At 38.1% G+C, this 144,179-nt stretch overlaps 1 protein-coding gene across 4 annotated transcripts; it reads left to right on the top strand.

The window, feature by feature from the left end:
* The first annotated feature begins 80,999 nt into the window (after nt 1-80,999).
* SLC1A3 (solute carrier family 1 member 3) lies at nt 81,000-138,358 on the top strand. 4 transcript variants are annotated; one of them, XM_062599107.1, is made up of 9 exons: nt 81,000-81,254; nt 99,409-99,546; nt 121,821-122,025; nt 123,453-123,495; nt 131,414-131,709; nt 133,190-133,423; nt 135,044-135,238; nt 136,697-136,831; nt 138,140-138,358. In XM_062599107.1, exons 1-9 carry the CDS (start codon nt 81,074-81,076, stop codon nt 138,342-138,344), a joined length of 1,632 nt encoding a protein of 543 aa, XP_062455091.1. In that variant the 5' UTR covers nt 81,000-81,073; the 3' UTR covers nt 138,345-138,358. The 4 variants fall into 4 exon arrangements, with proteins under 4 accessions (XP_062455091.1, XP_062455093.1, XP_062455092.1 ...); XM_062599109.1 differs by lacking the exon at nt 99,409-99,546; XM_062599108.1 differs by lacking the exon at nt 136,697-136,831.
* The last annotated feature ends 5,821 nt before the right edge of the window (nt 138,359-144,179 follow it).

The raw sequence follows: 144,179 nt of genomic DNA, 5'->3' as shown, positions 1-144,179 counted from the left end.
TGAACCACTTTCTTTAGGTTATTAAAAACCTTAATTATATTCCCTTTCTAGTTAGCTGTTAAACACTGCTACTGCAGTCTCCTTTGTGCCAGTCAGATACAAAGGGCTTCACACCTATGGAAGGAGAACATCCTTCTTCCTTCCCTACTAACTCATTAACTTTTCAGCATCATATTTTGTGTTTACAATTTCACTGGTTGAAAAAATTCACTCTTGTTACTGTTTAGGGAATCCTGATTTCCCTCTAATAGTCACTGCAAAATTCACCTTATTCACTAGGAGTCAGCCACTGACACTGTTTTTGAGAGTGTCTACACTGAATGTTGGATTTTAGTGCCAATGTATTCCAGTGAGATGGCCACAAGAGCGAAGATCTATGTTATAGCTAAACTGCTTTTATTACAGAAGTGTGCTTGCTTAGAATTTGCTTGGGTATGTCTACAGATGAACTCTGTAATTCATACAGATATTTTTTATTTCCTTTCCTATCAATGTTAATCACCCAAAACATTTCCATGCCAAGAGAAGCACTCCCTTTCATTCAAAAGCATTCTTGCTCAAAACTGCCTGCTTACCTATACAGTAATCTCATCAATCACCATCTTCCTTCCATTAAAAAGACACAGCCTGCAAATATAAATGATACATTTTCTCTTAATACAAATACCCAGACAGTCAGCAACATGAGAGAAAGCAAAAAACTCATGATTTCACGTACAAGCAATAATCTAGCATGGCCCATAAGTTTCTTCCCACTGGTGTCAGCCAAGGGAAGTCAAACTAGCATTACCAAATTCCACCTTCTAAAAAAACGTGACTCTTCAAATATTTTGAGATTTTAAAGAGCAATACACTCAAGGTACTTTGTTTTTTAGCTGTAAAGCTGTTTTCATGCCTCTGTAGATCAAAAGGGAAAGAAGTGTAAATCTGGAGAGGTGGTCTTGATTTATGGTGTGATAGAAAGGGTATTGCAGACTCCCAGAAGTGCACAGAACCTTTTCAGGAGAATACTCCGCACTGCACAGCAACAGACTGCCTTTCACAGATGGCTGGAGATTCTGCCACACAACCCAGCTGATGCAGAGCTTTAGCAGAAGAAACAAAAGGCCAGAAAAACTCTATCAAATTTTGGTTAAAAGTTTTGCTTGGCTTGGCTATTTTTTGGAAGTATTTTGTTCAAATTTTAAGAGCTTTGATAAGCAAAGAAAAAACTGTTCATGGAGGTTTTTTTCTGTATTTTATAATCTCTGTTGGCCTTGCTGCTGAAAGGCCAGGAAAGAGTTCTTTGATTTTTGTGGATTATTGTGCATTTTTAAATTTTATTCATTAAAGATTTTAAACAGTTTTCAAATATGTGTTTTTAAAGGTAGCCAGGAGAGCTTCTTGTCTTCAAGCTACTACTTAGTTCCCCATTAAAAATATTAAAGAATTAATGAATCTTATTTTTTTTACTACTCTACTACTACTCTTGCAGTTTTAACAGGAAACTCTTAGTGCTAGCAAATGATAGATGTTTAGTGTTTGTAAATTTGCCTAGATCCTAATGTAACAGAGAGATCTACTGTTTCTACTCTTCGAGACATACTCATGCTCCCTTTAGGAAATCTTAAGGAATTTAAGGCACTTTGAAATCCATGGGGTGATGAGCACTCAACTCTTCCAGGCTCCTCTGAAATCCTAGCCTTACATTCCAGCCTCCTGAACTAGACCAGCTCTTTGCAGAAATATTTAGCTACTGTATCTAGTGTTGAGTCTTTGCATTTACAATCATCTGATAAACAAAAAGCTGAGGTAGGCCTAGCCTAGCAGGCTCAGAAATGTATTGGTAACTCAGTGAGCTTTATGAGTTTTGTTCTTCTCAGTAGTTGCTTACTACTGAATTCAGACAGATGTACTTGAATTTATGGTAACTTGTTTTGTGTTTGGTTTGCATTTCACTTTTACAAATTGAAAATGAGATTATATTTACCCTAATAAAGTATATACATGTATAGGACCCTTCTACGTCATATATATTTTCAAGGAAAAAAATATGCTAACATGCCTAACTCTGACAGGACCATGTAGATGTTAGATAAAAAGTAATTTCTTTTAATTATTAATTACTTTTTAATCTATGCAATTTAATATAAAATTACATCCTTCCTCTAGAGTTTTAAAAGCAATCATTAAACTCTACATAATGTTGTTTTCAGTTATATTTTATAAAATAAAAATTTTAAAAAAAATTATCTGAAGTCTAGGTCCTAAATCAGAGTCTGTTACCTAATTAAATGACAAGAATTTTTGTTGAATGTCCAGGACACTTGTCTTGGGAATTCATATCAGAAAACATAAACAAGGAATAGAAACACGGACTTCAGAAATTTGCAGAAGATTTTTTTTCTTAGACAACAGACTGGTAGACCCAGTAACAAAAAAGAATCAAGCCTCCAGACTAAACTATGTCTATAGAAATAAATGTGAAGTATGAAATACGTCTGTAGCTTAAATAACAGTTATCCAGTGATAGATGTGTTATAAACCCTAAAAAGCTGAAGGGCTTCTGATTTTTTTCTGATTATTTGCATAAATATCTATATCATCTATTTCTATACCTTTTATAATGTTGTACAACACATATGGCGATTATTTTTATTTGACAGGTCAACCATATTTATACCGAAAGCCAAACTAGCTGTCCTTCTTACCTAAATACATATTGGGTGAAGGAATAATAGTAACAGGGAAAGCAGTTAAAAAAGATAAATAATAGGTGAAATAAGAGAACACAACTTAAAAGGAAAAAAGGGAAAAAGGGGAACAAAAGAATAAGGCTATGAGAATTTTGCAGTTGGTAGAGAACCTAAGTCCTCCTATACATTTATTCAAGTTACTCAAACAACTTTAAGTGCAAGTTCCCCCTTTTTTCAGACTGTATCTTGGGCATTTCTCTACGGTATTCCATTCTAACCATGATGGCCCAATCTACTGGACTTAAAACTACAAAGCTGGCTCATAATACCATGGATTTTATTAGGACAACAATAATTCCCTAATTCCTCTCATCCCAAGACAAAAAGACACAGTCAGAGTATCTGGGTTGACAGCTAGTATGGGCTGATGCCTGGTGAGTCAGCATGGTAACAGCTACATGACACTTGTTCTAAGTTTTCGGAAGAGATCTGATGCCTCCTCCATAGGATTTTCTACCAGATGAGTCCTAAACTACCAGTACGGCAACATCACGGCATGGCATAGCAGAACACACACCTCCATGGCTTCAAATCCCTGCAAGCCAGCACCCAGCGGCCCTGCAAACATCTCTGGCACATAGTGGTTTCCAGCCCTCTCCACTGCTGACCACACTGGCCAGCAGCAGCAATGAGGATCCCTCGCACCACAGACCCTGCCATGGACTGTTGGTCCCTGTAAAAGGTCCAACAAGTGGCCACCTCCAGACCCACAACCGGTTTCTCTCCCAGCAACAGCAAACAGAGCTGTCTGGATGCCGAACTACCACAGCCAGGGCTGCCGTGAGCTTTAGAAAAATAGTTAAATGATCCAACACAGCTGTCAGGAGACAAGCCCAGGCTGCCAGGCGACCAAAACCTGCTACTACCTGGCTACATCAAAACCTTCAACAGCTATGGACCATGGCACTGTCCCTCAGCCACTATGGCAGTCTTTCTCAGGCCACCTTCCACACCCTCTGCTGTCACCAAACCATACTTAAAAAACAACAGCATGGCTTACAGCACGGCTCACTGTCATTCAGAAATTTATATGGAACATTTCATGCTTTTCTGATGAAACAGATCTCATTTATGGAGTTCTTTATAAGTATGAACAGTATGTATCACTTAATCACCTTGGTGTCTTCTCTGTATTTTCCAGAGCATTCCAGTCACAGAGCCACGGTGAGGTCTGCAATGTTTTCCTGTTTCATAAGCTTCCTCCTGGGCTACTGATGACTTTTCAAATATAAATGCCTAAATGACAGAGGGAAATTGCTGGCAGATTTACTTTCTTCTGCTTCTAGTAAATCTTACTCGAATTCAGGATGGTCCACTGCTTCACAATAAGCACAGTACTGCCAAACATTAGATGCATAATCTCCCTATGCATTTAACTACAAAAACCTCTTTTCCAGTATGGTTCTCTTACTATTTTTTTCTTGGTAAGAACTGGGAGTTTGCAACCTCAGTTCTCTTTCTAGCTGCTGCTGGCTTAAGTGTTTTGACATGGGACCTAACAGCCTAGGCCCCCATGTATCTGTAATACCATTCTTAATTTTAGTGAATTCTCTGTGTTCTGAAATGAAAGGCACAAAAGCAAAGAAATATACGACTGCTGATATAGTGAAGTTATGGCAGAATATATAATACTAGGGGCAATAAATCATTTGTGCTGCCTCAAATACTGAAAAATTCAGATTTCACATGATTGAAAATAACACGGCACAATATAAATTACACTCACTGGACTCATTCAAAGTCCAAGTCCTGTGACAGCAGGTGTTGTGCAAACACATACACAAATCTAGTTTGGTAATGAAGAGCAAACAAAGCAAACAAACGGAAGTCACTTGTTCATGGATTGCGGGATCGTCTCTCCAGGCGAAGGGATCCCCCGCTTACCCAGCTGTTTGAGTGGCCAGACCGGTGGAGACAGACAAGTATTTCTTCCGGTCAGGATAGTTAAGCTACAGACTCTTTGGAGCATATTGACCTGACTACTTAATCCAGTGGTTGTACACAGGTGTGAGATACTGCTTTCCAGAAGTTAATCAGAAAGTGTGTTTCCTTTCCTATATGATAAGCATATATAAAGGCAGGAAGCTTGAAGTATCACACACTTGCTTACACCAATAGAAGCTTCTCAAAGGATCCAAAACTCCCAAACATAAAATCTCTATCTGCAAGGCCCAGAGGAAACTCTGCAACATGAGAGTTTTCTATAGAAGAATATTTTACATAAGTATTTCTGGTATTCAAACTCATTTTATTACCAAGGCTTTAAAGTGTAATCATGCTTATCTAAAACTTTGTAACGTGAAATGTGACTGATTATATGAAGCCAGTAATTCTACCTAGTAAAAAGAGTATTATATTTGGGAGAGCTGTTAGCTTGAACAAGTGGTTCTGACTGTGTTGATACTAGGCAATATAGTCAGTCTGTAGTCAAAAGCATGCAGCACATTTAGAATAGGTATATATCTTAAAATACAATCTTTACTAATGTAACTTCTTTATATGATTTCACAGTGGAGCTGCCATGTTAGGAAAGTCTGAAGAGTCTTTCCTAGCTTCACAGGAACCTAATGCTTAATAGAATTATGACAACATAGCGAGCCAAGCTGTACAGTACAGGCCATTAAGGTACATCCAATAATATCTGCATCAAAGCTTTAACATTTGCTTAAACTTTAGTTCTGACTAAAGGCAATGAAAAAAATCTATTAATACACTTCTGTAACAATTTTATTATTTGTGTCATTGAGCTTCGCAAGTGCAGTCGTTCTAATACACCTCAACCTGCTTTAGACATGTTTCTCATACCAGTATCAAATTAGGAATTTGTGAACTAAGGGTTCCAACAGAGACAGCTAACTCAAACTAACACCATCCACCATCCTGCTGTGCACTGTTCAACCGACAAGACCTTTCTAAAGACTGTTTCCCCCCCCCCATGCAATTGTTGTTTTTCTGAATAATTTATCAGTAATTTGTGCGTTGCACCTGAGGACCTTGGGAAACCTTGGCTTGGTGCAAAACAACAGACTTCACTCACTGGTGACAGCATTTACTGTGTAGCATGCGTCACAAAAGCAAGTGAAAGACGTGAAGCCTCTCTCATGCTCGTTTCTTTACACTTTGCCATTAACTAATTAAACAGTTGGACCCATTATAAAAGCTAGAGTGACTGAGCTGCTGGGAAGGAAATATCGTATCATAAGTCATAAATGGCTAACAGTGACTTCTGATAACAAGTCAGGCTTACTGATAGTGTTCCTTTTTTTCCACTACGCCACTGTGTAACATGCAATGGGATAAGCTTATCTGCAAAGCACCTGCTCACTACCAGTCTAATGACTTTGACTTTCAAATGGTTTTATCCTAATTGTACCTATGAATGTGCAAAACTTGAAAAGGCACTCAAACTACAAGGGTAATCCCTCCAGTTTTTTACTTTTTTTGTGTCTTTAGAAGGACAGCAATCATGTGTGCAAACTGATGCAGCTAAAAGGGGCTATATTTTGAAAAAGTGAATCACTGTATCTGTCATTAATGGTGATTAAAGAAATGAGATTATGTTCTAAGATTCGTATGACCCAACTGAATAGGCCAATTATTTTAAGACACAAATAATCTTTTTTCTTCTTTTCTTAGCCCCCCGAGGAATTAAATCTCACATGACTTTAGTAATTGAACAGTTGTGTTTCTACCACACTTACCTACACTAGCTACTTAACTACACTTCTGTTGTCACTGGGGAAAGAGAAACTCCTGAGATTTTAACTCATCTAATTTGCAGCTCGTATCAACAGAAACAGTTGATGGGGCAATCTCCTTCAATCTGGCCCATTCCCAATGCAATCGTGACTGAACTGCTCATGAAACAGCTACTGGACCACTTCAGTGTCAGCACTGTGCTTTAAAGTGAACTAAGGTCTATGATGGTTTTACCTTCCATGTTCTGCAGATACTTGCAAATGGATTTACCTGCAGCAGGTAACACTCCCTGCTAGCTGCCAAGTGCTTGGGCTGGAAGCCACTAAGGAGCTACCGCACTCTAGAGCTGGTGTATTAATGCAAAATTGCATCAGCAATAAGTCTATGTTAATACAGTGCTCTAGGGACTGAGGCAGCTAAGAACAAATACAACAGTCCCATTCAGCAATATGCAACAGGCCAGCTGCTGAGACAGCGATTTCACGGGGACTGGCAGGGCAGAAGATGGGACATCAGCTGCCAGATCCGTTTGGCTGCGACTTGTCTGGAGCCTTGAGTTGCCCTGCCTGTGCTGGTCCTACCTTCCGTTGTGTAGAAATTACTCTTTAAGAAACTCATTCCAGAGTTCTCAGTGCCACGGCTAGCCAAACCACTCAACGTAATCCTTCCCAGTGGACTGTGGAAGAGCTCACCTTTTACTGACGAAAGACTAGCAACAGGAAATGCAATGAAGTGAGCCAATAGCTCTTCCACGGAATGGTTGTGTTAGCTCTCAGTGAGTTGTGCTGGTTTGAGCTTTTAGTAAGTTCAGCAGGCAACCAACTTGGGTTGAAAGAAGAGTTAGGACTTGGAGAAGAGTTAAGATTTGCCAGTTGGGTGAATGGATTCAAGGTAAGGCCAACACATTATGATTCCAATAAACTCTATAGTGAAGACAAACCTAGTAAAACAGAACATTATTCAAGAAAATAATTTTTGGATTTAATTCTGAAAATAATGGAGACTACAACCACATGAAAATCCATTCTCAGGGATCTCCTTTTGTTCAATATTCTGATAATTTTAGTAGAATATAGAGACTACAGACCTGTCATATTGCACCAGGTAAGATACTGAACTCTGGGAACACAGGGGGTGGCACCTGTCTGGCATACAGAGTGACACAACTGGAGTGGGACAGTGAAATGCAGCCCTGCTTGGGAGCACATCCCTTCAACTTCAGTGTAGCATTGCAATATGTCTCCTGATCTGTGGTTCTCAGTTCCTGCAAATCACAGATTAAGGTGAAGAGCCTAATGTAGTCTTAGAGTGGAACAGTGTGCAGCCACTGTACTGTGAGATGCAAACACAACTGCAGAGGAGCATGTGCCTACATGTGAATGAGGGAATGCATTAATACAACCGGTCTTTAAGTCTTTGGGACTCCACATTCAGAGTGTCGTACAACAGAGGAGCCTTTTCCTCACTTTACCCTGGAACGTCCGGCCAGAAGCTTTTTCTTTGTATATCTCAGCTTTGTCTTAGAGTACCTGAAGACTGAAGACATAGCAGAGGGGAAGGAAAGGTAAAGGCACAATAATCTCATGGTCCCCCTCCTTACAGGAAAACTAACAAAACCTTGTCTGCTCAGGGCTATGACAACATGCTCTGCTGCAGCTGCAAGATTTTATGAAAAATAGTCTCATTTCTAATCTGTTAGTTCTGGTATTTCTGATTCTTTTCCACACTTAAATACTGTAACAGGAGGCTAGTGAATGTGGAAAGCTGATACTGGTTACAGGCACACATGGTGACAGGTAAATGATTACTTTTTCTCTATCCCCACCTCTGAGCTGGGAATTTTCCACTACACTGTCTTTACTTAGGGAAAATTTTAAAATGGCAGCAGAGTCTCCGGCTGTCTGATTTTAGTGCTGATAGAATGGCACTTGATTTGCTTGACTAAGGAAGCTGCTGGCAAAAAATGTTACAATTGGCAATTTACTTGTCTCTATGCATATTTTGGCTCCATATCAACTTCATGAAGTTTTTCCCCAGACAAGTACAGAATAATCTGAACATCTGTCATGCAGCCAAATGTAAAGTTGACAAGAATATTTAATATATACAGTGTAATGCCAAAATATAGATTGGTATGTTATAAATAAGTGTCAATGCAAATGCTACTAATAAAAGCTATAATCTCACTGTGGAATGAAAAGATTTTTCTTTTATTGGCGCTGTGTTTTTTTTCTTCAGGTTCAGAGTCTGCAGGATCAGAAACCCCTCTTACACTAACTTCTTATTAGAGTAAGTATTTGTGGCTTACTCCCCTTCTCATCATCAAATATGCAACTTTACATGATATATTAATGTTAAAAAAGTAATAGCTCTAAAAAGATTTGCCAGTGCCCTCATGAAATACCTCTGAGCACAGATCATAGAAATAAAAGCTGGAAGTAGTCTACAATACTAAATTACTGCAGTTCAAATGCCATGTATTTTATAATCTTATAGGCATTCTTTTTTCTCATTTCATAAAGCAAAAAAACAGCCTACATTCTCACTGTGTATCTAACAGGTTTATATTACATATCATTTTGCATAGGTTGTGCAGGTTTTGTTAAACACAATCATAGATTGTATTTGGATAAATGTACAGCAGTCTTAAACGCCACAAAAATATTTCTGGCCAGACTTAAATCATTGTCTCAAATATATAATATAAATAAAACAAAGATACTATTCAGTATAAGTAAAGACATCAGAACCTAACTCTTATTGGTAGCAGATTACTAAACTCTACAAATAGACTTTAAGACTATAAAAATAAAATAGCAGATTTTTGAGACACTTATTTTCTACTACAATGCACAAGACAGAAATGGTTTACAATTTTATTGATCTAGATTTTCAAATTTTCATACTTCACAGATATTACTGTCTTACTAGTAAAATTTTCCTGAAAGTTGGTGAAGTCGCATCTATTTATCCAGCGAAAAATTGAGCTTCTTGTTTAATACAATACTCAACAAAATTCACATATGTAGAAAATTCAAAGGTAATTATACACATAAATACCTATTTTCTAAATCTCTTATCTGTATGTTCCTATGTTGTATGAGTTTCTTCTCCTCTGATTTTTCAGGTCTATGTTTTCACTTCTATACTTTTGGAAATCATCTTACTGATTTCTGGACCTGTTCTTTTAGGAACAGATCTGCGAATAAAGAAAACGAAGAGACAAGAGCCATTACCTTCTCTTAAAATACAGAAGAAATTGAAATCACATTCATACATGACATCTAAGGACACAATTTCCAAAAATAAAATTATTTAAAACTTCATTGGCTTTGTCCTGTAGAACTCAAAGCAGAAAAGCAAATAATAGAACTCCCACATTTACAAGACAAGCAGCACTTGATATCTGTAAGGACAATTTCTAATAAATATAAAGTAACGAGCACCAAAAGTAAAGAGTGAAACAAACTCCGCATCCGAATCACAGTTTTTAACTACACACCTCCTAACTGAGCATTTCCAAGATGAAGCCACTCTTCCTGAAATTTGGTATCCTGAATAATATGCTATTTTACGGACTTTTTACCTGAATATGATATAAATATTATAAAAAGAGTTTTAACGTATTTGCATTTTTTTAAGTTTTTCTCTGACAATTTAAATTTTTTTTACCTTTCTGTAATTACGTCATTAGTAGTTCTATGTTTATTTTGTTCTAATAACTTGTTAAGATGAGCCTTTCAGAATTCCCTTGCAAGTTTTATTTTATTGAAAAACACAGTAATGTATCTATACTCTTACATTTCTGTTGCTTTTTCAATTTTTGTTTCTTTTACTAGAAAAAAGAATTATGTACAATTTTAGTATGTACATTTAAATACACAACATCTACAATTACAGATTTCGTTTTAAAAAAGCGTTTAACAATGAAAAAACACTGTATCAACCAGATAGGGAAATGCTTACTAATAAATGACTTAGAACGTAAAAGCATTAGACTCCAGTAGTAATTCATTATGGGATTCATAACAGCCTTTATAACCGACTTACTCTGATTTTCATTATTAATCTAACCATAGTTTTGTCTGTTGAAGTCTAAAAATGCACTTAAAGATCAAAATAACCAGCTGCTGCTGGTCAACTGTAAACTTCCATCTTTAAAGAACAGACCTATTTCCACTGTGTCCTTTTAATCAGCTGTTAGTCTAACTTCCAGATACACGTCTCAAAATTTAGAGATAAAGTCAAGATTAGTTGGAGAATGCAAACTGGGCGAGAAAAGCATGAGTGAAGTGAGTCACTGACTGGATTTTTAAAAAGACCAGTTTTTGTTATTGAACAGTTAATGTTCACGGTTTCCAGAAAGGACAAAGTATTACTGGGCTTCACTGAGACATGCTGTCTGGCACAGATTTTTTTACTTGGTGTTGAGGAATAGCATGTTGTTTTAAGAAAAATGTTTTTCATACACTTCCATTAGTATTACTTACTCTCTCAGGTCTCTTTGCTGATTTTGAAGGGCAACGAGGCAGCTTTACCGATATGTCTGCAGATCACAGGGCGCATCATTTTAAGCAGCATTCTAGGATAAAGATCAGTAAGTGCAACTGTTCTATCATGTATTCAGTTTCAGCTGTGCAATCACAGACATCTAAATCAACTGATACATATTTTTGAATGCTATGAATTATTTAAACACAGACCTTTTAAGAGAAAGTCAACTAGTAATGAAATGTGTCCTAAATGTGATAGAAAAAGCTCCTGATTAGAAACAAATAAAAACTGCTGTACTCAGTAAGACCTTGAGAATAATATGCTGAGATAAAAGTTCCTGGACTAGATATTTCAAGAAAAGTGCAAGAAAACTCACACAGTGTAAGTATAAAAGGAAAAAAAAAAGTAAGATTTTTGATCTGGAGGGCAACTTCCATCACAAAGGAAATGAACTGTGTATTTCTTTGGATGCATACAACTTCTATATATGCAATTCTATATATGCAATCCCAATGCATTTCAAGATTATTTAAATATGTTACTTTTTTTTTAACTTCATTGTTGCAGATTAATAACTGATTATTCTAGAATTCTCTCAAACTTGTCCAATGGTGAATTAAACAACTTAATGTATCTTTAATTAATATTTAGTAATGCTGGACTTACAGCACGTAAGACTTGCTGCAGTCAAAATATGAGTCGTTTTACTGGTTAGCCATGGTTTAGAACTGAATATCCTGTTCATTGCACACTAAGTTATTATTAAGCTCTTATAAAAATGGATTGCATCACATTCAGTTCTCCTTCATGAAGTAAGAGGATGCAGTCATTTGTAAATGGAATACTGCTTTAATCTATTATTCCTGGACATTTTACTGATTTCCATGAAAACCTTTTCAAATAATCAACAATTTGTCCACTGTACTGCAAGGGACATTTTGCTACAACACTGCCACATGGAAGCTATGTAAGACAACCTTAATAATAGCATAACAGCAAAGCCCAAGAGAGCCTGATATCCCCTCAGCATGCAGGGGCCTCCAAATTGAAAAACAGGTGTCATGACCACTCAGAAACTGCTACTTCAATTCCTGAAAAAGTGCCATACTTTTGGTAAAAGGTAGAGAAGAAAAAGTGCCAAACTGTAGGCTGCAGAATTTGGATCTGTGAATTGCTCCAACAGCATGAAGAACAACATGCTATAAAAATCTGAGTAGGGGAAAGGTGGGTTGGAAGATGCCAAGATAATTTTTTTTTAGTTTAAAGGTATGTACTATGCTCTCACTGAAGTGAGTGTCAATTTTGACAGCAACATCAAGCAGATTAGGGCTCATATGTTGTCTCGCTCCTGTATGTCGTTATGATGGTGATAATGATTATCAGTGACATTTTCAAACACAAGGCTTGCTGAATTCACTTCTCCAAGGTGCAATTCTCCAAGACTGCTATGTTTACTGCAGCAAATGGAACTTCTAGGACTGAAATGTAATGGCACAAACTTTAGCTTAATCTCTTAAAAGCTTTTATACTGGTATAATGAGTTAAAGAAAGCCGGTATTCCCTTCTCTATTCTTTTGCACATCCAGATGAACTCCCTCTTAGCAGAGAAACCAACAACTTAATACTCTGTTCACTAAAGATAAACCTAACAGCTGCTTTGGGACTGGGGATTCTCCACAATGGTGCCAAAAGAACGATCATAGAGTCCCAGTTTTTCAAATGAAAAGGCAACAATATTTTCAGAGCTGTCAGATCTTTCTAAATTAATACAACTCAGTAAGATTCATCTGTTTTCCTTAAGAGCTGAATCTTGGCCTAACATCTATGAAAGGGAAAACACAACTCTCTAAACCTTCTGGCAAGCATGGACCAAGGTCTGAATTATTTTTTATGCTAAACTGCAATTTTAAGTGAAAGTCATCAAAAATATTTGCTTTGAGGTTTCTTTCGAAAAACATGATGGTTTTAGTTGAGTTTCCTCTTACATTTTTATTTGAATTCTCAGTGGATGCAAACCTTATGCAAACTACACACAGAACAAAGTTGGAACCCTTGTCAACAAAAACTGCTGAGTTTCACACAGCTTTAAATATTTTACAAGGTCTGAAGCTTTGTTTGCTCTCATTTGAAAGAACTGTTAGGATACTGCTCGCAGTTTGCCTGACCTCAGCCTGTAATTTGGAAGGTTTACTCCCAGGCATACCTGTAACTTTCCACTTTCCACTCAAAACTCAACTATTTAGGAAGAATAAAACTATTAGGAAGAATTGAGTGGGCACGAAACAGAGAGAGTCTCATTCTGTGACAAACATGGCATTACCCGTTTCTAGATCACTGGCAAGTTAGAAAAAAAGATTCTTGAATCATTACAAATCAGATGTCTTAAAGACAACATACTGTGTGAGGCCTGACATGTATCACAATAGTGAACATGAAAATCTCTTTAACAACCTCTTAAAGAAACTTTTAAGTCCACAACATGCAGGCTAGAAAGCTGTATTATCACGGAGTACTTCAGAGACATAGTGTCATTAAGTCTCAATGCGGGCAATGGAGTATTGTTCACTCCTAATGTGAACAAAATCTATTTATATTGCATTTATTTTTTCCAGCTTTTTCTTTCCATGTATAGTGAAATAGTGAGAATAAAGATAATTATAAATCTAAAGTTTGTAACTCTGAAAACATTGCACTGGACTTGTATTTGACCTTATCTTTACAGATAAACAAGACCTGTACACTTAAAGAAAAAAAATCAGCAATAGTTAAGCTGCAAGGAACTGTAATTTGACTATATGTTTATATGCAAGCAGAAGAACTATTAACATCCAGGTATGCATTTGTACATCTATGAGCGTTTTAAAAGAGCCGATTTCATACTGCTAAAAAACACTGAATCAAAAGCTGTGAGAAAAAATGTAAATAGTAATAGAAAATATTTTAAGGATACATTACTGGAGGTCACAATCAAGACAGAAATTTGAAAAACAAGTCTGAAAAAATGTGAAGGCAGCAAAGAAAATTTGCGTGTAGGTCTGTATGTATGTACGTGTAAAAGTGCATATGAAGACAGAAATAAGAAACTGTCATCAAGAAAAATAAAGTAAAATCTAGGAACTGTAGAAAGTTAGTAAGGAAATGAACAACTCAGGAAAAAAAAAAATCTATGGACAAGCACAGTAATGAGTTTTTCCATACATTAGCAACAATGAATAGGTTCCTAATACTGGAATTAGTCTATAACTACATTGATATCATAAAACGTTCATAGTAAGACAGAAGAGGCAGCAGCATCCAGATATTACTTCTGCCTTGTATTTGCAAAGGTAAAAAACAGATAGTGTACATATTCAAGGAAGATAATCATACATATTCCATTCCAAACTTAAGTAAGGATGTCAACAGCAAGCAGAGAACAATACAGGCATTTTTAAGTCAGTGGGTCAGTGTAATACAGTCAAAAGTTTCAAAGAACTAAGGAGTTCAGAGTTATCTGAACTGTAACTGTTGATTTTCAATAACTGCTGGAACACTGGAAAAGTTCCAGAAAATTGGGGAAAAAGGTCATGGTGAGCATGTACTAAAAAGGTCAACACCCCAGACAATTACAGATTTAACAACCTGAGATTGATTCCAACATAATCAATGGCTGATACAGGCCTCAGTTAATGAAGAATTAAAAGAAAGGACTCAAAAGAAAGGACTCAAATACGGCCAGTCAATAGAAACTTAATGAAAACAAAGCCTGACAACCCCACTGTTTTTTTTGCTAAGCCTCCAAGCTTGTAGTATTGGTTTTGGTATTTCTCTAAGACAACTGACTCTGCACTGCACAGCACTCGGACCAGCCCAAAACTGCAGGTATTACAAAGACTACAAAACTCTGAACTTACAATGTGATCACATTCAGTGTGTTCAGTGGGAATAATGTTAGTTCTTTCCCTGAACACTGTCTACTCTTTTAATCAACTACCTGTAAAAAAAAAAAAAAATTCAAGATCACCATTGATAGAACTTGTAGACGATACCAAGTTTGGAGGATTGGTAAGCACTGAAGACAGGTGCAGAATGGATGGCCTAATAAAAATGGATACACACTAAGAATATCCAATTTAAGACAACCTACATGATCACAGTGGGCTCCTCCTCATCTTATAATCTGTAAGTCAAACCATTTGGTGCAAATCATCCGATCAGTTGCTAGGCACAGGCAAACAAATCAGAGGGGGCCAACAGCTTTGAGTTTTGGTGTTAGGCCACCTGGCAGTTAACTGAAACAGCTGCAAATAGCAACATGGACTTGCCCTCCTACTGCACCTGACAGTGAAGAAGCCTACCCAGACAGCCCGGATAGCTTCAGTGCGATGCATTCAGTTCTTGGTAACACTATCACTAATGCAGGGACAAAAGGAAGGCGAATTGGTTATGCTGGAGAAGCACGCAGCCTACAGATCTTTGTTATGTTGTCATACCTCAGAGCTGAACCAGGCTATTCCTGCTATCAAGACTCCGAGGAGCAAATACTCTTCTGTACAAACAGGAAGGCACTGCAATACCACCCTTGCCAACCTCCCCTTTCTCCCTTGCTATGCTATTTGTTCACGCAGCACAGTAAAGGGAGGTGGCAAAAGAAGTCACAGCGCAACACAGTTGAGACCATCACGTGAAAGTGCTTCAGAACAGGCTGGGAGGTTAAGCGGCTGGCCCAGTAGCTTTTTGAATAAAATAGCTAAAAACAAAGATAGATAAAGGAACAATGGGAGGTTTTATCATCCGACCATTGTATCTCAAGTATTCCTTGCTTCTCCCTTGTCTCACACATACAAGCCATATAGTGTCTTTTCTTCCCTTTTAGTACTTCCAGGACATATTTGTTTTCCTACTGTTGTCATTTCTAGTTCTTCCATTCTTTCTCAAAAATATAATCTGAAAAAACGTTTTCCCACAAATGCTTTCTCGTCTTTTCTCTTACTATTTCTCCTTCACTTTTCGGTGCTGTTCTTCTAATCCTCTCTGCTTTATATCATAATCTCTTTAGGATAAAAAAAAGGATCATATTTAGCTGTTCACAGATGCACATCTAGGCTCACTGCCACGCATTTAGGTGGCAGTACAGAGCTACACTGACTTAAAAGCTCTGCCCATCAAACACAGCAATGGAGCTGGCTTCTGTCCACAAAGTGTCTTACTAGTCAGCACGCACAGAACAGAAATGATGTGCTGTGAATAAAACAAACACTCATCACATGTTAACAACTACCAAATATCAGTAATTAAAAATACTCGTATTTGCCATATGTGTTACTGCCAATTTTATCAACAGAAATGCGGACATATATAAAATTGTTTAAATTTAAAACACATACTTCTGATGTTGGAAAAAGGTTCCTCATCATTCAAATTATTCTATCTAGATATTTCTCATTAGAACTGTTAAAAAAACATTTTTAGGATTAAACAAAAATCTTAGATTAGATTGAAAAAACAGATTAGTTATCTTTACTGAAGTAAAGGTTATACATTTCAAGTACCATAAAGAATTGCAAAACTTCAGTATGTGTAGGGTTAAAGGGTGGAAATGTGCTGTAACTTGCAGTGGAAATTTCCACTGCGTGCTTTATTGGCAGAGGAATGAGCCATACCCATGGTAAGGGGTGTGTATGTGTGGTCTCTTCATAAACACACTGGAATGCTGTGTCACATTATTTTTCCTTTCAGCTTTCTGACTAGTTTTTGGTTTTGGTCTTCCTGATTTTTATGGGGTCACAGTGTACTTACGTCCACTGAAACCTATGGGACATTTGCCTAAGAACAAACTGCAGGATCGTGTTTTAGCTGCACTGTCTGTTGTTTGCCAGTATTTGTCATTCATTCGTCATTCATCCTTCTTCATTACTGAATAGAACAGTCTGCATTTTTTTTTAATTCTATACATCCAACATATAATTATGAGAAAAGCTATGAGAAAATTGGTTAAAAGATACAAGAGGAAGGTTAAAAATACTTAGAAATTACCAAAAGAGTTCCTCAAAGATCTGTACTGGAACCTGAGCTATTCAATTTATTTGTCAATGATTTGGAAAAGGTATTGAATAGTGAAGTAACAAAGTTATCAGAATTATTAATCACAATGGTCAAAAGTAAACCTGGCTGCAAAAAAGAGCTGCAAAAATGTAAGTCTGTGTGACAAAAGGACAACCAAAAGATACAAAAAGGTTAAACAAAAAAATATTCCTAACTATACAAACAAAAGCAGTCTTTAAATGAGCTTTGGCATTCAGCTTAGAATCAACAGTCTAAAAGCATTAATTCAGTGGGAAACAGAAAATTAAATAGGATGCTCTGAATTATTAGGAAAGGAATAAAGAAAATATAAATAATTATGCCTCTTCAGTACGGTGACAAAACTGTGCACAGTATTCAGGATTCATTCACACCGTGAAGACGGTACTATGGAAACAGAAAAGGTATAAAGAAATGGGTTACAAGTATAGAGATACAGCCTCTGCATGAGGAGAGACTGAGAAGAGTGAGCATCTTCATTTTCAAAGAAATAGCTCAGATAGGACACAAAATCATGATTTGAGTAGAGAAAATAAATAGGAAATGTTTATTAAATACTTCTCTCATCATAAACACCAGAGGACACCAATAAAATCTGCAGATTTGATAATCTCAAATCAAAAGGAAATGACAAAAGATTCAAAAGAAAATGACAAAATTCATGGACTTCTTGGCAGCACGAAGGCTCTGCAGTGAATGTCTCTGGAAGTGAGTGCGTGGGGGATGCCCACCCTGGAGATAGGACCTGCGGCATTCAGTCTTCCCCAAGCAGCTGCTATGGGCCACCGTAGGAGGCAGACTCCAAGATTAAACAAACTTTTGGGCTGTTCCAGTATGAATCCGACATTCCCAAAACTAAGCACACCAGACGTAGTTCAATGATGCAAACACCTAAAAACTGTGAAACCAAAACCTGTTTGTCACATACTGAGAATTCACAAAGTACTAACTGCATTAAAACATGTAAAAGGAAGATCTGCAAAACACTTAATAAGGATCCAGCTCTACTCCTCTCACAACAGAAGGATTTTACCACTGGCATCAGTAAGCACACAGTTAAACTGAGTGTTGACCTTAAAAACCCCACCTGAACTCTATTAGAGAGCTAGTAATTATCTCTTTGGGGGTTTCTGTGTCTAACCAGGTCTTCAGGAGTGTATGAAGAGTTGCCTTTGTGTATTCTGAAGGTAATGTGGATGGAAACAACAATACTACAGATCAGAGAGTGTAAATGATGAAGTATTTAGGCTCATACAATACACAAATTAAATGTAACACATTTGTATTTTTCGAAGTTTTGTTTTTTGTCTTTGTATTATTGCATTTCACATATTTTTCTGGAGATTTTCATTTAACATAATCAATCTACAGGACTCAGAATGCAACGAATGACTCTGAAAACACCATCAGAACACTGACCTTCAAATCCAACAGTTCAGCTAGTGCTGTAGATTGTTTCTAGTTGCTCATGGCCAAAAGCTTTTTGAAAACCTATCTTTTTCAGTGATGTAGTATCATACTGAATTTGAGTGGTCAGTAGCAGAGACCATTTATAAAACAAAATTATGTGATTTATGAGTATGATAATCATTAGGCAAATTAAGGTTCTTGTTCCACTATCCTGAAAATGACAATATAGAACTAGAAAAAGTTTGCTGCATTCAATACAGATGATTAGGTATCTTCCACAAAACTCTTGATTAAATAGGCTAAGAAACCTGGAAAACTACCAGTTGATGACAGAGGTAGGACTAAGGGCTATGAAATCATGAATGCCATATGAAAAGTGAATAGGGAATGACTGTTCAATGTTTCTTCTATTACAAACACTAGCAAAGGACCAAATTAAATTATCAAGCAGAAGTATTAAAATAAACACTTTTTTTGATACAGGCAGTAATTAAATGGTGGATCTTACTGCCACAGGATTTTGTCACAGAGACTATCTATGACAGAGGTAGGACACACACAGAGATACGTGTGTAACTTCCATTCACATGACACATATTGCCTGAAACTAGAAGGGTGTATCAAAGGAAATTCTGCTATATTCCTGTCTGGCCTGCAAACATTTCCCCTAAGCAGCTAGTTTTGGCCACTGAAAAGGACAGGATTCTGGTTTGGGTGGACTTTTGGCTATTACAGTAAGCAGATACTGTCAGATACTTTTCAGATCTGCATAATCCCTTACCCATAGTCATGCAGCTTACAGACCAAACATTTACTAAATACAACTAAGCTCATTTCTGGTATCATAGGTATCTAGAAAGGAGAAGGTGGTTCGTATCCATTGCTTCAGCTTGGACGTCACTGCTGAAACTTAGCAACATTTACACCTAAGGCACACTATCAGAACATAAACAGACCAAACGAATACTCTTAATTGCACTGAAATTTTAAGAAAAAAAATAGCAAGTTAGAGCCATAACACAAAAAAAACTAATAGATAAATTGAATCATGGGAGCTTATGTAGTACAGAGATCAAAATATTTGGAAATGCATGTTACATACACATCTTTTGAATGGTATGGCTTGTTCTGGTAGCATTGGTATTGTGGTGTTGTCATTGTGTTTTAGTGTTCCATTTGTGGAAAGTCTTGGGAGAGAAGGTACAGGCCTCCTTTAAACAAGGTATAAATCTTCTGCTTGGTATTAGCTCTGTTAATAGAAGAGATAGGAGCATATTTCTGTCCTTTAATAGAATGGGTAATCAATCTGGTTAGTCACATAGTAAGGACTGAATTGCCCTTAAAAAAAAAAAAAAAGAAAGAAAAAAGAAAAAGGCAGATAAGGGAAGGCTCTGACAGGTATGACATGGCTTGTGCAAGTCCTCCTTGGAAGTCCTGCATCATATTGCACCGTAGTACACTCTTTTGCAAACTAATTTATCCAAGCACAGCAGGGATTCTGCCGAGAGACAGCAATGAGAGATAGTACCATCAGACTTCTTAAGAAAACTGCATAGCTCTGACCCATTTTTCGTAAACATTCTCTAAAACAATGCAGTCAGCTGCCTGCTTTTGATGAGATTTCAACTCCTCTTCAGATTAGTTACAGTTATGGTGAGAAAAATAAGACAGAAATGTGGTAAGAAGTAACAGATCTGTTTTAGTGATGAATGCTACCACTGAATCATATAAACTTTTCTAAACTGATGAAAACAGAGGACAGAAGCCAACATTATCTGTGGTACTGATTCTATGATTCTATGAATCATCTAGTAATCATCTAAACCACAGAACAGTCTGAATAGTAGTTTCTCACAGCAAATCATGGATATTTTACAATACCAGAAGTATAAACTTGAGTGAAAAAAGGAATATAACAACATTGAAAAAAAATTAAATATATAATCTATTGAGGCATTAGTAAACAAAATACAGTCCCCAGTTTTGTTTTTTAAAAATAGAACAATTCAAAATATTCTCTCTGCCCATACTTCGAGATGGCAAATATGGCTACTTTGGAATAGATTTCCTGAGTTTTAGAGACAAAAATTACATATTACAAAAAAGGCCTAAAAAAAGATAGGAGACTTGAAACCCATTGATTTTAACAGGATACAAGCATCTGATTTACCTCAGTTATAAAGGGTGCTTACAAACCTTAAAATCTGATCCTGTCCTTATAGCAGTCATTGTTCAAGACTGTATCAATACAGATTTCATCAAACTCTTCCTCATTTCTTATCAAATCACACACTTTCAGATCACGTATGTTCTAGCCCTTTGTATAAAAGAAAGGTGGTCAGGTGATCAGATTATATCTAACAACATCTTTTTGGTGGTTCAATACAGAATGTGACTATAATCCTCTCTCACACATTACTCTGCATGTTTTATTATTTATCACACATTTGGCTGGCTTGGTGGATGAGAGCGGAGCACTGGATGTTATCTCCATCAAGGCTTTCAACACAGTCTCTCATAACATTCTCATAGACAAACCAACAAAATACGGACTAGGTAAGAGGACAGTGAGGTGATTTGATAACTGGCTAAACTGTTAGACTCAAAGGGTTGCGATCAGCAGTGTGAAGGCCAGCTGGAAGCCAGTAACCACTGGTATACCCCAGGGTTGACAGTGGGGCTAATACTGTTTAACACCTGCACTACTGACCTGTATGATGGGTAACAGCACACCCTCAGCAAGTTTGCAGATGATACAGAACCGAAGGAGTGGTTGATATACTAGACAGCTGCGCAGCCACTCAGAAGGACCTCAACAGGGCGGGCAACTGGGTCAAGAGGAACCTCACGAAGTCCTATAAAGACAAATGCAAAGTCCTGCACCTGGGGAGGAGTAACTCCATGTACCAGTACAGGCTGGGGGCCGACCTGCTGGAAAGCAGACTTGCAGAGAAGGACCTGGGGGTCCTGGTGGACACCAAGCTGACCATAAGCCAGCAATGCGCCCTTGCGGCAAAGGCAGCCAACAGCATCCTGAGCTGCCTTAGGAAGGCTGTTGCCAGCAGGTCAAGGCAGACGATCCTTTCCTTCTATTCAGCCCTGGAGAGGCCACATCGAGTGCTGTGTCCAGTGCTGGGCTGCACTGGACACAGGGACTGACTAGAGGGAGCTTGGCAAAGGGCCAAAAGCATGATTAATAGGCTGCAGCATCTCCTATCGGGAGAGGTCAAGACAGCTAGGATAGTTCAGACTTTAGAGAAGGCTTAGGGAGAATCCTACCAATGTGTTTAAATACTTGAAGGGAGGGAGTAAAGACGATGAAACCAGACTCTTCTCAGTGATATCCAGTGAAAGAACAAGAGGCAGTGGGCATAAACTGAAATATAAAAAATTCAAAAATTCCATTAGAAAAAGAAAAGAACTTCTACTGTAAAGGTGATCAAACACTGGAATAGGTTGCCCAGAGAGGTTGTGGAGTCTCATTTCTTGGACATGGTCAAAATGTAACTGCACATGGCCCTTGGCAGCCTGCTCTAACCAATCGCGCTCTGAGAAGCTGGTCTCTAGGAAGGGGGGGGGGGGGTGGACTACATGATCTCCAGAGATCTCTCCCAATCTCAACTATTTTATTATTTGATGATTTAATTCAGATCATAAATACCTCTATACAGGCATCTTACTGTTGTGTAGTAGTAAGAAAATATAACGTGACAAATTATAGAAAATTCCGGTGAATGATTCAATTACATTCTGAATTGAGCTAGAATTTTTCCGTTGTGTTTCCCCAGTGGGACACTTGGAAAAGGAGAATCATCTATTTTGATATGCTTTTTTTCAAAAACCGAAGTTATGACCACCTGCAAAACATTAACTGAATAGGTAACACCCATCTACATCTGCTTTTTGTGAGCAAATCTGAGAAGAAAAAAAAAAGGAAAAAGAAAAAAGAAAGCTTCCTAAAAAAAAATGCTGTCTATCAGCATAATCTTGAAGCAGTCTGACAAGCTGCCCAATTCTTTCATGGCTGGTGCCTTTTAAAACTACACCCTGTTGTGCAGCTGTTTGCTGGAGTTCCTGAAGTCTGTTTTGTCTTGCCAAGGGTACTCTCCTTGCTCATAGTTCAAAGGCGTGCCATGCAGAGCACAGCATTTTTATGTCACCAATAATTTGTGACAACTACAACTATTGTTTAGTATTATATCTTGCCCTGAATGTGCCAGGTATTTCTCAGAAAATGTATCACAAACACATGGGCCTGGCTTTATCTCACTGATAGTCTTCAGGCCTAATACCGCACACTTCCTTGTTCTCTCTGAGTATTTGGTGGTACAGAAACAGCAGGTTCTAGTGTTTATGAAATCATTTCCCTGATTGTCTAGAAAACTCAGGACTAGAGCAGTCTTCTTCCATAAGCGATTCCATAAGCAATCCCCATCTGCAAGCAGAGTTAGTGACTGGAGCACTAACAGTCATTTTGCTCTGTCACTGGGATGCAATAGGAGAAAAAATTGGAAAGCCCATTAATCCTTCCCTTTCTAGGACCTGGAAGGCTGCAGGTTCAGCTCACCTGAAATACTATGTAACCTGGATTTTGTTCAGGGTGTTTCACAGTCTTATACTGAGGCTATGTTTGATTCCATCTATGCTTTTTTTTAAACACCTTCTCTGAAAAGCAGACCTTCCTATTCACTTGCATAGCAAAACTCTTCAGACTTTGGTATCCCATTTCTATCAGGCTTTTTTCTTCCTTTGCCAGATACTGATTTTTGCTGCTCAAATATATGAGGAAGAAATTTTTTTCCCAACTTATTTTGACCCTGTCAGAGTATTCTGGGCAACTTTTCACTAACTCTTTTTTCCTCTTCTCTAGCAAATACAAGCTACTGTCTTTTATCACCCTAAGATCTTCAGGGCCCACCAGCCCTACCTTTTATCTCTCATTTCTACTGAGTTACTGAGTTCAGTATTCTTTTCTTCAGTAATCTCCTGCAAGCAGCACTCTAAAACACTCCTCCCTAGATAGCCTACAAAAAATACAGTAATTGAATCTGTGGTTTGCTTATCACGCTGACCAACAGCATTTCAGAGTTCCCTTGCACTTGTCTGATGGTGGCTATCAGATGTCTCTTGCTTTGTATTGTTAGCTCTTTGGCAACTATCCTTTGGTGAATGAATTTGTGCCTAACACAGTGGACTCCTGGTCACAAGTGAATCTTGTTAGCACTAAGGTAATTCTGTTATTAATTTATTAGATCACGTGAGTTAATAATAGCTATTACAACTACTGTTGTTGTTAGTATCAGTAAGTGTCCTGAAGATATTCATCCTTCTACAGTGCAAACAGCACTGTATCTGCACAGCATAGTATCAGAGTAATAAATCCAAAACAGGTTTGCATAATAAACGGTTATTTCCTGTATCCCTATAATCCCAGAGAAATACAAGCTTTTACCAGAAGGTGGTGCTTATGTGCCACTAAACAAAAAGATGTGGTCCTCCAAATTTAGAGAAGTTCCCAGATAGCAGGACAGAAAATGAAAATACCATTTATGATTTCTGTTCTTCTTTTTTGGAAAGATGGGCTGAAGTACAAAGATAAAGATACAGTATCTTCCACAGAAGATGACTTTTCCAAGTTTGTACAAATTACATTCAGATTGACAGTGAAATAAGCTTTATGTGCTGCTAGGTGCTAGTCCTTGCACAGAACAATAAGAAATAATTCATAATTATCTTTTTAAAATAATTTGTAAGGTTTTGTAAAAATGATTTAAGTTTGTATTAATAATACCTGACAAGAAGCTGCAGTTTTGACAATTTTGATTTTTACTATTTCTATTAAGCAAATGCTTTCTAATGCCAAAAAATGAAGGATAAATATACTCTCAAAAATATTAACACAAAAAAGCCCCTTGAAATTAAACTGTGAGGAGTTTGGCTGGAACAAGCTTCTAGAAAGACAACAACTTCATTTAAATAACATTTTCATTTATGCAGTATCTTTCATCCTAAAGGAATTGAGTAATTTTTTTAAGAGTTTTTTTCAATCAAAATGTAGCATTTTGGAGGTTCTTTTAAGAAAGCTGGTTTGGAGGGAGAGGAGGACTGTAGCCTCTTTCTGTCATTAGTTGTTTGTACACTCATGAAAACTGTCTGTCTTGCTCTGAAACTTTGTTTTGTCTACCTTAAACAAATGGTCTTCATTTACTGATTTCAACCACAGGACTGAAGACACAAGAGACCAGAAATTGAGAGCACAGCATCTTCAGGGATGCCCAAATTTGAAAGCTATTCCACTACCTGAAACAGCATGATGCACAACAGTGCTACGGTCATCCCAGGCTTTCCTGGCCATCTGCCCTAATTCTTGCACTGTAAGGACATGGCATGTACCCTTCATCGCAGACCTGTTAAGTCTTGATGAAGTTCTCTATTGGGTAAGTGCCTTTAGTAGAGTTTATAGATTGGATTGCAACTCTGACAAATCAGGCAGGCACCTCTCCACTCTCAGTAAGGTAGAGTCTGCTTTTAGCTTTAGGATGTGACAGTTTTTTTCCTGCAAATCTGAATTAAACTAAAGCTTTAAAAATAAATTTAAAAGAAACAGGCAACTTAGTACAGTTGAAGAATTTTAGTATTCAGACACTCAAAATACTAGCAACTATATATAGACTTTCTTGCATCTTGCTCTCCCCTCCTACATTTGCTTTGCAGCCTGTATGAAGTGTGGAAGGGCAACAGAAGAGAAGGGACAGCAGCAGATGATTCTTGTCATGGCAGTGATCTAAAGAAAGGAGAGAGAGGCTTAGTATTTCTCAGAAATGCTCACCAGCATAGTCACCCTGCAGGACTATCACCTCTTCCCTTCAACATGTTCAGTTAGAGCTTGATTCAAAACCTGCACAATTCAGTGGCTGTCTTCTAGAAGTACTTCAGTAAGCTTTGTATAAGGCCTTTATGCACACCACACAAACAAAGGTATATTTCAATAGCATGTATACTAACAGAGCACAGTATGCAGGCACTCAGGTTATTGTGCTGCTCTTGCACCTAACAGAACTTCATCAACAGCAATAAAGAATCTCTCAATGTATATAAGCACTCCAATTCTAGTCACAAATGCTAGCTCTGAAGTAGCAATGCTTCTATAGCTATTACATTACAAAAGGACAGCCTCAAACTCCCATACAGTCTGGCAACATGGGGAGCTTTAAGAATAACAGGAGAACAAGCAAGTTGAAAAAAGCCATTAATAACCAGAAAGAAATAAACCCCAACATTCTTGGTCATCATCTGCATCAAATAATTATTTCCAGGGCAAAGAATATGTTCTTTAGCTCAGAGGCTCTTGCTTTTTAATGAGATTGTTTCATTCTGCAAAACCTGCACATCTTTAGTCACTAAATTTATAAAGAGAGCTTTCCATGAATTTTCTATTACTCTTCAATACATGCAAAGTTTTTTCTAACGAGACAGTATCACATAATTCAAAACCGCAACATGAAGAAATACAGAAAAGCAAAAACATTATGGGTAGTATTTCATAAAAGATTTCGAAATCTATGAAATGTGAAATACCAATACAATCTATTTGTTTTAAGTTATCACTATTTAAATCATGCCTGTGGAAATCTCTATAGTTAGCACAGTTGTCGTCCCCTTCAGGGGAGAAGTTAACAGGATGAACTCACAGCAGTATCTGGAGTTTTAAGATTTGAGGAGACTGAACAATTCATCCCACAACATATTAAATACTGAGCTAAAAGTGTTTGGCTGTTTGGATGTACCTGATGTTAAATCTGATTCTGACAAAGCCTATCATCTTCTTCACAGCCTTCGGTACTGTCACACCACCAGGCTGTAAGCCAAAATTCAGGGCCCCACTGGGTTGGAATTGGGAACTAGGAATCTCAGTCAGGTAGTGTCCTGATGTAGTGACAGAAAAATGCAGGCAAGGCTTTTTTTTCCTGAACATCTTAAAAACAACAGGTATTTTTCACTCAGAAACTTCCCAGTCCATTACCCTGGCAAGTTCTGTGTTCAGGAACCTCCATCCCTCTTCTCAGATTCACATTTACAACTCTTCTGCCTCTAATGTAGACACATACTATACTTGCTGTCAAACCTACTGTGACTTTGACTTGTACTTGGCTTGTACTGGGAAGATGACCCACAGCCAGAGATAGTAAATCCTGCACTAGGCCAGAGGAAAAGTAGGAAATCACCTGTATTTCCTTTCGCTGCCTCATCGTGCATATCTAAGGAATGTGGATACAGCACTTACATCCAGGGTGCTGGTAGCTAGAAATGTTTGGTCCTTTACAAGGGAAAAGAAAAGAGGGAGGGGGGGGAGGGAAAAGCTCAAATGAATCAAATGTACCATCTCAATCTGTGGTAGGGCAGCAGCAAACTACAGAAAGTAAGACAGCACTCTTTCTCCATAGCCCTACTTTTTGGCTACTTACTGAGTCAGTATTTGGATCTCTGAGAGGGACTGGACATTATGTGGCACAGGACTCCAATCTCTGAGCTGCAACAGGAGCAAGTGTCTGCAAAATGAACAGCGCTCCGAGCCCTTTAGTATTTGTGCTACGTGCATGAGCAACGAAGGGAGCTATTGTCCAATCTGCTTTGGTAGGAGGCCAAGGGGCAAAATGAGTATGCTGCATGGGGAAGAAAAGTTACATCTACTGGGCATGTCTTCATGTTCCTTCCTTTACTTTGGTCCCTGAGACCAACTCTAGCTCTTTTATATTTTTAACAGCATCTGGAACCTAAAGGCTGGACGAAATCTGCTGAGAGATTTCCCTCCTCCTCAAAAACCTTTTCCCTCCCCCCCCCCTTTCACCTCTTCTCTATGGAGCTTAGAAACATAGCATCTTGCTTGGTGTTCACAGTTAAAACTGCACAGTGCTTGCTCTCCTTGCAAGAATTATATGAGGCTGTTAGAGAAGGAGCCAGTCACAGCAACTGCTCCCGACTTTTTGGCCTGATTTCTTGAGGGCAGAGGAATATACTCTCTTTATGCAAGTATCTCAGTAAGCCTTGGATTCTCCTCTCTGCAGATTCTCCTGGGTGTCACACAATACAGTTTCACACACAGAGGCATTTGTAGTATTTTTCTCTCATTTTCTGATGTCTGACAAACATAACCTCAGCATGATTCAGTTAAACAGTTACTCAACCAGTGCACACAGGAAACCAGGCTTCGCTAGTTCCAGCGCCCATGGAAATACTTCTCGTTCCTTGGAATCACTCTGTGGTGTCTCTGGCACAGATGCAGCACTGCCTCTCATGCCACCCTTCCAGCCTGTGACTGGAAGTCCTTCACTAGCTGCCTGTAGATGTTTCTCCCTGCATCTGCCAGGAAGGGTGGCCTGCATAGTCCCTGCCTTTTCTTCACAACTCCTTGCTCTACATAGATAACCAGATAGTAGCATTTGCTCCTCTTTACACACTTGCACTGACAGAAACCTACTTTTTATTCAAGGCTTCCAAGGCAGGGGGAGCTTCTGGTCAGCCACACCTCAGCCAGCAAAGCTGAAACCTGTGACTGAGAGGTTGGCAGAAGGTATTGTAGGATCATTACTGCAGAACTGTTACAAGTAACAAGAGCAAAAAGCATGTCTGTACTGGCTGTGGTGTTACTCAGCCTACACAGACCTGAGGACCTGCCGCCTCACATGTGGAAGAGTGAGGACTGAGATCCTTTTTAACAGAAGATCTGAACCACAGATTCTGATCTTTGCATGTGTACACACAGACTGCTGACCAAACCAGAATTACAACCTCCCTCTAAATAAAACACATTATTTTACAAAATAAAGGCTTTTCCAACCATAGCTTAAAATCTTTAGAAAACATTTTTTCCTATTAACTGCAAACCTTTTGTAGGATTCATTCATCTGTAGCTGAGAGGGGCTTGATAGTGCTATGCATCCATTCACCAGCATCTTGAGGATTACAGAACTACTATGTGTTACGTAATTCTGGATACTCCTTTTCCAAACACTTACTTTATACGTTTACATGGTGTTTCATATATTTTTGACTGACTTTTAACTCCTAATAGCACTACATTTGCCTAGTACTTCTATGGTTCCCTTCTTGAAGCACTCGGCATACATTAACTAATGTAATCCTCTTTAATCCTCTCAATTAATCACTTCAGTACTCCTTGATATTTCTGCTTTTTCCTCCAGAAATGTTAAGGACTGAGCCGAAGGAAAGAGTGGCTGTTGTAGCATTAACTCCACTTATTATAGGTGCGTATCATGCTGACTTCTATGTGCATGGAAAACACTTGATTCTACTGCAGAAACATTTTGGGGTTTCCATGAAAGAAGTGGAAATTTACGGAACACCGGAAATAATCTTGTAAGACTTTCTTACTGCATGAAGATAATTAAAGGGTTTTTGAACAAAGGTAGTCATTACAAGGGGTTAGATGATGCATTTAAAAAAAAAATCTCTAAGAAAAAAAATGAACACTTATGAGACACTGGCAACCTTAAAAAGCCAAATGGATATATGTTCAAGGATTTCTTTTAAAGATCGCTGTTTTATGTGCACTATCTTTTACGCAACACTTCAGTTTTGAAAAGCCCTGCATGCTAAAGAGGTTCATTTCTCTAAGCAAATACACAAGGTATTTTCTCCAGAGGTAAGACAGGTGAATATGCGGTTAAAAGGGGTAAAGGACTAGTTAATCAAGACAGGTGAAGTTGCAGGTTTTTCTGAAATCCTAACTTGAGTTCTGACCAAACAAATCAACATTTTAAAAGCAACTAAACAGAAGATTTGCAGAAAGACTTCTTTGAGGAGAAAAGGATTTTCAGAGAAGTCACGTGCTTGAGGAGAAAATGAAACAAAGGTACGGCTAAGAAAAGTTTGAGAGCTGAAGAAAGAAAACCTGCCTATAGCAAGTGCTGTCAGTGGGAACATTTCATTTTCTTTTGGTTATAAAATTGGATCAGACAGGAAAAGGAAGTGTTTGAATTTTAAAGACTGATTCAAACTTAGGGGAAATTTCTGTAATTTTGCTCTCTGTAATTCTTCCTTGAACTTTATCCTTCGTATCTTCAGATGCATGCATTGCACTCTAAGTCATTAAGGGTTTTTTTACCACCTTATTTTGAATGGATCAAGGACCTGCTCCAATAGGGCAATGGCTGTACTCTAAATTAGTAGTTCTCAAACTATTGTTTGCAGTCATCCACAGAGAGCTGGCTTGTCACATAGTTGTAGCTGCAACCTTGTAAACTGAAATAAAAGACACTAGAAAGATGTATTAAGTACATTCCCATGACACTGTCTCAGTAAATAAAACTGGAGTGACAATGCAGTATTATCAGAGAATTGAGAAGTGTTCTTTGACAAATCTTGGATGCTGGATTGACTCCGTGCATTTCTAAAATCTCAGAAGCCTACAGCTGCTTCTCTGGAATATTATAATAATTTACCATAGAGAAATCTGTTACTAGAATACCAGGAAACAGCAGTGAAACCAAAGAGAGAAAAGCGAAAGAAAAACAGTAAACTTCAGGAAGGTAGGTTCCAGTAAACTCAGAGAAATACTAGTTAAGAATTTATGGGACGCAAGTTCATGGGGAAAAGGCGTTAGAGAGACCTGGCAATTCCTCAAAGCAATGAGGCACAAGTACAAACTGGCCCAATGCAGAGGAAGAATGGAAAGCATAGAAAGAGACCAATCTGGCTAGATCTGGAGCTTGTTATTAGCCTCAAACACAGGAAGAGAGCACAGAGAAAGTGGAAATTAGGTTAGATTGCTACAGAAAAGTATTTTTCAGTAGACACAAAAAATCAGAAAGGCCAAGGTACAAGTAGATACAATTAGCAAAGAAGACCAAGACTAACAATAAAGAATTATGTAAGTAATAATTATATTGCTAATAATAAGAAGAACAAGGATAACAGAGCTTTGCTCCTTAGCAAAGATGAGAAGTTACATGGCAACAGAATTCACTAGGAAGATCATTTGTGATCAGGAAGCTAATATGCTCAATTTAATGAGAAAATAAGTGAGAAAACATATGACAGTTTAAAATAAGGAAAGAACAAACTAGAGTATTTTAAAATATGTGATAATGAAAACAGCTTAGAATAATTTTCATACCAGTTTGACTCATAATTACAGTTTATTTAGCAAAATGCCTGATGTAACCTTACAGCATGATCAGTTATCTCTGAGTACTTGTGAAAGATAAATAAGAGACATGAAGACTCAGAAGAGGAAAATTAAAATATGCAGCTTTAAGTGGGAGGAGGGAGAGGAACATATTTACATTTTAAATTCCTGGGAAAAGTCTATTGACAAATAAACAAATTGTAAATATCTTGTCAAGAATAAATCATGTCAAGTCTTTCCTAGTAAGGTTGCAGGCCTTAGCTTGTAACTATGGAAGCAGCGCATAATGTCACATTTCCAGACATTAGTAAGGCTCCTGACACCATCCCTAAGACATCCTCATGAACAGCTTAGTGAAGCTTGTCCTTGACTTTTACTAGCATACAGCAGATGCATCATCTGTTGGAAAATCCTTCTCAGAGAGTACTTATTTATGTTTAGTTGTCAAAATGGACGGATGTATTGAACGTTGTTGCATCTTGAATGAAGTTCAACAGGTATGCACAGAAGTACCATATGTAAGCAGGAATAATCAGCTAACTACAAATACTGCACGTGGAGCAGATGGCTGGGAAGGAGTTAGACATTATAGTAACATGCTGAACACAACCTAGCAGTGGCTTGCTGTTACAAAAAAACCCAAAGATCAGACTGAATTTTATAAATAGAATACAGACCACAAAACATGCAGAGTAATGGGTCTAGTCTGATCAGCACTGATAAAGCCTCTGCTAGAATACAGCATTCAGTTCCGGGCACCGCTCTTCAAGAAAGATTTAGACCCACTGGGCAGACTCCAACAGAGAGCAATAGGATAACTAGATGTCTAGAAAAGATGGCCTACACAAAATATATATATATATATATATATAAAAAGAGGAATGTGATAATAGCCTAGCATATAAAAGTGAATATACAGAGAATGTTCTGCTCTATACATGCATAATACTGCCATGGGAGGGACTGATAGGCTAGAAGACCTATCTTTCTATGTACCCATGGACTGTAATTCCCAAATCCCAGACATGTTCCTACAGCTCCCATTGGGCATAAAAAAAAGTAAGTGTTAAATGTTGTTAAGGAAAAGGACAAACTAATGTTGCATTTATGCTTTCATTTTTGTAATGAAAATGTCCGTATCATGTATCATTTATACCTCTGTATTCAGCTCCAACTCAAAATCTTAGACCAAGCAGAAGTGTGATATGTATACGAATACTACTCCCAAACTCTTCATATTCAGTTCATACTTGACTTTTCTTTTAAGGCAATGCATCACCCAAGACTTCTTCTTAGCTTCCTTTCATGTTTCTCTCCCCCACACCAAAAACGTCAGCTAGTTAATATCTTCTGCTATGTCTCCCCTCATACCTGGAACTTCTCTTGAAACACCTTCAAAAGAAGGAAGAGTGCTGTTCCCTCATCAGAGGGATTCACTCCACAAGTAAGTTTGTAAAATTAAAACAAAACTGAAAAATGGGGAAAATTCATCTCAAATCAAGTATGAAAATTCTCATTAACTTTCACCTTGGACTGTGACCGACTGTGGCAGTGGAAAATTTGTCACCATCTCTCTAGTTTTTTGCAGTCACATTTGGTTTATCCACTGAACAAAGACACCAATTTCATAAAAATATAAAGCACTTCACAGCACAAATGAGCTGCCTTTGCACTGTACTTTTCTGTAGTTCTTCCCTTGGTGTTTTTACAAGGCATTAAAATAACTAACTAGTAAACTGATTTGTGCAAAACAAAATAGTCTTAAGGTTGAATGCCAAGTCCTCTTTTATGTCTCAGTGTGCAAATCCCATTGAATCCAGCAATAGCTCCTCTCCCAGCAAGAGTGTAAAAGAAATCCTGGTTCAGGAGCCATCACTTCTGCAACCATGAGAGCTGAAATATTTACGTTCAAAACAGGTAGACTGACAATGACTTCACTGAAGTCAACACTGCTAGGCTAAATTATGCTAATTTATGCTAGTTAAGAATTTGTCACCTTGAATTTAAATATTGTAAGCTAGTGATATTGTTAAATCAGTTCAAACTCTTACATGCAATGAAGTTGACCTATACTAATCTCAGGTATCAACAGAGCACACATCAAATGCACAGGAAGAATTCTCAGAAGGAGACTTAAGATTCATATATGATTTTAAATACTAAAAATTCATCATATTTCATAAAGTCAGCAAGAGAATTAATAACGAATAATTCATACTATGCATTAACTGCTAAAGTTAAAATCTTCTCTCTTTAAAATGCTGACTGTAGAACTGAAACTGATTTGGAAACTGTTTAGGAGAATCATCTAAGTGTTATTCATTTGCTGTTCCGATAAAAAACCAAGATTCTCAGATCTCTTGCATCTCTTCCTCTGCTGCCACATTTGGAAAGCTAACAGATATCCAGTCAGATGCTACAGGAAAATATAAAATTTCAAATACTGCATTAATTACTAATACTCCTGTTGTCACTAGTAGACAGTCAAAATTCAGTGTCTCATAAGCACTGAGTGCAAGCGCAGTCATATAGATGCAAAAGCATGATAGAGTTTTGTTTATTTTCATGAGTGAATACACTTGTGTTCTTCTGTACAACAGGCTTTAAACTCAACGCCTGAACAACAAGCAAATGATTACATATACTTGTTCTGTATTTAGGAGATAACATTAAAACTTCATTAGCACTGCAAAATCGAGCAGTAAAGAATTAGGAGATTTCCTCCGCAATCTTAGCTCTTCATGAGTTCTCTATTGACATATCCTTGCAGATATCCTGCTCCAAGAAATGGCACATTCCTGACCCAAAATAGGTAGGGTTTTGAGCTTTTCTAATGTAATGTGAGGAAAAATGTATTTTCTTCTGGTGTCATTTTTGGAAAGTTAAGCTGACACTCCCATGAGAAATTCCAGCAGGAGACACTTAAATTTGGGAAAAATTCTGAATAATGGAAAAGAGAACTTCGTATTTTTTTTAACAGAAAGGCAAGGTACAGATTCTGCTAATAGGAATTATAACACATACACGGAGGCGGATGCAGACATGAACAGCTGTTCCAGATTGGTACTAACAGTACACAAACTTTGTGCCATTCTGGCAGCATACGAAGACTTTAAAATAGGCAAAAGTATAATCTGTAATTTCAGAGTTGTGAAGGATCCTTAACATAGATATGTTCTAGAGTTAACATCCAGATAGCTGGATTTTTGTGGTGCAACACTAATTCTGCCTGGATATAATATAAAGCATTTTTTCAGTTTTGACCAGTGGTAAGTTTATCATGCAGTGATCTTCCTAATGCAGTGTTTAGATTTTTGTGAGGGATTGTAGTCTTTTCTTCATTAAAGTGTGCATCCTTTCTCAGTGAATGCTCTTCTCCCTTTCATGATGAATTACTTGCAAGTACCCCAGAAATACTAATTTGAACTGCACTGTGCTTCTTCAAATGTTTACCAGGCTTATGCTCGCCCCCTTGTTTTGGAGGTCTCTGATTTGCATTTGGCAGAAACAGATGACAGTTACTCTATGCTTATTTTTTTTAAAAGGAAGTATATTCATTAATTGCCTAGGAAAATGGTAAATTCAAACACCTGCTACTAAGCAGGTCCTGATAAAAGTAGGATCTTGTTCTCCTTCAGATGTGAGAACAGGCTGTAGCCATTTCTAGTCAACACTAATTGAAGAGAATAGGAGGGTACATCTGAAGTTTAATTCAGGAGGATCACAGTAACAGAACTAGTTCCAGTGTGCTGGTTGCATTTCTGTCCTCAGAGTGACCCTGCAGGGCTCCTGTTGCTGTCTCAGTATCAATGCAGGTAGTCCCCTGAGGATGGACACTCCCTAATCCACCTTCAGGAGACTAAAAGATTAAATAATAGATGTAAGATTTATTTACAGGTAACTAGGATGTTGCAGTATTAGATTTCTGCGTGACATGGTTCAAAAGGTCTTACAGAACAGCAGGTGATAAGACTGGCAATAAAAGGAGGTAATTTAAGTGATTTATCTAAAAAGAAAGGAAATATTTTTTTGTGGGCCAAATAACAGTTCTTGGGGAGTCAACTGCTTCAGTGAAACCAGCTATTCATTCTGATAAGGTAACTTTAGTTGTTTGTAAAGGTAGCTCTAGTATGCATTTACAGAAACAAGAAGTACAATTGAAGCCGATACTCTATTATGTAGAACACTCTTTTTGGGGGAATGAATACATACACTATTCCTTTAGATTACAAAGCTCACTTTACTCACTAAGCACATTTTTGAGGAAAAGAAACACTCATTTTATCACCAGAATTCTTGTGTACTGATGTTTAAATAGTTTACTTCAACTCTACTCAACACCACAAGTCCCCGAGCTGAAAATAACTGAAAGTTAGGAGAGCGCACATCTGCCTTGCTCCTTCCCTTCTCCTGGCTTTCACTTATGACCACCACCACTTACGCAGATAAGAATTTGGGGCTGGACAGACTGCCAGTGTGACCCAGCGTGGTTGTTCTCAAGGTCTGATATGATGATTCTTTATGTTCAGTAACAAAGAACGACCAACGCAATTCTTTAGCGGACAGGAAACTGCACCACAATGCGCTGATCTTTTTTTCAGTTACATTTAATGTCGCCTTAGCTGGGTGACTTACATTACTACATTGCTCTCAGAACCTAGTCTATGAAAGCGTGGATTATGCATCTAGGAGACTTAAATCAAATCATGACACTACCATAACAGCAACCAGGGGTCTAGCTTGTGGTTGCCTCTACTATAATCCCATGTGCCAAACCTAACTTGCTATGGGGACATGAGCTTATGTCTCTCCACACATCTCAGAAGTGATAAAGTCTCTGCAATACACTGAGGGGTGTTGATTAATTGCATCTGATCCTTGTGACATGATTTTTGTAACATACTTCCGTTGCAGAATCAAGCATGAGACAGAATGGCTACAATTAAAGAAGAAACTATAAATTAATTCCAGAGTAGAAATATGTGGAAGTTTCCTAGGCACATGGCTCACACGCCCACCTTTTTCAAAGGGACTTCTGAGATCTTGCTCCATTCAGCTATACACAGTGGAACAAATTTGACATGCATCTTTAGATATACGAAGTTATCAGAGGTGTCTAACAAAATAAATTAATAAATTGAAGAGCACAACATTGGGAATAGAAAACTACTGGGAACTTTAGAAAGAAAAATATTGCAAAAGGAATATAGTCCCACTGCCTGGATTTCTGCTGAGTTTAAGAAAATATTTTCCAGCCCAGAGGGAGCATGCTATTCCATCTCCTGCTTAGAATGCCTAAAACTTCCAGCCCTGAAGCAGTAAGAGGGAGTATCTGAGTGGCACAGATCCTGTCTTTGTTTCTCTTGCATCACTGGTGTGAAACTTCTATCATTTGTTTGAATGATGTATTTGAAATGCTTTTTACTGCAAGCATTTGCTGCCTCCAAAAGAGCCTACAACTCAGTTCCCATGGTGCTGTGTACTTTCTTATAAGATGTTTCATACATAATCACATGTTTTTGTGGTTGCTATGGCAATGAAAGTACTTGTCTTTTACAAAACTGTAGAGTGAAAAACAGGGACAAGAGACATGAGAACTAAAGAGGAGAGTTAAGTTAATTTTTGAGGGGTTTTGGCTTATTCTGTAACTGTTATTTGACTGTACTTCCTTTCTGTTTAGTAACAACATTAAACAGAAGTAATATACTGAAAATAAACCCTCTATCTAGATAACAAAAATTCTGCTCATCCCATTACTTTCCAACGCGTATCTTCAGTGTTTTTACTGAACAGCGTAACATAGGTTATTTGTGTCTAAAGTTAGAGCAGAAAGCAGTTCCTGCACCATAAAGAAAACATTTTGAAGCTCAAATGCCCTGTCTAGTCTCATGCAAGGAGGGGAGCACAGTGCCTCCTACCAAAGACTAAACAACAGAGGAAGAGAACCAACTAGGATACCTCATTTTGGGAGAAATCCAAGAATCAAAGAAGGCACAGAAACAATAGCAAGGGAGACTGACAGGAAGCAGAGGAACTTAAAATAAAACAAGATCTATTTTGGGAAAACACCGGATAATCCACTGTAGAAGTGATTCAGCTCATCACACACATTATTATAAACATTACACACAAATGCTAGAAACACACGTAAACAGTCTTACACACAAGCGTGTACATGCAATACAGGAAAGAAAGGAATGAGAAAGCAAAGTGGCAACACAGACTTCAATCTGGTAACAGATAGGATATAAGCTATGACTGTGCAATGAGATATGGCAAAAGTAGTAATACTTTGTGAATTACTTATATACCAGAGCATACCATTAAGCAAAGAAGAGAATCTACATTCTGTACAGTTGTACTACAATTACACCTGCAATACTGGATTCACCACATTATTCTGAGTAGCACATTAAATCCTTTGTTGCAAACAGCTTTTTCCAACAGTTAACCTCCCAAAAATGTTTTCAGAGTTCTAGAAATATATGACCTTACAATTTATACTATTACATTTCTATTACTCTAGTCTTCAAGGCCATCCAAATTTTTCTATTTTCTTCTAGTCAAAACCACACTGTGTCCATTTTGCAGTCTCATGTCTTAATCAGTTCCCTGTCTTCAATGCCCCATGCCTCGCCATCACACCAAATTCAGTTCCATTCTCCTTGCCCACCCAGCCCTGGCAAGTTAACATCCAGCTCCCCATACTGTCCCGACTTTGATTTCTGTCTTTCCTGCATCCTAGTCAGGTATCTTCTGGCTCTGCCTTGCCTGCACACCACAGAGTACAGGAGAGACCCCCCCCCCCCAACCCCTAGCCTGGAACTGAGCCAGTCCACAAGCAGCTGGAATTAACTACGCCAGCAGGTAGTGTTGCGCCTGGGCTATACAGCACACAAAGCTATGCTTTTGGAGTCACCTAACAGGCTGGCCAGGATCAAGGTCTGAGAGGCTGACTGTATCAATCTTCGGATTAATGTGCTGAACTCTTAAGAAGTCTTGGAGCATTTTCCAAGTGAGATAATTCAAAGTATACCTTGGCTATACGTGGGTAGAGATCCACAGGAATGGCTGTAAGCATACTCTGCCAAACTATAAATACCATAGTAAAGAGGTACAAGGGCTTTTCAAAAAAATAGTAATAATAATAAATAATAGTATTTTTAATTTGCAAGCAAACAGGTCTTCCATCTGTACAGAAGCATTATATAGCAAACATTCATCCAAATACTCAGCTCATGACATTCAGCCTGAAAAAAGTGAGTTAAAGCTTGCAAAAGTTACAAGCAACTGAAATCAGATTCCTAATAAGATGTCAGCCAACATTCAAGAAAAGAAAGTGCTACCAGCCCTACCTATGACTATTGTTATATACATTATAACTACGGGGTGTGTGTCTTCATACAAGTTTATGCAAGTTACAGCCTATTTCTCGCAAGTTCAGAGAAGTGGGTCTTGCAGAATTATCTGATCAGAGAAAGTAATTCCACATGGATTAGCTTAGGCAGGGCATTCACACAAGTCAAAAAAAACCCAAGAATATGACACTGTAAAAATGGACAAATTCACTGCAGAAGTGAGGATTACCAGCATATGTAATGGGACAATATGATACAAGTCAAGGCAGACAAACAGGGAGAAGTAAATTATGCAGGCCTGACATGCAAGGGTGAGAACTTGAGGTGATGAGCAGAAGGTGGTTAATGCAGATTTTCCAAAAGGAAAGAAACGCAGTCAGATAGAGAACGTCAAAGATTTCATTAACTGAAACGAATGTTCTCTCTAAACGCTGTAGAGAACAATACTTAAAAGGGTTTGCTTTACCACAAAAGAAATCCAATTTAAAGCAATTTACACAGCATTCTTAGCGAGCAAGAAGACTTCCTTAAAGCCAGATCTTCCTTCAGTTTTTCAGTATGATCTGGAAAACCAACATAGCTATGCAAGAGTTTAGCACTCTTTTTGCCTTGCCATTAATAAAGCTTACTAATCCTTATAAACTGAGTTTATGGAAACTGCAGGTGACATGGAACGTATGCATTTCATGTCACATGAAGTGTTTTTATACATGTACAAATGGAGGGAGAATTTCACTAGAAGTATCTCTAAATGGATGATATCAGCAGAAGCAAAGTAAGGTAAGGACAATACTGGCTGCCTTCGACATCCTACAAAACTGTTTCCATTCCTGCGATTTTGTTTCTTTTACTTGTCCAGCAGAGCTTTATGACAGCATGCAATCAAAAAAGAAAAAAAAAGTAGAACTGAGCGAATAATTGGTATTTTGGTTCACTGGACAAACAGAAGACCATTTTAGATTGACAGAAATGATTTGTTGATCTAAAATAAAATGCCACTCCCTATTTTCAGGTGTTTTATCTTTTTTATTATTCAATTAAGCCTAGCAAAACAAAGCATTTCAGAAAGATCATAAAAACATTAAATATACTTTTAAAAATCAGTATTTTGTTTTTAAAATATCTGAAACTATTGCTGAGTTGGACAAGCTTCACCGGAACTTTTTTCTGATTAATAACTTATCCATTATTTTTCCTGTGTATCTATCCATTTGTTCACTTATATTTTAAGTCTTTGTCAAACTGGTTGATTGTAGTTATTCTAAAGTTTATAGATTTAAATAAAATTTATTTGAAACGATGTTAAGTCTTTTTTTTACAGCTTTAAGAATTTTGTCTACCAGTAAACAGTGATAAGTGTAGCAGATGCAGTTTAAAACAGTAGAACAAGTTCACCAAATACATTAAGTCACTTGTTAGATTGATTATCTTAACCCTGCATATATCTAAGAAATATATGATGAATGAGAAAGATAACAAAGATCATTACCAGCAGGTATCAACTTTCAGAAGTAATATATAGCCCAGCTAGTTTTTTTGTGACAGTGACAATAGATGTACCCTTCTGGTATATGAACTTGATCAAAAAGTGAACTGCAAGCATCTATTCCTTTTTTTTTCTCTTGTGAAAGTGAAAGAAGTATTCTAAGCACTACACTTCCTCTACTAACACAGAAAACACTAATAGAGAAAGTATTATCTATTGTGCCTAGGTTAAACAATTTGGAGCTTCTTTTGGATTCCTGTTGAAAAAAAACAGGATGGAATGAGCTATTTCTCCTTATTTTGACTTTTCTCAAAAAATTATAAAATTTTATAAATTTTTAAAAGAAAATTTTTAAAGAAAAAGTCTCATTTCATTGACTGTGGTAAAATGAGCACAAAGCGACTTCTTGCTCACAATTCCAAGACTGTCTTTCCAGCTAGCACTCAAAAGGAGGTTATCATGCTTTTCTCTTGTATCACAGTACGTACATTCCCTGATTTTCTGTTCCTATGATCTCTCTTGTCTTTATATCCTTTTAAACCATGCATGTATCATTGTCCTCCTCTTCCATAAGGATCATAAAGGACAATGCAAGTACCCAAAATCTCAGTTTAGGATCATGTCCATTCCACTTAAGCCTTTAAATACCAACAGGGAACTCAGTCATCATCCTGCAACCACTCAGTAAATAGCTAAACTACTATCACATTTCAGGCATCAGTTTAAGCTTCACAAACCAAGGTTTCCTGGGAAAATGGCATTACAGAAAGGTCTTCTCTGCTCACCTGCTGCCCAGTTGCCATAACGCCAGTGACCTCTGGCTAACACCAGACAAATTAGAAGTCTTAATTTATCATAACACAGAACTAAGCATCACTGAGAAACAGCAGTGGAAGCAGGGAGTAGTAGAATACAAGAATAGAGAGCAACTCCACCCCAAGGAAGTCATGGATCACCGTAACGGCCCTGAGGCAGCTTCCCAAGACCTCCTCGAGTCCTGCCTTCTTGCCCTAGCAGGCTGCACTGCTGCCCGGCTGTTGAAGAGACATCAGCACCTTGCGAAAGTCAGTGAGGAAACCTTGAAAGAAGTAAAGCTACACACAGCCCAGCTATACATCCTCCTTGGACTTTCAACAGCCTCAGCAACACATTCCGTGTTGGTGGGCCCAAGGGGCTGAAGGTGCTGAATCCACTCTTCTGACTCTCCTGACTGCCCCGCACTGCAGAGGGCTTCAGACTGGGTGTGCAGAGCCTGCAGCTGCTTCGTTCTGGAGACTTTAGCTAGGATTTTTTGAACATGTAGCCCCATCTTGCTGGAAGCGCAGTGCATTTCGCTCAACCAGATAAACGGACCCGTCTGCTGGGTGTTCTCAGTTCAGACCAGGTCCATGACCTGCATCAGTTCAACTGGATTAAGTAATTTGCTGAGAGCTCAATTTTTAATACTTCCAATCCTGCGAGCTAGACATGAGCTAACTGACCCTGTACCTACAGATCTTTACAAGTAAGTGGAAGAAGTTGAGCTGTTCCCTGTCAAATGCAGTTCCCTATGTACAAGAATTAATGAACCTAACAGAACTATAAAGTGAAAAGAAATCACAAAAGCAGGTAACAGCTACTGTTATTGGGAGGAAGATGATTATGCTGGCAGCATCAACACCTCTAGAACTTCTGGCCAACTCTCCTTTCCTGACTAGGGGAAACCAGTGTGGCACTGGTCACAGATGCAGCCAAATCATTCCCTAGGTTTTGTATCTGGATGGTATCTTTCTCTGTTTAGCTATCAAAGAGTAAATTTGTTTCCATATTTAGGCTGAGTGAGTGGCTGCATCTATCAGCTTGAGCGAAGTCCATAACTGCCCAATGATCAAATACATTTATTAGAAACCATTCAAAAACTAGCATAACAAGTATTTTTTGACACTTCCATTGATGAGCTACAAGCAAACCCTCGTTTTCATATACTATTGGAAAAGACAGAAGTCACATGAAACACCTAACAGAAATGAAAGTCATACTGCTTCTGATCTAAGTAATTATATTGCTTGTCCAGACCCCCCCCCCAAAAAAAAGAAAATGCTGTAGGACAAGTAGGTAGAGAGGCCTATAGAATATTTAGCAGAAAATTAGTGTAAGCATTGAATCACAAGGTGTTTCAGTCTATTCAAGCCCATCAGCATATCCTTGTGATCTGAGACAGAATTGAGAGCATGGAGAAAAAATGGGCTTGGACACCACAGCACATTTAGTCACAGATACACTCAACACTAGCAAGTGCTCCAACTTACCTGCTCTGCAGGAGCACTGGCCCAACCTGGGATAGAAGCAGGCCAGCCACAACAGTTTATCACAAAATCTCCTTGCCACATGGGGGAGATGGTGTGGTCCAGGGGTAAAGGTGGAGTGGGCCAGTGCAGCAGGCCTGGCACAGCAGCAGGCCTGGCACAGCAGCACACCAGCCAGCGCACGCGCACACACCCACACCCGCGCACACACCCACACCACCACCGCCACCGCCGGCGGCTCTGAGGCACCCTAACAGCCCCCACCTCACAGGCTCTCTACCAGGCTTCCCCCCAGCAACACCACACCCCATCGCTTACAAGATTGGCTACAGAGTGCCCATGCTGATTGGCTGCAATTCCCATAGTGCCTGCTGATTGGCTGTTTCCAGGCAGGTGTTCACAGCCTGCCCTTCTGGAAGGTTCTTCGCAAGTCAGCAACATAGCTTAGCTGTGAGGGAGTAATTTAAGGGCAAAAAAAGTTTAACAGGCCCCAAGTTTAACAGGCCCCAGTCCATGCCAGACTAGCACATGTTTGTGTTGGAATGGTTTGCCCTAGATCTGGAGGTAGGTTTCTGTGAAGCCTAGTGATCAGAGGAGGATCACGGTGTATACTGAAATACTGCTGTAATTTGCTAACTGTGCCTCCAGGCTTCTCTGTATAGAGCCAATATGTGCGTTCACAAATCGCCAGCAGAAAACTACCTCCCTAGAGGCAAAATACCTGAATATAATTCAATTGATGCCATTGATAAAATAAACTGAATCATATCCTCTCAGTAGCTTCAAGGAGCTGTTCTCATAGCCCTGAGCAATCTTTTTCCATCATTGCTCATCTGGTTTTTCACAATCCTTCCAAACCTGTTTGTTCCACGTACTCATGTTTTGCTGCAACTGTGCAGTTTTGGCTGATCTTTCTGCTTCTGAATACTATCTCCCAAGTGCAAATCGTGCATCTGGCACTTATTTTGGTAGAGGGAACACTCTGAAATCGGTGCCAGTTTCCCAAGTTTGGCTAGTAGCACCTTTTCGCTTGCTTTTTTCCATTAAAGAGTATGGACTCTCTGTGACATGGAGGCTACATTTATATATTCGCATTATCCTGGGAAATTACTGTCCATTATCTGATCCAAGGTAACTGGCTACAAAGTTTCAAGCTTTTTTATAGTTCAGTAGTATTTATCACAATCTATAAACAGAATAAATGTCTGCAGTGAACTAAAAACAAGTCGACAGCACAGATCCACCTGAATTTTTTCCACATTTCAATCATATTTGATAATGCTATTATACTTTAGAAATAATTGGTATTTAGCATTTAATAAATTATGTATTATTAGCAAACACACTTACTTTAGCTGTGCAAAATATAATGTACAAAGTCTGAACTGTAGTCATGCTTTCAGATCATTATATATTATTTTATAATGTATAGAAACCTTAGAAGAAAGCTACTAAATACTTGGCAAAAATTGTGATTCCTGTCTGAGGAAGATTAACAGAGAAAACTCTTAAGACTAAAATTCAAAGCTGGACACTGTACTTCCTGTCTTTTAGATCTTCTAACATGTAAATCGACCGTTACAAAGAGGATTAACTATTAGAATCGTACGACTGAAGTCCAACATTCAACCCTGCTCTTTATTCACAGCCAGAATACACCAGGTGTCCAGAATCCTAATGCTCGTCTTTTCAGCTTAGGTTTATATGCTCTGCATACTAAGCACAAGTCACCATTGTTTTCTAACTTTAATTTATTGGTGGCCTTAACAACTGGCTGTTTTACTGCTAATTGTACTTTAAATTTCTAGTACAAAATCAAACAGCAAATTGGACACTAAACACGCATTTTCATGAAGTACAATTATTTTTTAAAATAGCCTATTTATTTTTCTTCACAATTATTTATCAGAGAATTAGATTTTTACTCAGAGCATTCAGGCTTTTTCACATAAAATTACCTTGTGATTTTTTAATTATCTTAAGGGCTTAAGCTTATCATTAGTTACTTAAGAAAGCTTTACAGGATGTACTAGAAATGGGATGATGGTGTTAAACACATTTTCACAGGTTACAATAATCGAATCATCGGCATAGAATTGTGCTGTTAATTGTGTTATTACAAAATAAAGCTTCAGGTGTCTGAGAATCTCCCCTCTTGCATGTCTTGCAAGAATGAGCTAACGTATTCTGACAAATTCCAGTTCAGAAAATCTCTCTTGCCATCCCCAAATCCCCCATTAGTTTCAGTTTGTAGCTGCAAAGTATGTTTATCCTGATGGCTGTGAGACAGAGCTGAGAGGTGGCAGAAAACGAGGAGTCCACTGTATCTGACTACAGATCTGGATGTTATTCTGGTTTATTCTAAGGTACATATCTTCTAAGAAGTAATTTCTGCTTGGAGGAAATAAATTTAACCCACATGGCTTGCTAACTGCTTTGAGATCTGCCTAGCTGAAAGACATTGTGAAATAATAGCTAGATTTTCTCACTAGAACTCAAAACATTTTACAGCTCTAGGGAAAGATTCTCTTATTAAGCCATTTTTATATGTGAAAAAAAAGCACATGTATAGTGTAATTGACTTATCCTTGGTCACACTAGAAGTCCCTTGTAAAGCTGGAGACAGTCACTCAACTTCTCATTTACATCCTGTGCTCTAATAACAAGACCATCATTTTTCAGTAAATACTGAGGGTTATCTTGAACTTCATGAAATACATTGGTACGCACCTCAGAAACAAGATCTACTGAATGCAAGACTAAATGCCTACTCTTCTGGGGTCTGGCTTCATTTTTCCACCTTAAAATACTGTCCAGGCAGCTTTGATGGAGTTTCTATATTTGTCTGCATTTGCTAAATGTATAGTACCCCATAATGAAAGTATCATTTCTAATGTTATGGGAGTGCAAGGTCAGAAAAATCTACTGAGAACGATGGCAATCATAAAGTCAACTATCTATGGATACAGGGTTACCCCCGGCACCTCCTTGCCAAGCAAGCTTAAGTCCCTCTGGTCCTAGAACGTCAAGCCATTCTGTTTCCATTCTGGGAAATACTGTCCTAAAAACCTTCATGCTGTTGGCCATAGAATAGCATCTGATGCTCATAGAAGTAATTAAGTGGTTTTAAGTGCTTGGACTAGAAAAATGAGACTATAAATATAAAATTTAATGCTGAGAAGAAAAGTATTAAACCAAGTTATATTTCAAAGCTCACGAATTTTAACTTTTTTAAATTTGTTAAATCTTGATTGCAAATGCTACTTGTAAAAATATAAATACAATATGAACTTTTTTTTAATGAAATTTATTTTAATGAAGTTTTTTAAAACTTTAAATTGGGGTTGAAATCTGTTGAAATTTGATCATGAGTTTTAATGTATGATAAACAACAGCTTATAAATATTCCAGGGAAAATACAAACTGCAGTATACTCTGCCTTGTAAGTCCCAGAATTGAAACTACCCCCAAATGCTTCATATTCTATATAATTCACTTCAGTCAACTCACCCACTGCTAAAACACAGACCTCTTCCTCCAACCCCCCTAGAAGAAGAACACAGTAGCCATTTTGTAACATGCAACAAGGATAAACTGTAGGGTTACTTCAACAGGTGTTAGCCAGACTGAATTTTCTTTCTTCCTTCCTTTTTTTTCTTTTTTTTTTTTTTTTTAAATCTCTGGCTAAGACACAAAGGTAGTATAATCTCTGGCCAAGACACAAAGGTAGTAGCCCTGCTTTTAAGAATAGTGCTGTAAATATTTTCATTATTCAGATGAGGGAAGGAGTGTGATTTTATACTTCATTCAAGTAGTACCAGCAGCTAATGTTAATTAGATAATTAGTTAATTAAAGAATTAAACCATCATTATATAAATTCTGACAAAAATAAACAGAGTACTGAAACTTTACCGAGCTTTCAGTTTTCAAGATTCATAGTCTTTCAAAATTTGATACTGTGTGATGCAGGCTTGGCACAGTTCTAGTTCGTGCACAGTCATTCTTTTGTTGGTATCTCAAGCTGAATTAAATTTTATTAGAAACCCCAATCTATGTTTTTTTCATATGTGTTTAATGCATATTGTGTGTAAACAGAAGTGAGGAAAAAAGCCTGGACCAAGAGTACAATGATTCAACCTGCTAAGATACAAGGATATTTAGATGATATGAGTGTTTAAGTTTAAAGATCACATCTGTATCTTGTATCTATATGTTGAGAATTGTATCCTTCGTCAGCTTATTCTAAAGATTTTTGAGAAAAGGGAAGGCTGTCACTTTGGCTGCAGGTACACATACGTTTATATTTACACAATGTTTCTCACTTTTCCCATTCTGTGTTCCTTCCTTCCACTCTGAAAACCTTAGGGTTAATTCAGCTAGTCTTTGATTACTTGCTAATAATTCATGTGTCCTAGTTATGTGGAAGAGATTTCTGTCTTTATAACCTAAAGTAATTTACATTTATGTGTCACTTCCCATTGGAGGAGGACTAAGTGCTTTTCAAGGATTTGTGAGCTGAGCTAAGGAAGAATTTTATGTTTTATTTTGTTTAGAAAGAATAAGGCACAGAAAGACTGTATTTTCAAAACTACTCCAAATAGCTGTGAATGGCTGGTTTTGGACAGCTAAGACATTTATGCTGAGAACATGATGCTAAGCTTCTAGGATATTGCTTTATTTGAATGGTAACTACAGACAATCAGTCCTTTTGAAAATCAAAAAACAGCTCTCCCAAATGGTCTGTAAAAACAGTGAGCACTTTTGAAAATTTTGAGCTATGTGGCATCTCAAAAAATATGCTTGTGAAATGTTCAGGATCAGAACACAGCTCTCCTGAATATGATTCTTGCTCCAGAATTCTCCTATGCTGTCTGTTTCATTGCATTGAAAGAGCTTTTAAATTTGCTCTATGGTTACCAGCAAAAGATACAGTCAACTTGAGGTGTAGTCCAGCTAGTTTAGCAGAAAGAGTCATTCCTTTCCATGATGACTTTGGCATTTTACTGCTGAAGGGATTGAGTGAAAGGAGTTTTTATGAAGAGCTATTTTATTTAAGGAGTCACACAAAGAACAAATAATATATTTTCTGTGAAACTATAAATCAATTTTTGAAGTTCTAGTTCTCATCAATCATTTATCTCATCTCCTTTCTCCAAGGCCAGCAATAAAGCCAAGTGTGTGAAAGTGTTAAGTGTAATAGAGCATTTGAAAACAGTATGAAATACTTCCAACAGGAAGGCATATGGCTCGTATTTATGTTAGTGGGGGCCATATGAATGCAGCTTAGATCAAAATATGCCCCAAGTGTTTTATATGGTCGAGGTTGATCCGTGTCTCACAGAAAAAGATAAAAAAGATTCCCACTGAATGAGAGAATTTTAAATTGGAAAATTTACTGTCTAATTTACACAGCCAACACTGATAGATGTCAGTAGGAATCATGCATTCATCCACACATGGAAGAGAGAGAAATAGGAAAGAAAACAAATATAAACACGGATTCCATATAGCTCTATCTAAATATAAAGAATTATAACAGATAGTAGTTATATAAGTAGAACACACAACTGAGGAAGGTCTTCCTTTTGTGTAATTACTGAACAAACAAAAAGTAAGAAAATTAATAACTCAGATATTAAAATTAAAATTTTAGGTATTTTAGATATTATATTTATTATTGATAATAATATATTAGCAATATATATATGCTAATAATGTTAGTAATAATGAGTAATATCTAAATTTTAGCAGCATAGCTTACACACAGAAATTTTGCTAAATTAGACACCGTACAGACATACAGATAAATGTGAATATACATTTCTTTTAGTCTCTTTACACATCATAACTTTGTCAAATGGCTTTACTGTAAAAGTATTTTGGCAAACTGAGTTACAGCAGCATTCTTTTACACTCTCATAGGACAAAAGATTTTGTATATTTGATGAAAAGCATTAGCCTGAAAAGACATGCCTGAAAATTTAGATTTAAAAATGAGGAAAACATTTACAATAATCTGGATACTACATGCAATGCAAGTATACTTTTTCACTGCACGTGTTTCCTTTGAAATCACTCTTAAGGGATGAGAACGAAGGCTTCTCTCACTAAGTTTCCAATTTTTCCACAGAAAAGGCTGCCTCCAGTAATCAGAGGTTTTAACATTACTTACAACATTCCAAGAAATGGAATTTTATGCCTTTTTTCTTTGTTCAGACATCCAAACTCTTCATTTCATCCAATCTATCTTTCACTAAAAGTAATTTGTTGATGTGTTCATGGCTGACTTACAGAATAAAATACTGCATGCTGTAACAGTGAAATACGTATTACTTCATCTCTCCAGCAATATCTCATTTTACGACAGTTAATGTGTTAATCTATATTAAAAGACTCATTGTCATTCCTCAAGTTGAGAACATGCATAAGGCATTTTTTCAGGTTTTTTGGTTGGTTGTTTAGGTGGGTTGCTTTTACATATCAGGACCAAAAAAAGAGGTAATCACTTGATCATAAATAATTTCCACTCCACTCTCTTGCCTAATTCTCTCCATCAGGACCACACTAACCCCACGGACAGTGCACATGAAAATGCAGCCTGCCAAGGAGTTAGTGAACGGAACAGCAAGCAGCCCATACCCTTTTCTGAACTGGACGCTCTAAATTGTACGAAGACTCAGTTGTGTCTTTGTCACAAGTTACAGCAGAACCAAGTTACACTAGTAGGCAGCTCCTCTGCAGGTATACTGCCTCAGGATCACACATAAACCCAAAATATAGATCAAAAATATTGTAGCGTGAGTCCCGCCTGGCTCTGCCACTCCCCTCCTAATAGTGTAAGACTAGTACTTGTAGTGGTGTGATGGACAACTTCCATTTTCTTCTCTTTCTGCATGGAGATCCACTGCATGGAGTCACTGTACTTTGACTGTAATTTCAATATTTGGCATTTATGGGAAACACAGCATCTTGCAATGCCCCAAAACCAAGAGTTATCCTGAGGTAAAATTAAAAAATAAGGAGATAATAGTAATAGTAGTAATAATATAATAGATATAATAATACATATTTTCACCATATATAAAAATGCATATATTCAGACAGGTACATTATTTACTCAAGCATTATGCTGCTTGCCTTAAGCATTTTTGGTGTCATAAATAAATTTACTGAATATATTTTTGTCTGAATGCACATAAACTTTTCTCTCTAAATTAAGTGAGGAACTGCAAATAACATATACCTCACCCCAGCCTCAGATTTAATTGCAGGTTCAGATAACAAATTTTGATTTAATTCATCAGCTGCTTCTGAGTAGTATACTGGTTCATGCTTTGTTCTTTCTAAAAATTTCTAAGTTATTTTTTTCCATTTGAGAATTATTTCTGTCCAGCGTGGTGAACAGTCAACAGCAGAGAAGCATAGTAAATTCAAATTGATGAATTTTCTGCCAAGAAATATTTGTGAGTACTGTGTTAGTGGTTGTTTGTTGTTTCTTATGCTCAGTTCATGAAATGCTTGAAATTACAGATTTCAAACAGTTATTTTCCACATCCTTCTCATATTTTTTTGCCAGAAGATTTTTATTAGTGACTGGTATACAAATTCACATTGTACCTTTTCTGGATGGCTATCCATTCTACACAACTGCTTTTAGGATGCTTCTTGAATATTCTGCTGTAGATACTGGGGAAAAATCAGACTTGACATGAATCTTTTCATTACTGTCTCTTTTCAGAAATGTTTTGATGAATGAAGCAAAAAAGTATTTCATGTGTATGTCCAAGTAAATAGTACTTGGTGGCTGATGCCAAAAAACTCATTTCAATGGAAATAATTACCTGCTCTGCATTTTATGGTGTTTGCTTCTTGCTAGGCTTCATAGGGGTACAGTGCTTCCCTACCATCTTAGTTTTCTAGAAGATTGTATTAGGATAGAAGGATGTACAGGATGGAAGTAAACCCTCTTAAATAGAGCACATCTCAGAAATGGAGCCAGGTACTGCTCAAAGCTTCTCGATGGCAGACCACCACATATTTGTATACAGCTACTACAGGAATTCAGCCAGTGAAGCTAGGTTGCCTGCAGCTTCTAAACATGAATGAAAGTCATAAAAGGCAGACAGAATTAGAAAGGAAAATGAGACAGGTATGTAACTTCCTTATGTGCTCTGAAGTACAGCACATACCAGCAGAAGGGTGGGGATGTCCTCCAATAAACTTTGCTGTACTAACACTTCAGCAAATGAGTAGTAGTGACAAAAATGTTAGCAGAATTCTTGTCCTCCAGCAATACAACACAGTCACTTACATCTACTGCTTATTAGTTTTGCAAGTGCTCAGAGATTACACTTTTGTGTATTAAGCATAATTCACACATGTCGTTTTGGGGCACCTCTCTAATGAAAAAGTTTTACAAAATTCCATATTCTTGCTGTAGAATGCCTTGAAAGCATAGACATAACTGGATGTAAAAATGGAGAAGTAAGTTTTATAGGAAGAGGAATTTGGTCTTTATTATAGCAACTGATAAAGTTGGAAGAAATAGACAAGTTTTACCCTCTGTTAATTTGTGTTCACTTACTTTAAAGTAATTTTCACAGAACTATATCTGTTTTACTCTACTAAATTTCATGATTTTTCCCTTATAGGCTCTTGTATAAATTACTGAGCTCTTTCTGAAATCTTAGTTTCAAAATTAAACTCACTAAGATTCCAGCAAACTCTGAGGTACAGTAAGATGTGTGGAAAGTTCTGCCCTTGTCTGAATCTTCCAGAATGCTCTTTATAAAACCACTACTACTAGCAAGTCAAAACATGTCTCTGATATATGTCTTGACTTTTTGAATTGTAGTTTCATTACTGTATTCTGCAGATTTCCCTGCAGTGTCAGCCCTGTGATTGATCTCTTTAACAATTATGTCTATAAAATTTAATTTCAGTAGCAGGAAAATCCGAGACAGAACCGAAATATTCATGTGAAGCACTAGTATTTTATATTAATATTGAGATCACTGGAACTGACAGTGTAGCTTCCCTTTTTTTGATAGACTCAGTTCTGAGAATAGTAGTTATTATTCCTGGCAAAGTATAATCATTTGTTTTTCCTTTTAAAATACACTTCAACGCAGACGTAGCTGTTGTTCCTTTTACTGTTCCTTTTGGAGCACAAAAATCCACAAAGAGGAAAGAAGGTGCCTCTTTCACAAGTCTCAGAAATTCCGCAGTGGGAATCTGAACTAACTGCACAGATAACTTCTGCGCCAGCAAGCCAGGACGCTGAGGGATGATGCACTGGGTATGAACGTTTTCAGGTGCAGTTGTGATCCCTTTTAATTGACTTTTTGTTTGTTTCAGGTTCAACTGAACGCTGATTGTTTCTTCCAGCAAGGATTCTGCTACACTATGTTTTTAACGTAATAAAACTCTTGGCATTAAATACAGCTAAATTATGAAGAAATGCTAGAAATGATTTTTAGGGTGTTTTTTTGTTTGTTTGTTTGTTTTTTTGTTTTTTTGGTTTTTTTTTGGTATTGATAAAAATTCCATCTTGTGAATGGAAACATCAGAATCCTGAGGAAGAAGTAAGGAATGGAAGACCCGTTCATGAAAGCATATGGGCATATGTTACTCTGTCACTCAGCAGAAATGGAGAGCAAAATCATGCAGCAGATTCTACCAACTGCTCTTTTCCACTGTGCATTGGAACATTACAAACAGGTCTGAACAGTAATTCCAGGAAAATACAACAGCGGAAAATGTGGGTTTTTTGGTACAATGACTGCAGTTTTAAATATACTGCATTACAGTGAGACCCATCACCTTTAACTGAATCCCATTACTCATGATGCCCAAAGAAACCTCTGTTCTTTTAAAGTACCATTTAAGGATGGCAAGTGCTCTTTTTTTAAAAAAAAAGAAAAAGCTTCCTTCACCCTGCACTAGCTGACAGGAACTGCCCACAGGGCTGCTGTTTGTGTCTTCTACCACTTCGAACTTTCAGTCACATAATTCATTTGTTTACCATTACTATGGCAACAGTGACTGCTATGGCAACTATTAATAAACTGCTGCTAGCTCGGAAGAGAGAAGAAAAGAAAAAGAAATCAAAGAAAACACATTTAGCACGAAACTACAGGGAGATAAAACATTTAAATCTTTAGCTCACTTAATGCAGGACTAGGTTCCATTTCCCTTTCTCCATCAATGAATGAAGCCACAGGACTGACTGTGGAGAAAAATCAGAGAGAATCAGATTATCAGAATTTACCCTGTAAGCTTAAGTTTCCCATGCTTTGCTCTTTTCAACTCTCACCATTCTGTTGACTAAAAAAGCCTTCTTTAATAAACCTTATTTTAAAATCAAGTGCGGATAGAGTGGCAGGCACATGGCTGAGTATGTGCAATGTAATGAATCACGGCCTGCAGCAAAGGCACAGTAACATTTCCTGTATGCTCCTAGCCCTGGCAAGTGTGCAGTAAAAGGTATTACCTTAAGCTTCAGAAATGTTATGTGTATGTGGGACATCGTGATATCTCAAAGCCTAAGGTACAAGTCATGGAGTACTTCATCCCTACTGTGTTCAGTCTCAGGAGGCTTCTAACAAGCGGCACATGCTAGTTTTGTTCATATAATACATAGTTACCAGCATGGGCATGTTTGTGAAAGTTTTAAGTTTCAATTTATCAAAAAATTAAACTCCACGGGGCACAAAATACTGTTTTCCTCATAAAATAAATCATGTTACTAAGGAGATTGTTTCTGCTGCTTGGACAGGAGACTGTTCAGCCTAAACCTCCTAAGTTATGTTCATAGAAATCGTAATGGCAGAAGAGGGCAATTTGACGATGGGGCCCCACATTCTTACGATCTTTGAAAACTGTAGGGCAGGATCATTCTGAGAGCACCCGGCAGCTCAACGAAAATCTGAAGGGTGTCCAAGCGGCAGCAGAATACCCTTCGCTCAGCTGCATGGGCAGGCCTGCAGGCTGTATGTGAGAGAGAGCTGCCAGTGAGTAGATCAGAGTTCCCTGAAATCAGCATGACACTGGGGAAAGTACCTGCACTCCACAAGTCTCTCAGAGAATTTGCAGTGTATCATCTCTCTTGGATACAAAAATGGTGGGTGTTTTACTCTGCCAAGCCAGAAAGCAAGAAAGGGCAGGGTTTTTTCTTCTCAGAACCATTTTCAAGAACTCTTTTCACTGGTTGCAGAATAAATAGCACTGGAGTATCACACAAAGCCATTTCTAAAAGTGTCTTATGCAACGATCCCTCTTTTGTTTGTATATATTATCCAGTAGGTCTTACAAACTAAAGAAAAAATGCAGATTTTACAAGTCACTACCCAATTAGCAATGGAATTATAAAACAAGGATTCAGCAAATTGTTTGACGATGCAGCATAATCCCTCTTTAAGTTCCCCAATATCTGTCCAGGATGTTAAAATAAGTTCCCCTGACTTTATGATTTATTTTATGTAGAAAAGCTAATGTTGCAGTGACAGATGCCACACAGGCTAAACAGAAGCCTTCCGTCTGCAGTATTTCAAATCCCTGAATAAGATCGTCATCACACATAAATCATGTAAATTAAAGCCTGTGTGAACATGAAACAATTTTGCTGCCACTAATACCAACTCAACACCCAAAAGCTAGTGGAATCTAGTTAGACAAGATGAACAGAAGAATAAAGACGTTCATGTGAGAGCTGGAATGAAATCCACGGACTAATGGAAGGTGCTCAGTAATGGTGGGATGGTGATAGAGAAGAGTTTAAGGCACAGAATTATCAAGGAGAGAGGAATTATTTTAGGGTAGTGAAAAGAGGATCGTGTAGTGAAAAAACTTCCTGAGAGTAACTTCTCTATAGTCAGTCTTTTGTAGAAAACAGTGCAACATTTGAAAATAGACTAAACAAAATACTAACAAATACCCTGTAGGAAACTGGGCTAGATCCTTCACTCTGCCAGCTTAGTATGCAGAAAAAAAGCAACAATAAGAGGGAAGACTAGAGAGGACAGTAAGAGAAATACACATTATCTCCCTCCTTCTTCTACAGAATTTCTAAAGATAGAAAAATGGTGGTTTTATGCGGAGCAGACGTAAGACTGCAGTGTAACTACGCTCCCCAGAACTCAGCTGGAGGTTATGGCGCACAGCATTGGGCAGCCTCCCCGGAGCCTTCGGTCTATGCCTGAATATCTGCCATGGTTGGGAACGGACACTGCTCTCAGGGTTTTTGGGTAAAGAGCAGCCTTCCGCTGCACTTCCAAGGATGGTTCAGCTCCTCACATCCTCACACAGACCCTCCTGCTCTGCCGTGATCCTACACAAAGTCCCTCTCACGCAATCTCGTCTTTCAGATTCTCATCCGGGGAGACCATCTGAGCTGTCCTCCCTAGCTTGTATGTTCTGCTTCTCTCGTAGTGGGCTCCTATCAGCTTCCTTAAATGCTTTATGTGAATCACTTTCTTAAACAAAAACATATTACCCGCATATATCCTTGCTGCCTTAGTGGGATAAACACCACCATAAAACACACACTTTAGAGTTCTCAAAGACAAGGGAGAACGCGTCTTTCAAGCGTAAGGTTTTCTACGTAATGCCAGGTACTTTTTGCCTTTCAGAAGCTCTTATAAAACAAAAGGACATGTTGTAAGGTAATACTTGACATTTTACCCCGGGGAGACAGCACACCAGAGAGCAAAACAATCATCTGAAAGTGGGAAAGTACCGGTGGCAGAATTTGTTCCAAGACACTGCAAGAGGCAGATCAATAAGACAGTTGTTACACCACAATTTCTGCCTCTAAACAGCTGTTATGCCTGTATCATTTCATACCAATAACTACCAGTGACAACTGCAGTAGGAATTCTTTTATCAGAAAGAAATCTTTCCCAGAGACAACTCCAGGGTAGTGATATAAGTGGGGAAATCCAGCTTTTTATAGCTAGATTTTCAGCAATGTATGTATACAGTTTTCACACAAAACTAAGTTTGCAATAGAATGCTTGATTTACACATTACTGAAGCCACACGTGCAAGTTAATTACTTATGTACTTAGCATCGTTCCAAACCGTAGGCTCATTTCAAGAACTGTTCTCTGAAAAACATCTTTAAAGGATATAATGTCTGTGCTGGCATAAGACAAATTCCCTAAACTTCTTTTTGGAGAAAAGGACACAAAACTATTCATTCTCCTTCCCCTTCCCCTTCCTCTTCTCCACCTTCCTTTTTCCTCCCCTCCCCTCTCCTCTCCTTTCCTTTCCTCTGTAAGCTGAGTAACTAAAGCTTTGAAATACTTCTTAAAATCTTCCGTAAGCTGTCCCCTAGCCTCAGTCGTTGGACTAGATCCAAAAAATCTGTTTCGTATTGATAGCTAACAGGTAACAGGAAATGCTAAGGAAAAACGTGGTCGGGAGTGCTGTCTCGGGAGTGCTGTCTCTTGCCTGTCTCCAGCTGCAGTTGGATACCTTCGTAAAACCTCAATTCAGAGCTCAGAGCCCTTGGACACACGTTTCTCCTGGCATGAGCATGGACACTCTCCCATGGGGCGTCACTTCCAAATCAAGGGAGTGAGCGAGCTGAAAACAAGTAATTTTGTTGTTGATGTCACCAAGTTAATTCTCAACCAGATCAGTCCCCAAAACCGGCCAGCTGCTTAGCTTGGCCAACATTTGTACTGGCAAAAGAGACGTTTGGCAGCAGCTTGAGCAATGGCTCAAAAAACCCAAGAAACTGCAGCTTAAGGATATGGTATAATGGCACAGCTAAGTGCATCTAATAGCTGAAAAATGCTGAAATGGGCAGAAAAGCTCTCCGCTCTGTTGCTGTTGCTATGTTTCTACTTCTTCTCTTGCACTAGTAGTGGTGCTTATGTGATACTTCAAGAGCTGGATCAGGAAACTAAACTGAGTTAAAGCTAACCTTAGGGGGAAAATAAAAAGTTGTGTCCCCATCAGGTCTCCAAACTGGCTCCCCAAGCAGTCAGATGAGCATCAGTATTGTGCAAAACACTGAGGAGTGTGCTGAGGCTCGGAGAGGTGAGGGCAGGATGCCCAGGGACCGAGAGGGGACAGGCAGGACTAACTCAGAGCAGCAGAACTGTCTAATTGACACGTTAGAGCACTTCAGCTGTTAACATCCAAAAACAAAGTCATGCATTTGACTGCTGGCACCCAGACCACTTTTTTTTCATAACAGTGCAAAAGAATGCAAGCGGGGATTGGTACTTTCTGCTTTTAACACAGTAGCCCAGTGTTTTGAGGAGTTGCCTAGCACTTGCCTAGCCATCACAAAATGTTGGGCGTGTTCAGGCTCCCTGTGTGATTTTCAGTGATCACATTTTATTTTTGTCTTACGTCACACTTGCAAGATGAATGTGAAATAGGAGTACAGGAAGCGTTTCTTCTTTCCGAAAAATAGGGTGTATTTTTTTAATCTTCGGAGTGTCAAAGATACCTGGGTACCGCATTCCACTCTTCATCAGAAAACAGATGAAGTAACCACAAAATTATGTGGGAATTAGAAATGAGATTTTAAAAATTTACAATTAATTCTGTTAACATCTGAATTCTCTTTATAAAATGAATTCACTTTCCATTGTGCTTTCTATAATGTTTTAATGTTTGTACCGTCTAGCTGTACATTCTGTCCAAATACAAGAACATATATATTTTAAAAGATTTCTTTGGATTCTGTCCGCTCCATGCAGTACAGCTATGACCTTATCTTCCTGTTCTGTGGGTTTCTGCTTTAGTTTGGATACCCAAATCACTGAATAGTGAGTACAAAATAGTGGGTTTTTTTAAACTTTCCTTCAGTTTTTCAGCTTAATATGCAACATTAGTTAGCCCTAAAAACATTTCTCCAGGTTTTAAGGCATTCAGCCCATTGCCTGCTTGTTGTTAGAAGTCTTTATAGACATCCAAGTGCTAACAAATGCAAAGTAAAAGAACCTGCTTTTCATGTTGCCAGAGGAAAACTTCAGACCAAAAGAAAAGCAGAAAAAGAAATATTTGTTCAAGATTCTCAAAACTTCATTGAGAACGTGAGTTCTAGTAACTGAGCTCTAGTGATGGTATTATTTCCTGCATTTTCACACATACACCTCAGCTGAAACAATATATATGTAAGTAAAATTATAGTGTGTAGTCATTGCTAATGTTTTTATCATGTTATGCAGGCACCAAAGTCACAGCTTCTACAGTTTCTCATTTAACCCCTTCAGAGGAAGAGTTCAGAACACATTTCAAACATTAATCAAATAAGCCTGGGCTTCTCCGTATCTTTGGACTCTAAGGGTAGTTATGGGCAAAGAATTCCACCGTTAATAATATTGAGGAGGGCTAGTAAAAGGTACTTAAAGCTCTTCCCTTCTTAGTCCCCATCTTTGGCAAGATCAAAAATAGAAGTTAGGCATTCAAACTGCAATTTGTGCAGAATTTAAAAGCTTATGGTTGTGAAAAGCAGCATCTGAACTATCTAAGGTTTTTGCCAAAATTTCTTTATTTGTTTAAACTCAATGTACTCTGCATTCCCAGATGCACTATCAACTTTCCAGCTCCCACTTGAGAGTATCTGGAACCCAAAGTCACACATCCCTATGTCCCCCCCCAAAATAATGATTTATTAGAGACATTCTGACATTAGTGAGTTCACCTCAGTTAATTTGATTTTATCTATAATGGCTGCATTACAAAATGTATAAGCAATTCTGAGACCAGAAGTGCTCTGGGAAGAGGAGTGGAAGATACTGGAAACTCTGAGGTTGTCCTGGCATCAGTCTTGACAGAGAAACCAACTGCAGGTAATCCTAAAGCAGCAGTTACAGTGATGCAAACTTCAAGAAGAGGATAGTGAAGCAATTAAAGTAGGGACAACACTTACAAAAAAGGGGAGATGTGCTGTGCAATAGAGAGAATGAAGCTGATGCTTGCCCTGAGCTGGAAAGTCTGAGCGAAGGCAAGAATTTGTCCTGAGGGTTTATGCAGCACAGAAGTAGGTGTAAAATACCTAGTTCTTATCTTCTCCAGGTTTGGCCCAGGAATCTGAATTCCTTCTAGACCAATGAATTAGGATATCTTAGTACTAAATTATTCCTGTTAGCTGGCATGATTTTTTCTCTTGGTCTTTTATTCATAAGTTCAGGTTTTCCTAAGTTGCCCCATAATATAACATAAATTTACAAAAATGCAAAAACAAAATAAAAGTCTCTAGTTCCATCTCCTAAAGACTCACATTCTCCAAGAACCTCAAAGGAAATAAAGTGGCAAAAGCTTTCTAGTTAAATCCTGTTGAAGCTTGACTTACTCAAAGCATCAATTTTGCATATATTGGCTGCAAACTTAGATCTATGTAAAAATTTTGAATTGTGACTTTTATAAATTATGCATACTTGATTGTGATGTTTATAAATTGCATGTACTGCCCCAAGCCTTCATGCATAAAGGGCTGAAAAAGAGAGACCCAGCTACCTAATATGCTGCAAGAAAGTACCAGCCAACCAAAGTGGTTAGCATTTAACAGCCGTGCTCTGGCAGATGTGCTAAATGTGCCTAAGCTGGAAGAACAGAATGAACAAGCAACATGTTAATAGTAGATGTAAAAACTGAGATCTGAGAGTTTGAGAATGAAAAGGACATGCTATCTGAAAAAGAGGGAAATTCCCTGCCTTGTATCCTGTTCAAGGTGCTGCCTCAGGGTATTCTCATTTAAGTTTATTCTTCTGAGATATTATATACTTGGAGCAGATAAGGCAACTTCAGGTTTCCATGAAAGCTCCTGCATCTGCCTGGTAGTATAATCATCAGAATCGTAAAGCTGTGTATCAGCATGTATTGGACTAAGTTTTATTAAAAAAGGATCTATTCTTGGAATCAAAATTGTCTCATTCTCCTGAGACTCTGATCTTAAATATTTATACGTATGTTTTCTGTTGAGTTCATAATTCACAGAAAGCCGGGCCCTCAGAGGCCTTACAGAGACATGGGAAAGGCCACAGGCATTTTAAAGCAGTGTGCCTATGCCTGCGATGGGGGTAGAGTTGCAACCCATTCCTTCAGCATCAGGGTTCTTGGAAAACTCAGACACATAGCTGGTGAGTGATGAGCAGCAGGAGGTATGAAAATGCCTATGGAAAAAGCAACATACACTCACATATCTTCATAAATATCAAGGATATTATGACTTAACTTAGTCTTGCTTCCAAATTATGTTCAAGATCCCATCTTTTAGCAAAATCCAGTTTCTACAACTGTGTTTGTGGTGCTTGGGTCTAAACTGAGAGCTACTGCAAATTAGGAAATATGTTTCTGTGACGCAAATGCAATCATTTCTATTATTATGTTTTACCCAAAAATATAAATCCAAATTTTGGGGGGATATTCCTAGCACATAGAGACTGTTCTTGTACTAACTTAGTGTAACAATGATTATTATTTATTATTATCTATTATCATTCATCTTGATATCACCACCAGTAGCCAGAGAAATTTTCTTGCTATATATGATGCTCCCCTAATATTCTATACAAGTAAAGAGGGAGAACCCTGTAAAAGATCAACTGTCCACTTCAAATCTTGCCTTATGATTCAGTATAATTTTGTACAAGCTTTCACTGAGAAAAATTTTTTCTAGACTGATTTAAATCCATGTGAATAAGGTGATACCAAAGGCAAGTTTCACCGGATATATTTTATCACTGCTACCAGTTCTCTTTATTATCTCACAACCAACCTGACTCACTTTTTTCTTCAGCTCATGTCCAGTGCTTCATATATGTGGTAGATTTTTTTTTTTTAATGTCGTCAGAATTTCTCTTATTCCAACTTGTGTCCATTGCCCTCTTGTCCTTCCACTGTGCACCTCGAAGAAGAGTTGGGATCCATCTTTTCTACACGCTCCCATTAGGTATTTGAAGGCACCATTAGGATCTGCTCTTTGCTTTCTCTTCTAAAGGCAGACCAGCTCCAGTTCTTCATACGCCATGTGCCCCAGCCCGACCAGCGAGATAGCTCTCTCCTGGACTCACTCCAGTGCGTCAATGTCCTTCTTGTACTGAGGAGCCAAAGACTTGACTCTCTACTCCAGATGTGGTCTCACAAGGGCCAAAGAAAGGGGAAAAACACCTTCCCTCAACCTACCCATTACACCCTTGTTATTGCAGTCTGGTAGGCAGTTGGCCTTCTTTGCTTCAAGGGCACACTCGCATAGCTGTAAAAATACAGTACTGCTGACAGAAGTCAAGAAAACAAAGGTTCTGTTCGAGCGGGATGCTTCAAGGTGCCATCAGGCCCTTCTTATTCAAATTTCAAACAAAACAATTATGCATCTCTTCTACTTTATTGTCCTACTGTCTATAGGAGACGTCTTCCAATCAGGATGGCTACTTACTGCTTACCCCCTTAGGCAAAAATAATACAAATAGTAGCTGATTCCCAGGATTAAAGAATGGAAAAAGTGGTTTGCGGGGAGAAAAGTAATGAGAACTAGTGAGGAGGAGTACTGGCATGGGAAGAAAGGAAGAGGGAATAGCAAAGGGTAGACTGGGAGGAGGTAGGGGAACAGGCAAGAGAATTATTACAGATGTATCTACCTTAACACAGGGAAGAAATAGTCCTTAGTCTGTATAAGCATTTGGAAAGGCTGGCAACACTAGCCAAGGCATCTCCTCAAGCTCCAGAGCCTACTGCAAAAAACAGACCCTGCTGACCTCCTCTTTCAAACCCTTTTAAAGTTCTGAATGCTATAAAATCTATCCTAGTGTTTCAAATAAACTCAGTGACTGCTTGCAGTGCGTGAATCCTTGATCAGTCTTTTGGCTCTGAATAATCAACTTTGTGCAGTACACAGAGAATCTGGCATTGCTTCTGAGTGGTCAGTGCCAGCAGCAACCTGAATTTCAACCATTTTAAATTTGGAAGGATCAAGAATTTAAATCTAAATCCAGTGGCTTGTTTGGCTGAAAAGGAGATTTTATGCTTCAATATTTTTTTTAACAAAAACACTCAACAAGTCTAGCAGTTGTCCCTAAATTGGCTGATTTTCTGTTAATTTCACTTTTCAACTTTAAAACTTTTGTGTTCAAACTACACCTCCTATTTTTTAGCCATTTGCCCCAACAGGATCAAACAGGGCATTTTTGTGTAATGAACTCCTTTCTCCATGACCACAGCTTTCACTGTGGACAGCAAGAACGTTGCAAATAGGGCTTTTATTTATTTATTGTATTTGTTATATAACACCCATCCCCATGTATCTGGCTGCCCTACAAAAGTTAAAGACAAGAATAAATAAAATAAGGCTATACCCAATGGCCAGAGAGAAGCAGCTGTTCTGCCAAGAGAGGAGCCAAGAAAAAACAACAACTCAGGAAAAAAGAGCTATTGAGAAAAAGAAAGATAAATTGATCAAAGATGCACTGTCCAGAAAGGTCAGTAGAGTTCGTGTTTGAAGGCATTCGCACGCCCTGCCGGCTTGACTGCCATATATAAGCATTTTACGGTTAGCCCTGGAGGCTAATGCAGGTGGACATGCTGTGCAAAGATATCGATGAACCCAAAAATGCTCTGCAACAGTCCAAAAGTCACTGCAGTGTGATGGGGGGGGGGAAAAAAAGGAATCACAACACTCGGCTGTAACTTTAATGAAGATAAGGACAGCTTACAATTCCTGTGTTATAGTCATCCCCATAAATAGTCATGTAAAAGTTACTGCGATTGTGTAGCAGAAACCAAGTGGAAGAGAAGTTGTACAGAAACGTAAGACTGCTCCACTCATCCTTCGCTGTTGCTCTTTCTTTGCAAGTGGAACCTTGCAAGTTCCACTGGAGACACCTGCCACGAACAGCAGCAGAATGAGAGTATGTAAAGGCACATGTGAGGGGATGTGTCCCCTCCGGGCTGCAGCTCTGCCAGCTCCAACAGCTTCAGTTCCTGCTCATCCCTGGCTGCTCACCAGCGCGTCCCTTCCAGTGCTTACCGCAGGTTCTGTCCTGCCACCAGAGCTTCTCTGTAAGCACCTCCTAAAACATTTCGGTCAAGCTGAGTCTGATTCAGTAGGAATCTTATGTATATCAAGTTCCTAAATAAATCCTTGCAGTTCAAAGCATTACAGGCCCAAGCTAATTTATGTTAAATACCCAAAGTCATGACACCATAAGTATTACCTGTTGTTATAAGAATCTTAAATTCTCTTCTTTTCTCGTCATCACCAAAATCGTAAGCATCATTCAGATTCTTTCTATGATGACACTGTGCTTTGGAAAACCTTCTTTTCAAAATTCCAGTAACTAAGTGGAAGATAGTTCATCTTCCACCAAACCCCTCTGTAAGACCTCATGCAGCTGCCAAATTTCCATCTATAAAGATTTTTTGACTTCTTCTCTTCCCTATATTGTTTTTAATGCTTCTTCCTCACTGATCTCCAAACTCGGAAGAAAAACAAAAGAAATGGCTGCATTCCATAGGGCTCTCACAACAGGGCCAATTCCTTCACAAACTGATTTGTTTGGTACAGCCTACCCTTATTCTGTGTCTTCAGACAGAAAGCCCTCCAGGGCACAGTCTGTCTCTTTTCTGTGCTGAAAGGACACAAAAGGCGCCACCCTCGCTGGGATCTTTGGGTGCTATCTGGGTTTTAACAGATGCTTTGATCTCTCAGCATTATCAGGCCATCCCCACAAAACATCAAGCTCAGATTGCCAAGGCTCTTCTACATTTGTCATCATACATCAAATCCATATACAAAGGAATGTACATTTCTTCTTTTTTATTATTTTTTTCCCTAAAGGATTCCTTCCTTTTCATCTCCCTCTGTGTCTGCTTAAGCACAATGAACCCCTCCCTCTGCTCCCTGAATTTGTGCTCACAACTTAATGCACATAGGGCCCCACAACCGTGGGGAACCCAAACCATACACACATTCAGACGTGGATTTCTGAACATGAAAAACCTGCAGATAGAGCAGTCAGAGTGAGAACCGCACCAAACACAAATCTCTGTGACGATTTTGACTCCACTATCCGTATGCAGTTACCACCGTGCAAATACAAAAGGTGTTTTCTAAGCTGCTCATCTCCCTAGGCCCAAACTGAACAAGTGCAGACATTGATTTACCTTTTACCCATGCAAAAAGTATTGCTTTTGATCACAGAATTGAGGTTATTGGCAGAGTACCCGGGAGCTCCCAGTGTGGCTGCCTATATCACACAGAACTGCGTATGGCTAGAAGGCAAACATAAGACTCCTACTGTGCCAACATATCAACCTTGGTAAACATAAACATAGAATGAAAAATAAGAAGAGGCAAGTGTACATCATGCCAGTGGTACATGCTGTATTTATTATTCTAGTGCATATGCTCTGAATAAAAAGATCTTTCCAGGGGTTCCACTGACATTCTCCTTCAAAATTAGGCATTTCTAAATGAACAACAGCTGATGAGAATACTTTTGAAGTTGAAAAAGAGCATATGCTGAGAAATCTAGCTTAAGAAAGTCTACTTTTCTCTTACTGCTTTTCAGTTCTTATTTTCTCACTACAGTGTATACAAAAGGGTACCTTGTATGGTAGTGCTTAAGGACAACAGCTCTCCCAGCCTCTTCAATCATCACTTCCTGCCACTGAGCAGGTAACAGGGAAGGTGTATGTTCCAGGAATCGCTTCCAAATAAGCTGTCTACGATAAAGGAATTTTGGACGTTTGAAGGGTTTAATTTCACAGTTATAACTTGATTATAAGTTAAATTTGAAACAGACTGGAGAACAAAAATGGTTTTCTAAACTGTTTTGATTGTTCTGTTTTAAAATTCTGATAAAGGATATCAAAATGATTGGGAATAATGAGACAACTGCTCTGGTCTAATTTTGCTCTTTTGGTTAACTTCCACCCAAGTTTCATGTGAAACACTTTCAAAGTAGTCCTGGGAAGGAATTCATATCTGTTACTGTAAGCTATGTGAAATGTTGTCACTTTTTCTCTGAGCTTGCCCAGAGATTTCACATTTTTCTAAATCAAAACAGCAAATTTCAATCTCATCTGAATCAGAAGTCTGACATTTCTCATATGCTTTTTACTCTTCACTGTACATTCATACCAAGAGAATTTTACCCATTGCCATACAAAAGTGAGAGGTGTACACAAGGAGGAAGGGCAGACTGACTTGAATGAGCTAAGAGATTTGTCCCTCAAGTTTCGTGTGTGCGTAATATAAGTAATGCTGGATTAATGTTCTGTAAGTGTGAGGTATGGAAGCTTCTCTGAATGCACCAGGTTTAAAAATGGTGCTGTACCTATTCAGAACAGACCCCTCCCAAAATTTCCTAACAGTAATTGTCAAAACAATTGCAAGACTAAACTTTTTTAATACCATCCTTGTGTTCATCTTGTTAGAACTTAAAATGGCAAAACGCTGGAGAGAGAAGTTAGTATTTTTCTAACTGCAAGACTCTTACTCAAATATACTGCAGAATGCTATACTGTTGACCCCAAAATGGCTTAAAAAACATTTTTCAAAAGATATGGTATGTTCCTTTTCACAGAGTGAGCTATGGAGGCAGTGAAACAGGAGAAATATTATATAAAGATAACCCTAATGCATTTATTCTTCGAGGATCCCTTTTAAGACTTTTCTGTCTCAACCCCATCAGTCCTAAACTTTTCTATTTACATATTTACTGATCAGTGGAACTACTGTGATTTAAAAGTCTGCATATATTTACAGTCACATGTATGATTACAAAAAAAAGCCAGGGAATTACCTAAGATATTAGACTGTTAGAAAAAAGGATATAGCAAAATAGGTAAGAGGAGGCACTTTTGGTTTGCGTGCTTGTTTAGGAAAGGCAATGCTGTGTGTGATCAAATTCAGGAAAGGAGGATATTACTACGATATCAAGGTCGGCAGGATGTATACTATTAAGGTCTAGTTGTTTTGGTTAATTCCAAATAATAGTGTCTCTATTTTCTTTGCCCTACTGTAGAAGTGGTGTCTCTATCTAGAGAGGAGAAGCTTTTAAAGATCTTAACATGAGAGGAAGAGTTTCAAGATTAACACACGTAGCTTATTTAAATATCAAGGCCTAGCATTCAGAATCACGATGCCTGTACCCACTATGCTTCAGCGCCTAGATTTTACTGAGTGTTTCTCAGTCAAGTGCTATTTGATGTACTGATCATGGCAGGCAGAGAGGCAAGCAAAGATGATAACCAGGTACTTCTTTACTTCCAGAAATGTGCATATGATCCTATTTCACTGAGTAGTGAACATACGAGCAAAGAGGTTTTTTTCTAGGTTCAGAGAAGTACATATTTCTAGTGACTACTGTTTTCCAAAGCAGGTCTGACTCTCAGCTACCTACTGCAGCTGCGGGATTGTGCTCACCGCTGCCGCTCATGCTTTTGCTAGCGCTCTGCTTCTGGCGAACACGTGCATGAGCGACTGCAGCCCATCAGTCCTCCAGCCGTGCGTTTGCGCTGAGCTGCCAGGAAAGCCCAGCAGCCCATTTGACTTCGCTTGTCACTGGCTCTTGCCACCTCTGCTACTGCTCTGGCTGCAGTTTCTACTGTTTCATAAAGGAAAATCTGATTCTTCCTTCATTTACCATCTTTTTAAACCCCAAATCTAAGATATTAAAACCTTTTGTTGTAATGAGAGCAAACACAGACAATATCTTCTCTATTATAAAAGATTAGCCCTTGCCAGTTACAAACACTGTAGTTTAACCCCAAATGATAAAAGCCTGTAGTAGCTGTGGATATTGAACAACGAATGAATAGACTTGTATGTGTATAAGCAACTGTTCACAGGCTTCTGAAAGATATATTTAATTTACTTCATGTGTTACACCAAACTGTTTTTGAAATGATGTTCAGGCCAAAGGCACATAAAAAATGACAGTACTGACATTTGAGAACTGTCATTTTGTCTGAAATGAAAGCAATTAGTATTGTAGTCGAGGACTGACACACAAATAAATCAAAAAACACTGGAAGAAGAACGCTGTGTGTGTCAATAAACACAACTTAGACTTAAACATGCTCCTTTGCTTCCCGGTGCCAGGAATTTCGCAAGATGGGGTGAGACCATCCCAGACCTCCGCCTCTTCCCTCAGCTCCGCTTCCCCCTCCCGCCTTCCGCCCTCGCCTGGCTCCGCGGCTCCTCGAACCCTGCCGCGAGTTGCTCCAACTCACACGGCAGCAAGGAGGTATCAGATTGGGAAGTTTCTCACAAACGTGTAGATGACTGTGCAGCTCAAACTAGATTCCAGTAATTTGACTTGTTGGCCAGGGATTAGCTCAGCAGTGACAGACAGCTCTCATTACAAAACTGCAAACACAGGTGGCAGAAAAGTCTCTTCTTCATTTTTCAAAAACTGCTCTCCTGTGGACTGTGCCGAACAAGTACCGTGATGGAACGGCTGCCTATAGCCGGTGCAGAGGGTAGCGGTCTTCTCAAAGAGCTTTTCTTAAGAAACATCCAAGGCAAGTCACAAATACTTTACCACATTACCTCAGATTCAAGAATATCATCTGAACAAGAAGATCAGCTACTAAATAGATATTTCACAGGATATTCAGCAGTGACAACTTTTGAAAACATCTTCCTTTTAACACAAAGATATTGACTTGTGCTAATACCAACTTAAATCATAAGCTTGTATCTACAAGTGATCTTAACATTTCAGTGCAAGAGCATGTTGATTCAACTGTACTGGGAAGAACTGATAGCTTCTACTACCATTATGGTGCTTAAAAACTACCTTAGAAGCCTCCTAATTCTCATAACTAATCTAGCATCTGGTAAAAGATACTATAATAATTTCTCTGTTTTTATTTAAGAAGGAAAAGTTCTTACCATCTAGAGGTTGAATAGTATCCATTCAAATAGTTTGAATAGTTTGAATAGTTTGTTAGACCCCTGGCTGGATATGCTTCATGTCTTCTTGTTTAGAAATTCGTCAAAACAGTGGTGTACGTGGATAACTCTCATTAAATTTCAGAGTTAGCACAATTATTTGGACAGAATTAAGCCTATGTGATTGTTTCATACAACATTTCCTGTGTAAAGAACAACTGTTGCATCATACATAGGATACCGCAGCCAATATTCCACAGTAAATTGAGATTTCATCTTACTAAGTTCATTCAGAAATTTTACAAAGGTTTTCTTCCTTAGCATTTACTAGAGGAATTGTTGTTTTATTCAATCAAACTGCTTCAACCTGCTATATCCTTAATGTTAAAAACTGAAAAACATAAAGAAACATACAGTTCACTATGATTTTAATAACACTTCTACAGTGCTATTTCACAGAATACCCCCCCCCCCAAAAAAAGAAAGGAGTTCTTATGTTAGGCTATTTTTGTGGCAACAATATTTACTTAAATATATTTTGAGATCTAAAATCTAGTTGATGCTATTTGTCTTTCAAGAATTATCTACTATGGAAAAATGTACCTGACTTTCTTCATAGTTCAATTATGGGTAGATCTGTAGGGTACATACTGTTTTGCTAAGAAAGAAAGGTTGAAAAGTGTCAAAAATGGCAGTTTTATTTTTTTCATTTAGAAATAACTTAGTAAAATGTTATTACTATTACTTATAATGTCTCCAGCAAATACATTTCTTAAATGTAAAAATAAAAAATCAAGGAAAAAAATAACTGAAAATGTGTATTAATTTTTCTATACTCTGATAAACAATAATGTACAGTAACATTTATAGTCTGCTAAACTATTTTGAAGCCATTTTGAAAATCACTGCTGGGGTACTACTTTACACATATACTACACATTTATGCTCTCTGAAAATAACACTAATAGGATAGATGGACAAGACATCTTTCCATCTATCTTATGTACATTATTTTCAGAGGGCATGAGTATGTAAGGGAAATCAAACAAATATGACATGCCCTGTAACAGTTTTATTTACAAAGCTGTTTTGCTGAATTAGAATTGAAGCATGTTATTTAATCAAAAAAAAAAAAAATACTCCAACCCAGACTGTATTAGAAATTATCTTGCTGCTTTAGGATTGCTTTGCATCCTGAGTGCTGGGACCAGTAGGAAGTGATATATGAGGACTCTGAAAATACTCTTTTATTGTAATGTGTTAAAAGTAGTGGGAAGAATAGTTCTGACATCTTGAGACTGTGGGAGAGGCTATTATAACGTACGAATGTACTACTGCAGGAACTGAATACGTCCTCCTCTGCAGGGCTCTTACCTGAAACACTCTGGAAATCAGCGGAGCACTGTGGTGTTCTAACGGGGCGCAGAAGTCTGGAGCTGAAGCCTGCCTCGGGGAAAGCAGCTTAGTAATAAATAAATAAATAAATAAATAGAAATTAAAAAAAAAAAAAAAGTGAAGCTAAAAGACTTTTTTGCAAGGCTCTTCAAACAGCGCTATTGTTGTAAGCTACATAACCACAATTAAAAAAGGAAGAATTTAAAGGTTAGAACCTACTGCTTATTTATCAAAAGTACTATGATAGATTCCTTTGCATTCATCAGTGTGATTTCTGTGGAAACTAGTTCAAGAAACAGCCTGATAGATAAAAAAATAATCCTTTTGAATTTATATTTACCTTTAGAAATTTTAGGGAATTTTGGATTTTTTGGATATTGGTGATGTTTACTGAAAGAATCTTGAGGCACTCAATGGGAATGGGAAGAAGGTCTCAGATTATCCTATATCAACCATCTTAAGCCTACATTATAAGCAAGAGGAAAACTCAGGTAGAAAAAGATTACCTCCCTAAAAAAATACATACCTCAAAAAAACATTAAAGGTAAATAAAAACCCAACAAGGAAAAGAACCAGCAGCAAATACAGCTTTGCCTTGAAGGACAAAAAGTGTAGGAATAAAATGAGATCAATGAAATGCCTAGTTGTGCTGAGCTTTTCAAAGGAAATGAAATAATAAAAAGGTTCTCATGAAGATAAATTAGAGGAAAATCAAGGTGAGAAGACACTGGATCACTAGTCCCAGAGGATGCAGTTGAGATTAGTGGTTATTTAGATACATTCTACCTTAATACTTTGTCTAAAAATCATGTTACACACGAGGACAATGATAGGATTACCTAATGGGGAAAAAGGAAAGAGCAACTAAAATAACCACATTCCAAGTGAAAGCAAAATTCTGATTGTTTACTGATGTTGCAAATCTGAGACCGAGATAATGTCCACCCCAGAATATTGGCAGAAATATCTTTCCAGGATTATCTAAAGATTTCTATTTTATAAATTCCCCACTAATGCATTCATCTGACAAACACACAATGCCCTTCACACTTCCTATACTATGATGCAGTTTTTGAGGCCTTAAGGAGATTGTATGTATATTTTTAACATGGTCCAAGGAAAGTTTTGTCATATGTGCAGACATACATAGAGAAAGCTTTTTTGGGTTACTGACCCAACATCTTACAGAACAGTTGGTAAGTGGCAGAAGATGTACACATTGATCCTGATGGTTCCTACAGATACATGCATTTCTGGTAATGCAAGTAAAGTATATTAAGGATTATGGTTTACATTTACTTAGAGTATAATTTTGTGATACATTGATAATATATAAATACAACCTGTATTCAAAATATTTGCAGAATAGCATTAGCTATACACAGCCTATACAGGCATTCACATCAACGGGATTGATGGTAGGTGAAGTTTGTAGCATTTTATATTTCTTTTGCACTACTGCTAATGAATCTTTAAATATCAGAGGGGAAAAAAAGAATTAAACTCTTCATACATCATTAAGAAAATAGGAGAAATATAGAATAAAAATTCTAATCCAAGATGAAGCCTAATTTATTTTCAAGGTATTCACATAGGTCCATCAACATCAAATATTATTCCTACAGTTCAAAGAAAATTTCAAAGGCTCTAAATACATTTTGTGTGCAAACAAAAATTCTGAGTTTCATTTGTTACTTAACTGTTGTAAACTCTAATAGCTCATGATTATACAAAGTTCACAGCATCTTGTTTTAAGGTGTTTCAATACAGCATGACCAAAATCTGCTGAGTGTGATAATCTCATTTCATTCATCTCTTATTTTATTCTCCTCTTTTGAGTCACTGAATCACTGAAATACTGTCTTTAATAACTTATCAGAAACCTGATCAAAGAATTAAATGCTTTCAAGTTCCCAGGCTTAACAGGAACTCAAGAGTAACAAGCAGTTTTCAAGAAGCACTCTAAACTCAAAGAGAACGCTGCTTCAGAGATACTATTCCCAGCTCTTTCTTGGGTGATACACTTTTAATGTGACAGGCCACACTGAAATTGCAGGCTAACTGTACAAATTTGATAGCGATTTTAAGGAATTAATGAATCATCAGGAAATTAATATCCAAGCCCAGCTGACTGGCTTCCTATTCAGCCCTTCTGAATGGCTCCTCATCACCAGGCAGTCGCTGGACAAGGGGGTCCTGCCGGAGCGGAGCGTGAGGCCGGAGACCTGGGCTCCCGTTGTCTTCCCTGGGAGCTTTGCCTGCATACGGAGTGAGCTGGGACTCGTGCTGAATGGGACCCATTCACAGCGTAGCGAAGGAAAGCACCCAATACATCACTATTTTGAAGTTAACACTAGGTGGTAGACATTTTTGGAGCCTTGTGAAAGGCTTTTATAAAGCAGCACTTCAAACGTATTGTCTCTTGTTCCCCACTATTTTGGCCGTAACTTTTTTGTTTTGCAAGGTATCTGGCTGTTTACTCTGACAGTCCCTTTGGTTTAACAGATTAATTAAAATAATTCTTTTTTGCATCCAGTCCGTAGGCTGAAGAGATATCCCTGTTTGGAGGGGAAGAGTTGATGTCCTTGTAACACTAAGCGGAAATCTGTTCCACTTTCCATGCTTTCTACAATTGTTTAGTTGGAGGAGGGAGAGTTTTCTACCTAACCAATTTCAGCATGCTGCTGTGTCATATAAATACACTCACAGCTACAAATTTATGATCCAAACTCTTCCATGACCCCAATCAATGTGAGTGGGACCTTCACTCCCATTTCCTGATTCTGTGGAGAGAGGGAATAACCAGAACACAGGGAAAAAGTACAGGAGAAAAAGGAGAAGACAAAGTCAAGTAAGGAAAAAGAACAAAACAGCAGGTCTAGAGAGCCTACAGAGAAAAAGTAAGAAGAAAGAACGAAAAGAAGGGGAAGATTACAGACTACACACAGAAGGAGCATAAAATAAGGGATGATCAGGAACAGGTGACTAAGAAACAAAAGAGAGCAAGGTCTAAGGAGATTCCTTCAAAACTCAGATTCACTGATGTAAATGGAAGGAGGACCTGTCCTTCATCATTCTGCTGTGACTCAAGGGAAAGCAGTGGTGGACCAAGGAGTAAAAAGGGAGATACGCAGGGGAGTGGAAGGGAGAAGGAGAGCAGTGAACCTGCAAAAAAATGGGGAGTGGTTGCTCAAAGGAGGGCAAGAGAGAAAGCAGCACTCTTCTGGAGGCAGAAGGGAGCAGGAGGGGTGGAGTGAGTGACTGCATGAAAAGGAAACTGGATATGTATGATACACTGAATCCATGAATGAAATAAACTATGGCTGAAATATTTGTTTTACATCTTTCTGTTAATAATTTCTGATCTGAATGAAAAGGCTGATGGCTCTTTTCTTCTTTCTACAGCTACATTTATAATGTATTTCAGAAGAACTTTCATAGTGTACCAAATAAATCTAAGTAAGACCAATGTACAGTGTATCAGTCCCTTGTGCTGATATAGAAAAAATATTTTTAAAATGTGAATATTTTTTTCTTAATCTTTAATTATATTTTTCTGAATTTCTTTTGTTCAACAGTTATATTCATATCCCCTCAGCACTGACTTGTGAGTGAAAGTCCTTCTGCAGAGAACAAATTGAGCCAGTATTTCATTCTACTAGCATGTCATCTCTCCTTTCAAATACACTTGTTTATCCAGCTATGTAACACCTTGATAGTCCTAACTTTTCTACAGATCTGATGACAGGCATTTGATCCTGTTTCAAGAAGAACAATGAGTAATGAATTTTAACAGACCATTCCTCTTTTCTTTTAAATCGATCAAATATTACCAATAAATTCTATGGGCCCTGGATCTCAGCAGAGAATGGAAGTTCAGAATGAAAAGCATAGCAAGAAAATAGCTGCTGACTACCACACAGCCTGAATGTCTGCGTGCCACGGACACTACGAAACAGAGAGATTTTGAAATCTTCCATGGTGTTGAAACAGAGACCATCCAGCAAAACTTAATGACTTTGAATCATTTCAGCTGATGTGGACTGCTTACACAGAGAGACAGAAGCAAGGACGACTTTCTGTCATTCTGTTTTCTAAACCTGATGCTGCATTTTCTCTTGCTGAAAATTTGCATGTTTTCTCAGAGCCTGTTTCTTTCTCACAATAAACAAAGCAAAGCCCTCCTGCCAAAAAAATGTCCAAATGCTAAACAGTTGCTATTATAGTCGTTATTATAACAGCAACTTTGAGCTGTGTGCTTTTAAATTATAATTATTTTTACAAAAGATTTGTGTGTCTTGATTGCAGTAATTATGATTCTATAACAGTAAATGTTTAAATGTAATGTATTTTTGTATGTCTTTTTCTGTGTGTTTTATACTGTTTTAATGTTTTTAATGTATTTAAAAAGTCACATTAGCTTAGTGATCAAAAAAATGGAGTTTCCTTAACTGAACTTTATCTGAATGAGTGTTCTTCTTTGTATTTATCTTATTTGCTCTTCCAACTACACAGTAGGATCATTTGTGGCTGATACACCTGAGGGCTGTGCTGCTATTCAGAGAGACCTGGACAGGCTGGAGAGCTGGGCAGAGAGGAACCTCGTGAGGTTCAACAAGGGCAAGTGCAGAGTCCTGCACCTGGGGAAAAATAACCCCATGCACCTGTACAAGCTGGGGGCTGACCTTCTGGGGAGCAGCTCTGCAGAGAAGGACCTGGGAGTGCTGGTGGATGACAAGAGGACCATGAGCCAGCAACGTGCCCTTGTGGCCAGGAAGGCCAATGGTCTCTTGGGGTGCATTAGGAAGAGTGTTGCCAGCAGGTCGAGGGAGGTGATCCTGCCCCTCTACTCAGCCCTGGGGAGGCCTCATCTCGAGTACTGCATCCAGTTCTGGGCTCCCCAGTACAAGAGAGACATGGAGCTACTGGAGAGAGTCCAGCGTAGGGCTACAAAGATGATCAGAGGGCTGGAGCACCTGCCCTATGAGGAACAGCTGCGAGAGCTGGGCTTCTTCAGCCTGGGCAAGAGAAGGCTGAGGGGGGATCTTATCAATGTGTCTAAGTACCTGAAGGGAGGGTGTCAAGGGCATGGGGACAAACTCTTTTCAGTTGTCCCATGTGACAGGACAAGAGGCAATGGGCAGAAATTGAAGCACAGGCAGTTCCGCCTGAACGTGAGGAGGAATTTCTTCCCCGTGAGAGTGATGGAGCACTGGACCAGGTTGCCCAGAGAGGTTGTGGAGTCTCCTTCTCTGGAGATATTCAAGGCCCACCTGGATGCAACCCTGTCTAGCAGGCTCTAGTGACCCTGCTTGAGCAGGGAGGTTGGACTAGATGATCTCCAGAGGTCCCTTCCAACCTTACTGATTCTATGATTCTATGATTCTAGGATGTTTTCAGTATAAACATACCATGGACAAAGATGTCGAATAACAAACAAAGTTTTATGAGGGAAGTGTAATCTATTTTAAAAATGAGTATTTCTCTTCAGTCTTATTTCTCACCTTTCCGCTGTTGTTTTGGTTAAGGACACTGAGAGAGCCTGTCAAGGAAATAAAGGGATGGAAAAGGGAAAAGAAATTTGAGAAATATGTCTCTTGTAAAAGCTAGCCCAGGTACTAGTAATAAGCCTGCAGCCAGTGTAAAGAGCATCATGGATAAAGAGTATGACAGGACCCAAGAAACAGGCTTTTTCAGCATCTGATCTAATATGGAATAACTACAGAGACCAGTTTGTCCAAAGGACACGCAGCAGCAGTGCCATTCTCGCCAAAGAGCACACGTGTGGCCTCACCGCTCTGACCTGCCGCTGGCCTGCGCAGCAAGGACCTGCGGCAGTGGAGAGCCCACCACAGCACGTACGTCCTCCAGCCAGCACCTGCCCAGGGGACTGTCAGTAACCCCGCCAATTCAAAAGCTAGGAAAGCTCACATTGGAGCAGAGAAAAGCTTAAAAAAAAAAAAAAAATCAGGAAGAGAAAGCAGAGAAGGACCTGCGAGAGGGGCACAGTTCTGGCTCCAGCGCCGCGCTCTTTTGTGGCGAGCCACAATGCTGCATTAAGTTTCCAGGCGGACCGCGCTGTCCCCTGGAACCCGTCGGAGAGGCAGCGCTTGCCGCTAACTGTGGGAAAGCCACGGTGGAGCCGTGCTACACAGCAGTTTGGATCAGAAACTCTATCGGCTGTTGACGAGAGCCCATTACATTCCTTACAACGACCCAAACCCATCCCAGCTCCCGTCCCGTCCTAGACAACCTCGCCGGCTCTTCGGTGAGAATTGCTCCATTGTTCGTACGGATGCTCGCGCTCGCGGTAAGACACGAAGGGGAAAAGTTCACGAGCCACATTCGGGGCGGACATAACTTCATTTCCCACCCGCCTTCTCCCAGGAGGGAGAGGGTGATCTGGCTCCCCAGGTTGAAAGGAAACAAGGTTGCCTATTCAGCCGCAGTCAGACATACAGTAAGTGTTAAGGCCCAGACAGTCTGTGATGCTGAATGGAGATACCAGAGGTTCATGTTTCTCTGCTGGGAATTTTCAGAGCAGAAAGGAATGCCACATTTTTATTTGTACCACTTCCGACTGAAAATCGACACAACTCTCAAGCGTAAAATCACAGTTAATCTCCTGGCACAAGACTCCAAAATGTAGGAATAAAAATGACGAACCGGATTTGTTGGCTGGCTTGAGTCAGCACTGTTAAGACTGTAATGGGACACTAAATACAAATGTAAAAACAAATCACTGAAAATCTGAGTCCTGTGGATTAGATGGGCTGTTACTACTAATCAATCTGCCCAAACTCAGACAAAACACTTTGCTCTTAAAATACTCTTTTAATGGATTAGTAGTATTTTATAGTAATCATTTAGTTTTTACCATGAAGAGAATGGCATCATCTTTCACAACATTTTTTTAACTGACATCCGCATTTGACCAATGATTTGCACCGTATCAAAGTTAAACTGAAGTTCTCAGTACAGTAGAGGCCATTTCCTATTAAAAATGACCAATTGCAACATGTCTATAATCGCTCACAGGCCCAAAAGGGGTTTTGACTCCTTCAGAGTATATGCAAAATGATATACAATGGATCTATTCCACGTACTGGATAAGTTGTTTCCTATAACCTGAACCTTACTCAGAGTCAATACATTTCATTACGATGAAACTGCCTGTTACTTTGCAAGGAAAAGGACTCAAACTCAAATTTATTGATGATACTGCTCTCCTATTGCCCAGTGATTGACAGTATGGATCTTACCATCCCAGAAAACCTGCTTTAGTATCCTAGAAAACATTGCAATTTTCCTTCAATTATTGTGGAGCGCAAGCAAAGCAGCAGCAGTCACACGTTCTTTTAGCTGTTGGGAAAGAATTTGTAAAAACGTGTCCCTGACCCAGCACATACAGAAAAGGGTGGCCACAGCTAAAATGCCTGAATTAATATAATCATGACTCATCGCGAACGAGTCACTATTTTCCTTCCCCCCCCCCTTTTTTTTTTTTTTTTTGAATGAACTTTCTTCTACTGGAATAGAAGATGCAGGTGAGTGAAGTGTGGTAAAAGCTGGTAAAAGCTGGCACACATAGTCTTACACCTGGTCTTTAAATGTTGCTGTCCCAACTAAAGGTGTTCTTCTTGTGTACTAAGAATGGGATTTGTCCACACGTAAGCTTATCACACAAAACTTTCTTAACCTATCCCACAAAAACATGCATTCAGTCATGACACATTAATATTATCTAGATAAATCATCATTAAGCCTTCACAATAGGTAATTTTAATTTCATTAATTATCATTAAGCACGTGTTATCCAGGAGGGAGAATGCAAAGTGATTCCACAGAAAGCTCTTCCACTTGGCTTTGGTATCTATTTCATAGACTCATAGAATCGTAAGCTTGGAAGGAACCTCTAGAGATCATCTAGTCCAACCTCCCCCTGCTCAAGCAGGGTCACCTACAGCATGTTAGACAGGATTGCATCCAGGCGGGCCTTGAAGATCTCCAGAGGAGACTCCACAGCCTCTTTGGGCAACCTGTCCCAGTGCTCCCTCTAAGATCACTTGTAGCAATTAATTTTCACCTCTCCAAGCCTCAATTTCTTCACTGATACAACAAGGCATAATGGAAATTAACAATTCTTAAATGGATTGGAGCTTAAAAGGGAGTCATATGCGTATTATCATTTTATCCAACTTACCTAAAGATTGGGAACATACCACTCACTATGAATAAACATCTTCTTTTCTGAGATTTTCATTCCAATTCTGCCTGTGTGGAATAGTTTTCATCGAATTTCAACAATACTTCATCAAGCTTCTACCTAAAACTCCAAAACTTCAAACATTCAGCCAGTATTAATTTATAGTGCTGATTTATTAATGTGAAGACTACGTTTACTTTGAATGCTAAGCTTATTTCAGCTGGGATCCATGCACTCACATATTACATGTATCATCACCTACGAAATGAAACAATTGTACAATTCCTTATTTCATTTCCACTTACATGTGCTACAACTGACTTCACAGGGTTTTTGTTTGATAGATCTAGTCAACCTGAAAATAGCAATACTTTATGCTTGAACAGCAGCTTCCACTCTAATACCATTACCTGTTTTACAGAGGCACTTGAATATGTTGCTGAAATGCTTTAGTGACTGATTTTGTCAGCCACAACCAAGATGCGTTTGACCTACCATGGCACGTGGTTTGAGCTGGCTGAAGCCACACAGCCTGTAAGGACAGGGCTCGAGTTCAAGCCAGGCCTTACCTTATTCTCACACTTCCCTGCTGTATAAGCCACCTGGGTGCCATAAGGGCTGAAACTGAAGCCCGAAGTAAAAATGTAAGCGCTGATCTGATACACAATATTGACCTGCTCATCAAGGCCTTAGATAGCTCCTTCTCCTTTTTTATCAAGCAGGAACGGAAGCATGCAGAAATTCTTTTGTCAGTGTAAAACTGGTGGTAACACCAATGACTGCTGCTCTGGGTCACTTTACAAAGCACACCAGTAACGCTCTCCTATATTCTTAGTATTGGCTGATCTCACCTAAGGTCTAAAATGTTTCAGTAGCTTTTACATTTTAAGTTGATCTTCCTAGAAACTAATAGTACTACTGAAAATTACAGCTACAGCCACTTAACTAATAATGTTTTAAATCTTGTCCCAGTTCTAGTATTAAATATTGTATACTAAATCTATGAAATCTATTGTATATTTTATAGGAAATTCCAGTAGAGGCATTGGAATATTACGCATTGCCACGAGACACTACACCAGTACCAGGTGACTCATATATCGTTATCCATAGATATCTAAAAAAGATGTCCATTGTAGTCTTTATATTGCTTAATTTCCTTATTTCACAATCAAAGTTAAGTAATTAATAAAAGCAATGGATGTCAGGAAAGGGAGGAGAGAGGGACAAAGAGAGAAAGAAAATTTTGAACAAGAGCATGCTGCCAGAAGCTTCATATTCTGTTTTCCACGCAGTATGCAATCATGGCTCTTGCCTACTGAGAGCTAAATAAAAGCAACACTGCTGAACTTAAGCTAAGCTGTAAGACTGAGTATGGTCTATTTTCATTTTGTCTCACTGAACAGCTAATTGTCTTTCACAAGATTTTACTAGTGTCTCATAGAGCCTAGTAGTAATGAAAGCATTAAATAAAAACATAAACAAAAACAGTGCCGTTAAGGCAACTGGGACCTTACCATTGGTATGAACTGCGGGCAGAAGGAAGTCCTTATCTGGGACGTTCCACAGCGAGCACACCACACTCCAGAAAGAACCATCAAACAAGCAGCTCACTAAAGGCCAAAGATCTGTTAAGAGGTCAACTCCAACCTCCAGGCAAAATGGTGAAAATATTTAAAACCTGGGCCATGAAAAATAACGATGAGATAGATATTTAAGCATCCCAGCTATAACAAAATGCAGCATGCGGTGTTAAAGAGGAAAAATAGTTTCTGACTGCAACAGAAGCTGTCAACAATTTTTCTTGCTTTTTTTTTCTTTTAATGAAGCAAATAAGGTAATTCAGATGTTTCTTTTTTTTTCTTGAGTCAGATATCTAAGATCAAAATTCTGCAATTCTCCATCCAAATATACACTTAGGTTAATCACAAGCATGGCTGCTTTTACTGTAAGATATTTTTCTCTACTTTATATATCATTATTTGAAATACAGTTAAATTAGCAAACACTTTAGCAAAGCCATTACTGTGATTTTGTGGAAGTAACACTGCTCTTAATTTTATTCCTTACCTAGTCTTAATTATTTTTATGTCCGTATAACCTAAAACTATTTCTACAGATTCATAATGGCTTTTCAGGAAAAACATGAACAGTCACATCCCCTGTAAATTAAATTATACACTGAGCATACATTTATATAAACTTCCATTTTTTGTCCATCTCATCAGAAAATACACTTTAAAATCTCATGAAAGGTGCACTAAATTATAATTATTGAATATTTTGAACAGAATTGACCAACATTTATAATGAAAATGTTCCTCTAAAAAGTGAAGGAAGGTCTTTGGGAATTCCACTGCCTCTCCTCCCCTAACATCTTTTCAGTCGTGCAAACGCTTAAATGGTAAGAAAACTAAAGGCCACTTCTTTCGCAAAAGTGGATGTTTTATGCTTTTCCCTTTACCGTGCATGCCATGCTACTGAGACAGGCTGAATGGAGCTTAGTATCCAGCGAGCTTAAACTGCTACACAACAGGCAAGTCTCATCATGTATTTTGAATATCTACAAGAAACATACACAGAATTACAGCTGATTGTGTTTTTTTCTCTATTCTTGATAATGCTCCAGTTGCTTCTGAAAGATATGCCTGGTTCCCCACCCTAGGAAGAGTAAATTCGCAAATAACTGACTTTAAGAATTAGAAAGTATCTGAATACCATAAACCATGTTTCTTTTCAGAGCAAACTAACATGCTCACATACTTCAATCATTTAGTTTAAAAAGCACAGGAATAGCGTTATATAATTATGTTTAGGCTTTTCAGCTTCCCGGTCTGGAATATCGTCTCAAGAGGAGCTCCAGCCCCGCGGCTGGGCGCGCGCGTGAAATCCTGCAGCTCCTCCCGGGTTCCGACTCTGCATTTCTAATGAAGCCGAACTGACAAAGCGTGAAAGTGGTCGAAAAGGGAAAACAAAGAAAGTGACCCTGTTTTCAGTGTGCCGAGACTAATCAATATTCCAGAAGCTCGGCTTTCCCCTCTCTTCTGATGTGTTTTTATTTTTTTTCGGAGCTGGGCTAACAGTCTCCTCCCCTTTCCTTAAGTTACAGCGATAGTAAATTGCTGTATTGCAGAGCACATGCAGACTGTCAGTTTTCGCTGTCTCCTGCTCGCTGAATTTTGCTGCTCTATTGTATTTGCTGGGAAATTCCTACCGTCTCTGCCCAGCGCTCGTCCGGTACCGAAGGTCTGAAAAGGTGAGCCCAGTGTTTCGTGCCGTGGGGGCTCCAGCATGGAGTCTTTGCTTTTCGTTCTCCTCCTTTGTATTTCACTTAAAGTAATGGTCTTTTTGGCTTTACCTGTGTTCTTTCGTGATCTCCGTGCTAGTTATAAAGGATAGATTATCCGCATTGATGGTCGCAGGAAGAAAAGGCACTGTGAGTGAATCGCTAGTGTTTCACAAAAAATTAGGTTTTGTTCTGAGCAGAATCCTTCAGGCACACAGCAGTCATGTCTCCAGGCTCGAATACTTATTAATTTCAGCATCTAGCTCAGGCTATGAATGTTTGCACTCTCTAAACAAGTAAAACATATATCATTCTGTTAAATTTTGCAGTGAATATTCTACTAATATGCCAACATTCAAGTAGGTGCTAATTCAAAAAGCAGTGATCAGATCCCATCAAGATGATGTTACAACATGGTATTTCCCCATAAACATGCTATTTTAAAGCCTTGTGTATTTATACTCCAAATGTGTCGTGAAAAATGTATTTAAGTGCTAGGTTTAGTAAAAGCAAGATGTTACAGTTGTACCGTGTACAAATGAAGCAGCTGACTCCATTCATTTACAAATTTCCCGTTTCCTTGGGAAAATATGCCTGTGTATTAATTAGTGCTTCAGAAAACTGTATTCTTAGTCTGAAAAACACCTTTATGCAGATTCCATTAATGCATAAATTAATATCAAGCAGCCATAAAAATGTTCATTTCAAATGAAAAGAAATTAATGCCCTAATGAAGGATTTTGGCTACTAAAGCATTTTAAAGTTGATTGTGTGTGTGATTTTTTTAAATCAGATTATATCCCCATAATTGCTCACAGGCAAAGCTAGCTATTACTTTGCAATGTGAACTTGTATGACAGTCTGAAATGACAAGCTAAGTGGGATATAACTTGTGATGCTTTACAGATGTGCTCTGAATAGTTTATACACTTTAAAGATGAATATTATCAACATAAAAGTGTCAAAGGCATATCTGCTAGAAAGTAGCTGGGGGATAAATAAACTATTCCTGCTGTGTTTTGCCATGTGAAAAGAAGGAATTCAGCCAATGCATTGAACCATTTAAAAACATCTGAATGCAGAATGTTTAAATGTTCCAGTTCAAGCAAAATATTTCTATACAATGATGAATATGACTGTGAGGTAGAATTTTTTCACGTACCACGGGCCTGCTAAATAGAGTAGAAAGTAGGCCTGACAGACAGTTTTAAGCTTTATAGCACCTTATGCATCTATGAATTTTACCACTTTTACCTTATTACATCTCTAGTGATTGCAAAAAATTTACTGCTGCATGTTATCTGCATGGCAGAAAATTCAGACAAATTTCTGAGGGCACAAACCACATCTCTGAACCATCCATGTAATCCTTCTTTCAAGGAGTTCTAACAATCATTGATTTTTTTTTTTTACCAAAAATGGCAATCAGAAGCTTAAATGCTACAAATAATAGAAGTCTTACTGAAACATGAAGAGTATTTGCTTCCATGTGAACATATGGCTAATCATTCCTCTGAAATCTTATTGTGATATTCGATATTTCTTGTTTTACAGGTTTCTCCAGTACCTCCCAAGGAAAAGGGTCTCCCACTTTTCTGAAGGGATTTTGACAAAAATAAACTGTAAGAGAAAACTTTCTACAAGATAGATGACTAAAGGTAACGGAGAAGATCCAAAAACTGGAAGTAGGATGGAACGCTTTCAACAAGGAGTCCGGAAACGTACACTTTTGGCAAAAAAAAAGGTGCAGAGCATAACAAAGGATGATGTTAAAAGTTATTTATTGAGGAATGCCTTTGTGCTCTTCACCGTTGTTGCTGTGATTCTTGGTGAGTAATTTGTTCCATAGGAATATTCTGTTCGCCAATGCATTTGACAATGACAATTTGCCTGGACAATCTGCATTACAAATGAGACCTCAAATTCTTCTTCACTGATAAGAATGTTATGGCTTGGACGGTTTTGGCTTTGACAGCTGCATGTTGATGTTTTGGGAAGAGTCATTTTAATTATTTCAGTATTCCTAAGGAGAATTTTGGCAAAATAAATCAGCAGTTTTATGGATTCTTCTCTTAAAGAATCAGAAACAATAACTAAATTGAATCTTTTTTAAACAAAAAACAGCTGCAGCAAAATGCTCAGGATATAAATTTTATTTACCTAATCTATCCACAATTAACATCTTGCAGTGATAACCAGAAGTCCTCAATGAATGAAATGAAAATAAAAAGCGTACTTATTTCCGAGTTAAATGAAATATTAGAGCATAGATCTTTTCACTTTTCCCTGTCAAGTGCAAAGCAACAATCAAACCTAAGCACAAGCTTATCCTCTCTCAGTTGTTCACAATCTTGCACTTGCATCTTTCAGATGCAATTAAGGCAACAATAGAAGTGCTGCTTGTTTAAAGGACTGCAAGATAGCATCTGATTTTAGGTTGTATGGAGAGGAATCCAGAACATCAAACAGCATTTAGATCTGGAATGCATGAAAATGTTAACTTAAAATCTAACCACGTATTTTGAATGTATATTAGACAGTCATCTGAGAAATACATATAATTTTTCTTACCATAATTTGCTTTATAAAATTATGTGATCATTTTTGGTCATTTTCCTTAACTTCAGATTAACTTTTTAAATGAGACCATATGTTTTATGAAATAGTATTGTTTATAACGTGAGCAAGAACATTATGGTTTTCCCATGTGATTTTCATTTTTATTTTCCAATCAATTTAAAATATAAAACTGTGAATCTGCTCAACAAAACTGAAATGTTAGCATCTACAGATAAGGGCACATATCCTACACCTACATAGGTCCTAATGTCCATGACAAGGCTGTTCTGCATAAATTTGCATGCTACGTTTCTAAATCTTTTTTAGAAATTAGAAATTTTAGGGCTTAACCATTATCATTCTTTGATACCTCATCTGCAGGATTATTTTAAATTAACTCCAGTTTTGACAGTCTTTCTGGAAGAGAATGTAATAATTTACATATAAGTAAAACAAAGTATTTCCTGCTGTAACAGAAAAATCATTCTCTCATGTTTTAGCAATAATATTTGAACACAATTGCTTTTCATTCCTAAAAAAGAATTTGTTTGATGCAAAAACCCCTCTACATTATTATCGGGGTACAAAATATAGGCATTTTATCCACCATGCTCAGAAGAGACAGAACAAACTAAGCAGGTTTTGAAACACTAATTGCACAGTGATACAGTTCTTAGGTTGCCATCCCTCTATAGTGGATAATGGCACCACAGTGCTCGTGCCATTTATTCACTGTCAGCTAGCTCCGGTGTCAGAAGGGTTTTTACTGTCATTGCATGTTCCAGCTGGCTTTAGACAACCAGTGATGAACATCTGCCCACAGCTCCGCTGTGGTGGTGGTGTAGTGCTCCGCAGAGCACCAGTAAAGCTAGAACACGAGTTGGAGAATGGACTAAAATGTGCAGCAGAGGATAAGCCAGATGCTCAAATCCTGCTCATGAACCTAGAGGTGTCCCTGGTGTAACAGCTAGAAGAGAATCCTCTTGTTACTGTCATGGAAGAGTCCAGAATTTTCTCGCCTCTGTTATCTGTGGTGTAATTTTACAGTACATATAAATGATTAGACCAGCGAGCTGATACTTGGTTGTTCGTAAGACAGTAATACTTGCTTTTGGGGAGCTTTTTGCTGTTGTGGAAATATTCACAAGTAAGGAACAGCCGGCTTAAGGGTTTGGAAGACACTCGGTGGTTGAACTGCATCTGTCTTGTTTGGCAAGAACTGAAATGTTGTCAGCTCTTGGTTGTTTGGTGAGCTATGGAAAATCAGATGGCGGGCTTGATCCACTTCCTAGCAGACAGTAATCAACACTGCAGAATTAACCCACCAAGTAGCACCACTGACTGTGTCATCAGAGATGCCTAGATGTGAAGGTACATGGAAACCAAACTGTACTCGGGCCAGGGTTGAATCGTTAACAAGAAATGATGCTTAATGCTGTCTGTAATCTACACAGATTGAGAATATCAATTTCTAGGACTGCCAGTCCAGCAATTTTTCATAAAGCTAAACTCAGCAAAAGCAAAAGTTAAACTTAAAGGAGAGTAGCGATGTTACAGAAACATTTCCTTCAAGCCTCTGTTGTCAAGGAACTGAGATGAAAAAGCCTATTTAATGGAGCATTTCCGACTTCTTTGCTGAGCAGGATTGATGCTGGTAGAGGTTAAGTGGATAGGATCATATGTCTTAGCCTCGCTTCAGGACTGTCGCTTCTAATAGGCACTTGAGTTTGTCGGATGAGTTGTGTCTGTGGAGGCACGCACTTTGCTACGTATCTGCAACAGGCATTTGTTTGTTTTGCATACTTATATTTTGTAGACAGAGCAGAGATTATCTGGCATTCACTTGATACGAAGAAATATAACCATTTATCCTAACTTCTGTTGTTACTCTGACAAAAACTGTATTCACTAGCCGCTACAATACAAAAACAATAAAGCTTTCTTACGAAGGTACCGAAATTACAACCAAAGGACAAGTTTACATACGTACTATTCTCTATTTTCTAAAAACCTCAGGAAAGAGCCTTCTGACTTCACAATTTGCTTAGGTAGGGTTGGTCTAGCGTATCATCATCATTATTATTGTTGCTGTTGTTCTTAGGAAAATTTAAACTGCTTTCAAGCCCTTTGAGAAACTTTGAGAAAAATGCGGTCAGCAAAGTGAGTTATGATGAAGTTTTTCAGATTCTGCTCACACACCTAGAAATACTAAATTGGGTTTTTACAGTGGATCTCAGCAATAGCCAATAGTCCCGAACTGCGTGAGGCAGATTCGGGAAGCTGACCGTCGGTGAGTTTGGAACGTCAGAATGACCAGCAGCAGTTCGGGGTAGGTGAGGGGTCTCGATGGCTCATGGGAAGCCTGCAGCAAGTCTTACAAACTTGGAAGTGTTAGTCAAATTAACAGCATCACTTCAGTAGCTGCCCTCTCTCTTGTGCTACTTAGTTTCACTATCCTGTCCCCAAAATCCCTGCTTTTCAGATACCCTTTCTACAGCAGGCCCTCTTGACTCCCTGCTACCAATGGCCCATTTTCCAAAAATATCATAGAAGTCCAGACTTTACTCTGCCACGGAAACTCCTGTGGTTTCTTATACTTGAACTGAAAGAAAGATCAAGACACACAGAGATCATGAGAAGCTATCCACAGAGGAATATAGTTTTAACTGAGGTACCCAGTGATGTAAAGAGAGGTTGTGGAGTAAGAAAAACAAAAGGCTGTTTCTGCAAAACTGTGAAGCCATCACGGTGCCAAAGCTTTAGCTAAAATCTTTTTTATATTGACAAAATCAAGTACTGTAGTTGTCTACTAGGACATTCAAGGGCACAGAGATGGGTCCAGGTCTGGGAGCCCGTTCTGATTTCTGGCTACCTGTCCACCTAATGGAGCACAGGGCTGCCTACGTCATGGAAACAGTCCTCAGTAATCACTGGCAATCTCACAACAGATGTGAAATTTAGATAGGCCCATACATCTATTCCAGAACAGCTGCACAAGCCTATGTGGGATTTCAAAATTTTAGTTAAAAAATACAGGGAAAAGACAGGAGAGATGATGGGCATTATCAATGTCCCTATATCCCTGAAACAGCAGTTAAATAAAGCCTGTAGATGATCCTTCCTACTATACAGGGCAAAAAACCCTAGGTGACCTGAGCAGTGAAAAGCTGTGCAGAGTAGCAGACTCTTCTATCTCAACACACTACTTGACTGAACAATAATTGACAAGGAGTCTTAAGAGATACAAGTCTCTGATACACAGGTAGACAGAATCCCTGGATAGTGCCCACAAAAAAAGATAGCCTCTTTTGTGATGAAACTAATCTTTTCTGTTACTGGCAGATCCTCTGTATCCACTGAAGACTGAGAATGACATACTCAGAGAAGGGTATCTGACCCCATTACACACTGTCTGTGAACATGGTGACAAGGCAGCCTTGGTAAAAGTTGCATGAAAGCAAAACAAAGATCCATCATCATAGCAGAAAAAGCTGTGGGAGGTGAGTCCTAGCTGAGAGAACTTGGTAAAACGTAAATAGAGAAATCTGTTGTCAGACCAAAGGTTAAGGAATATACAAGAAAATCCAGATAGTTTAGGGACAACCAGGGAGAAATTAATTCCATTTATGCTGAGCTCAGAAGCTCTCTTTGTCCCTATGCTCTCCTAAAGAACCTGCCCAGCACAAAATGCTCTTTCTCATGGATTGAAATCTTCCTCCTAATACCTTGAGAACATTGCTAAGCAAAATCTTAATTCTATTTGAAATTAAGAAATATTAATAATTTGGGGAAAAATGTAGAAAGACAGTGTAAGGTCATTAAAAAAGAGTAACTATTAAAAATTCAAAAGTGCTAATCCCTTTTAAAAAGGAAGAAAGTACAGAAATAGACAAAGAACTTTAATTCTGCTATTTCAGACTGTGAAATATGAAAAGCACAACAGTTTAGCAATTACTTGCAAAAAAATTATGTTAACTTATTACTATAATCTTAATTTCTTATTGTACACTGCAGTGTTACTGAAATGAAACAACACTGGTTCTCGGACTGCCATTAATGGCATAAAATAACAATAAACTTGGCTACTCAGTGAATCACAACTGTACAGCTTGAGGACAGTAACTACCTAGATACTAGAAAAGGTACAAAACACCCTAAAAATATAACTTTACTGCTTTTTTTATTTGTCTTACTTGTCAAATTGTCAAATCAGTGCACTTGCACAGTGGTGCTGAAGAACACCATTTCCGAGCTGTTATAAGACAATCCAGAGAAACACCCACCGCGCTCTTCACACGGATGGCGCAAACGTAGTACCCAAACAGAACTTGATGGGCTTCTCAGTACTCTGCAGCAATTCAGTTTAAAGTGATTCAGTTGAACTGATTTACGTAATATCACCTCTTACGAAGCGGGTTTGCAGGCTGTCCTAGGTGGGAATGCGGGGGGTTAGTAACATGAGACAGTTAGGATGTTTACACGACTCCTAAGAGATTTTACTGAGAAACTTCCCTGCGACAGGAGTAGAATATGGCAATCACGCTATCAAAAGAAATGTTAAAACAGAAACAGCGTTCAGCTTAAAAACTGTCAAGAAACAATCTTCTGTTTGTACAGATGGGACTAAAAGACATTTTAGCAGCAACTGAGTTGGTGTTACTCCTTCTTACTGGCGCAGTTCCTTCCACTTCTGAGTGCGCTGCGCCACAGTCACTATGGCGACCGCGAAGCAGTACAAAATCATAAGCAAAGTGCGAATAACATGTATGCTGAGTAAAGGTTTACCATGGTTGTATTCTCACTGGTGCCCTTGCTATTGTAAAGCGAGAATGAGCGAGACTGTCTTCTTTGAGTTGGCCACAGTGAAGGTGCAGCCCAAGAAATCATGTTCAGTTGTTCATGAATTCCAGAAACTTTCATTCACCTGGCTTAAATTTATCATGTAATTTTTTTTGAAATAAGCCGGTATCTAAAAGTTTCCAAAGATTTTATGATATCAAAGAAAAAACATTTTTAAAAAGTATTCCTCTCTGTCGTGAATTGAGACAGTATATTTGAAAATGTATATAAAGAAAGCTAGTGTTAAAGAAAGGTAAATAAAGAAAATTAGTGCTTTGGCTTTTAATAAGGCTGCTAAAAATAAGTGAAGGTATTCTGGTACTTTGTACTGTACCACTGCCTTTTAGATAAATAGCAGCTGGGAGATACAGAATAGGGAATACACTATGGGAAACAAGGAAAGACAAAGTAAGGAGCAAACAGAAATTATTCCACAGAAATTTTAAAAAGAAAGAGCTGGATAACTCCATTTATTACATCAAGCCTACAAACTTGAAATGAGACTGGCACTGTCTGGACTTTCAATCAACATGATGAAACCATGAAGTAGATAGGTTTTTAAAAGCCATGCAAATATTTATTTTGAAGACATATTTGTAAGGCATTTTTGAACAAAAGAGGAGAATAATGGGTCCAGTGAGCTGTACAACAGTGAAAAGGCAAACAGTTAGAAGCAAGAAAGAAGGCAAAGAAAATTAGAAGGATAACAAAAGAATTAGAAGAATAACAAACTGTTACAGTTAGCCGTATTCTGTAGTTGCCTTCCCATGTCCTTTCTCTCAGCAGCAGCTACCTTTCATATCTTGGCAAATTTCATAAATGGATGAAACATAGCACTTTTCCCATGCATTTTCTTTCTTGGAATTTGACATGTCTACATACTTTCTATTGGCATGGGTAGAAGATCATAAATGAAAATCAGCTTGATAGTTACACCCTGCGTGCCTGGCTTCCAACATTTACTGTAACTTGCCATAACTGCAAATTAATTTATTGAAGAAAGGTCTATTAAAGATGAAATTTAAGCATTAAACACTATTTACACAGAGACATAAACTGCTCATTTGAATTGGTTCAAGTAAATGCTCTGTTTTTACCATTCACAAGGACTGAATTAAAAAAAGACAGTCTTTGTATGAATATAGCAGCACCAGTAATCAGGGAATTCTTGGGAGCAGTAACTGAAGGCAGCTGATAAATAAGACTACTGTATACATTTTGATGTCTTTTAAAATCATTTTGACTTGGGAATACATATATTAAACAAGGACCTACAATCTACTCCTTCAAGGCCTAAAATGTAAGCAACAGAGTCTGCATATAGAATCTGAATCTCAAGACTAGGTGTTCTTACAATACATGGTAGGAGCTAGGTAACTCAAAAGGGTGACCCCTGAAGTTTACAAGCTAAGTGTGTAACTGCCTAAAACTTGCCACGAGAAAAAAATTAAGCAGGATTACATGCCTACTCCCACTCCTTTCTGAGTGAGTCAGGCTCATGCCAGCTATTTACCCTCAGTCAAGATCCAGAGGCACAGAGCCCTCACGTTAGGAATGGCATCACCAGCTCTTGAGGAACTGACTCATCCTTTTCCTTTCAAAAGGCGTGGAAGCTACAGGAGGGTGCAATTCCACCAGCGCTTTCAAAGTTGTGTCATTGTGCAGAAGGAAATGCAGGACTTACTGTAAGGGCAAATACTGATACCAAAAGAGCAAAACACAGCATGATATTTTAACCTAATGGTTAAAACATTCACCTACAACAGGGAATCCAAGGTTCAGAGATAACCCATGGAGTCAGAACAAGAACACAGCGTGTCCCGCATCTGCTTTCAGGATCACAATTTTGGACTTAGGCGCTTGCTGTATATTTAAGTATTATTACTGGTGCCAGTGTCCCGTTGCCATTTTGGTAACCTTTAAGAAAGAGAAGTTTTGCCATTAGGAATGAAGCCTAACAGTGAGGAGAGAGGTATCATAACCTATATGGAGAGTACATCTTAATTTATCCTCTCTGGTACAGCATTTCAGAATAACAGACCACCCACTTTAACCTTCTTAACCTTAAGACGTTAGGCACTGAAAAGGCTTACTTGAGACCTTTTTCTAATCAATGAAAATACAACACTTGCAAATTCATTTGTTGAAAGGGGCTGTTAACCAATAAACTGAACAGACAGATGATTCTAGTTGTGGACAGTTTCGTCAAAGTCATGTTAGGGTTTTTAGAGATGAAGTGGCTCAACTAACAAAATCAGCCACATCAACAAAGAGCTAGGGATTGAAGATATAGCTATCTTTCCCCCCAAAATGGTAACAGGATTCTATGAATTAGTCAGCAATCTGCATTCCTTATCAAAAGAATTCACTGCATGATATATTAAACATAAATAAAGAATTACAGTAATACTTAAAACTGATAGGGCAACAGTCTAATCTATTCTAATAGGAAACCCTTCCTCTCGCTCTATTCAGGTTGTATATATCAGCAAAATACTGGATAAAAATGGGCTTTTAAAATCTTGTAAAGGCTTAAAAGACAACTCATAACTCAAAGATAACTCACATCTGCAATTAGGCAAACACCTTAATTACAGATTTAGCCTGTCATCACTAAACTATATTAACGGGGGGGGGGAGGGTGTAGAAGTGAATCTCTAGCTTCGGAGAAATATGAATACATAACTTCCATGTCCCACAAGTTACGGTGCAACACTGCTTATCAGGAAAGCCAGGCCTCCAATGAACTGCTTTGGTAACGTATGTTTAAGGTGGAATTATGAAAACAAATACAGGCAACTAGGAAGGTTTAACATCAGGCTCTCTCTTAAGCTACACCAGAAATTCTTCAGAGTCGAGTTCCGTTTTCTGGCTATGTTTGCATAAAGTTCTTGGCACTAAGGGACCTCAGTCTCACTGACTGTGACTCCTGAGCATTACTGTACTGTAAAAATGACAGTAATAAAGATGGGCAGCTGAAACTGTTGTACAGTAAAACAGAATCCAGTGCTGTTAAGGATTATGACAGCTCCCAGTTGAAGAAAAACAGGCAAGAAAGAAATGCAAAGGCAATAAAAGAACTATGTAAACTTTAAAAGAGAGCAGCTTTCTTATCTGTTAGGAACTATTCTTTATGTGGCTAAAAGCATGAACATGTCAAGAAGGTGAAGCAGCAAAGTAAACCTAGACATGAAAAAATTATTATTATAATAATATTGTAAATCACTGAGTAGCACCTTAATTATAAATAATGCTTCACAAAATGTAATCTGAGATATATTGTTTATGTCTGATCTTTCATATGCATACTAAGGGACAATTCCTGAATTTTGATGGAAGTATGTGTGATTTTTTGCTTCAGAAATGTTTTTTTTTCTGTAGCTCTATAACTAATAAAAATGCATAAAATAGGAATAGTTTGTGTTTCAAAGAAGTTTTCATTTGGTGATGAAATCAGGTATAAACTCTTTATTTCATACAGAACAGTCTGCTCCAGTACCAGAAGTGAAAACTCTTCTCCATTCCAAATTTTGTGTATAACCCCTGCAGATTACATTTTGTGAAGCATTATTTATCATTAAGGTGCTACTCAGTATCTTACAAATTGCAACAAAAGAGAAATCAAAGATGAGAAATAAATATAGAGCTAGTTCAAAGAAGACAGGAGAAAAAATAAGAAAAAATTTAAAGGTAAGAGATGAAGAAAGAAAGATATTCTGGACATGCTATCATAAAACAAGAATATTACCTCTTAACTGGGGAAGAAGGGCAAGTGAGCCAAGTAACTCACTGGAGACAAGAGAGAATGTAAGAGGGTGACACAGGAGCCTAAAACTCACAAAGGCCAGACTACTATGATTTTTAAAAATTTTTCTAACTGCACTCAAATAATCCCAGATTTGGCATACAAGAATACTAGTATAGGTAGTACCTCATAAAAAATTATACTTATTCCTTAGTTACACCCATTCTTTCTTACAGCTTCAGACTCCCCACTGCCCTTACATACGTTCTCCTTACAAAACCCAAGAAGAGACTGGTGTGTCTACAACTACGGAGAATGCGCGAGTGCCCAGCCACAGTAAAGAAAGGCATTTCAGGAGTTCAGGCACCACCAAAATTTAGGCAGCATGAGGCAGAGATTTTTAGTGACTTAATTTTGAGCTGCCAGTTAAGTACCTCCATACCATGTTAAGCTGTAAATCCCCATAAAATATGTAAAAATAACAAAAATAACTCCGGATCACAAAAACTGTAACTAAATAATGGAATTTGAGGTCTAGTGTGATTTCTTCTGGAAGGTACTAGCTTTCACTGGATGAAGTAATTTTTTGTTTAATCAAACCACAACCTTTTGTGCAGAGGAGTGTCAGGTTCAGGAGGCAGGCACTTCTCAGGCACACTGGGACTGCAGCACTGGGACTCCTCCATACAGTTGGAGCACCATGGCCCTCTGTGCTCCCCGAGCAACAGTGACACAATGACTTCTCCCCTTAAAATGCCAGGAACAACTTTTGACCCTTTGGTGGACATGTCTTTATTATTATTATTAATATTATTATTATTTATTGCCTTAACATTCTGCCCAGGTGGAATTTGAAGATCTTGTGCTGGCTGGTCTCTGATCTTCCACAGCTGAGTTGAGGCAGGAGTTCCAGCTAGATTACTGGATGTCTAGAAATCTCAGAGAGCCTCAGGGTGCATGTATGTAGGCACAACAATTCTGCAGCATGTGAATAATGATTTCAGCATTCCCAGGAAGTGTCAGGCCTATCACAAATCAGCGCATGCCTACCAGGACTACCATGGCTAGTCTCTTTGTGTACCGTAAGCATAGTGCATCCTGAATAAAGTATCTTTGTGTTTATGCCCAAACCAGGTAGTCCATTCTTCCCAAGAGAAGAAAACAAGGAGTTATAAGGTATCACTTTACTGCTAGCACTCGCCCATATCACGATATTATCTCATATCACAAGCTTTTGGATCTCAATCATGTTAAGGATATTTGGCTCTTTTACTGGACTTCTTCCCTGATTCCTCTGAGGATCCAACTCCAGCAAAGGAGAGGTGGGCTATCTGTGTCCACATTAACCTATGCTCTGTTTCAACAAAGCCACATATACAGTCATACGAGAACTACTTGGACCACACTTCCTTAAGCTCTCTACTGCAGGAGATTTATCAAGTTAAAACTGAAGGAATATATCACACAAGAATAAACAGATACAGGGGTGAGAATTTGGCTAGGTCCCTATCAGATGAGTTCTGCAAAGAAAAATCAACTAGAGTATTAGGCCAATTGATACTTGGTCTTTTCAGGTCTGAAACAGAGCAGAAAGTTCAGATTGAAAATAATTGTCCTCAGTTCAGCTTCAGAATTTAAGTAAAGAGAATTAAAGTAATCTTAAACTTCCTGTCTGTTAGCTCCAGTTCTGGATTGCGGTAGATAAGGAAGAGTAATTGATAAGATTGCTTAAGGGTATGTTTCCATGATGGATAAAGCCAGACTATATTCTTCCCTGTCCCTGGCTGCATATTTCCAAGCACAATTGTTTGCCTCTTCCCTCTCCATTGCAGCAGCACTGACCTCCTCCAACAGAGCACGAAATCTGGACAGGGAACTAAAGTGGCAGGAAAAAAACAGTAAAAAACTGTTTCCTTCTGGTTTAGTTCCCAGGTGAGTTCAATTTTGTATTTGACAAGTGCAAGTGCACTTCAGAAGAAAAAAAACTGAACTGCAGCCCTTTCCTGGCTGTAGCATCTTTGTGCTGACTCCCCACAGCATCACCTGTCCCTCTGATGCCACCTAAGCCCGCCCTTAGGTTACCACCTACCTCAAGACTTGCAAAGAACAGCCTGTAACTGTCTCTCCTCTGTGCCAAGGGGATTTTCCCTTTTTCGTAATCAAGACTCATAGAGTGCTTTTTAAGTTGTCCTACCAAATTTATTTTGTGAGAAGGAGGTGGAAAGAGGATCATAATCTTACTCCATTAGCATAAAGAAGGTCAAAGAGATGAAACAAGGCAGCAGAGATGACTGTATAATGGAAGAAGTTTAATGATTATTATTAAGTTAAAAAGTAACTGTAATTGTGCTACTAAACACTAATTAGTACGATAAGAGTTCATGTTTAATACAAAATTAATGAAACTAGCAAAGAATCACTAAAAAAAGACTGCTGCAGGATTTACGTATTTAGTATTAGGTTATGTACTCAGTAAATATTTCAGTTCATCAAAATGACACTAAGGAAGCATACCTCCCTGCCTATGTAATGAAAATGGAAAACAAGGAAGGAGCAGGTATCATATGAGAGGAGAAAAAATAGTCAATATAAAAATATTCAGAAATATGAAGGACCCTATCAAAAACATGCAAGTGATCTGGGGTGTCAGTGTGTCTAGTGACAGATTAAGTAAGATTAAGGAGGACTGATTTTGTCATCAACTTAAATTATTTCTTCTCAATAGAGAAGTTATTTAACTGTTTTTCGCAAGAAAACATAGTTGAGGCCTTTTCTGAAACTAGTTGTTAGAAGAAAAGGTGTCAGAATGAAATGGTAAATGAGGCAGAAACAAATGAACCAAAGAACAAAAGCATTCATTCGAGAGCTCTGCAGGAACGTAAGAATGAAATGGTTGTGCAGCTAACAAAAATATACAATGTCCTATTAAACTGTAGTAGCCTGCTTCTCTTATTGGCTCTAGTCTGATTTCTGTTACGGAACAAAATGTTATTTGCTTGTGGGTGACAAGGGTTTCTGAACCATCATTAATAAAAACTATTATTTTAGCCCATTATTTTGCCTAGTTTAAGGAAAGCCTTTCCAGTTAGTACGAAGTTTTCTATTTCCTGCTGGAAAACAATAAATAAGTCTGTATTTCAGTTATTAACAGAAAGGATATTGATATGGACTTTCTTTAACAATGTTTGAGATTTACTAGAAAAAGCTAAAGTGCTGTTCAGCTGTTCTTGGTGTGTTCTGTTTGAATTGGCAAGCACTGATATGGAAAGCACAGCTCTTGCACTATGCCATTAATATACCACCTAGTAATTGCTTCTTGAAATACACTTGAGTGATTTTGATCAATTAAAAAGTAAAACTGTTAGATTTCGCACATTCTGCATGAAAATACAGTATAGATCATACACATTAAAAATATATATAAACTCCAAATAATGTTACCTTTTATTTACTGTATGTTTCTGAAATACAGTAGAGAACAGAAGTCCATAAGGATTCATTTTAAAAACTGAGAATTCACTGGTTTAACAAAATTGCTGTTAGTGTTCACTTAAAACATCATGCCTATCCATGGGAGCTTCTGAATTCTCTTTAAATTATTGGTTATTTGAAATAGGAAAAGAAACCTATCCTCCTCTCTTTATATCTAATTCTTGTAGGTACGCAAATTTTAAAAAGAGAGTAAGATAGACATAAATTTCCCAAAGGTTCTTGAATAAACACTTAGATCTGGCTAGAGCCTCATCTCTCATCTTCTAATGATGTGCAGTTTTAAATTCATGTGTGGGTGTGCAACTTTTATCTGTCTCATCTCTGTCACACAACACAAAGAATCACGTAAAACGGTTCCCTACCATTGTAAGACCAAAGGCATTTTGCAACACAGTTAAGAAGCTCTTTCTTTGCTCCATGGGGGATTTTAAAATTCATTTTAAAATTCAATTTAGAAAATTATATAAGCTGATAATACTCTAGTAAAATACTAAAACAAATTTTATAAAGACCACCGAGAAAAAAGAAAAAGCATCTCCATAAGTAAACTGAAGTTAAATAGTTTAAAGGTATTGATTTTTGTCTTGCTGCTTCAGAACCTGATTATAATATTCAATTCATCACACTTTGATATTAATCTATTTAATAAATTTGGTATAGAAGGTTATGTTTCTTAGCAATTACACATGTACACACAGTTTTAAAAGCTTGATAAAATGACTATCTTCCCCATTCTGGTACTGCAGCCCCTAGAAATGGAAACTCCATTCACCAAAGTCTTCCTGTCCTGGGAATAAGCAATCTCAAATCATATCTGCCATTTTTACCTTCTCTGTCCAGTCTGCACCACTATCAGCATTATTCTTCCATTTGGCAACTTTCAAGTTTCAAATCCTCTCTTTACTATAATCATCTAAACTGAATTTGTTTTGAACATCAACATTGATATAAAAATGCCATAAAACAATTCTGTTCTGGGATTGTTCTATATTTTGGGGAAGAACATTTCCAGTCTTTCCTCCATTCATTGCTTCTTTTCTATATTTTCACTTGTCATCTTCTTCCATAAGGTGTTCCAGAGGAAATAAAGCAAAGCACCTATCTCCAACACCCTACAGTAGCTAGGTGCTTTCTCAGAGGTGATCCCTGGAGGACCCAAAGCCATAGTCTCCTTTACTGACTGAGTACTGGGTTACACTGTAACCCAGGCTCCTGTCTCTAACACTGGCCAATAACTCATTATTATGAAAATAATTTAACAACAAAGAAGTATAAAGCTATTCTTCCTCCAATATGCCTTCTAAATTACTAATTGATAGTAATTGCTAGAAGGAAAACTTCTTGAGTTAAGGGTTGTATATAGATTGACATGGCTTAATAATTCCTACAGATCTATCCTACATGAACCTAATCCCTTTTGGATCAACGCATTTTTAATACAATTTAATTCTGCAGTGTGGGAAAAACAGGAAAATTCTGCAGTGTGCTGTCTTTAAACTTGTTTAGATACATTTATTGGGAGCATTAGCTGCCTCCCCATTCTTGGGCTGTCAAAAATAACAAACTATCATGAAATGATAATTGCAAAAATAGCGAGTAAAATCTTTTCCAAGCTGAATAATCTAATCCGTTCTGTCTTTCTTGTTATGGAAACTATTTCAAAGAAGCTGTGCTGCATCTCCAGTCCAGCTGCCTGCCCTTCTCAGCAGGGTGAGAAGAATGCCTTTCCATTACCTTTATCCTCTGCTATAATAAATGCACTTACACAGTGAATACCCTATCATTAGCATTATTATTTGCAAATTGAGTTTTCCATGAATTTGACTGCATCACTGACAAATACACCTCAAAAGCCATCTTTTTATAACTCTAATCTCCTTTACTCCTTTATGAACTTGTTCAGCAATATTGTTCTGCTGTAGGGCAATACATCCCTTCAGAATTCAGCTCCTTAACTTAAACAAACACTACTGATTTTTATCTAAAAAAAGCCTGAAAATGCTGTCAAGAAGTCTGCTCTTTCCTGCAGCGCAGAAGCAGGACACCATTTACCATTTGAGAAGTTAGGCTCCTATAGCATAGATTAGTTTTCTGTTACAAAGGGTAGACAGAAACCTGCACAGCAGGTTGTGGGAGCATGTTTCACACGAGGCTTTGTTCCACTACAACTTCCAGAATTAATCAGAAACTTGAAACTTCTACCGAGAAAGGCCAGCTCCACCATTCAGCCTTAGTCCTGACCCTGGAGGGTGCTAAGCACTGCAGCTCTTACCACACACACAGACGTAGACGGTTGTTGAAACGCTGCACAACTTCCTAAGGTTTATTATCTCGTGCAGTAAGGTCTCACCTCCTGATCTGAGTTTGATACCTAGTCATTGTATTTATTTTTAAACCATCATTATTTGGCACTATCTTACTATCTAAACCTGTGGAAAAGCTATTTTGCCAAGTCTGATATTTGTGTTTCAAGTTCATCATTTATGTTAATGTATACCCTTTGACAGAAAGGGTGCAGAATCCAGTTTCTAGGTTTTTAAATTCAGAACAGAAAATTAAGTATCATCTTCTCCATATAGTCTAGGGAGAAAAGAGACTGGTAAAATCATGCTGTCCTGTTTTAATTATTACAACTACAGTGATTCTTGCAGTGGGGGAAACCATTTGCTTAAATTCTTTCTTGTGTTGCTAAGATACTATGTGAACAAAATTAATTTTCAGAAAGTACTGTGGAGCAACTACTACTATATTTTCTTACAAGCAGGCAGACTGAGTCAAAGAAAGACTCTTATCGTTTCTCCATGACTTCATATAAATTAATAGCAATCCTAAGATTACGGCTGAGGAATTAGTAGCTCTCAGATGTCTGCCCCATTCACCAGAATACACTAGCAAGGCATGTTTTTTCCGCTTCTCAGAAATTTTGTTTGTACACTTAGTGCTGAGCAGTCCTGAAACTATTCACAAAGCGTATTAGCCAGGAAAAAAAGGAAAAAGAATAATTTTTGGCTTGACAGGTTTACATGGTGCTTCAGAAACTTACTCCCACCAGTAATATTCACTGAAACAGTCATATGCCTAAGCACGGATTCTCTCGCTTAGGCCATTTCGTACTGCTTGGACAGTGGACTAGATAATTAAGCCCTTATATTACAGCATAAGGACTGGGTCTTATAGCAGCCTCAGAAACCCATACTAACTTCAGTGGGGCTTTGTGCTGGTACAGAGATTAATCCATGTGGAACTAATTGCAGAACTGTGGCCTAAGTAAGAAACTGGTCTAGTTCTATTTCCAGCTTGTTATCCAGTTGTCAAAATGTACTGCTCATTAAGGCCAGAAACAAAGGGTCCGGATGGATTCTTTATATCTCACAAATGTGTTTCCCATATAAAAAGAAAATAATCAATAACATTGCAATGGAATTTAAAACCTTCCTGAAAAGAAGGACACTCTAAGGCAGGTCTTTTTACGCAGAATAATGAGAGAGGCCCTTTCTCTATGCAATTTATGATTTATTTTCACTTAAAACAATAAATTATGCAAGACACAGTTTCGCTACATGAGTCCACAGAACATGAGTGAGGCTAAAACAAATGTGTTCTTACCTCACAGCTCTCTTCCATAATGTGAGTTCCAACAGTGCTCTAATCTCTCTTCTCCTATCCTGTAATATCTGAATTTTCTGTCCTCTGCAAGAGCTCTCTGAATTTCTCTAACTTAACCAACCTGCTGCAGTCCCTAACGGCATGATTGGAAAGCCAGAGGTCACTAACGTGGGAGTCTGAGCTGCTTCCTTACAGCAGCAGGTGGCAATAAAGTAGTGCATGAGCCAGGAGAGTATACGTCAGTATATATATCTTACATAGTATATATTAGGAAGCAAAAATTTCCTTGATAATCATGAAGATTTTATCTGCAGCATGGATCTACCAAACTAAAAACTGATTTAAAAAAGCAGAATTGGTTAAAATGTAGAACAAGCAGATATCAGAAGCTTTCCATGAAGTGTTCAGTTTTATGAAATTTTCAGTATGTACCCCAGTTCTAACAAGTTTCAGAAGTGAGCCTGTGTGCTCTGCTTCCTAGCACCACTGAGCATATAGTTCCATCATCAGTTTGAGGAGATCTAAGTCTGCTTAGCTGCAAAAAGGTGCAGTGTCACTCTTCTCCAAGGTGCATTTCTACCTATTTCTTCGTAAAGGTACTAATACTTGTGCAGCCATGCAAACAAGTTACCCCAGGGAACCGATCCAGCTGCAAATTAATCCAGTAAAATAAACCATTTTTGCAGCAGGATCAATTCCCTGATCCAACTTTCTTTACAGCCACAAAATCATAAATGCCAGTACCAGACAGAGAGAAAGAACCTGGACTCAGAAGTGGGAAAGAGGGATGGGAGAGTTTCAGCATCTATATGTTTAAAGAGTGTCCCAGGTACAACCATATGTTACCTGGCTAGATATAGAAAACTCAGGTCAGATAGGCACCAAACCACTTAATGCTCAGTAAGTTGTAACTAGTTGTGTCAGTAAACCCTATAATTGCAAGCAGTTTGTGTCAATGCACAGGACAAAAATCCATTAAGTTCTGTCTCAGGAGTTTGGGTTGCCATATACATCACCCTGTCTGTTGTAAGTATTTCTCAAGCATCACTTGTCTGTACCCTGTGAGATAACTGGATTCAGGCACCCCTTTCCCCTGCTCCTTCAGGCACTGAAACCCATCACTTAGTCATCCAGTAAGACCTTCAAACCCTGATGAGCTGCTGCTTTGCAAGTGCCTGCATTTCTGAAGGTACGCGTGGATAAAGCTACTTACACCCTCAAATGCTGTTGTGCTGCTTAAAGCCCTAACCACAACGGGATTCTCAGCTAAGTCTCTCCTGGTTACCTCATCCAATCTGAAGCATGCCTATAGGATCAGGCCCTATACATAAAACAGGCACAGACAAGATCTGTGAAGGTCTGAAGGTTAGAGGCTGGCATGTATATGCATTGTATATATGATTACATTCTAATTCCCAGAAGTCAGAGCACTCAGCTGCAGAAGTAGGGACTGTTTCATTTTCATTAATGCTCAAGAGGTATCATTTACATAATACCAGATTTAAAAAAACAATAATACAAACAACCTTCTGAAACTGTTATACTAAAAAACACCTTGCACTGACTTCAGTAGGATATTCATATAGCTAGCTGAGATTTCAGAGAGAATATCACGGGGGCATCATAAATACTGCATGTTCTAACCAGCTATCTCAGTAATAAGTACTACACAAATATTCATGTTAATTTGTTATTACTCCTTCAGAAGAGAAAACTCATGATTTTTTTTTCCCTCTCCTCAGGTGTAATCCTTGGATTTTCTCTCCGATCCTATAAGATGAGTTATCGGGAAGTCAAGTACTTTTCATTTCCAGGAGAACTACTTATGAGAATGCTGCAAATGCTGGTCCTGCCACTAATTGTATCCAGTTTAGTCACAGGTAAAAAAAACAAAAGATTTTTCTTTCTGAAGTTTTCTCTTAAATAATTTGATAAAGATGCACACACTAAATCATAAAAAATGAATATTCCATATGCTAAAACAGAAATGTAATAACCTGCAGAATGAGCTATTGCTGCTAATGTTATTTTGGAGACAGTATCACAAGGTCGGAATTAATAAACAAAGTAATTAAAAGATGTTTTTCCACTTTCAAAGTCACTCTAACTGTGCAAGTTATTGTATGTAGCTGCTATGAAGCAGACTTTGTACTTCATTTTCTTCTCTTTCTTTCTAGACTGGTATCTCCTTCCATGAAATCCTACTGTTATGAAATATAAGAAATATCAGAAAAATAGTAATTATTTCATCCATGTTCCAAGTCCCCCCAAAATTTAAACTATTGATTACAGGAAAGAATCTGTAAAACATCTGTCTACCTCCTGTCCTTTTAACAGCAGACTGGAAATAATAGGTGACAGATATATTGTGTGGAAGAGACATTATCCCATCAGTTCTGGTTTTCTTTCTTCTGGTTAGCAACTCTATTAATCTTCAATTGCTTCCTATTAAGTTGTTTGAGCTACAGATATAATAATTAATTCAATATGATGATGGATGCCTTGCCATTTCACCTCTAGGAAGTTTCATGCAAGAGCTCTCAAATTTTTATGTCATGTATTTATCCTATTAATTATATGAAAAAAAGAAGGCAGATATTTTGCTCTATCAGCAAATCAGTGGTATAGCTAGGAGAAGAACTTATGAACTTAATCAGAAACATCTAATATGCACTCTTAAAATCTAAATTCCTAATACACTATCTTTATTGGTACAGGATCCAGAGCCTATAAACTGTTCTCTACTCTACTTGTAATACTACTTGTATTGATTAAAATCTTTCAAAGATTTTAATAGTAGGATCTACTTTTAGAAACGCAAATGAGTACACACTCCATCTGTAGCGGTACTAAAGACAGTATGTATATGTATGAGCTGTTAGTATAACAACAGAAACTATGATATTCACAGATCAAAAAAAAATTTTGCGTTCACATCTTTCAAGCAGAAAGAAATGTTTGTTTCTATGTGCACAGACTATATGGGTATTGAAAGCTTAATGCACACTGAAACTAGAGAGAAATTTATAAATCTCAGAGGGGAAACAAGGACAGATTTTCTTCCCAGCCAGTCCTCTATAATTCTTTTAATCATTACATTCTGTGTCTCTTCTCTCCTTGCTATCCTCTTCTCTCTTCTGCATACAAAGCCCCCAGCATGGCTGGCCTTTGATAGGAGAAACCACTAAAAGGAGAGAGGGAGACACATCCACCTCCCCTCGGTGTCAGCTGGGACTGACACAGGCTGCTCTGGCTGCCCTGTTTTGGAGGCTGAGTCACTGCAGAAGCAATTATCTGCTCAATTCCGTGTAACTCTGCATCCTTACTGCTTCTGGAGAAAGATGAAGTCAAGACAGGAAATCTGGAAGATCAATCCTCCTATACAAGGATTGGCATTTATTTATTTTCAAAATTTAAACTTCCTTAATCAGGAAGGGTACAATGGCAGAAAACTTAATGCAATTCAAAAATGACAGATTTCAATCTAAAAAATATCCTTAAATATAATAGTACTATGTCCTTTCTTTCATGGGGTTACATAAATTTTCCAGTTTATTGCTAACAATTCTGGAAAAACTGTTTTCTACACTGGACAAGACCTCATTAGCACACAGATGATTTTAAAACAAAACGATGCTCTTAAATATTTGATGCATAACTGTCATATGCGAGTAAGCATACAGGTATTATTTAATCTAAATAACAGACTACAATCTCTGCAGGCATACTACTGTGCAATTTTATAGACACTCTTGGATTATATGTTTTACATATTACAAGCTAATTCATTAGATAAGAGTCTTAAGCTTCTCAACTCAGTCTTAAAACCACTCTATGATGCATCCATGAGCCAAATCTCTTGCTTTCTGTATTTTGTTTGGCAAAGTTTTAACTGTAAGACTCATCCCAGGTATTGCACACTGATAATATAATTACTTTTTCCCATTGTACATGATTTGAATAAGTATTTTCGCTGTTTGTAGGCATAAGGGTGTCTCCCAGCTATGATGGTCTAGGTTTCCATTTGCATTTATGTAAGCGTGCTCAAAATAACTGGTTATGAGGATAATATCAGAACCTGTGGTCTCTGATGTATTAGAAATAGACTAGTCATGATTACATTCATTTTGTCACAAATAATTTGGATATCAAAGAAATTTGAACAGTAAAAATGAAGTCATAATTATACAAGTTGTAGGCTATTCTATAAGTGATAGAAAAAATCAGGAAGTGAAGAGGTCTGATAGGCATGCACTGCTCATAGTTATTCACAGACTCTTCGGAAAATAAACCGTAAGTGTTCAAGTCAAGTTAGTCACATTTCTGTGCAGACTATTTTGATATTTTCATGAAGTAAACAATGCAGAATCATATTTCAACCTTTAAGAGCACATTTAACTTACGAATTACCATTACTGTGGCTCAAGCAGGTAAGCCGTTTTCTCCATGAGATTCTGTCTTCTGATGTGCATGTTACCAGGCATGTGCTGACATCTGTTTGGGAGAAAAGAGAGGTTATTAGCATACCTTTCACCATCTTTTACTGTTTATAGGAAAATATCATTATATGAATATCTGTACTCTTCATCTTTTGTGGTTTAGGCACAAATCCAGCTGCATACTCTATGCTCATCTTTATTCTCTATATTCTTACAAATATGAGAAATCATAAGTCAATATTCTCAATCAGTATCTCTTTATAAAGTCAAAGTTCAGACATAGTATATGGGAGACAGCATAAATAGCTAAAAGATAGAGCTAAAATTCCCATTGGGATTATTTTTGCATCAGATCTGGCCTGAATTCTTAGACAAACACAAGGCTGACAATTTTGCCCCCCCCCTTTTTTTTTTTGAATTTGCTGCAGTTACAGGACTGCGTATTTTATACCTTTTTATTTCATCATAACTTGAAATATTTGACATAAACAGTTTGGTTGACATAACTATTTTAAAATATCCATTGTTCATGAACAAAAATATAAACTAAATATATATGCACATGTTAGCAATTTCATTCATTATGAAATAGGCAAAGATGGCAGGATTTGCACCATTAAGAAGGCTATGTATTAACATTTTTTGAGCTATTAGAGCAGGATCATCACGTAATTGAAATTCCAGCCTTTAAAATTGGCCACAGGTCTTGTCAGCATGTTTCAGTTAGGAAGACTATACTTCACTATATCTAAGGCATCACAATGAGGTACCCCTTCCTAACCAAACTACATATTTCCTGAAATCAAATTCACATAAATGATTCATGAATAGTCTCTTTTAAAAAGCATAGGTGGAGCATGACAATTTCTGTAAGGGCTACTTGCAAGTATTTTGCACAATTTTAGTCATATCCCAGTTTTACTGATATGCTGGATCTCTTCCGCCAAAATTCTGAAGCTTGGAATTCAGTTTCACAGGGACCATTACTATTAAACATAAGTAAACAGTGATTAACTCCTATGCATTTCTTTCTAATATCTTTGCTTGGTAACATACAGCAGTGTATAAAAAGCCCAGGCAAGATCTGACATCCATTTTTGCTGGACACTGCATAAACACAGTAAGAAACCATCCTGTCTTGAAAAATCTACCAATACGAATCAAGGGGGTTCGCAGGGGAAGGAGATAGGGAATATGGAAATGATGAGACAGAGGCCTGCCAACTTGCACAGGCAGGTCAGCAATGATGCCACCAAGCGCCGAACCCAACCATGAACGCGAGCCCAGCGCACAGGGCATTAGGTGATAATGCTCGTCCAAACGGTTAATGGAAGTAGCACAGCCACAGTGCAAAGAAGTCTTAATCACAGACCAAGATTTTATGTGCAAGATTCTGCACAAACACAAATCAAAGACTGAACTTTCACACACGGGCAAAACAGTTTGGAAGACTGAGTACGGAAGGATTACTTCAAATAAAAAAAAAAAACACTAATAAGCCTAACCTTTAACAGAAAGGAAAGGAAAAATAGCAAGCAGGCTATGAAACATAATATATACATAATAATGTGTTATTGGCTATCCTAAAAATTCAGTTCACAGGAATGATACAAATGATGATTGATGAAAGAAAAAATGCCATAGGCCAAAATCTTCACCTGCACTGCCTGCTAATTAAATGAACAAAGTTGTACCACCTTCCATCTGTGCAGAAAGACAGTTTATGAAAATGATGTGGAAGTGTTTTGTAGTGGTTTTGTAGTTTATTAGCATATTTTTTAAGGCTGCTATGCTCTGAAGGCACTTCTGTTTCCCAAATATAGAAACTATTAGAGTGCATTTCCTAAAGCATCTTGGTATGTAGTTTGTAGTACATCTTTGTTGATATTAACTTCTCATTCTAATTACAGTCATAATATGACTGTCTCTCATAGACTGTGGAAGACACAGAAACTTCCCTGACCTTCACACAACCATGTGAGAACAACTACAACCGCAACAACTGCAGGAGACACGAGTGACTTTCCTCTGGGCAGAGTCAGAGACTCAGTAGGTTTTGTCCCCAGGCTTCTTCAACACATACATATCATTTACCACTGCACAAACTATAGAAAAAGTTGTCAACATGCAGACAGCTGGTATTTCCATTTGTGGATACTTTGTAAAACTGCTCTCATATATACATACGATTCTCTTGATTCCAGCTATCACTGAAGTGCAATGAATGGTGGCATTAGTAAGGAACATCGTGTAGTCTCTGATGGAATGAAAACAAAAGGCAGATAGCGTGACTCAAGTACTAAAACAGAAGTAAAGATCACAATTAACAGCCGGGTTGCAGTTGCTGGAAATCATCTATATAGAAACAAGCATAATGTTCAAAGACAGAACTGAACTAGAAGTAGGCTCTAAGTCACTCTCTTACATAAGCCATGAAAAATGCAGCATCTGGTTACGAACAAAGATTGAAAGATTTTTTGGTGAAAAGCCAAATTTTGCCCAAAGCACCTTTTAGATATAAAATGTGAAAAATCAATGCTGTGACATGTTGTATAACCTTAGGCAAATCAAGTCACCCTTTTGTATGTCTGCTTTCTTTCAGATGTGGTGCTGGCAAAGTTTTTTTTATAGCTACTAGACAGAAAAGAAGATGACTATATGCACTGGAAATTTTAATGGAGATATGTAGATTAAGTTGTCATAGCTTAGCTAAAGTATATAGATGGAATTTTTTTTAGTTATATCGCTGCAGAGATGGAAACAAACTTGAGCAAATAGTTACAGCAAGAACGGTATGGGGCCTTCAGAGACACAGTTACCGTGGAAATATTACGCCCAAAGTTACCTAGTGACTAACTGCAGCTAGTTATGATGATATCACCTATCACCAATAACCAGATATGAATAAATCCATAAATCCAGCTATTTAATAGGAATGTGTTTACCACATAGTTAAAAAAAAAAAAAAAAAAAAAGTTCTCCCCGAATTAGCATATGGTACGATGGAGCTACACCATCTTGAATGACAGGAGAGGTGCGATACAGTGGCATCATCTCCCCTGTCCACAAAATAGTGAATGCAAAGGGCCAGAGGGAAGTTTCCTCTTCCTGATCCCTCATTTCAAGTAACACAAAACAAGAGGAAGGTTTCTGATAGCGAGACTTGTGGATTATTTCTTAAAAAGAAGAGAGGTAGGGAATCCATCTTGTATCAAGGTTTGTGGAAGCAGGAGACTAGTTTCGGTATTCTCCTGCCTTGTTGCTCGTCCTGTCTATTGTGGAAATCATGCTATCACTTACTACAGGGCCCCAGGTGCTGTCTGGTTTCAGCCACAAATGTTTATGATAATTTCAACAGATGGAAAGTCTCTCCTTGATGTCCGTATATATAAATATGGACGTGACCCGTATGTCTGTTCTATTGACTCTCAGAACGGCATCCACCAGGGAGTAAATGCCGTGCAGCCAGCATTATCCTTTGCTCAAGAAGAAAAGGGAGGTGCATAGCAGTAAAACCTTTAATTCATTTTAGCAGGAGACCCACAATCCTATGTATCGCTTGTGCAACATGTGGGGTACTCAGAGTAGAGCTGGAAGCCAAAAATATTAACGAACAGCTGGTCTTATTCTTCTCTGTTTCAGCTGAGGAAAAGATATGGTTCATATAGTTCACATATGAAAACTGAGAAACAATTAGGCAGTATTTGCACAATTTAGCTGGTCACCAGAGCAACTTCTCCAAAATATAAAATTTGGAAATTTTCCAACTTTCAAAAATTCTTCAATTTTTGAGTGTTCGAAAGAAATTGGTTTAGATGTCAGATCACTCAAATCTCACTTAATCCAATAGGAAGATTTCTGTTGACCTCAATTGACTCTAGTTGTGGACAAAAGAACAGAACTGATCGATTCTTTATGACTGCACCACCTTTTGGATTTCCCAGTGCATTTGAGCCGCCTGCATATTTGCATAGGAAGCTTTCTACTGAGGAGCTGTGTCTCCTACTGTAGTAAACCCACTATCAGTAATCAACACTTAACACCATATGTAAGATTTGAGACAACCAACCTTCCAATCTGTTCAGTCTTCGTCAAAATCCATAAACATCCTAGGGGCATGTTATTTTTTTCTTATAGCTTCATTTTAATACACAAAGTGTCATTAAAAACAAAAAGCTACTTAGCTTCTTTTTCAGGCAACCCTTCATTCCCCACTCAAAATGCTATACAACATGTTAACACTAACTGCTGAATTACATGACGGCCTTTATTCTATGCACACATCACTTCATGCACTCAGTTAGGTACTTAGATATGCAGTGAGAATAACTGGACAACAGAACTATCTAATTTGAACATCCAAATACTTTTTTGCACAAATAAGGGAGCACTCTCATTTGGGTCTGTGTGTGCCCAAAACCAAGGCTAAAAACATAGCCATGCAAGAGATTAAGATTGTAAAGATCCACTGTCACGTAAATAGGACTCTTCGCAGGAATAAGGAAACAAGTGAAGAAATATTACCAGAGCTGACCCAGGTTCTTCTCAAGCTAGCATCAGTATAGTAGATTAGGGCCAACAGCAGCTAAATATCTACAAACACTTCACTAAATAAATGTTTTTATGCCGTTTCAGAAGAAAGAACGATGAAACTTCATACACAATTACTGCAATCACTAGCTCATCAGTACCTGTATTACTGTTTAAAGCACATGCCTATTAAGTGTGGTGTATCCCCTCTAGCAATAACTGTTTAGACAGGTACAGAAAGAGGAAAAAATTGGAACCCTCCTATACTGTTTCCCTCCACAGTCCTTAACAGAATGTGGGCAGGATAAGTTTAATAATTCTGTCATGTAATTCTAAAGACTAAAGCTTTTAGCAGTTACAAAAGGAGTCTAAGCAGCAGGGCCACCACATTTTGGAGACTCAATAAAGAAACCAAAATAGGCTGGAAGCCATTCAGTACCTAGAAGCATTCATTTTCAAGTCAACAATTTAAAACACAAAAGAACCACAAGCAGATGCAACGCGTGTTGGCAATCAGTTTGACTACAATTTCCTGAATATATTTCCTGAATAAGCTTTTGCACAAAACGTACTCCAGGAAATAATAAACTATAACATAGCTGAAAGTCAGAAAGCCTTGTGCAAGATGTGGATGTTAGAAAATAATAATGAAATGTCATATATATTTGTTTAACAACTATACCTTTGGATGGAACTTTTATTTAGAAAGTGCTACATATATGTTAACCTATGCAAATAGTGAAAGAAAGGAGCTACAGAATGGATCATACGATGTAAATACAACTTGATTCAGAACCATTCCTGTAGCACTTTTGCCATAGGAAATACATAGCACATCCTCATACAAGCTTGAGAGAATAATTTTAAGGGAACTGAGATACCACTAAAAATTAAAACTTAATGAAAGCAGAAACGAAATTGTTGCATATAATGACATTCTGTATAAAACAAATGTTTAAGGTACCATGTAATAAAAAACCCAAAGCATCACACACAGTGATGAAAAGTAAGCAATAGTAGAGTTTTCAATTATTCGCCGCAGGCAGTAGGGAATGAATAAATAGCCAAGGTCTTCAATAAAGAAAGAAAACAAAATACAAAAGAACCTCTATAATTATTTAAGTTTGCTACTAGCCCTTAATTTAAAGGCTGATTTACATTTCTTTGCAAAATTTGGGGGAGTATAATGGACCACTAGTTTAAGTTGTTCCATAAAGTACTGAATAACAGTTTGTGACACACCATTAGCCAGCGTGCATTCCCCAAGGGATTCCAGTTGAGTTAATTATAAGTAACAACCTCTCATCTGTGATGGCTTTGCTTCAATTTTTTATCTTGGTTCAGATGCATAACATCTAGACTTCACTGTGCACAGGCAAAAACAGCAGACAAAAAAAATGCAAAAACTATTTGGAAGCGCATGTAAGGGTTAAAGCATCTTGCCTGAATACTGTGGGGCTGTTGAAAACAAATCCTGTATCTTTATTTCCATTCCTATTTCAGTCAAAGGCAGAAAGACTGAAAATATCCTAGGGACAATATATGACAAATTTTTTCAGTTAAATATAATTAATTCTGAAGTGGTTACAGCAAAATAACATACCTGAAAACTACATAATAAAAATATGATATCTAATATCAGCTACATAAGATTGCAAGTGGAAGAAAAGGAGACTCCAAAACATCCATTCAAGGAAAACTGAAAAATGCACACAATGCAAAAACAAGTCTCCTCAGCAGTTTGGGCATTAAGATACTGTGACCAAGTATTTTATTCATGATATTGAAAACCAAAGCTGTAAAGAATGTTTTCCATGATGAATTACTCTATGACAAAATGACAGATGAAATACAGCAGTGCCAAGTGCAAAGCAATACACCTGGGATAGATGAACAAACTACAGCTATGCAATCATGGGTTCTTAGATATTAGTACATAGGAAAGAGTTCTTGGAATAACCAAACAGTATGGAGAAGGTGACAAGGCTTACAGGAGTATGGAGTTCAAGTGAAATGCAAGGAGGGATTAAATAAACAAGAACTCTTGGCCTTGAAAAACTCTTCAGCTTCCACAATTGATGTGGAAGGTCTTCACAAAGATCCACAGAAATCATGGATCATCTGTAGAGGCTTAAAAGGAATAATTATTATTTAGCTGATAATTATTTTTTGTGAAAAAGGAACTGTGGGGTGCCTAATGAAATAACTAGGCAGATCTAAAACAAGAAAAAGGAAGTACTTTTTCATGCAGCACACAATTAAATTGCATTGCACATTGCCATAAGACTGTTGTAGAGGCCAGAAGTTAGCAGTTTTGAAAGGGAACTAGAGAACTCACAGGTAAAGCTATCTTTGACTATCAAACCTGGTGTAACTGGCAACTTAGGAAGTCCCTAGTTCCCACTGATGGCTAGATGTAGTGAGGACAAGCAAGAGGAAGTGAGCACTATACTTGTTCTTTTTCTTATAGTCTTCTGTAAAAATCTGTTGCCAAGTAGCATTGAAGACAAAAAAATGGGTTGGACTGACCTTTGGACTAACCCAGTTAATGATTTCCCATAGATTTATGTTAAATCGTCTATTGTTGCACTACACAGAATTTCATATCAGATTCAAGATCTTTCTGCAGTTATCCTTAAAAACATCACAGAGTAATTACTCTAAGGCACTGACTACAGTCAACAGTTTCAATTTCTTGACACAATATACCTTTCTTCAGTGCCAGTTTAAAACCAAAGAAAAACTCTTCCAGAGTATGAGAATCACCTCACCTTCAGGAAGTATAAATTGACTTCATTGACATGAAATTAGACATAAAAGAGCTATAAAAGCCATACATCAAGAGAGAAGAAAAAGACTAAACACAATAATGTCAGTAAATCCTTAATTACAGCACTACTGGGAATTTGACAGATAACAGCAGTGGAAGAGCCATACTGGAGTATGACAAAAAACAGCCTAACAACTTGGGAAGAGAACAGTTACACCCAGGGATATTTAGGTTCGTGGAGGCTCCTTTAACAGCTTTTCCTTTCCTATTCCTTTCACCTTTTTCCCTCTAGCTGTGATATGAATCCCCATTTCCTGTGTGTGAGCATAGCACAGCTCCATTATATTTGCTTCCTTCTCAGTCTGCCCTTGCTGTAACACAGGCCACACAATACAATTGCCACAATCGTTCGTGAAGACCAGAAGCATCTGAACAGTCATGAATCTTCCTGAGGGTGCCTTTTGAGGGCATTGGAAACACTACTCGGACTACTTGCACCATAGCAGGAGTAACACTTACTTTCCTCTCATCAGAGGTGTAAGACCTGACAAACACAAAATACTTTCCGAATCATCCCATCAGCTACACAGATCAATGCAGAAGGAACAACTGCAGACCAAAACATGTTTGCATAAGCAGAAGGTCATCACCTCTGGTCCTCTAGTCTTTGTTTCAACCTTGATTTTTCTTTTTCCATGTTGGCATTTGTTGACTGATAATGTATTATTTTCATTTATTTCTAAAAAAGAAAAGAAAAATGTAACTGCTGGATCAATACATGCTGTCCATCAGCTATGTTTTGGCATTATGAACTTTTATAAGGATGATTCATATCTTCCTGTACTGGAAGCAGAGATTTTGAATACTTGTCTCTCGACAGTGCTGCTGGGTGCCCCACCTGAATTCTGAGTAAGGGAGAAGGAGGAAAGCCACCGTGCACTGCGGGAGCTACAAGACCCAAGCCTTGTGTCGGGCTTCCAGTAAATGAGTTGATTGTATGGAACATGAGGAAGACAACTCAGCAAGCTGTTCCTCCTCGTATCCAGCCAAACAGCACAGCTCTCACTGGTGAGGGAGGAGAAAGAAGAGGAAAGAGTCGCGCAAGACAGAAATCTCTAGCTGGGGAACTATCTGTTGAGACTAGAAACATAACTAAGAATTGGCAACATCTGGGATGTGAGCTGCACTTTTACACAGTCAGACAGAGGATGCATCAGCTACAATTCCTTTTGCCCAGGGACTCCTGTTATTGCATATTTTTTTCTTTACTTTCTCTTCCAAGCTGTTGCTGAATATATTCTTTATCCAGCAGTTCAAGGCATGAGAAATCATTCTCATTAGATGAATGCAACAAAACATATAAACAATCCTGTTGTAAATGGAGTAAAGGGTCTCTCAGAAGATAAGGCTACAAATTTTTAAGCGCTCACATGGTAGGTAGGAATTGCTTTCAGCTGTGGCATAGGTCCATTCCATGGATGTCAACTTTTTGCAGAGATATAACAAAGAGTGAAACACATTTTCCTTATTCCTCTCTTGGAAGATGGCCTCCAGATGAGTTCCTGAGGTAGCCATGAGCACCGCAAAATGTTTGCTAAAACCTGGAATCTCCTGCACAAACTTGCCAGCCTTTTTTAACTGGGTGGCAAATCTTTTGATGCAAATTTTTCCAATTCACATGGTTTGATATGGTTTTCTCATCATCAGTTTTGGCTTGGTCTGTGCCACTTCTAGGCAGTGTCTCAGAAATTTTACTTGAGCCATCCTGATGACCCTTTTTCCTACTTATATAAGCCCTTTCTGATTACATTTTCTTGGAGTGATCTTTTTCTCTGCAGGAGTTTATTAATATGATATATGATATATCATATGTATGACATATGACATGTATTATAATATTAATTATAATATATTATTGATAACAGTTATCACAATGATGATCTACAAAAGAGAAGCAAAAACTACTACGATACTAGGACAAGGAAAGACTTGTAAAAAAACCTTTTGTCTCTATTTATGGACCCATATCATGTAGGAAGTGTAAAGAACAAATTGTAACATAGCAATTCAACTCTTCCTAAGTAACACAGGAAAAAGGAAAACAGTAGAGCTCTCAAGTCCCACTTCATCAGAAGCTTTCAGATCTTAATGTTATTTGTGAAGACTCATCTCTGGAAGTTTAGTACCTAAGAAAGTTAAGTTCCTGGCCCCCTAGTCGTGAAGCAAATTTCAAAAATAGGTCTTGGCTATATTCTGAAAACTTAAAAGTGTCAGACAACAAATAAAAAGCATTTATTTAATATTTGGAGAGCATGATTTGTAACTCCTGAGTGGTTAGAGTTATCAATTCTGGTATTATTTCTTAAGAAATATTTATCTTCATTACTTCACTGAAGAGTCTGAAGGGCATCACACATATCACAAATTGTGATGAATACTTTGGACTAAGTATGATAAAACAAACACTCACTTAGATGCCTCAGTTAAGCATGAGTACATTTTTTCAGGATCTAGCCCGAGTTTGTAATAATTACATAGTTAAACAGAATTCACATTTCTTCAGGTAATTAAACCTTTTCACCCTCAGGCAATTATACCACTAGCTCTTCACTGGTGGTAGATAAGAAGAAGAGAAGTACAGCATAGCACTAGAAGCACACTATTTGCATTAGAATTAACATGCTGATGCTGATTTCTTCCTACATAAACGGCTCCCTTATTTTCTCCCTACTTGTATGCAAAGCTAAATACTTACTTTATTCTGACATTTCACCACCCACTTCTAACTTAGATTTGAATTCTCAGATAATATCAGAGATTCTCCAGTGAATATAGCTCCTTTTCAGAGCTACAGAAAAAATAGGTTTGGTCAAAAGTTCACTTAATGAATGGCTATTTCACTGATGAATACAGTCTTGCACTGAAAATCAGCTTTGTTCAATATTTACAATTACAGTAAGTCTTAACTCCAGAAGCCTTAAAGCAAATAAAGTGGTAGGAATTTACCTTTCTAGGCCTGCTAATATCTGTCCCAGTGCTAAAGAAGTTGTTCAAAGGGCCTGCATCAGTAAAGAAGATACAGCTTTCAAATCCTAAATAGGATGTTTAAAATTTGATTAAAAAGTAAACGGGCTTCTTTTCTGTTCTGCAGAACATGAGAGTCCAATAATAACAGTGATCTAAAAAAGACCTCTTCTCTTTCATCTGCTTTACTTAAAATCAGCTGATATTTTCTTTGGTGCCTTAGCCCTCTCATAGAAATTTGTATCTTCAATCCTGCCTGCAAGCAGATGATGCCCATATGGCAACTGTGTAACAGTTGGGGAGCCAAAACCTATTTTTCAGCCCTGCTTAGCATTGTAAGATGCTGGAAAAGAGCTAAATAATATTATTAAAAAGCACGGACTGCTACTGTCAGGCATTCTAGAGGAAGTCTTGACTTCTTTCCACTGCCTCCTACAAGGCTGGAGGGTGGAGAAGGACGAAGGCTTTGATGTTGTAAGGCTTTAACCGAATCAGTGACCCTGAGTTCAAAGGCCACTGAAACAAAGCAGAGTCAAAAAAGGAAAACAAAAGCCTGTTCACATGCAACTCCAGCTCGACACTTTTGTAATGAGTTCTCAGAACAGCCTTAACATTATTACTGAACTATGAAAAAACCTAAGCACAATGCCAATTAAAAAGTAATAGACTAATTGCAGCTAAAGTAGTAACTCCTAAATAAAAATGAATAAAATGAATTTAACTAATAATATATATGATTTAACTAATAATATAATGAATTTAACTGTCAGATCATAGTGGACAATCATCCAAAGAAAAGCAACTATCACTGCAATTGGCTTTGCTATTGGAAGTTGTAGCGAAGAAGCCAAGAGCTGCCTGGTGACAATACTGGAGCACATTTTCAGTGAGAAAGTGAGGCCCCAGCATAGAGCTGAGACGAATCACAAATCAGTAAAATATCCTAAATCCCATGTCATCTTGCACACAGATAGAGTTATGTCTGTCTGTATCTTTTTAGAAAGGCAATCTTGATTTTTCATTCTTTAAATATTGCTCTCCAACTAGACTTCAGTTCATTTTTAAAGCAAGGCAACAGAAGTGTCTCTTCAGACATCTTTACACACTGATGACGAAAAAGCAAATATATTTTTACATTAGACTGCATTATTAGCTGCTGTTCCTTTAGGGGTATCTTTAATCTCACATCTATATTCTCAACTATGTCATATTGTTTTTTCAGTAGCAGTTAAATTAGATGAGGAATGATTTAGCATAGCAAACAGTCTGCAGCTTCATCACATGGGAGACATTCACTCAAGTAACAGAAGCACTGTACATTTGTGGAATTTTAATAAGTGCTGTACATATGAAAACACGTCTTTGAAGGACTCCAGGCATAGTCTGCCAAAAATCAGACCAGATTTTTAGCAGATTAAAAGCTTCCACATGTATTTCAAGATACTGCATTATGGCCTTTTTGGAGCACTAAGTAATAGGCTTAACACCCTTCAGAAAGGAAAGGTATCTCTCTCAGTTGTATCTTGCCAAGATGTAGTACATTTTGTGCTTAAAGTAGGTATTTTGGGCAATATGTTCTGAAAAAGTAACAAGTAGTACTTTCATCCTTGGGGAATTTGGCAGAAATCTGTTACATCTACTAGCATATTTATTTCAACCCTGTAAGTATACACCCTGTACGATTCAAGCGATCTTAATGTGCTTTGCCTTATCAGCTACCACAACAAACTTTTTTCTAACTAAACTGAAATAATTTACCATCCTACATTAGGCTTTTCTTAACCAAATGTTATGTGCTTATTGTTTCACTGCAAAACAATATAGAAATATAGAAAATAAGCATTTTTCTGCCCAGCAGCAGAATCCCATTTCCAGGAGAGGTTAGTACAAATGTCTGAACATAAAAGGATGTCTTTTCAGAATTGTGCTATGCAGGTAGCACAGTGTTTTGTTACCAAAAAAAGTTGTGAGCTGCTATTTTCTGTGTTCCTGGGTTTCTGATTCTTGGCTTGAAGACAGTTGGTCCTTTGTACTCTGTTATTACAATGAGGTAACCAAAGAAAGAGAGTCTTGGTCTGAGACTGTCAGCTGTTACTAATCACTGCTCCATGGCTTGCTGTGAATCCCTGCTTGCCTCTCCCTCCTGCTCTGCTTAGCACACATAAAGAAGATAAATTACTCCCTAGTTTCCCTTCAAAAAGCATATTGTTTGGCACATTCCAATACTGTGAGCAAAAGATGGAATAATGCGAAGAGTTAAATGGGTATCTAAACAGCCCCACAGCAGGGTCCTCTCAGGCAGATGTGGGTTTCAGGAAATACGCTTTAGGACTGGCTGGCCAAATGCATTCTGTTATCTTGCAACCCTTAAAAGTCAATCCACTGTAGCCTTCCAAACAGCACAGCATATTCCTGCAGTTTCCTGCAGTGACAGAAATATCACTGACATTCAATAAATGCAGTATGTATGTGCTGTATTTACATATTTCATTTTACTGTGAGCTCTAATGCTTTGGTGTTCATACATTACTTAGCCACAGCAGTCACAGACTGGGGAGTTTTACTGAATTCTTCCCTGCCTTCATTGACCAATGCTGTCCTGCTATAAGTGCAGAGCAGAATTTTAAAGGAAGAAAAGGAAGGTTTTTGAGCATATTTTAAAAAGCACAATGGAAGCAAGCAAAATAACAAGGAAGTAAGGCTGTGGAATACCCTACCACTAAAATAGTGAGGGTAAAAATAGCAACTGATTTGAAAGGGAAGCTTAATAAATGTGTAACCAAGACTGTATAATACATTTCCCTGTTGTATCAAAACATGGCACTTGAGGATCCAGGAAATACTTTCCACCACAGATTACCATCATTGTATTTTTTTATCAGATGACTGCTAATCTTGATGCACTGAAACCAAGTTTCATAAAGCGAAGTTATTCCACTGAAACATTCTGTGATGAATGATAACAAAATGGTCTTTCAATATTTGTGGCGAACTGGAAGGTAAAAGTCATTGTAAAGCCACTAGAGATTGGTCCATTCAGTTGTTTGAACGGTGGACATGCACGCCAGTCAGTAACATTCTGATAGTTTTGTACAATCATTTCACAAAAAATATTTCAAACTAAGTGTTCTATGAATACCAGAAATAAATATGTGTGGCAAGACTAGATTAGCATCCTCTAAGAAAGGCCTTTCTCCATCATGTGCATGGAACTACTACGACCTTTCTCCTTGCTGAGGTGGTGGAGTAGCCATGAGGAAAAGCACATCACTAGTCACATGCTTATCTGGACTCCTCCACACGCTGTCAAGTACCATCTTTTTCTTAAGGTCTGCGATTTCTCCAATTCTCCAATTCAATCAGGCAGTGAGATTTTTTTCTTAAATGTAACAGGAACATCTGTACATCTTCATGAGGCTAGATTTTTAGATTTTTTTCCTGCCCTGGCTGGAGTAGTCATATCCCTCTGGAGCTCTCCTGACCCCAGCTGCTCCTTCACACATCTTTGTTGCCTCCTCGCTGTTGCACTAGCACATGCTTTTTGTTCAGCTACGTGGTGAAGCGGAGTGGAGAACAGATTTTGCTTAAGAATAATCAGGGGAAAGTGAGGAGTGCTTAACTTCCTTTGGCAGCATTACCACCATATAGCAAAGGATGTCGTTTGACAAGACAACCACACTGAAGTAATGGCAAACTACAGCCAAAAAGGCGAGGTCCATATTCTGCTTACCTTACAAAAACCAAAGTTAGTAGTTTTCAAGTGGCAAGGGATGGGGCAGGGCTACAAAGCTGTGGGGCCAGCCTGTTCCCTTAGGCAGTCACTCTCAGCCATTAAATTGGCTCATTAAATTGCACCACTCTATGCCAGCCATGAGTTTCATTAGTCAGCTTGGCTTAATCATGGCCATGTAACTTTGGATCAAACATAATTACTCATTTTTCTGTGAGGTATTTGTCCAGTGTTTTTAATGAAACTGGGAAACATCTTTTTTCTTTGTAATTTCATCATTCTATTTTTATTATTACTACCATTGCTATTAAAATAATAACCTAGAGTTTGGATTAGCTTGGGGCCTGATTTTGTATAAGACTTAGAGGTCCAAGCTTTATTTAATTTTTCTTCTCAGGATGTGCTCTGCTTCTGTCAGGATAAAGGTTTAGAGCTTCATAATTTTCATTAAACTCAGGCAGTATTTCCATTTTTTTTACCTAACTAATGGCTTTTCCTTAGAATTTTTCTGTGTTATTCATTTCCACATATCCTCATCAACATACACAAAAAGGGTTGTTCTCATGGTCTCAAACTGTGAGTTTACTCATCACACAGTGCTCAGTGGATGTAGGGGGTCGGGAGTAGCCCATTTAAGACCGCTTCATTAGGAGAGTGAAAGACAACCTAAAAGAAACAAAATTAGGGCAACACTCCAGAATCAACAGTTGCCATTATTGCTGTTCCACCATAGGAGTCTTTAACAAGCAAATGCAACTTCCTAATGAAGAGACTGTAAAAGATAAACAGGAAAATAATTAGCAAAAAAAAGATGTTCTGTTCATAATGTTTGTTTTAAAAGATTAAGTCTGAAATAGCTAAAGGAAATGTATAAAAAAATCTGTATTAGCAAGGCAGTATTACCAATACAGTTCTACAATGCCGAATTAGTATAGATTTGTAATAGTCTTAGAAAGTCTCCCTTTTTTATTTCCAGTAGTGAATATTTATGAGTACCAGAATGCATAGTTCGTCCTATACACTCATTCATTATTAGTTCATCATTGTTAAATTTGCAAATTCATCATTATGCATCAAAAATACTTTTCAAGTAACCAAAAGTTTAAAACATTTTGGGCAGAATATTAGATTCTCTTACATAAAATATAAGAACTTTAGTATAGGAAAGCAGACACATACATTTCTTATTTTTTCAAAAATTTGTTAAAGGGCAGCAAAGGCTTTCAAAAACTAGGATTCTACACATAAAAGGTAGTAGTTGAGCAATAAAATTTTTCAAATTGAAACTGTATATATACGTGTGTGTGTATAGATACACACACACACTCCCCTCACTGCCCATGACAGTTTTGCTTGCTGTGACAAATGGAAAATCACTAAAGTCATTAGGATCAGTCCTAAATAGGACAATTAGACCATAGTGACTTTCTTGTTTCAGAAAAAGCAAAAAAAAAAGAGGAATGTTGCTACTTGCCCACTGTGGCAAGTGCATACCAATTACTGTTGCAACTATTTAAGGTAGATGAATCTAAAGAAAGCCACTCCATTTAAAAACTGGTAGTTATAGGCCCTGATTCAGCAAACCACATTAGTTAATGATTAACATTAAGGATTAAGTGTAAAATGCTTTGCTGATTAGGGATTTAGATGCAGAAATAGGGCTTCAGTCATAACAGCTGCTGACCAGATATCACTGTTATAAATGTGCATATTCCTTCTCATTATGTAAATTTGTATATTCCTCTTATCTAAAAAAGCTAAAAAAAAGTGCAGGTAGAAACTCTTAGGTACTGCTACGGTGAAGGTAGGAATGTGCTTAAATTGAAATCTCCTATTTAAATAGCTTACAATTTATGACTTTGGGGCACTAAACTTTTCTGCAAGAAATCAGCTGATCCAGTTACACTAATTGAAGTTCTGAAGTTGTAGGACTTTTTAGCATTGGTTCTGCTTTTCTTTTTTTTTTTTTTTTTTTTTTTTTTTGCTTTTTTTTAAAGATAACTCCTTGATTCTTTTTGCTTTTTCTCTTTCCTTTTTTTCTTTCTTTCTTTTCTTTTTCTTTCTTTTTTTCTTTTCTTTTTTTTTTTTTTTTGAACAAGCTGCTCAGAGGCCAAGGTAGTGCTTTGCTTTTTCGTCCTGACACTGGAGAACTCGTCGCTACGTCTTTATTTCACCCGCGGCGTGACTGATTCCTCACTTATTTCCAAAGACAGGGAAGGAGCAGCTGAGGGGAGAGGAGAGGGGTGAGGGCTTGGGTTTGTTTGCCATCTTACTGGCATGGGCCTGCCCCTTCCTTTCTTCCCTTCCTTCCCTCCCCATCAATACCCAAGATCATTCCCATTCAGGCTGCGCGGGCACACACGCTAGGGGAGATGACGGCTCGCTGCTCGGGGTTGCCGGGACGACATCGGGCATCCCTGTGCGAGGGGGGCAAAGTTTCCCAGGCCCCTCAGCGGAGGGGAGGGAGAGGAGGAGAGGACGGAGCGGAGGGGAGCCAGCGGCCGGGCGGAGGAGCAAGCAGAGCAGCGAGCAGGATGAAAGGGGCCCATCCATCTCCTGCCGAACAAGGGGAGCTTGGCTGGCTGGCTGGCCGTGAAAGGACCGAACGAGGACCCAATGGTCGGTGACACGTGAAAGCTTCGGAGCTAACCTTATTGCTTCTCCATTAAGGACCTCTGCAGAGACCCATTCCCTTCTAAGAGATCTTGCCAACCTCCAGAGGTGCAAAGAAAACAAACCCCTTTGTTTTCTCATGTTGTAAAAACAGATTTTAAATATTTTTTTAGATTATTCTCCTTGTTGGTATGCTGGAAGCTTTTGCAGTTCCGACCTGGAAGGTACCGAGTGTCCCTCTCGAGAGTGCCCTGAGCTCCCATTAACTGCAGTGGGAGGGAAGGCTGCCCAGCAGCTCCCAGCCAGGGCCCTCCGAGGTGAGAGCTTGCTTCCTCCTCATACAGCTCTTGTTCACGCCTACGCCTGCCATCCCCCTGCTTTGAATGCTTGCTACTATACGTGCCACAGGCAGTTAGTGACGGCTGTCCCCCACTTTCAAGCTGAAAAGTCATGGTATGACAAACAAGAGCGGAAATGAGACCGAGCAACTGAACTAAGGGGCAGCACAGTCACAGGCCGAGGACGTACTGGGAAATCAGGCTGCAAAGCAGCTTAGAAAGAGAGGAGCGTGACTCTTCCTCCCTGACATGCCATTTGCAGCCGGCTCATCCCTGTGCCCCAGAACCAGTCCAAGGATGAAACAGGATCACAAGCTCTAATCCTTCATCACAGCAGGCTTTGGTGTAAGATACTCCCTGCACCGACTCCTAGTGAGTTTTGGAGCGTAGGAGACACAGCCCAGTATCAAGTGCAGAGTACAAGGCCAGACCAGAACTGTAAGCACCTAAGCCCGTGACCCCTCACACTGACCGTACTTGGTGCCCGGCAAGGGCAGGGTACAAGGAACTGATTCATTTAACAACTGTGCATTTCCCAATCTTCCCAGCAAACTACACAGGTTCAGTTTAGCTCTTCATGGTCAGGATGCAACCAAGTCTAAAACTACACTTAGCTAAAATAAAAAATACACAGCCCGTTTCCACTTCTTTAAAAATGGCAAATAGGAACAGAAAACAAGTTAAATCAAAAAATATATAAAGACTAATTTGACTGGAGCAGTATGCATGCATTTTTTCACTGTTTAAATTGAATACTTTTAAAGTTACATCTACTTATACTTTAAAAATAAAATTTGTAACAAAAGCTTTCTTATATAAGAATTGTAGAACTCATTATTAGAGCTCCAGAAATGCCAACAATTACTAACTTTATTTTTAAGCAGTCATTGTTATAACATTTGCATTATTTTAAGGAATCTAAAAAAATGAGCAATTCTCCACAGAGTGGAGGATTTACTTTCTGTTTATAAAAACAGGAAGATATTTATTACTTGCTAGCATTCTGCCTCACAGAATTTCAAAACGTATAAATGTACACTTACCACAACCAAGTACTGTCATCTAGTTTTACAGATGGAAGAGCTGAGCAGAGAAGTTAAGGATCAAATGCTTCAAATGCTGGGTTTCCATTTTCAGTTTCGTATTGTTCCTGTAACGCTTTGTTCTTCTACTACAATGGCACATATAAATCAAGCAGCTCAGGGAGCAAGTCTACTGAACTTAATTTTGTGGGTACAAATCTTACTGGCACTAATGGCTTCTGCTGAAAGCACAGGCATGCCCTAGCTGAAATGAAAGGGTAAGTATGAAGCATGTGATTAGTTTTATACTTTGAAGATTTGATCAGAGCCTGGAATACAGCCTTGATCTCAGTACAATCAGTGACTATCTAGAGCAGTTTCGCTGTAACTCCAGTACTACATATTTCCTCCTTTGTAAGATAGAAGTTTTATTTATCTGTAACGATAGGCATTTCGAGAAAATATTTAGTTTTGCCCTGTCATGATTCTAGTTTCATATTTCCATATTATTTACATCTGGGCAGTTCTTTTGCACTATTTTACATGCTTTTTCCTGCAAAACGGGCATCCACAGCAAAAGATGGGCAACTTTCATTATATTCTATACATGCAAAGATGGAACCTGGATAAACAAATGGACAGCCAAGGTTTTAATTAGATGGTGCCATGTAGTGGTCCATAGGAGGAGATAATAAAGTAAAGGGATCCATTTCCTGATCTCTTTCGTCATTCTGCACTTCCAAGGCAAGGTTCCAACAAGAAACATTAGCGGTATTTGAGACAGCAGGTGTAGGCCTCCGAATGAACTATAGGAAGTTACCTGACGACTTGAAATTGTAAGGAGAGGTGCATAACCGCACTTGTTTGGAAAGAGAGACAGCATTTCCATTTTGGACAGTGCTCATGAGACAGTCTTGCTTGGTGAGTCAGAGCTGCCCCAGGCAGAACTGCACGTTCACTTGAAAGCCACAGTCCAGCCCGGCTGGTGCGATGTGATGAACAAATGCTTTAGCAGGTGCCACACTGAGCACCCTAGTATTCAGATGCATTAAGACCAGCCAAGAATTAGGATTAATGTCACAAGTTTTGCACAGCTTATAAAAGACACTGAAAGACTCTAAATGCTTATTCATACAATAGCAAGCGTTTTCTGAAACCAGCTAACAGCATTTAATCTATTTTAACTCCCATGGCTCGGGACAGAGGTAAACTCAGGTCATTCCATTAAGAATTGAAGAGCACTCTTCATACATCTTAACTGCAGCAAACATTATCAACATCACTTGATAGTGCTGCTTCCTTTCTTGCCTTTACAAATTAGGTGCAGATTTCTAAGGCACATTTTTCAGAGTATGGTAACTATGCTAATTAAAAACTCCATGTATTGCCTCAGTGGAATATAGGAAAAGCTACACTGCATCAGACCAATAATCTTTGCCTTTAACATGTGTTAACACAGCACAGAAAGCTGTAACTCTGACAACAGTTATGTAACAACAAGCAACAGGAGTGGGCTGGGAAGCCAATGGTAGTACGGGCTTCAAGAGAGGGCCAGCATATGCTGGAGAGCTTTAGATGTCCTTCCTGGTCATTAAAAGTCTTCCCACAAAAACATTTTCATGATGCTGAGTTTATAGTCTTTACTCTGAACTGTATGAGGTATATGTCCTTCTGCTTAAATTTACTAGGAATTGCTGCCCTGGATAGTAAAGCATCAGGGAAGATGGGAGTCCGAGCAGTAGTCTACTACATGAGTACTACGATCATTGCTGTACTGATTGGTATAATCATTGTGGTCATCATCCACCCTGGGAAGGGCACAAAAGAAAACATGCACAGAGAAGGCAAAATTGTGCAAGTGACAGCAGCAGATGCCTTTCTTGATTTAATCAGGTATGGCTATGATATTGCACGTTCTCTCTACCAATAACAACAGTAATATTTAGAGTCACACAATGACAGTAGAGAATTTTAGACAGTGACTGGATAAACGAGCCAGATTGCTTTCAATTAGGTGGCACCAATGTCTCTAACACCAACAACACTACAGACTAAAGAACAATATATGGATTTATTTCCAAATCAGCTTAAGCTGCAAAGGAAGAAACTGCTTTTAAAAATTGAAGCAATATTACACACTCAAAAAGGATTTCTGTCCTGCTATTTGCATGGATCTTTTTCCCTCCTTCCACAGCACAGTCCTTATTACCAAATTTCTCTGCTTTCCTTTACTTCCAACTTTTGACAGGTTTCTCACTTCACTTGAACCCCTGATTTAGTTTTAATCTTAATTCAATTAAGATTAATTTCAATCTTAATTTTGAATTGTAGCTCCCAATTTGCATCTATGTACTTAACTTTGTAAATTTTTAGGTATGGGAAGGAAATCCCAGCAATATATATATAAAGATGCAAGTAAAATGCTTGAAACAAAGGAACACAGATGTAACAGCTGTTTTTCTACTTGCTCAGAGAGGCTCTGTGACGGCTCTTTTATACAGCTCATGTATCGTAGTTGTATGCCAGGGAGTAGGGAGGCCGAGCTTTTGAGCTCAGCAGCTTTTCCACAGGTAAAGACCAAAAATTTGTGTTATACTAACCCCTCTGGAGAAGCTAGAGACACAGAAAAAGGCATCCAAGGGTCATGTTCCCAGGAAGGGTGACTTCAGGAAGACCCATGAAGAAGTTTACCCTCCGATTCCTTAAGAATTATTCAGTTAGGCTGCCTCTACTACCATCAGAAATATCACCCTTATGGAAAATAAACAGATAAACAAAACTTCCCTATGTAAAAAGTACACACATACACACATACATTTATTAATATCACACATACATTTATTAATATTAATCACAACAAGACAGTAGACTGAGTAACAGAAGTCAAGACACATTCAGCTATGTAACTGTAAAAATCATTTGAGAAGTGGAAGTGCACTAAATATCAATGACTTTTTTGTGAATCTATATTCAGACAGCATTAACAAATACAAAATTAAAAGTCGGCACCAAGCCACAGAGCTTTGCTTCTTTGGCAATATAGCTAATACTCTGCTTCATAAGGTGACTTCCTATTTAACACTAAATACAGAGATTGCAATCGATATCATCTATTCAACCCTATGGTATCTTGTCCTGATAAAGCCAACCAGGCCAATGGTATATGCGAAGCTCTGCTCACTGCACGCATAAATACATACATATTCATCTTAAGACTCCTTTGGTAATTAGCTAATCTATTCCTTTATATAGCTGTGCCACTACTTAAGGTATTACTAGAATCTTACTCCTTCTTATGTTCTTTTCTTTCCTTTTCACAGAAACATGTTCCCTCCAAACTTGGTGGAAGCTTGCTTTAAACAGGTAAAAATATTTTGTTATTTCCAAATGGAACTCTATTACAATAGTTTCATATAATAAAATAACAAATTGAAATGTAATAGTGCTTTCCTTCAGAATATCATACGCTTGCACTTGTACTTACCGCAATGACAGATCTTACGTACCTTGCCAGCTGTCACCAAAAACCCTCCAGTCAAACCTGTGCCTTGTCTTCATGCATTCCTTCTCAGTATTTGCTATAAGAAGTGAAGAAAAACTGCCTGGCCCAGGAAATCAAAAAATTCATTTTCTAAAATGACAAATTCATGAATCTGTAGCAAGCTTCATTAAAGTCAATACAGCGTTTCCTTTTCAAAAGCAGTGTTATGTTGGAGTGGGAGAAACTGGGATATGCACCATGATCCAGAGACTGGATCATGTTCAAGAATATCCCATGGGAATATGCAGAGGTCAGAAACTGAGGCAACAGTTCTGGGGGCATCAATAGCAAAATCGAAACAGGGGCTCCCTGTCACCTACAACAGAATGCCAAAAACATTGCATTTACTTGTTTCCCAAATTTCCCTGTCACTAGCTTTACCTGTTGAAAGGAGAAAATAAAAACAACTAATTAATTTCTTTTCTAAAAGAAGTACATTATGGTTTCAGTGAAACCTATCATATATACTGCTGTAATCGGATAGCTTTATACTGACCCACAGACAATCTTGAACAGATACTGGCTACCAGTTATTGCTGTAGCAACAAAAAAACTGGAATGTGGAGGTCAAAAAGCAAGAGGATAAAGTAAAAGTTTTCAAAAGTCAGGCTTTGTTACATCTTGCAGAATAATTTTAAAAATATAGTAAACATTTCTTTAGTCATATGAACAGAGACTAATAAAAAGCAGTGACCTTCTACATTAAGGATTTGTTCAACATCAGACTACATTCAGCCCTAAAAACAACAAATACCATGCGTCTGTTTTCAGTAAGGATGGTGATGGACTCAGGGCAGTGATGAGGAATGGCAGTATGGAAATACAAAAATGTGTATTTGAGCTAGATAATAAAATTCAAAGAATTTAGGGTGACCAAGGGATAAGATTATTTTAAGAACTGTAAATTTTGTGGAAAGCAGGCCCATCCAGAGATAACAGAAGCTGCTGTAGGACCAGTCTTGGACCTAGTTCAATTGATATTTTTATGAATGACATCATTGCCACAAAATGCACAAAATGAAATTTACTGATGATACAACAGCACTGTGTATCAGCAACAGATACTGGCATCCCCTGGCTCAGGATAACTCTGTGGAGAAAAGAATGTAAATTACAACAGCAAAGTGAATTGGCCCTTGCAGAGGTTGGAAGCTTGGTATCTCCCTACAGCTCTGCATCACTTTCCAGATATACTCTTAGGAACTAACAGGAATTTCTGTTTTGAGATGGGAATGCATCATCAGAAAAAAAGAGGGGAAAAAAAAAAAAAAAAAAAAAGAAAGAAAAAAGCCCTAGCCTAGTTCCAGGATATATTAGGTGAGATAACTCAAGCAGAAAAAATTAAATATTGCTACTACCAGAAAAATCCTAAGTCAAAGTTTGTCTGGAATATCCAAGCAACTCCGTGACTGGCAGTCCTAAATTCTATGTTCTTTATTAAAAATGTACTGTAGATCCTGTTTATATTACATATATTGTATTTCTCAAGTGCTTTTCAGTTTAAAGGGATTTCCTAGAAACAGTTCAATAAACAGGAAATATTTCATGACAGTTGTTTCTAACTTTCATCAGCAGATATGCTTACTGAAACACCAGGATTTTAAATCTGTCATACTGGTGCTACTTGTTTTGGAATCAAGTATCAAAATTAAGATTTTTAGGCATAAAAAAACATTCTACAGGAGAAACAAGAATGCATAAGATTCACAGTTGCCCAGATGACATTATACATCTGACCCTATAACCTTCTTTTCAAAAAGTTATACCATGTTTTTCATATGTTTCTCAGAAGATTTATAAAGACTGATTATCCATCTGGCACTAACCTGATTCTGTAACACTGTGTTTGCTGGTCCAGACACATAACACTTGTAATACTCCACACTCAAAGGGCTTATACTGATACAGAGCTGTGTCCATATGGAAACCACCACTGACACATATGCTCCATGTTCAAATCACATCTTTTGATATATTAGCTGCTCCCAGTCTTATAGCACTCTAAGGCAAGTTTACTTCCTGTACTGGAATACATTGGAAGCTTTTTTTCCTTCTTTCTCACTACTGCTAGCACACAGGTACCCAACCGACTGTGTTAGGACCCACAGTAAGGTTTGAACCTGTTCCTTTCCCCATCAGTAGCAGGCACCTGCCAAAGCAGCTCCACCAACGCACAGAATAGCTACCATTTATGAAGTTTTTACCTTATCCTTAGCTTTCAGAAGATCAACTATTACTGAGATGTTGCAATACTAAGACACAGAAAATTGCACTTTCCTTAGCACAATACATTTTAGTGAAGTAAAGAAGTTTTCTCGATATGAAATGGCGCTCATGCAAAATGAAAGGGAAGGACTGTGCACAGCGTGATAACCAAGGCTGGAAGCTGAAGGACAACAGGCTTCTAGTTGAAGCTGGGAAACAGGTTTAGGATTGCTGATGGGGGAAGAGACTGGAGGAAGCCTAGGACCCTAGGGTTTATTCAGGAAAGATCTTCTCATTCAGTCCTCTGTCCTTTGGATTCTCTTTCCTGTTCCTCTTCCTCAGCAAGTCACTGAGGTAGACAAAACTGTCGCCGCCTCCTCCTTTGCACATTTTCTTCCCAGGAAATAGGAGGAATGATGGATGCAAGTGCCCCTTCCCTTCCAGAATGGCCCCTCCACTGTAGATCCTGTAAGCCAAGAAGAGTCCCTGCAGGAGCAACAGACTGGCCACCAAAGAGCTAAGGAAATCCTTCGTTTAACCTGTGCTTGAGAAATGGCAGAACTATTTCAGGCCTAACCAGTATCATTCGTCCCCTTGTACCAGGAAAGCCGCTAGAGATGGAGATCCATCCTTGCCAGCAAGTGAAGTTAAGAATAATAACCTGGGCAGTTCCGTGCTTTAGCTTCACTCCATCCTTTGCTAGTTCCCCTCCTCTCCCTCTTAAAGTGCAAAGTCCTGTTGGCACGCTGGTTCTACCGGTACTTCTGCCAATTATATCAATGGCAAATAGGGATCACTGGAAACAGTAGATTTTCAAACAAGACAGCATACTTTCTGGTGCTGGTTATTTCCATGTGACACATCTTGTTGTCTTTGCTACGTGCTGATCATTTGGCTTTGGGAGGATTTTTATTAGTTTTATTAGTTACAGGAGAATCTAAAAAGACAAACATTTGATGCTTATCTAAAGTTATTCAATTGGGAGTATCTTAAGAAATCTTTGATATCTTTCACTTCCGTCCTTCATTTCTCTTTCCTTGCTATGTTTGAAGATCCTATCTACACAGGGGCTAAGCAGCCTGCTTTGTAGACAGATACTGCTTTTTAACTGTTCATTCTTCATGTTGTGCTTGAGGATATGTCAAGACAGAAGAAATATAAGTGAACTTGGGACACCTGGAGAAAGAGAATCAGTCTAACAATTTTGGCAGGGGTGGGGGTGACACTGTGTTGTAAATATGCAGCATTTGACGCCACATGAACTAGAAAGGTGCATCTGATATCTGCCTTTCTTCCGATATGTTTTTAATTAACATCCTTCCCTCAGCTCATCCTTAGCAAGTGGATTGGAAGTGTTAATCACATATCCATACATGTGATTATTAACTAACACATGCTGTCTATTCCAAGTGATAGTCTTGGCTGGTTGAGATATACTTTAATCTCTTTCATTCATTCTTCTGTAGACACTTAGGATGCATTCACACAGGTCCATATGGAAAAGAAAAACTAAATCAGGAAGATTTAATAACTAACAAAGGAAGATGGGATATCGATGGGATATCATTGTCTCATTTTCTTCCTTTCATTTTCTTAAGCTTTCATTTAAGGTTCAGAGGAATGGGCTAGCAAGCTTGTTGCTTTTAAAGTCATTATCACTAAAAACTACACCACCACACTGACTCAGCATAGATAGAACTAATTATACTATCTATCTCAAAGTCCTGGCAGTAAATCATGATTTTTCAGAGCAGCTATACATGTGATTGCAAGGTAACCACTGCAATGTGCTACTGCAATTGTAAAGTTGTTTCTTAAAAAGTTATGCAATATATTCAAGAGCTGTGGGTATTTTGTAATATTAATGAAAACAAAAGAATAACAAAAGCTTAAAACAGTTATTCATTATATTATGCAAGAAAGTAAATATATTGTCTGTTTCATAATAAGACAACTTAATTAAACTTTTTTAAATGTATCTTCCAGCGAAGTCTAGAAATGCCATTATTTTTATATTTTCATTGTAGATAAAGTTCTTAATAGAAAGTTATTAGGATTAGGATGTACCAAATAATATCTACTTTGCCGTTGATTTGCTTTCTATAAATGAACTTAAGGAAAACAGATGAGTATTTTTCATCTAAAACTTTACAGGCAACACACCTCTGCCTTGAGACAAAATGGCCCAAACTTATCCTCAAAAATGATAGGTCTTCTATGATGTTGTACTAGCCCATCACAGATCATCAGTGTAGGTGTGGAGAGTTCTAGTAAAACACAACCAGCTCTTTTGTGATCTCTAGGCCTGCAATGTGTTTTCACATAAGCAGTTTTTCTTTGTCTAATTTCTTCCAATACTGAACAACATAAAAGAATGAGGACTTGCAAAGTCTTAATATGATATTAAAATGTCAGTTTGAGCTAAATGAACTCTATGACAGTTAAGTGTTCTTACTCAGATCTCTAGAGACAGCTGATAACTCTGATTCCCACCAAGAACCAATACAGATCTGCCTGAAAGTGGGGATCAGCTCACAAAATGATCTGTATCATCAGTATTTCTGTAGAGGGTGTAATAATCAACTCTGCTAGTCCCTCACCTATTTTAAAACTTTGAGATTTTCTCCCCACTTGAAGGTGCTCTTTCACTTGTTGGCCGTTTCACCCTTTTCCACAGAAAACTCCCTTTGTGGGGATCAAGGAATCTTGTGTCTTGCCTTTAGTGTCATCTGAGAAGGCACTAACAAAAATTAAACAACTTACACTTCTTCCTAGGCAGAAATCTGCTTTTCAATTCCTTTATTTGGTTTTTCTTAATTTCTCTTGCTTCACCAAGAACTTTCTCATGACCATTTCTGATAGATGGCTTCGCATATAAAAAGACAGACACATCCGCGAAGTTAACCTTAACCTCATTTATCAATAATGAGAGAAGGACTATTCAATTGACTCTCTCAGAGCAAATAAAGTTGCTCGGATTCCTGTTGCTCATGATCCCCATTTTGAATCTCACTCTAAACAAACTGTCTCTCTGCACTGTCCTGCGAAGGGTTCCAGGCAAGTCTTCTTCCTAGGCTAAAGCTAACATCTGTGAATACCTACGTCTTACCAACAGAGTAAGTCAACAGAATATATCTAAGTATCTGTGTACTGCTCTCATAGCTGAAATTGAAAAAGGCTTTGCATTGCTAACTGAGATCCTAAAATCCCTGCTACACCTCTGAAGAGATTAATAAAGGACCAAAGGCGTCCTCCCACTGGAACACAATTCCAGAATCAATGCAAAAAAAAAAAAAAAAAAAAAAAAAAAAAAAAAAAGGACTTTCAAAGGGAAGACACTTTATGTGATGTGCTTTTTCCTCTCTAGCTGCCCAGCTCTTTCTCTGTCCCTCCTAATTTTTAGCCCAATTCCAACCTAATCTGACATAGGGAGAAGTCTCAGAAAAACCCAGACCGTGTTGCCCCTGAGGAAAAAGTAGTTATCACACCTCCTAACCTGTTCTGACAGGCAACAGCCAGTCAGATGATCCGTATACATCTAACACTGTCAAACGGCCATACTACATGTTGCTTTTGACCTAACTGAATAAGGTAGGAATGAGAGAAGAATCTGAGGGTCACGGAGGAGAACTGGGGAGAAGACAGTTATGATGTGTCTAGCGAAAGTAGGAAATAAATACATACAAAATCCTGTAGGAAAGCAGCCTTTAATTCCAGTGCTCATTAAGCAACTTGCTTTTCAGTGTTGGTCTAATTTACCCCTTTCAGACTTTTGCCTTCAGTAAGTTCACTTACATTTATTTTCTACTTAAAAACAGAAATAAAAAATACATAATTATCAAACCTAGGTACATAAAAGAAGAATTAGAAGTGTTTAATGTACAGTATTAGGTAGTATTCAAATGGTATTGTCAGAACTGAAATAAAATTCTTTGGTGTTAACTTCTAGATAATTTCTATTTCCACTCTACCAGCTCTCTGTCACTTAACAGGCAATGCTCTCCCCTCCTTCCCTGGCTGGGTAGTCCCACTCTCAGTGTTTTGCCATCTCTGGCATCCAGCTGATTCAGCTCCTTACCCTTTCCCAAACATGGCCACTAGTTGCTGGGTTAGTTTTCTGTCAACTTAGGGAGTTACCGGCTCATGGAGAGATCAAACTAGACCTGGTACAGAGAAGAAAGTATCACAAAATGGATGGGAGCGGACAAGGCAGTGGAGCTGTGCTGTTCAGCGCGAGGTGACTATTTATTAAAACAACTCAGCTCTCTCGTCTAACCACAGCCCAAGTCTTACAGCTTTTTTACAAATTTTGTTTAAAACTCAAGAATAGCTGACCTCCATGGACATTTGTTCTACTACATTTTATTCAGAAATCTCCCATAAAGCAATTCTTTACTTGAAATTAGAAAGGTCTTTCAGCCTTCAAGGGATACAGCAAATATCTTTTTGGAGTGCATCAAAATTATTCAGGTATAGAAAATAACAGAAACTCAGATTGGCGTTTCTAAATGCTAATATTCAGGTTTTCCATCTTAGTCCGAAGTACATAAGCTCCATTTCACTCAAATGCTTTCAAAGTGTGCAACAGTCCCCAAGTATTAGTAATACTACAGTTCTTGGGTTTTTTAGGTAGGCCCAAAGAAACAAAAAACCAAAGTTGCTGAATGATTGACATGTGCATCCCATTGTTTTAATGTGGTATTTAGCATCCTGAGATAAATTTGAAACATTTATCTAGATGTATTTCATAGTCTTTATGTATAGAAGAATTTAAACAGGACAGGGATGCAGGGCTTTTAGGAGCATGGAGAAAAATAATCAGGGTATTTGCATCTCTCTCTCTGGAAAAAATAATAGGTAGCACAAATCTAGTTTTAGAAGCAGAGATTTAGCAATATATTGACATATTGAATTTGATTTGCTTGTCCCGTAATGGGGCCACTTCAGGTAAAACCCACTTCTTAATAAAGAGATAAATCATAACTGGTGATTTATTACTGCAAAAGGAGAGAAAATTAAAGGCTTTGCCACGACAAAGCCCTAATTTCAGGTTCAAAAAAGGAAGAAGGATGTATGTAATATTTAGGTTGTTTTCAATCTTTCTTTTTATTCAAAAGATGAAAAAGTAAAGAAATCCTAGAGCACATGAAAAGAGTGCAACTATCCATAAAAGACCTATTTTTAAAAAGCTTTGCTGTACAAAGGAAAAATCTGGTTGGGAAAAATAACAATTTATAAAAACACAAACTAAGAATTTATAGTTTTGTCACAAATTCAGGAGTATGATAAACATGCATATTTGATTTTGACTTACGTATATGAAATAGTGAGCTCTGGAAGCTGAAGGTGAAGCTTCAGCTCTTGTAGTTAATATGAGGTTTTCAGTAAAGCCAGGTTTTCATCACTGTTCACTTTACCAATAAATATTACATCAAGAATTCAAATGTCCTCTGATATTAATTATTTAATATGCGATAACTTCTACCTTTGTTTGATATCATCCACAGTACCTTTCTTTTCTTTTTGTTTTACTAGTTCAAAACTAACTATGAGAAGAGAATGTTTAAAGTAGATATCCCACCCAACGACACATCCACAGTGGCTTCCATAATAAGCAATGTGTCAGAAGCAATGGAAGCCCTCACCCGAATGAAAGAGGAAATAGTTCCTGTCCCAGGTTCTGTAAACGGAGTGAATGCCCTTGGCTTGGTGGTTTTTTCTATAAGCTTTGGCCTGGTGATTGGAAGCATGAAGGAGCAAGGTCAGGCATTAAAAGACTTCTTTGACAGCCTGAATGAGGCTATCATGCGATTGGTAGCTCTAATCATGTGGTAAGTGCCTCCTTGTTATATTCTGTGTTAAATCATTAATAATATTTTTTCATCACGGACATCCGCTGCATAGCAAGAGTCTATGTTTGGCAGGAAGTCAGATAAAGCATTTTAACTGTTTTCTAACTTTTTGGTAAATGAACCAAGGAATTGTAATTCCCTACGTTCATACATACCCACCATTTCACAAGAGTGATTAAAAATCAGGGGCCATGGCAGAATTTGCCAAGCTCATACAGGCCCATTCTATATCTTTAGAAATAGACAGCAATCACAGCAAAGTTTCCTTGTAACTTATCCTGATTTCACTAAAGAAAACTGATAAACCTCTCCTATAATCTTATCTCTACACAGTAAGGCCTTGTTATCATTACTTCACACCACAACTAGTTCCTGCAATTGTGCAGCATATAAATATGACCTTGTATTTTAGCTGGACTGCTCAGATAGACATCATTTTTGCTACTTTCTTTGTTGTCTTCAACAAATAAATAAAACCAAAGTATTTTCCCTCAAGCATTACCTGTGAAGTCTCTTCAACAATGAAGATACAGTATTTACTAGGTAAAATGTTGAACTATGACAAGAAATGTCTGAATTGTCTAGTTGCCTTCTTTACTACAGCAGATTGCCTTACCAAAAAAAAAGCTAACATAAAAAAACCCTACTCAACAGCACATCCACATATGTTTAGTACAAGATGCAAAACTAGAAATAAGTATATTTTTCCAATAAGTAAAATTATATTTTACCAGGAAACATCTACAGAAAGCAAAAGTCTTTTCTTCTTCCTCGCAAGTACAGTTAAGATGATAAAAGAGTGGGTGAGAATTGTTACTTTTGAGAAGTTTCTACATAGATTTGATGGCTAAAAGTGTTATTGAGATATGCTGGATAAATGGTGTTCTATGGTCACTCAGTATAAAAAGATAAGAGGAAATTCGTGGAAATAAGGCTGCATCAGAAGTCCAGAATTATGTTTCTAAAGATCTTAATGAGTTTGACACATACAGCTAGCTCTTCATTTGTAGCTGTGCTTACCAGATAGGGAAAAGTAGCTTTTACCACCCTTGCAGCTACTCCACAATGCAGCCAACCTCTATTATAGAGGGAGATTCCTGCTATCGAGGTAATTTATCCTGTGCCCCGCTGGGAATGGCCAGAAGCAGCTTGAACACTTGAATTCCAAAGGGAGCTCATCTCTCCAGATGTCTGAAAGGCACACTATAAATGTTCTTCTCCTGACTTTCTCCTACCAGATCCTGAATCCAACAGAGCCTATCAGAAATGGTTACTGCTGTGTTTACATCCAGCTTGACTTGCTAAGAGTTAAAGAGTTAAGATATTTAACTCCTTCAGAATAACTACGGTCATCCAACCAGTAAAATTCTACATGCGTGCATTTAAACTAAGAAGGTGTGGTGGGGGGATGCCCTTCTACTTTGTTCAGTACAATATTGATTTGATTTCTTACTTGCAGGTATGCTCCACTTGGAATCCTCTTCTTGATTGCTGGAAAAATTGTTGAGATGGAAGATATGGGTGTGATTGGTGGTCAGCTTGCCATGTATACTGTAACAGTTATTATCGGTTTGCTAATTCATGCTGTCATCGTCCTACCTCTTCTCTACTTCCTGATCACTCGTAAGAACCCTTGGGTGTTTATTGGAGGACTGATTCAGGCACTAGTTACAGCTTTGGGAACGTCTTCCAGGTACAGTACGGTATTTTAAGGCAAAATAATTTTTAGTATTATAGGTCTGAGAAACAATTTTGTCTAATGTAATTGGTTAACTCCATATTCATAGATAGCAAATATTCATTTGGACACTTTATTTCAGTTCTGCTGCTCTCTGATATAGAAGACTATAACCATTATTTTGACTTGGACTGTCTATTTTCATCTTCTGTGAGAACCCTCAAGCAGGGTTGAAATAGGTCTGTATGGTTGGAAGCCTTGTGACTTTGATTAGCCTTGGTGTTAGAGATTTGTAAGTGGTTTGTCATGATTTTGTGTATGGCAAAAAGGCGAGGCAAACAGGAATGTTTGGGGGGATTCTGAGAGGGAGTCTGAGAGCTCTTCTTTACAGGTGAAGTTCTAGGCTCGAAATCATAATCTACAACAGAGATGTCACTTTTGTCTTTGTTGATAAATTCAGAGGGCCTTCATATGAAGAAAAAAAATGTTCATCCCTATGATAAAAGGAAACATTATTGTATCGAAATATAAATTTCCTGTATCATATCACCATTCATGAAAACACCTTCCATTTTAATAAATTTTAAAAGTGGCCCCTAAAGATAGATGTTTTCAGTTCACCATTCACCATAACTATATTTAAGATACTAGTGTATGGGTTTATTTTAAAGATCTGGGTGAGAAGCTATTTGGATCATCAATGTGGAAATCAGTGATCTGAATGAAAGATAAACTCAGCATTGATAAAGATTCCAGAGACATGAAAGTCTGTGAAGTAGTTAGCAATGAAGAGGCAGATCACTGAGAGAGAGTAATCTAAATTGCTGGGTGTTGAAAAACCTCTTTACTTTGGTGTAATCAGATGTAGAGACATATCTCTAAGAACAAAGAGTACAAAGCACGCTTACAGAATGGCCACGTTACCCTTCATTCTGAGGCAATGCCCCTGAAGAGGAATTTGGTGTCTTATTGGCTCACTGGGCATTCCCAGTGAGCCAATATGAAACAAAAGTGATCAGTTGGGTTGATCCTTCAGTGAAATGACTATTTATATGACATTTGGATGTACCAACAGGGGAACAAGATTAAGGTGGTAAAGTAATGTAACCATCCATCAGAATGCCTTGCCGAGGGGATCCAGCAAATAGCTATGAGAACTATTAAAGGAATAGAAAACACACTGAAGGCTTGAATAGCTCTATTTGTTTAAGAATGAAAAACATTGCATAGGAGTGATTTAATCCGAACCCCTGGCACCAAAAATGGGGAACAGGAATTTTTTAATAGCTTCTTCTGCCTAGCATGCCAAAGTATAACAAAATCCAGTGACTCAATACGGAGGTTAAACAAATTCAGACAAGGGACCATGTGGAGAATGACAGTAATTAACCATTGGAAAAGCTTTCCAAAGGCATCAGGAGAAGGTCCACCATTAGAAGTGTTTAAATCCAGCTTGAGTATTTATTTTTTAAATAGGCTAGTAGTTCACATAAAAATTAAGTCATCAAAACCCACACAGACAATTTGAACAGCCAATTGTCAGACAGTCTCTTTTGTCATTATAATGCATGACAATCTTTTTTATCCCTCTCTGTAGAATTTATAGTGTGTATTATTTTCTTTTTTTTCCCCCAGTTCTGCCACACTACCTGTTACATTTAAGTGTCTAGAAGAAATAAATGGAGTAGACAAGCGAGTTACAAGATTTGTACTCCCAGTCGGTGCTACAATTAATATGGACGGAACTGCTTTATATGAGGCTTTGGCTGCAATTTTCATTGCACAGGTTAACAACTTTGATCTGAACTTTGGGCAGATTATCACAATCAGGTACAGAAGCCATTATTACTTACATCTAATAAAAGCACCTTTGTGATGACTCCTTCTTGCTAGTATATGAGATTAAACAAAAGCGTCTAGAGCTAAAAGCAAGAATTACAGCTACAGTAGCTGAATAAATGTAATAATTTACATCTGCACAGAAGAGGCCCACAGCACATATTCTCCATTAGGTAAACCTTTAAGAAACTAGCATGACGCACCTATCGCTGGACTTAGTACAGCCATCAGGAGCAGCTTTTAACAACTTCTAAATTTTCCTTCTTAAGATCTCACGCAGCTGTTGGGAGCTGTAGACTTACAATCAGTACCAGAGAGCTAAGAATGCATGTACAAAGCAGCACCGTAAGAGCAGCACAGCGGCACGGCACACAGCTAACGCTGGGAGGGTAACGCTTTTCCAGTCGTGATGGCCTCAGGATACAAGTAAAGCAAGCAATACCTTTCATTAGACCAATGGATAGAGCTGAGAAGATATAGAGGTGTTTTCAAATACACAGGCCTTCACATCTCAGAGAGAACAGCAAACAACGCACCAATCAGTACTGCTGGATGATAACTGATCCGCAGTAATTTCGTTATGTTAATCAAACAGTTTAAGAGGAAAGGGTGATGGGTGTATGTGCGGAAGAGAGAGATGTCAGCAGGGGGGAAGGGGACACTGTAGAACAGAGAGACAGATATTTATCACTCGGGAATATTGAAAGTTCAGATATGGTGAACTGAGAATGTAGATTTTCAAAAAGAAATACTTCCCTCCATAAAACCCATCTGCTTAATTGAATATTCAACAGGAGGCAAAACTGCTTTCACACTGTCATGAGGCAAATCCTGAGTCTGAGACAGTAGTTTCACACTCATTAGTACTAGAGCTGCTCACTGCCAAATCACTTGACAGAATAAACTTTTCCTAAATCAGGTGTGAACAAGCATATCTCTGTCAAGTTACTAGAGTGTATGATTCAGAGTTTCTGCCAGCTTTCTGCTTTCTGCTGGCTGAATGCCAGCTTCCGTAGAATAGATGATACTGCACCTAGTGTAAAGGTGTAGTGACATGGACAAACAATACAAATTCCTGTATTAGAGTTGCCAGGACAAAATTACCTCCTCAGCTTTTCTTTTAACATGTTTGAGCTGGTAAAGTGAATTTATTTAATAGGTGACAGCAGGTAGCTGTAATGTTTTTGACTGGCCATTAGCATCCAGCAGGGGTACTATCTCACAAAACCATGTTCCAGGGTTCTGATTAAAGGTTAAGTGTAAACATTTTGGATTCAGGTGCACACTCCCCTAGAACTGTGCAGCGTTCAGATTAGGGACTGTGCTCATCTCTTTTTATACTACTGGGAAACTGCTTTTTTGCTTCGTATCTGTTTTTAATGTTTGCCAGATGATAAAGAGAGTTTATTGTGGAAGTCAATTAATTGCTCTTGCCTTCTCTATGCACAGCATCACAGCTACAGCTGCCAGCATTGGGGCTGCAGGCATCCCTCAAGCTGGACTGGTCACCATGGTCATTGTGCTTACCTCAGTAGGTTTGCCTACAGATGATATCACCCTTATCATTGCAGTGGACTGGTTCTTGTAAGTATTTTTGATGGAGCCACTAAAGGCTTAGACCGTATTTAAAATCACAACAGTCAGGGACGTTCTGAAAATACTGTGATCAATAGGTTCCTTCTTCTGCTATGGAAGTTAGTTGGAAAAAAATGTTAAAAATCACCATTTCTTGCAACTGAAGTCTTTTCTTAGAGCAGATAATGAGGCGTGTTACTGAACGATGGTTCCTTTTGCATGTAAAAGGGTTGCTTAGAACCTGGATCCTTAGGGTACTAAGAAAACTTTCAGACACAATGAATATAATTCAGTTATTAAAGAATTGCTTTAGTTTTTTTTTTTTTAATATATATATAGGCTGTTAATGAAAACCTTTCCATCAATCAGGCTCAGAGTATGGAAGTTCACTGACTCAGATCTGACCCAGTTCATTGCAGCCCTGCTGCCTATTTAATCTGTGATTCTGTGACTCTGCAATTCAGGAAAGGTTCATATGTATTCCCCATGGACACAGAAATGAAAAACTTCTGAGTAACTGTCCTATCCAGCCAACACAATGTATTGCCCTTCAGTTTCTCCATCCCTCTGTCTGCAGAAGACTAACAGCTATAAGTATATGGGGAAAACCCTTAGGTCTAGGAACTAAACTACAGACAGAAGGCTTCCTCTGCCCTCTATTTCTGACAACTATTAATTATAGTTTCCAGAGGATTCTTCCCTCTCAAAAGAGCCCCAAAAGAAGTTGTCCATCTCTTTATTAGAACATAATGTCTCCAAATGGTTATCTAACCATACGCCCATAGCCTTATATAGGTGGATACTCACCAAGTAAGGAGCCAGTCACTTCTTTTCAAGCTGCCTCCTGCATCTTCTGGGCAGAGATCTTTAACAAGGCTGAATTGTTGTAGTTTACTTTGAATCATTTCAGCAGAATTTCACCCTAAATTACTGCCTATAGTTTATGGTCATGAGGGAAATGACAGTAAGAAGGTAGACTCTCACTGGCTTACATCTCAGGAGGATATAAACCCAAGTCACTATAGTACAGAAATGCCTCCAAGAAGCACCTACCATATGGTCCCTTTATCACTCTTATTGCACATCAATTATTTTTTGCTGTGAAGTTGCAAATATTAACACATTTTGTGTCTCTAAATCCTGGTATACTTGTTAACTTTTATAGATGGAATCATGGCATTAACTGTTCAGATAAATAAATACATATAACATTGTTGAATCATCTAGTAGCTATTTTCAAAGGCCATTTTAACAACTAGTCTGCATGCATCCCTGAGCAAGTGATAGAGTCAAGGCTGATCTACTGTTTCTTCCTAGGGATCGTCTCCGTACTACTACCAACGTCTTGGGAGACTCCATTGGAGCAGGAATTGTTGAACATTTATCACGGCATGAACTGAAGAACAAGGATGCTGAGATGGGTAATTCTGTGATAGAGGAAAATGAAATGAAGAAACCATACCAACTGATCTCACAAGAAAATGAGAGTGAGAAACCATTAGATAGTGAAACCAAGATGTAGGGTAAAGAAGGCATGAGTCCAACACTACAAGTGTGGAAAGCTTATACTTTTTCCAGCCATTTATATCTTGAATTCATCAAGCCCATTTAGTCTTCATTTTCTCCCTTCATGCTAGCACTGGAAAAAAATTAATGAAAATATATTCCAAATTAGCAGTGATCAAGGTATATGTTGGCTTCCCACTTAAAAAAAAATTAACAGGCAACACAACCGGTCCTGCTAGACATGTGCTAACTGAGGATAAAAAAAAGAGGGATCATCTATTAAATCATAAAACATACCAGTGTATATGTCACTCAGTCCTGTAAATGTGATTTTTTTTTAAGAACTGGAAAGTAAAATAAGATAACAGAGCCTGAAAATGGTTTTATTTTTTTAAATACCTGCTGCAAATATCCTAACGTCTATAAGCACACAATCAATGATTTCAACTTGGTAAGTGCATCCTGCTAATTAAATTAACATTTTTTTCACTTTTTTTATCTGATGCTATTTTTCTATAGTGTCACATCCTTTTTCTATTACTAGCAGCACAACAAAAAGAAAGATGTTAAATGGAAAGATAAAAAAGGAGAAGACATACAAATCAAAACAAAACAAACCCCAATCAGCACTTTTATCAGCTGAGCTGAAATATCATTTCTGAGAAAGTGATTTCACCTGGACATAATTTTTTCACGTTAGCCTCAGCTGATCTTGACAAAAACTTAGCAATCTGCTCCTGTTGATTGCAGACATTTATGTATGTACGTATAAACACACCTTCATGCCCTGGATTTGCCTCCTTATCTTCAGTGCTGCAACTCAGTTGAACTCTCTATGTGCTTAAGTATTCACAGGAGCAAAGCCCTAGACTGTGTTGTCTCTGGGACAGGATATGTGACTTCCTCTATGTTTGAAAGGAACATAGCATGCTGTGGATATGCCAATTATCTGTTTAAGAAGCAATAAGAATAGAAGACAGTGCTAGCACTTTGCAGAAGGTACAGAAGGGTGAGATGCTCAGATCCTCCTAGGACTGGATTTGAAATCAGTCTGTGCTGAATTGCACAGCACATTGACTGATCAGTCAGTGCTGGCATTACTAGAGTCCCTGAGACCCAGAGGAGGTTTTCCATCTGGAAACCTCCCAAAATGCTTGGTCATTCCATTGATAAGCAATGAAGCTATTAGCTGGGTTTATATTTTTTCCATCTGGAAAAGAAGGCTCCCTATCTTAATGTGAAGTTTCCAAATCTTTGTGTGTTGGTCAGCAGTATCTCAAAAATAAAAAAGTAATCCTTTAGGAAGTAAAACTAATGGGTGCTTTTTTTACTTTTTACTAGAAAAAATATATAAATTACAAAATAATAAATACTGTAATAAATGTTGAAAATGTAATTAGAAAGGTTTTTTAAAGCTCAATATTGTTGGTTTTCTTCAGGGAACAGACAAGGAAAGAATGAAAAAAAGGGAGATTATGCAGTTGTAATCCTGTGGCTTTCTTGCTTTCTTTCTTTTTTTTTCTTTTTTTTTTTTTTTTTTTTTTTTTGTCTGTTTCAATATTATTCCCTGATGAAACTCTTTTCTAGAAATCCAAATTATATATTTTTCCCTTTTTACCTTGTATTATTATAGGAATTAAACTGAAAAGTTTTATAATGCAGTTACAATTTGGGGAATGAAGAACTATTAACTGAAAGGCACGCTACTGTTAAATGATCTTTCTTGTTCAAATATTTGGTTTTCTTCTTTTTCCTCCTTCCCCTCGCCCTTGAAAAAAAAAATATTCAGATGAAAGAAATGAATGATGCAAGGATTCCCTTGCAGTGTCCCAGCTGCTACTCAAAAATGCTCAAGATGTTGCTTTTGTCACTAAAAGAATATCAGTGTGGTGTTCAAGTAACTGTAGCAAAAATGTCAGTACACTGTTTAAAGGCAAATCTTTTCCCATGTTTTGAGTAATGAGGCAAGACTGTTTTCTTAAGACTGACAATTCCTGCCCGTCGTCTTCAGCTGAGTAACCTAGACAATACGGGCAGGAAATCTCCAGTGAATGAAGTAAGCAGGGTTTAATACAGAGTATTGAGCAGTCAGACCTACAAAGCTCTAAATGAATCTCTGACTGAAAGAAAGCAAGTGTGGGTTTTTGTTTTTTGTTGTTTTTTTTTTTTCCTAACAGAATGCAGACCTAGAATACAGACAGACATCTGATATGTAATTAGAGATATTTTTATATAGATACTGTATTCAGAATGTGTGTATAAAAGTTAACTGTAGAAATTATGGCTTAACAATTTAATTTTTGTTAAGATTCTGTTTGGAAATACATTGCAAAGTCTTAATGTAAATGGCTGTCTTTCTATGACATCAGCTGAGAAAAATGAATTGTGTCACAAAGTATGTGATCTTTTTTATACTAACTTTGTTTCTTATGGAAATCAGGTATTATAGAAAGATTCCTTTCCCTATCCCTCACTGGTTCTGCATTGATATGCACCCAGAGTGGATTGAGAAACATTACTTTGTAGATGTATTTTCAATAAAAATAGTTTTACATTACTGCTTTTTTGTGATTTCTTTCAAAGACTCCGTAACAGAAGGAAGTTCAGAAAAACTCAAAGTATACATTTTCATTATATGAGATTTCAGGAATTTCAAGCTATTTTACACAGCATAAGTGAGACTGGACAGAGAAAGGAATGCAAGGAATGGAGGGGCAGGGAGGAATAAAAAGAATCAAAGTTACTCCATCTGAAGTTCATCCAAATTCAAGTATATAAATTCATACTGATACATGGAAAATATTATATGATTAAGCATTTATAATGGCTTTCTTCACTGACTCAGCTACAGCAAAGCTGCCAATTCATTTTGCATGTGTCCAAAATTCAGAAAGTCTCACGGGGCCGTGGCTGGAAGTAAAAACCATTGACCAGCATTATTTCAGCATCGTAACATTGTAGTCATCTTCTCATCACTTTTCTCGGAGAAATGGTTGCAATGGTGTCAGCGTTCATCTGGCAACAACTTCACTTATCAGAGCTATCATCTGAAGGATGAAGGACTGGGAAGGTGTAAAAGACCTGAGCTGAATTACTTGTATCTGGGAAGAGGTGTTGGTTGGAGCGCGCAGAGGCAGCAGGGAGAAGTCCTGCCTTCCTGAACACAGACCAACCAATCCCAGCACAATGACCCCCATTAATTTGCCTATGATATTTTGGATGAAAACAATATATAAGTGCAACAAGTTTTGTAAACGTTTTTTCAGAGAAGTAAGATAGGATGTTATAAAGGACATGAGCATGATTTTGCCTAGTTTTTTTATAATAACCTATGCATTTATTTGTGCAATCCAGTTAAATATCTTTGTGTTTTTCGATCTACTGTCATGATGGGAAGAGCTAAAGACAGAGGTTTAGGGTAAGACTTGGAGGTCTTAGTGCCACACTGGCCCCGCTCACTATTCAGTGCCCTACAGGAGAATAAAGACCTCTGGTACTGCATAATTTTTCAGCAGTGTTTTCATTTGGAAGTTGGGGGACAGAACAGCCGCAACATTCTGACGGAAGAATTTATGTCTCTGTAACAGCATGTGGCCAGTATAAAGCAAAGTGACTATGCATGTGGAAAATCAGCTACTGGCACAGGAAGGTGGTCTTTTTTGAAGGACTGGATTTGCACAAATGATATCTATGTTCCAATGTAAGCACAAATGATGAGAAATTTACGGCATTTTTAACATGTGTTTAATATAACAAAATGGAAATGGTACAGAAAAGTATATCTTGCTTCTAATGGGATCAACAATGCGCACTATTTCCCAGAAAATAAATCTGAGATGAACGGATAGATCACTCCCTGGCTGGGTTTCTGTGTCATCATTTTATTAAGAGATCAGCTTCAAGTTGAGCTATCGAATAATAAACTGGGAGATGGAGAAAGATGTCTACACCTCCACGCCAAACTAAAAACACAGACTTGCAACATCAGGAGGCAGTAAGATTGCTCCTGATAACAGAGAGCACTGTAGTCAGACTACATGATTCTGTACAGTGAGCCCTTTTCTTTCCAGTCTTCCTCCATCCCACTCCTTAGATGTATTTAAGATACCCAGAGGTTATCTAAAATTCCAAAATTTCAGTACAGGAGCACTTGCGTCTGTAACCAAAGTTTTTCTTCAGCATGCTTCATTACACAACTAGGGCTGCACAAATAATTGATTTTTCACTTCAGTGACAGAACTGAAAAACTGGGGAGAATAATTCTCATCAGGAAACAATTTTTTATTGCCTTAAAAAAAAAAAAAAAAAAAAGAATAATTTCTGTCAGGTATAATGAAATGTTTCATTCTCCACTTCTTGAAACATCCTATTTCACTTCTGGATGGCTTTTACTCTAGCTTAAATTAAAACAAACTCAGCTGTAAAATGAACTGTGAAACAAAACTCCGAACTATTTTGTTAGGAAAGTATCGAAATGAAATATTCCAACTTTCATATCACCTCACTCTAAAGCCAACTGTAATTACAGACATTGGCACAGATTCACAAGTACTTGACTCAAAACTACATTTTTCAACAATGTATTTTTATATGAACAGTTTTTCTTTGCTCTTTACAACTTCCTTTCTCTGGATATTGCACATTTTTCTGCTTTTCCTGATTGCTCAGATTTTTTCTTCATTGTACTACTGGTTTTTGGAGTTTTCTAAAACTCCTTAAAAATCATAACAAACAACTCTCTGTTTCCTGATATTTTCTCCAATATTGTTATTATTGTTGCTCCTAAACTTGCGTTCATATTCTGCTTCTTTTTTTCCTCAGTTCTCTCAATTTCTAGTTCCCCATTTTCTCCAGTTTCCATATTCCTCCCTCTAGCTGTCCTACTTTCTCTCATAGCTCTACTCTTCATTTTTCCAATTTTTTCTCCAAGAAGTCCACTATAGTGAGTCTTCGTAAACCCAGATTATAGTCGCGACAGTATCTTCGGTTTCCTCCACGACCTCAGACAAGTCTCTCAGCCTTTCTATGTTTTGATTCCCATCAGTAAAATGGGGACAACGTCCTTCCCTGATCACCAGGACTGGTACAAGAGAACCACAGACTGTGGATAGCCCAGACGCAGTGTAACGGAGCTGACACGCACGCCTGGGTATAGTCTCGGGTGCCTCCCAAACCCTGGCGATCTCGCTCCTGCGGCACAGGACCTTCGTACTGTTATCCCTGTACTGTAGATCCTTCAGGTATACTTGAGAATTTATGTTCCCTTCACTTCATAATGAAACTTAAAGGGATTTATTCATTGTGGTTGTACATGGCATCAGGCCAAAGCCTGTGGTGCTTGCCGGTTCCTTACTCCAGTAAAGCTCCCATGAACAGCGACAGGAAGGAGGATAAAATAAAGGGCTGACTTGAATGTGACTCAAAGGGACCAAACTAACGTACAAACATATTCAGAACGGACTCAGTACTGACAACAAGTGGGGACATTCTGTGTCTGAGCAGGTGCTGCAGAGCTCCCTTCGCAGCTCTGCCAGGCCACCTTGCTCTTGGCCTGCAGTTCCCCTCCTGTTCCTCTCCCAGGCAGCAGCTCCCGGCGGTGCCAAATTGCGTGGTGGTTTTCTGATACGCGCAAATGGGGACTAGGGGAAGACCACCCAATTTGCTTTCTTTTATTGGCTAAGCCAGGATGCAAGGCTGAGTTTCCAGAGAAAAAGACTACGGTACTAACCCACTGTGCCACTTAGCCTCCACAGTGCAAAAGAGCTATTCACACGCTGCCAGCGCCTCATTTTTAGATGTTCTGTGGCTCTGTAACAATCAGCCTGCTAAAAACTGCAAAATGTTTCCCAGC

Source organism: Rhea pennata, chromosome Z (genome assembly GCF_028389875.1).
Source record: "Rhea pennata isolate bPtePen1 chromosome Z, bPtePen1.pri, whole genome shotgun sequence".
In the NCBI taxonomy this organism is placed as follows: Eukaryota; Metazoa; Chordata; class Aves; order Rheiformes; family Rheidae; genus Rhea; species Rhea pennata.
Note: the sequence above shows the minus strand (reverse complement) of the source record. Positions and strands in the feature narration are given on the sequence as shown.

Bases quoted from the DNA above. Each gene is read 5' to 3' on its own strand.
- SLC1A3 (XM_062599107.1), top strand. From the start codon at position 81,074: ATGACTAAAGGTAACGGAGAAGATCCAAAAACTGGAAGTAGGATGGAA. The intron at 81,255-99,408 runs GTGAGTAATTTG...CCCTCTCCTCAG, and splicing joins CGTTGTTGCTGTGATTCTTG to GTGTAATCCTTGGATTTTCT. The intron at 133,424-135,043 runs GTACAGTACGGT...TTTTTCCCCCAG, and splicing joins GCTTTGGGAACGTCTTCCAG to TTCTGCCACACTACCTGTTA.